Source organism: Calliphora vicina, chromosome 2 (assembly GCF_958450345.1).
Source record: "Calliphora vicina chromosome 2, idCalVici1.1, whole genome shotgun sequence".
NCBI classification, from domain to species: Eukaryota; Metazoa; Arthropoda; class Insecta; order Diptera; family Calliphoridae; genus Calliphora; species Calliphora vicina.
The window spans coordinates 123,521,395-123,665,573 of NC_088781.1; the positions used below are offsets into that span (position 1 = coordinate 123,521,395).

The 144,179-nt window shown below is 30.7% G+C and overlaps 1 protein-coding gene and 1 pseudogene across 1 annotated transcript; both read right to left on the minus strand.

Annotated features, from left to right (window-relative positions):
- Positions 1–15,973: 15,973 nt before the first annotated feature.
- Positions 15,974–17,314, minus strand: LOC135950828 (uncharacterized; the record flags this gene model as incomplete). Its single annotated transcript, XM_065500354.1, has 2 exons — positions 15,974–17,054; positions 17,142–17,314. Coding segments are annotated over 2 exons (1,254 nt in total), but the record flags the coding sequence as incomplete, so codon positions are not given.
- A 30-nt stretch (positions 17,315–17,344) lies between these two features.
- On the minus strand, positions 17,345–70,802 carry LOC135950829 (uncharacterized; annotated as a pseudogene).
- Between the last annotated feature and the right edge of the window lie 73,377 nt (positions 70,803–144,179).

Below are 144,179 nucleotides of genomic sequence, written 5' to 3' on the forward strand. Positions count from 1 at the left end.
GTAAAGATCTGAGAATTCTGCATCCTCGAACATGGCTCTCATGATTCGAATTATTTTCTGAGATAGCTTTTTTGGATTGGGATTGAAAATAGAAAATTCAAGCCAGCTATCTCGTTTCGTTTGGGTCCATAGCTATATCGTCTTAGATCATGCCAGAATATATATAGTAATGTCGGTCTGTGACAAATAGTTTGAGGTTTTACAAACGGAATGACAAAATCAATGTACTCTCCCATTTTTTTATGATGGATATAAAAAGAACCACAATTGAAGTTAGTATCAAATTTAAATTAAATTCAAACTTTTAAAAGTTAGCAATGTTTCTTAAATTGTTTTTTTTTTAGTAATTTTGCTTAAGAAATAAGGAGTACAAACCAATTCTTGATTAAATTCCAAATTAGCTTTTAAACTTTAATAACTGTTCTTTCTATTTGAACTATCTTTATTGCATAACTTTCCTACTACCAACAAAAATATGTCTGTATGTTTGTGAGATTTTTACCAATTTTGCATTTAGTAGCAAACATTTGAGTTAATTTAAATTTGAAGTCAATGTCAAGTGTGTTTGTGGTTTGCCATACATTTGGTTTTGGTTTGACTTCAATGGTTGACTTTTAAACAAAAAAGGAAATAAAACAACTTCTGAGACAGAGTGCAATAAACTGTGTATATATATGTGTAGTTGAATAGTAGCCGAAAATCAAAACTGAAGTTGTTACAAAAAGAAAAGCAAAAAAAAAGAAAACTCATGATTTAATGAATGAAATGCGAAGCAGTGTAACATTTAGAAAATTGCTAACTTCGATGACACTTTATAAGCAAAAAATTTGAAAACCAGGAATTTCTGTAGCTACCAGTGATGATAATGATGAAGTAGTCTACTACTACAACTCATTTTACCACTCACACCATAATGAATTTACAATTATTGACCAGTTGGAAATGTACATGGTACAGCCATATTTTGTAATGAACATTCCAAAACCTTTTGATGTTTCTGGGGTTTAGTTGTATTTTCAAATTTTTTTTGTAACGATTTTAATTTTGCTTAAATTTTCGTTCTTATAACTTACACTCATACATTTTTGTATACGTTCAAATACGTAATTGATTTGTAAAGTTAAACATCATGTTTTCATCTGAATTCATACATATCCTATACTATATGCAAACATACATACTTCACATACCTTGTGGAAAGTCATCAGCGTTAGCAACAACATCATGATCATGGGCAACAACATCATGTGATTCAAAACATTTTGAGTTTTGTGATTTCTGGTTTTTGCATTTAACCTCCCCACAATACTTGGCCAGAAATTTTGTTAAGTAGCTTGTGTTTTTCCATTCTGGAGGAAAAAAAACAACTCACATCTACATGACTGGTTGATTTAGGATTTTGCTGTATGGATGAGTGTTTTGCAAAGCTGTAAGTCTATAGCATTCTATAAAGCAGAGTGGTGGGAAAAAAGGGGACATGTTATCTTAAATTTAAAGTTTTAAACATTTTCCATATTGTCTTAAATTATTTTAGTTTTTTTTTTTACTAATTTTTATAATTGTCTACCAAATTTGCCCCTCAAATGGTTTTGGCTACCTCCCTGCTTTGCATCTAGTATTACAGTTTGTTATGTAAAAAGCCATTGACATGCCTGGTCATGCTCTCAAACTGGTACTATACAATTTTCGGTTTTACAATTTATGTTCTATTAATATTTGTTGTATAGAAATGTCTGCAGTCACACAAAATGTACAGCAGTAAAACAGTAGCTGTAGCAACAACATCAACATCGACTACAACAACAATTGCAACTTCATATAGATTTTAGTTACATTTTCAACACACTTCAGTATAAAATCAACAAAAATTGAAATACATACAATATACTGATATATACAATCTCAAATACAAACATATATACACTTACACTTAATGTTTTACATACTAATAATAAATATACATATTTGTGTAATATGGTATATAAGTGTTAGCAAAAGTATATGGGTAAATTCTTGAAAAAAAAATTATGTTACAAAGATCGACGATCAATAATATTGGAGTGAAAACAGATCCACGATTGATGGTAAAATTTTAATAAAACAAGATCCACGATTGGTTCACGATTGAAGCAGAAAGTTCTCCTCTTTCAAGATTAAAATATGAAAAAAAAATTAAAGCAAAAGTAGGAGTAAAACACAATCCACGATTGAAACAAAACCAGTTGTAAAAAAAGATCGACGACTGAAACAAAAAGAGATCCACGATTCAAACAAACATATAAAGATAAAATGGTCCACAATTGAAGCAAAAACAGGAGTAAAAAATCCAATATTGAACGATTGAAACAAAAATAGGAATATATATAGAATTGTATATCTACAATTGAAAAAAAAGTAGGAGTAAAAAGGATCAAGTTTGTAGAGGAAAAATAAATAGAAAAAGATCCACGATTGAATCAAAATTGGTGGAAAAAAGATCCACGATTGATTTTAAAATCAGAGTAAGAAAAGATCCACGATTCAATAAAAACTAGGAGGTAAAAGATGATCCACAATTGAATCAAAATTGGTGAAAAAAAGATCTACGATTGATGTTACAATTAGAGTAAGAAAGATCCATGACTGATGTAAGAGTTAGAGTAAGAAAGATATACGATTCAGGAAAAACTAGGAGGTAAAAGATGATCCACAATTGATGCAAAATTGTAGAAAAAAATCCACGAGTTAAAGTGAAATTGGATTAAAACAAGAACAAAAATTGAAGTAAAAAAAATTGGTTTAAAACAAGAACCTAGATTCAAGTAAAAATTGAAGTAAAAAAAGAACCACGATTGAAGGTAAATTTGGAGTAAAACAAGAACCTAGATTGAAGTAAAAATTGAAGTTAAATAAGAATTACATTTGAAGTAAAAATTGAAGTTAAACAAGAATTACATTTGAAGTTATAATTTGAGTAGAAAAAGAATCACGATTGCAGGTATAATTTGGGTAAAAAATTAACCACGATTGATGATAATTTGGAGTAAAACAAGACCACGATTGAAGGTAAATTTTAAGTAAAACAAGACCACGATTGAAGGTATAATTTGGGTAAAAAATTAACCACGATTGATGATAATTTGGAGTAAAGCAAGACCACGATTGAAGGTAAATTTTAAGTAAAACAAGACCACGATTGAAGGTAAAATTTAAGTAAAAATAGAACCACGATTGAAGGTAAATTTGGAGTAAAACCTGAACCACGATTGAGGGTAAATTTGGAGTAAACCCAGAACCACGATTGAAAGTAATATTGGAGTAAAAAATAACCACAATTGGAGGTAAATTTGGAGTAAAACCAGAGTAATATTGGAATAAAAAATAACTACAGTTGGAGGTAAATTTTGAGTAAAACTAAAAACCACAATTGAAGGTAAAATTGGATTAAAACCAAAACCACGATTGAAGGTAAAATTTGAGTAAAAAACAACCATGGTTGAATGTAAATTTGAAGTAAGAAAAGAACCAAAATTGAAAGAAATCTTGGAGCAAAACCAAAACCACGATTGAAGGCAAAACTGAAGTAAAGAAGAACCATGATTGAAGGTAAATTAGGAGTAAATTAAGAACCACGATTGAAAGTAAAATTAGAGTAAATCCAGAACCACGTTTGAAAGTAAAATTGGAGTAAAAAAAGATCTACGATTGAAGGTAAAATTGGAGTCAAAAGAGAACCACGATTGAAAGATGAAGTAAAACAAGAACAATGATTGAAGTTAACATTGAAGTTAAACAAGAATCACGATCGAAGGTAAAATTGCAATAAAAATGAACAACGATTGAAGGTAAAATTGGAATAAAGAACCGAGATTCTAATAGGAGTAAGAAAAGAACTGTAATTGAAGGAAAAGTAGGAGCAGAAAAAGAACTGCGAATGCAAGAAAAATTGAAGTAAAAACGGACTGCGAATTCAAGAAAAAAGAACTGCGATTGAAGGAAAAAATTGGAGTAATAAAAGAACCACGATTTGATGTAAAACTATATTAAAAAATTAACCACGATTGAAGGTAAAATTGGAGTAAAACAAGAACCACAATTGGAGGTAAAATTAAAGTAAAAAAGAACCATGATTGAAGGTAAAATTGTAGTAAGAAAACTATCACTGTCGACGCTAAGATTATAGTATTAAAGAATAAGTTTGGAAACCACTTTCTATATAAAAAGACTTCGTCAGAAAAAACTTATACACACTATTCCAGCCCAAGCTTATCGTTGGTATAACAAATTACTTTTTTTTAATCACGTTAGCTTTTAAAAAATATCTTTTCTAAATCGTTCATTTTCAACCGATATTTGGGTCATGTGAAAAAAATCCTATATGGACTTTCAAAAAATAGCTAGAGTTTTGAGGTTCATCGTCACACTGTTTCAAAAGCCATTAAACAGTATAAGGAAGTCTTTAACATTGAAAGAAAACCTGGATCAGGAAGAAAAAATGGTATAACAGATGTTAATAAGGCAAAATAAAACGAACACTTCTATCAGATAGCAGTTCGTAAAGTTAACTTCTCTGATTATTTTGTGTACAGAGCCAAAGCTAGTGCTGGTAAAATTCAGAAAGTTTCAGATCGCAATGCTGTAAAAAACTAAAAAGCATGTAAATATGGTAAAACTTATGTACTTTTCAAAACTTCCGGGTCAAGATTTGTATGTGGCTGATGGACAAAATAATGTTCAAGAACAATACCGGACAAAAAATGAACAAAAATTCCTCATGATGAGTGGTATTCAAACAATAGTGTAAATTTTGTACCACTGGAGGCTGTCCATAATTTCGGAAAGGTATTCTAAAATAAAGAATTAAAGAACACGGGAAAGGTATCCCAGTACATGTCCAATTTTAAGTGGACCACCTCGTCTTTAATTGGAGGATTTCCGGAAAAAGTGGATAAATTTATAAATACTTAGTAATATGCCAATATTTTAATGTTTAATAAATTTGTACAATATTTGAATAAATGTATGTATTTTTGAGAATTTTTAGATAATAGGGTTTAAGTTTTATTTAACATAATACAAGTATATGTATGTTTTTTTTCTAGCTCCACTCTTTACCTAATATAAATACTTAAGTTTTATGGGATTTGCTCATATATATAGGTATATTTACAGCCATATATAAATCTATAAAATCATAGACAAATTTATTCATTCCTGTGGAAAATTTAATTATAAAATTGTGTTGTTGTTCTGTGAGTTTTTTTTTTGTTGTCTTTTACTACTTTGGCCTGACATCTATCCAGTAGAGTACGAGTTCGACTACAACATAATGTGTACGATATTTATTTAATATAAAGTTGTTAAAAAAATAATAGTAAATGACATACATACCTATAATACATAGAATTTATATTATAAACACAGCAAATAAATGTCAAATTATTATTTTAAATTATTTTTACAAAAAAAAAACATAAAAACAAATAATATCAATATTTAATTAAATGCTATAATTTGGTAGATTTTTAAAACAAAGTTTATGTATTTAGTTTGACACTATGTAAAATTAAAGAATAAATTGAAAAATTGTTAATTGAGGGCGACCTTTGTATAGAATTTATTTAATTAAGTTTCATACAATTTCAAATAATAATAAATATTAATCATACGCTCCCAATGCCCTTTAGATATTTTCATATAATCTAAAATCATTTAAGTTTGCTATTTGAATTTTCAACTAAACTTTGTATGCCAAACATTCAAAGGTTTCTTTATCAACTTTGCGCTAAAAAATGTTTCATGTTTCCGGTTTCCTTTAATACTTGAATAAATGACCCTTTGTGCAAAAAAATGAGATAAATAGATGAATGTAATGTTCATAGCATAAAAATAAGGGTAATTAAGCAAGATAATAAAAAAGAAAGAGAAGAATTATTTTAAATTTTAAATAAATGAAAATATTTGTATATAAATCTTAAAACTTTAATAAATTTTAAGAGCAATCAAGATAATATATTATAATAATACAAATAATATAAGCTGTTGAAATAAAATACTTGACAAATTCTCTGAAAAGCATTAGAACTAAATAAATAAAATTAATAGCAATATGCTAATTAGTTTAATTTGTTTAAACTATTTTGAGTACAATGACCACTTTATATTATTTTGTTTTATTTTAGATTCTTTTATGCAAGTAAATACTTATTAAAACTTAGAATTGATGAAAAGCCATTTACAAAATTAGACACAACAAAACTATTTGGGAAAATAGAAAAACAACTGCCCAACAACAGCTAATAATAAGAGATAATTGCAATTTTTTTGGTGACTGAAATCAGCATTGACTACTTTTTACTTTACGTTGTTTGGAATTCTTTAAATTTGAGCTACATATAATACTTGAAAGTAATCTAAAGTGCTTCAGCAGAAGTATCCATTACCAAACTACTTCTAAGTAATTAAGATGGTATGTAGTGGTCATTACAAAGTCACTTGATCTTTCAAAGTGTTTGTCCTAAAGTTTAAAATGTTTGAAAAATTTGTATGAATTGTTTGACAATCGCAGAATCGCTATACTTCTAAATTAAAATTCCTATATGGGTTAGACTTTCATTGAGTCTCCAATGCATAATTTTTTATTGTAGCACAATTGAAAAGCAACTAAAAGTACTTTAGTTACAGACAAATATATCATAAACAATAGCGAAGATTTAAAAATAACCAAAACAATTTTTTGTTTATCATTTACTCGTTCTTTCTGTTTTTTTTTTCAAAGGTAAGAAAAATCTACATTTTGATTGTGTTTTTTTTTTCTACTCAGACAAAATATGAAGGATATTTTCATATTGTCGTAACATTTGTAACAAGTTGGAATAATATACAAGTATGGATTCAGAATTCCCTGGATTCATTCCGTTTGTCAGGATTTATATGAAAAACTTATATTGGACATGATTATGAAAATTTTGCTACTGAAAATATACATATGTATATGGTAGAAAATCCTCTTTCTACAAAAACTTTCTAGATTTTCAAAAATAAACGGGATTTTCAATAGATAGGCGTATCTTTTCAACACGGTTTCTGTTTTTAACAATTTATATGATTCGAATCGTCATATACGGAAAGTTTTGATTCACTTCTTAGTTTGAAAATAAGTTTCCATCGGTTTCAACATGGGAGATATGTTGTATACGGTTCAGTAGTTGTGATTTTGACATGGAAGCCAGCCAAGCAAGTTTGAAGACCTAGAATTGGAGGTATTATTCCATGAAGATTGTTGTCAAACTCAACAAGAGCTTGCAAAATCATTAGCAGTAGGATTCATTCAAAAGCAGGTAAATTGGGTCTCATACGAATTGAGCTGAGATACCTTGAACGACGACTTTACATGACCGAAATGAAGATCTATATAAATAAATAAATTAGAATCACTTTCTGAGTCGAATAAACGATGTCCGTCCGTCCGTCCGTCCGTCCGTCCGTCCGTCCGTCTTGTTGGCTGGCTGGCTGTCCATGTAAACCTTGTGCGCAGAGTACAGGTCGCAATTTTGAAGATATGTCGATCAAATTTGGTACATATTACTTTTTCGGCCCAAGGACCAACCCTATTGAAACTGGCTGAAATCGGTCCATTATTTCACCTAGCCCCCATACAAATGTCCCCTCGAAATTGGACTTTATCGGTCATAAATGTTTAATTTATCTATGTATTTACACAAATTTCGCTCCAAATAAGTTTTATATATACAAAATTCATGTCACCAAATTTTGTAAGGATCGGTCCATAATTAGTCATAGCTCCCATATAGACCCGCTTCCGAAAATCACTTTAACGTGCATAAATCGCTTAAAAATGTTGGTATACACACAAAATTCAACATAATTAACTTTAATATAGACGTAAATCACACGACCTAATTTTATGGCGATCGGTTCATAATTGGTCATAGCCCCCATATAAGGCCCACTTCCGAAAATCACTCAAAAATATAAATTATTGATATTTTAAAAGAAAAATATTTTTACTCATTTACTTGGTGTAGGGTATTATATGGTCGGGCTTGACCGACCATACTTTCTTACTTGTTTTTTAATGTATACAATACATAGTCCGCAAAAGTTTTTACATAAATAAAAATTGTCCACGTCCACAATACTCCCACTTATTAAATACATCTGCAAAATACATCGATCTGTGATCAATCATATTTCAGACCAAAATTCGATTACTTATATAAAAACTCAAAATATCTAAAATCTCTAATAACTTGGCCAATAACCGTTTAATCATGAAAAGGAGCTCGATCTGTGATCACTAATTTTTCCGATGAAAAGTCAATTACTTATATAAAACCTCAAAATATGTACATTGATTTACATGTATTCTGTTGTTGCAAGACTTAGGTTTTTGACAACAAACATAGGTTCTTCGTCTCTCAGTAGCGCTTTTTTGTATATTTTATTCTCTCAAATTCACAAATCGAACACAAGCTTTTTTTTAACTTGGACATGACAACGTCTGTCGGGTCAGCTACTTGAACGATATAAAAGAATATCATTACTTGCGATAAAAAAGTATCCAGAAATCGTATGTGATGCCTGGCTAATCAGCCGAATCACGAAAAAGCCAAATATCCATAGAGCCGAGGTAATTTTCTGTATTTCGTGGAAGCAAAATGTTCCTATTTATTATGAGCTACTGATATCCAGCCAAACCATCACAGGGAACATCTACCGAATGCAAGTGATTATTTTGAAGTGAGCATCGGCCGAAAAATGACCAGAATAAGCGGCCGGACATGAAGACGTAATATTCCATCATTACAATGTTCGGATAAATTAAGTAATACCTGTTTAAAACTTTTTAGTGAAGTCCAGACCTTGACCGTTCGAATAATATTTGTTTCAATCGATGTAGATCGCTTTCTTTGGGATACGCTTCATTTTGGCACAGAGTATCCGATATTAGCTTGAACTCAAAATATGAGCAGTTCTTTCTGGACAGCGAATAAAAGTAAGAAAAAAAATAATTAAAAATTTTCCAAAAAATCCAATATTGGCTTTCAAAAAAATAGCAATAGAATCTGAAAGTTCATCGTCACACTGTTTTGAAAACAGTACTGAACATTGAAAGAAAACCAGGATCAGGAAGAATAAAAGGTGTAACAGTATTCGGTAAGGCAAAAGAAGAAGTTGAACAACTCTTTCGATTAGCAGCAAATACTTCTATCAGAAAAGCAGTTTAATTCTTTTGTGCACATAGACAAAGCTAATGCCGGGTTGAAGTCGTATAAAGTTAAGAAAGTTCCAAATCGCAATTCTGTAAAGAACTTAGAAGCAAGAGCGAACAATTTGAGGTCAAAATTTATAAAAAAATACATCTGTTGTATGATGGATGGTGAAACTTATGTACTGGCAGACGATTCACAACATCCGGATCAAGACAATACCGGACAAAAAACAAAAAAAATTCCCCAAGATGTTTCTTGTGTGTCAAGCCATTTGTAGTTGTGGCAAAAAAGCCAATCATTTGTGATATCAGGCACAATAAACACAGAAATATATATTACGGAGTGTCTATAAAAACAGCTTTTACCTTTCTTAAAACAGCACAGAAGAATACCTTCATATTTATGGCCCGATTTGGCATCATGCAAATGTGGAAAAAAGGCCATTGAGTGGTGTTCAAACAATAATGTAAATTATGTTCCTCTGGAAGCAAATCCACCCAACTGTCTAGAACTTCGGCCTGTGGAAATGTATTGGGCTCTTGTGAAAACAAGAATTAAAGAATACAGCAACTTCATCCAAAAGGATGTACTATATTTATTCGAATAGGTTCGAATTATCGAACCTTCCCGAAAGCCATCAACCACTACCCGAGCTCGAAAGAGTATCAGTTACTATGCCGAATATATTTTTTCGCGCTCGTACATTTAAAAAGAAGTCTCCTGAGTCTAATGGTATGCCAGTACTGGTCTTGAATCAGTATTTTTCAATGGTAGATCGTCTATTAGCTGACCTTTTATGTTGAAAGGTTGCTAATATAACGCAAATTCCTAAAAAGGGTGAGGCTAGCAATCCTGAAAATTATCGCCTAATAGCAATTTGTTCTGCACTATCCAAAGTTATGGAGAGTATGGTTAACCACCACCTTGTGAAATATCTAGAGGACAACAATATATTCAGAGACCGACAGTATGGCTTTCGTAGAGGACGCTCTACTGGAGACTTGCTAGCATTCCTATCGCAAAAATGGTGTCGTTCTATTTACCGCTTTTGTAAAAGTAACGTGGTGACTCTAGACATTTCCCAGGCGTTCGATAGGGTGTGACATAGTGAGCTTCTTGTGTCGGTAATCACTGCTCTCGATTTGTATCGAGCTTTCTCAGAGGTCGAACTATACGAGTTGTTGTAGATGGGATCTCATTAAGCGAGTTCAAGTTAAATTCAGGAGTACCGCAAGGCTCAGTTCTTTCTCTTACATTATTTCTTATCTTTCTAAATGACCTTCTACGCCAAACTTCAAACCCTATCTATTCTTTTGCAGATGACAGCAACATTTGCCAATCATATTCATTCAATTATAGACCAGGCCTCAATCACCGACAATTGAGGTAATGAGGCAAAACATGGATGATTACCTTAATCGGGACCTTTTGACAATCTCTGAATGGGATTGTACGAACAGAGTCGACTTTAATGCACGCAAGACTCAATGTTGTATATTAACACACAAGCGCACGACAAATCTTGTTGCTCTTGTTGTTCTAGGCATCAGTATTCAGTGTGATGTCCGATGAACAAACCACATTTTTCAAGTGTCGAAAGAAGCATTCAAGTGGCTCGGTTTTCTAAAACGGTGTAGGAAATACTTCACTCCTTCTGATCTCCTTGCTATTTACACCACTTATATCCGACCCAAAATGGAATACAACTCTCATATATCGGCTTGGGATTATATTTTGGAGTTACCTTACCGCGTACAGGAGAGGTCGAATGTGCTTATCGGTGACAGTAGGGTATCCAGCTCTATTGACTCACTGGAACATCGTCGCCGATACTACAATGGAATATGCTCTGCTGAAATTAGGGAAATTGTTTCTGAAACCTGTAGTTTTTAGGAAATATATGTTTTTCGGCAAGCGCTCATCCATTCCTGGTCGACTGGACAGTGGATCGCATACCGCATTACAGGGAAAATTCGTTCTTTAGCCGTACGTGGAATATTCTGACAATACGGGAAAATTCAAATCAAATGTCCACAAACACTACTACCTCTATCCTACCTCCAATAACATATTTTCATAGTTCCAACACAATTAGGGTTTTTATTCCGGGAATTTCCGGTAGAAATTTCCCGGGAATTTTGCCAATTTTTCACTACCCGATTCCGGGGATTTTTAGTCGGGAATCGCGGGAATTAAAAACTGACGAAAATACATAGAAAACAAGTTAGAACTCAATTTTTTTCACCAAAAAACAGTGAAAAGTTTTTTACAGTTTTTTGCTTATATCTCGGCAATAATTTACCGCTTATTATTATTATTATTTATTTAAAAAGTGAATTGAATTGAATCATTCTAATTTCTTTAAATGTCTTCTTCAAATCCATAACAAAATTAAAATGTTTCTTCAATTCAAATCTAGTACAAAAAGGCTTAAGACAAGTTTTTCAATTAATTTTATAAATGATTTGATTTAACAAAAAATTAATCATTCAAAGTTTGAATAAATTCTGTTAACTTTAAAATTAATTCTGTTTAAACAAAGGCTTTGGAATTAATCTAAAAAAATTAATATTAGGAATGGATTTATGGAATGAAAGGCTGACATTCTTTAATTATGGATTAAGATTTTAGCGAATTACGCTCAAATTTTATTAATTAATTCGAAGCTCTGATATTTAGTAATTATAACATTAAGTTTTTATATGAAATTTGGCTATAATATTCCTAATTTACTACCGTTTCATATATATTCCGGGAATAGCTGGGTACCTGGGAAAAAAATTCCCGATTCCCGGGAATCAAAAAAGGTTGGGACATTAAAAACCCTAAACACATTCCATAAGCCTTGAAAAGCTAAAAAACTCTAAACTTAAATTCCAAATGTCAATAAGAGTAAAATCAATTAATTGAGGAAGTGGAACAAATATCGATCTTACCCACCTCATGTTAGAATTTGATATAAAATCAGTTCATTTCTAAAATAATACCCAGACTTGTCTGCAAAATCACCCAGTCTTTGAAGGGAATTGAACCTAGTCTATCCAGGCAACCTAAGCTACCACGTAGAGTATACAAATTTTTAATTTATCCAAAAAATAGTCTAATTCCTCCATAACTCTAGATTTCAACTATTAGTTTTGTTTTTTTATTTATGTTATTATTGTTATTGTTACTGCTTACTATTTATTCAATTTAATAATGATAGTCAAACTTTGTAAAACAAACACTACAACAAAAATAATAACAACAATACATAGTTATAAAAAAAGATGAAAACAAAAAACAAACGGAAACGGAAGCAAAATTATAATAATCAAGTGGTTAAATATACTTAAGACTCTTATACAAAAGTACTTTTGAAAGTAAATACACTTAAGATGATGACGTCGCCGATGATGATGATGATGATACACTCTCAAGCAATAAACAAATACAAAAGATAAGTGGAGGTGGTGGAAGCTAAAGGATTTTACCAGTGTTTAAAGTGGCAGGATGAGTGTATGATGAAGTGGACAAAATAGAATGAGGAGGATATTGCAAAGGAAACAAAATAAAAATATAGTTATTTATAAATAATTATGAAGGAGTTTTGTTTATTTTTAGTGGAAAATGTTTATTTGTGATTTTATTGGGGAATTTCGTACTTAAGAGATTTATGGAATTGGGTATACCAAATCTATTTGAGCTTGTCTTTAGTTTTGAAAATTAAATCGTTAAATAGGTTTTCAAGTTTGTTATTCCAAATTTGTTAACATTTTATAACTTATTAAAGGACATAAAAATATGATTACTTGTCTAGCTTTACCCTTGATTAATTTTTAACAAAGCAGTTAATTTTGTAATTTTTTCAAAGTACTTTACTTCCTGCTTTTCATTATTTTATTCCTTATTTTAAATTAAGTCATAAAAAAATGTGAAACAATAAGTCAACTACAAACACAACAAAATATTTGTCACACAATTCCTTTTCTTTGCAAAAAAAAAATAATTTTTTAAACAAAGAAAACTGTTTTTTTTTGTAGATTCTTGTAAAAGCTTATAAGCCTAAAAGTATGCTATAAAAAATGTAACAATTGTTTAGGATTTTGACTCACACACACAAATTACTTTGTTACGACATTTTGTTTTCTTTTTATTCTTTTGCCACAATTTTGTGTGTGATGGTATTAATAGAAAAAGTGAATGAAAAAAAATGCTGTGCCATACCTCTGGGGGTATAAAATGTCTTTATAACTTCCGCTTTTTCTTGTTTTGTTTATGTTGCTCAAACAGAAATTTCCAGGGAGTCATGTATTTCTATGTGCTGTTTCCTTTTTTTCTATTACCAAGCAAACGTATCATATGACAATGTGTGTTTGGTGGAATAATAGAAAAAATTGTGGTCTATTGTTGTGAACTGAGAATATGATAAAAAACATACGAAAATTTGTTTGAAATTGAAATGTAAATAGAGGGCTTTTGTTTACCTGAAACGTGTGAAAATGCTGTAATAAAAATAAGAGATTCGATGCAGAATATAGATGGAAAAAGTGCTACATAATTTTATACTAGGCAAAGATTGCATAAGATAACAACATTGTTGGTTATTGAAAATTCAGAAGCGCCCTCTATATCTAAAATTCCAATCTCTGTAACAAAACTGACATACAAACTTATTTTCTATAAATAGTTTAAATTTTGTAAAGGCCATTTGGTCGTCTTTTGATTCTTAAGTTCCACAAAAACTATTTGCTCTAAGGAAAAGCAGTAATTTATCATACATTTTTAAACCTTATTTAAAAACAAAATTAAATTTTTTTTTAAAAAATCTATCTACACACTTTATTTCCTAATTTGTGCATTTCACCACCATGTGTCACAGCCACAAAAACTTTCACACAGAAAATCTCTTTTAATTTCTAACCATTTTGTTCATTCCCATGTCATTCAACACTTTAATTAAACGTTATCCAAATGGTTGATGATAAAACACTGTTTAAAAGAGTTTGCTTTCATTTGTATTTTTTTGTTGCTTATTTTCTATAAAATCAACACCGGAAACGGAAGTTGTGTGACTGGTAACCTTAGAGTATTTTCAAATAATACTTTTTTTTTGTCGTTCATACATTTCAAATAGTTTGTTATTTTTCTAAAATTTATTGCAAAGTTGTTTTCTTTTTTCTTTTATTGAAAAATTTTTGTGTAATTTTCATATGCTTGCAATTTTATTAGTTAGATTTAAATGATTTTTGCAGATTTTTCTGGTATTTATTATTTATTTTGCCAATTAAAATTCAATATTTACAATAATAATTTATATTGTTTTGTTTGTGGAGGCTTTTGTGTGGTAGTAGACAAAATTCATAGAGATCAATAGGAAATTTTAAAAAAATGGTTTTCTTTAAAGTAGAAATTGAGCTAGGAACTGAACTAGAACTGAACTAGAACTGAACTAGAACTGAACTAGAACTGAACTAGAACTGAACTAGAACTGAACTAGAACTGAACTAGAACTGAACTAGAACTGAACTAGAACTGAACTAGAACTGAACTAGAACTGAACTAGAACTGAACTAGAACTGAACTAGAACTGAACTAGAACTGAACTAGAACTGAACTAGAACTGAACTAGAACTGAACTAGAACTGAACTAGAACTGAACTAGAACTGAACTAGAACTGAACTAGAACTGAACTAGAACTGAACTAGAACTGAACTAGAACTGAACTAGAACTGAACTAGAACTGAACTAGAACTGAACTAGAACTGAACTAGAACTGAACTAGAACTGAACTAGAACTGAACTAGAACTGAACTAGAACTGAACTAGAACTGAACTAGAACTGAACTAGAACTGAACTAGAACTGAACTAGAACTGAACTAGAACTGAACTAGAACTGAACTAGAACTGAACTAGAACTGAACTAGAACTGAACTAGAACTGAACTAGAACTGAACTAGAACTGAACTAGAACTGAACTAGAACTGAACTAGAACTGAACTAGAACTGAACTAGAACTGAACTAGAACTGAACTAGAACTGAACTAGAACTGAACTAGAACTGAACTAGAACTGAACTAGAACTGAACTAGAACTGAACTAGAACTGAACTAGAACTGAACTAGAACTGAACTAGAACTGAACTAGAACTGAACTAGAACTGAACTAGAACTGAACTAGAACTGAACTAGAACTGAACTAGAACTGAACTAGAACTGAACTAGAACTGAACTAGAACTGAACTAGAACTGAACTAGAACTGAACTAGAACTGAACTAGAACTGAACTAGAACTGAACTAGAACTGAACTAGAACTGAACTAGAACTGAACTAGAACTGAACTAGAACTGAACTAGAACTGAACTAGAAATGAACTAGAACTGAACTAGAACTGAACTAGAACTGAACTAGAACTGAACTAGAACTGAACTAGAACTGAACTAGAACTGAACTAGAACTGAACTAGAACTGAACTAGAACTGAACTAGAACTGAACTAGAACTGAACTAGAACTGAACTAGAACTGAACTAGAACTGAACTAGAACTGAACTAGAACTGAACTAGAACTGAACTAGAACTGAACTAGAACTGAACTAGAACTGAACTAGAACTGAACTAGAAAATGAACTAGAAAATGAACTAGAAAATGAACTAGAAAATGAACTAGAAAATGAACTAGAAAATGAACTAGAAAATGAACTAGAAAATGAACTAGAAAATGAACTAGAAAATGAACTAGAAAATGAACTAGAAAATGAACTAGAAAATGAACTAGAAAATGAACTAGAAAATGAACTAGAAAATGAACTAGAAAATGAACTAGAAAATGAACTAGAAAATGAACTAGAAAATGAACTAGAAAATGAACTAGAAAATGAACTAGAAAATGAACTAGAAAATGAACTAGAAAATGAACTAGAAAATGAACTAGAAAATGAACTAGAAAATGAACTAGAAAATGAACTAGAAAATGAACTAGAAAATGAACTAGAAAATGAACTAGAAAATGAACTAGAAAATGAACTAGAAAATGAACTAGAAAATGAACTAGAAAATGAACTAGAAAATGAACTAGAAAATGAACTAGAAAATGAACTAGAAAATGAACTAGAAAATGAACTAGAAAATGAACTAGAAAATGAACTAGAAAATGAACTAGAAAATGAACTAGAAAATGAACTAGAAAATGAACTAGAAAATGAACTAGAAAATGAACCAGAAAATGAACTAGAAAATGAACTAGAAAATGAACTAGAAAATGAACTAGAAAATGAACTAGAAAATGAACTAGAAAATGAACTAGAAAATGAACTAGAAAATGAACTAGAAAATGAACTAGAAAATGAACTAGAAAATGAACTAGAAAATGAACTAGAAAATGAACTAGAAAATGAACTAGAAAATGAACTAGAAAATGAACTAGAAAATGAACTAGAAAATGAACTAGAAAATGAACTAGAAAACGAACTAGAAAATGCACTAGAAAATGAACTAGAAAATGAACTAGAAAATGAACTAGAAAATGAACTAGAAAATGAACTAGAAAATGAACTAGAAAATGAACTAGAAAATGAACTAGAAAATGTACTAGAAAATGAACTAGAAAATGAACTAGAAAATGAACTAGAAAATGAACTAGAAAATGAACTAGAAAATGAACTAGAAAATGAACTAGAAAATGAACTAGAAAATGAACTAGAAAATGAACTAGAAAATGAACTAGAAAATGAACTAGAAAATGAACTAGAAAATGAACTAGAAAATGAACTAGAAAATGAACTAGAAAATGAACTAGAAAATGAACTAGAAAATGAACTAGAAAATGAACTAGAAAATGAACTAGAAAATGAACTAGAAAATTAACTAGAAAATTAACTAGAAAATTAACTAGAAAATTAACTAGAAAATTAACTAGAAAATTAACTAGAAAATTAACTAGAAAATGAACTAGAAAATGAACTAGAAAATGAACTAGAAAATGAACTAGAAAATGAACTAGAAAATGAACTAGAAAATGAACTAGAAAATGAACTAGAAAATGAACTAGAAAATGAACTAGAAAATGAACTAGAAAATGAACTAGAAAATGAACTAGAAAATGAACTAGAAAATGAACTAGAAAATTAACGAGAAAATTACATAGAAAATTAACTAGAAAATGAACTAGAAAATGAACTAGAAAATGAACTAGAAAATGAACTAGAAAATGAACTAGAAAATGAACTAGGAAATGAACTAGAAAATGAACTAGAAAATGAACTAGAAAATGAACTAGAAAATGAACTAGAAAATGAACTAGAAAATGAACTAGAAAATGAACTAGAAAATGAACTAGAAAATGAACTAGAAAATTAACTAGAAAATGAACTAGAAAATGAACTAGAAAATGAACTAGAAAATGAACTAGAAAATGAACTAGAAAATGAACTAGAAAATGAACTAGAAAATGAACTAGAAAATGAACTAGAAAATGAACTAGAAAATGAACTAGAAAATGAACTAGAAAATGAACTAGAAAATGAACTAGAAAATGAACTAGAAAATGAACTAGAAAATGAACTAGAAAATGAACTAGAAAATGAACTAGAAAATGAACTAGAAAATGAACTAGAAAATGAACTAGAAAATGAACTAGAAAATGAACTAGAAAATTAACTAGAAAATTAACTAGAAAATTAACTAGAAAATTAACTAGAAAATTAACTAGAAAATGAACTAGAAAATGAACTAGAAAATGAACTAGAAAATGAACTAGAAAATGAACTAGAAAATGAACTAGAAAATGAACTAGAAAATGAACTAGAAAATGAACTAGAAAATGAACTAGAAAATGAACTAGAAAATGAACTAGAAAATGAACTAGAAAATGAACTAGAAAATGAACTAGAAAATGAACTAGAAAATGAACTAGAAAATTAACTAGAAAATTAACTAGAAAATTAACTAGAAAATTAACTAGAAAATTAACTAGAAAATTAACTAGAAAATTAACTAGAAAATGAACTAGAAAATGAACTAGAAAATGAACTTGAAAATGAACTAGAAAATGAAATAGTAGCTCTTCTATTTTTATTAATTTCCTATTGGCCCTTTTGACATTCCATTTAGTTTTTCAACATGTTTTTCTTAATTTTAGTATTTTTACTTATTTTTGTTAGTTTTTGCAAATATTTAGTTTTACAGATTATCATTGATATATGTAAATTCAAATATTATAAAGTAAAGTCAATTTATGCCATAGGTTTTTGTATAGTTTGTCTATTTAAAATACACTAAGGGGTTTTAAAGGATTAATAAATGGAAAAACAATAGAAATTTGAATATTCTGTGGCATTTGTTTAAATTTATCATATGATATATTGCTCTTTAAATTGTTAGGAATTCATTATATGACCGAAACTATTTGAGCTTGTTATTATTTGAAGTAACTTGTTAATTGTTATAAATTAATTAATAATAATAATTATAAGTTAATTATTCTGTGGCTAGAGGGGGTTTTTCAAATTTCGTATTAGGTATACATATGTTCTTACAAGGTACATAACTAGATTCCAGCTATATCCTTCTATGGTTATAATTTGCAAAAAGTACCAAGCTTCTGGTACTTATTGGTCTGAGAAGAATATATAGTGATTTTATGAAAAATGTATCATGTGTTAAAAAACAACTTTGATGTAATTCTTAGCTATAATACGACTTGATCAGAGAGATATCTTTTAAGAAAATCGTTTTCATATGTTTATTTATTAAGACCTTGTAAAAGTTACCAAACTCATTTATCCATTTCTACCCCTTAAACGTCACAGTTTACAAAAAGTACAATATATCGCACACCCAGTTCAAAAGTGACTCAACTCAAAATTAATTTTTCGGGTTATATATATTATGTTGTTTTTTGATTCTTTAGAAAATAATCAATTACAACACAAATATTTTAATAATCTCTGAATCATGTTTATTTAAATTTTAAAATTTTTATGAAAAACTCTGCTCCAAATAATTTTACTACCAGCAATGTTGATTTTAAACATGAAAATTGTCACAAGTTATCAAATGGCTTGCAATATGTTTTATTGTCGAAAGACACGTAAAGTACTCGATACGTTGAAGTTGTAAAGTGATTTTGTACTAAACATGTTCATGGAACTTTACAAAATGTATTAAACATTTATGAAGAGTTTATTTTCAGTTTCTCACATGCAAAATAGAAAAACCTGTATGAGTAGTCAGTCACTCGTATAGACTGCAACTGACAAATCATATAAAATTTGAACAAAAAATGCATGAGATAATAAAATAAAAATAGAAATTTCTGACAAAAAAGCATTGATGTCTTTCTTCTATTTTGTATAAACTGAAATTTGTCATTTACACAAAACAAGGACTATAAATGGTATGGCATGACAGTGTTTGGTTTGCGAAAGTAGAAATCAATGTTTTACATTTGTGTTTTAGAACAAACAATAACAAAAAACATGAAAAATTAATTAAAATAAAATGTTATGTGAAATGTTTTTTTCAATAATATTTTTTTATAAACAGCATAATGTTAAATTTAATTTTTATATGAACAAATTAAGAAGGATTTTTTTTGACACTTCTCTTTATTATTAACAATTGTAATGACCTATAGATTTTGATTATCATTAATATAAGTTACTGGTTGGTATATTATAGATTAATCATTAATAGCTCCCTTTTGGTAGATGCTTTACTAGAAATATTCATTAGCCCATAGATTTTGTTCGTGTTTCTGTGATTTTATTTTTTTTTGTTGGAACAGAAAAGCTCAACATGATTTTGCATTTTCATTAATTCCCTTAACTAAAATTAAGTGGAAAAAATAGGTAAAGAACAACAAGAAAAAAAAATTGTGTTGCAAATGTTGTAAACAAATCTATTTGCGGGTAAATATTACGAAAATATATTAATGAAATCTTATAGAATTGTAGGGGAAGGATATCTTACAAAAGTAAATAAAAAACAGAGAATTTATTTTCATACTGAAATCTTGATTCCAAAACTTTGAAATTCATATTGAAATGACAGAGGACATGCATAGTGGATATTTTGAGACAGAATTGCACTCAATTTTTGATTAGTACCCTTTCTTCCCACACAGCTCGATTTCCATAATGCCATATTAATCTTCATTTAACATCTACAGTTTAGGATGTAGTAGCTCTGTACAATTATCGTTCAGTGAGCTGATCTTGAAATTATATAATTTGGAGAGTTTAGAAGATATTACTTAAACTGGAGCTAAAAAAAGACCACTTTGTTGAAGAACTCCTTGCATATGATTTGTTAACTTCAAGTCTCTGACATGTGAATGAGTAAAACACAAGTAGTTTACTTTCTTTCAAAACTATATTTATATTGCCAAGTGTCATTGGATGTCATCAAATGAAATTCAGATGTAAACTTTCAAAACGCCGATACACGTGTCTTTTTTTTGTCTCCTCTATCAAAATTTATTGGTCGGACCAATATCAAGCGAAAATCTATTCGGCAAGCATTTAAGGCGATTCTAGTTGATCAATAAAATATCAATTATATATTATGGGTTTCTAAGGTAATCAGAAGAGATACATCATCGCCTCATAGCTCTGGAATGTAGCCATCTAAAATTGGATTCCCATTATATCAGAACTTTTTATTGCCTATCAAAACTATGTATGTTCTCTGTGATACTGATCTATTTTTGTAGATAGGGAACAACCAGACATATTAAATGGCTATTTGAGGCGGTCACTCTTCCTCCTCTCCCATAAATTAATGCACTCTAATTTCTTTCATCTCAAGAAGTTTACTATTCTCAATCTTCAACAGATCGAGATCGACTAAAGATCTATATTTTCAAATGCGAAACCTTTATGATTTGGTAGCTGGTTGCAAAAGGAGCCACTCTCCCTTATCTCCCATAAATAAATGCACTCCAATACCTTTCATCACATTGAGTATTCTGTTCTCAATCTGCAGCAAAACGAGATCGACAGAAGATCTCTCTTCTCAAATGAGAATCCTTTGATTTTGTAGACGGCTTCAAAAGGGGAAATAGAGTTGGCAAGCCTTTGTAGACTAATTAAAGGTAGGAATATAATTTATACATGAAAATATAATTCCATAAGAGGTGCAACACTGACTGGATATTCAAGTTAGTACCGATTGTCAAATTGAGATAAGGTACAAGCTTAAACAAATCTCATCTGTCCGACATTCTTATGAGACATTCAATTAACACATACAGTGATTGAATAGGGGAAATATCCTGACGGACCACGATATACGATTTATAGAGTAGCCTACAAAAGATGACACCCAAAAGGTCTAATATTTTTCCAGTTCCTGACTTAGTTAGCTTGCGAACAATACTAAGGTGATATTTTAAATAGTTAATTGTCCTGGAATATTAATATTCAAGATAAAACATAGAAATCTATGCTAGCCAAAAGTTTGACGACCAAGAATTAGAAGCATTACTCCATGAAGATTGTTGTAAAACTCAAAAAGAGCTTGCTAAATCATTGGGAGTTACTCAAGCAGCAGTTTCTTACTGTCCGTATGTTGAATAAGCTTGCTCCTGAAGTCTTTGCTGTCACTTTTAATATAGGAAAATTCAAATCAAATATCCACAAACACTACCACCTCTATCCTCCCTACCATAACCTATTTTCCTAGTTCCAATACAATGCTTTACATGAGTAAGAGTCGTCCCCTGAGTGCTAGTCAAAGAAAAAAATCAGGGAAATTGGGTCCCATATTGAATTGAAGCTGAGAGATATTGAAATACGATTTTGCATTTCCAAAATGATGCTTCAACCCTATAAAAGAAAAAAATGCTTGCACCGTATTTTTACTTGCGATGAAAAATGGATCCGTTACAAGTAAGAGATCGTATGTGAAGTATGACCAACCAGCCGAATCGACACCAAAGCCAAATATCCATGGCGCTAAGATAATTCTCTGCATTTGGTGGGAGCAAAAGGGTCCTATCTATTATGAGCCTCTGATATCTTACCAGTTGCAATACCTGCTAAAAAGTATTTAGAATGAAGTGGTTGAGTGGTTGGGAAGTTTTGCCTCACCCGCATAATATTCCAGACCGTGCCAAAAGATGAGTAGTTCTTTTGGCTCGGAATCGATATGTTGCCAGAAAGATGGGAAAAGTTCATAGCCAACAATGGCCAATACTCTGGCTGTATGACTTGAAATGCATTTTCAAGTGGACTGATAGGCCATACTAGCGTACATCTAGCGATGACGTCTGTGGCTTTCCACTATCAGCATTCAAAAAGCTGAATGTTAAGATCACGTTTGAATATAGCTCACCTCCTATTCAACCTTTCATCTATGAGTTTTTCTTGAATTATGCACTCCACTTTTCCTTGAATATTGTAGTGTATATCAGTTTATAATTGCTTATCGGCTTTCCTCAGTGTTAAATTATTCCTGCCTTGATTTTCTACCATTATTTTTTAAAGGAAACTTTTTGCAATTCGCTGTAGTGCAATGTTTTACATCGAATAATATTTCCATTACCAAGTGCACCTATTTTAAATAGTGTTCCATACTCAGGTATACTCAGGAGATCATACAAAACTCAAGTACCATAAATAATTCGAGATTTCCATTAAAAGTTTACAGGGCTAGCTTTCTGTATGAAAATATAGGTCGACTAGGTGTATCTCTTTAACCAGCTTTGCACATAGAATGAGTTCTATAAATACCGAAGAAGACTATGTTGAATATTCCAGAATTCTAACGTCCTGTATGAAAATATTGAATGTCTGATGGATTTTCTTTGATATATTGCAGTTTTTCTGTGTCATCAAGCTTTTTTTGTTTCAACTGGAGGTTGTCTGTATGCCTAATATTATCTTGATGAAGTAGCTGAGCCCCTAGTACTTGGAAAGCTTTAGTAAGAAAACTTCTAACTAATAAAACTTATTGTAGATTTGGAGATGACCTAAAAATATTCCCTGCATAATGTGATTTCTTTCAAAAATTAATCTGGGATACCTTCCCCTCCCTCAACAAATCCCTAATGACTGTGGTTTTACACGATTTTACATTTATCATGCGAAAAAAAAGAAATGGAAATGCAGAAAAAATATAATATACACAATAAGAGTACAATTCCCAAAATGATAATCATTAACAGGCAAAACATTAAGCTTTTGCCAAAACCTTGGCCTCTAAATACTCTGTTATGTCAGGATCTCACTGTGTTAAAAAGAAAAAAAAAATCACGCGTTTTTTTTATTAAAAAAAAACAAAATATCATCCTCCAATAAAACATGTTTATTTCATTAACATCATTTTTCATTTTGCCACCTGCAGGCGGATGTTGGATGTTGTTTTGTATATTTCATTACTGTTGTTATCCTATGTATGTGCTGCATGAAGTGGCAGTTACATGACTTAAATTCAGTGGCATTATAATTTTCGCATTTTATTATTCACTTCAAGAGTAGTGGCAAGGGTATATATAAGTTAGTCCTTCTGTTTGTAATTTCAACAATTTTCATTATATACCTCATACAGGAGCGGATCCCAAATCCGAAAAGTTTTCATATAAAAAAAAATAAAAAGAAAAATGTAGAACAAATTTTAATTCACCCCCCCCCCCAAAGGCTTGACATGGATCCGCGCCTGACCTCATATTTGGGATCGATGTAGATACCTATTTTTATCTATATCTAGAACACTAATATAGACAATATGGATGCCTGATGATAGTTATTTCAAAGACCTTTCCAACGACGTATTCCAGGCTATAGTAATTCGGACATACAATATTTTTATCCGATTTTTTCACCCAAAAATTGTTTTTCCCAAAAACACCAAAAAATATTTTTAGTTCTATCTTAAAGTATGCTTTGGTGAAGGGTATTTAAGATTCTGCACAGCCGAAAACAGCTCTCTTATTTGTTTTTACACCTGTTGTTGTATTGTTTTTTTTAAATTTTTTCACGTTAACAGTGTTACTTGTTACAATTTGCGTTGTAGCCTTATATACATATTTGTGCGAGTACTTATTTTCTGTTCTGTTGTAATCACTCCCAACGGTTGTCATTGTGTGAAAATGATGATGTCGTTGTTTTTTTTTCTGTTGTGTATTTATATGATTTTCTGCTGGTTTTGCTTTTCAATTCTCTGGATAATAAATACTAAGCAGGCTTTATTGTGTAAGATTGTATTTGTATGCCAGAGGTAGTGGAAAATTAAGTAATTTTTTGCTTTATTAAACAGATATTGAATTAAAAGTAGATGAGGGATTGTTTTTCAAATTAAATCATATTACTTAGATTATTAGATTTTAAAGTCAGGAGGGGAGGAAAGGATGTTTTGAGCATTTAAAATGAGGAGTAATTTTGTTGAGGTGATTTCAGAAGATAATACTGTGTATTAATACTTGTCAAAAATTGTGTATCACAACACAATTTCATCATCTAATCAATAATTGTATTTGAATTTTGAATAATACATAATCATTTTCTGATGTACTGACTAGGAATTCGTAAAGTAAATATGCGTCAGATAAATTTATTAATAAATTTTTTTTTAAACCTGTAACAGCAAACCTTTTCACATATGGATTCCGCGCCAAAAGAACTGCTCATAATTTGAGGCCAAGCACGAATCAAACCAATGCACAGTGGTTTAGAAATGTTTTCATGGTTGGAGCTGAGGTGTTTTCGAGTTGTTTTAAAAGTGTTCAGCTTCCTGGGGGTAAAATCGATAAAAATCCATTTATGATCCGAATGAGCTGAAATTTAAAATATAATTAGTCCTTCAGAAGGGACGTCTCTTCTTTTAGTTGAAGAGATATTTATTTTATTTTTTTTTTAATTTTGCTCAATCTTTTTTTTTTGATTTTTATATAAATAAAATAAATATATAAATAAATATCGCCGCCTACGCACAGTATATAATATAAGGTGAATGCATATCATAATTATTTTTTGCAAATGTTTGAATTTATCCATAAAACAAGTTCTATCTAGAGTGTCCAAAAAACCGGTTTCCGGTTTAACCGAAAAAGTGTGTTTTGAATAAAACCGGTTTTGATTATTGTCTTTTAATAAAACCGGTTAAACGGTTTCGGTTTTTGTTTTCAAAAAGACCGGTTAACCGGTTTATATTAAATTTTTATTTAATATGAAAATGGTTTCCTTAAATTTATTTTTATTTGTGGACGCTAATAGGAAATGTTTTAAAAATTGTGTACTAAATCTTCGGAAATTTTTAAGGCTCTATCTATATGCAATTATTTTATATTTTTTACGAAATATTGTCAAATGCTATAATATTCTATAAAATAAATCAATATTTTTAAAAATGCTATCAAAGTTTTTCATAAATATGCTTGAATGAGCTTTAGAAAATACATTTCATTAAAACCGGTTAACCGTCTTACAAAAACCGGTTTGTCAAAAATCCGAAAATTTAGAAAAACCGAAACCGTTGGAGTTTACAATGATGAAAAAACCGGTTAACCGGTTTTCGGTTTCGGTTTTGGATACCCTAGTTCTATCGTAAAGCTAAGATATCAAGCAATAATTATTTGTAGAAATAATAGTTATTATGTCAACAGAAGTATTCGAAAATGGCGACAGAACACACTACTTTGACTTTAAAGATTTGGGGAGTTAAAATTATACAATATTCAAGAGCATATTTTGTTGGAAAGGGTATCTTATCCAGATTATGTTTTTGTTATGACTTTTATATATATTGTTAGAAGATTTGAAATTCTTTCATTTGAAATATAAAAAGTTTTTTGCCTTTTTTTTTACCTACGCAACTTTGACTAGGATTTTAGCTGTTGGCACCGTTTGCCGCCGATCTAGTTTTAACATAAAATTAAAGCTTAACTTATTATCTAAAAGACATATCAAAACTAGCTGCCTTTTCGTGCATATAGACAAATGGCATGTAAAAATGTTGAGCAACTCAGAAATTAAAACAAAAAACTGTACATTTTATGAGCTTTTTATCTTGGCAGTTTTGCATTTCTTATTAAACAATAATATAATTTAAACCATTATGGAGAGACAAGAAATTAAGCATAAAATGCACATTCCAAGAAATTATATAAGTTTTTTTTTTTAAAAAGTTTCACTTATTGTTTTATTTTTTTTTTTGTAATTTTTCAAATTCAACAATAGTAATTTGAATTTTTTCTGCGAAAACCTATTTTTTTGCACAGTATCTTAAAGATAATTTTATGTATAAATAAACGAGACATCACATGCAGAAATCGGTTTATACTTGCAAAAGTTATTAACATTTTTCGAAAAAATTAAAGACTGTACAAATATTTTTTTGTTTTTTTTATTCATATGTGCAGGGGAAAAAAATACTAAAAGAAGTGTTAATGAAAATTTGAATAACTTTTACAATTTTCATCCGATTTAAAAAATTAGTACCATGTTTTGTTAAGAACTAAATTTTCTGTATACATTGATATAAATTTGTATAAGGTTTCATATCAAAATAAGCTAAAACTTACTGAGTTGACGAACATCACTGAAAACGGTTTTTTAGAATAACTTCTAAATTTGAGGGTGTTTCTGATGTACTCAGCGAGACCAATAAATGTAATGAGGAAATACTTTACTTGTCTTAACATCTCATCATTTTTGTAATGATTCGCTTTTTATGTTTGAAAATAAAAATTAAAGCTTAAAGTCCCACCTATTCAACCGATAAAAAATATTACAGAAATACTAATCCATTCAAAAGTTACAGATTTTTGATCCGAAAATTACCAAAATGTTCCACTGTCCTACTGTTAAAGTTTTGTTTTAAAAAATCAGCTAAATTGGCGATAAAATTCTAAATAAAAACAGTTTCCTAACAGTGATCTCGTCCCTATAAAAAGTTATACACGTAAAAAATTGGAACTTGCAAAAAGGGCTGTATGTTTTACGTTTTTTCCCACAAAAAGTCCTTATATTTTTTTTTGAAGAAACAAATTTTTTCGTTACTATATAAAACTTTTATATGATACGTAACGAGAAATTAATGCAAAAGCGTGTAAAGTAAAATCTGGCTCACTTAAGCGGACATAGTAGATCTATCCAAACTTGTCACGTTAATAAAATTTTAGGTTTGAAATTTATATGTTTCTTAAATACATTCAAAGTTTTTTTTTTACTATCACGTGATAAATAACGCCACAGTGCGCACTTTTCTAAAAAAAAACTCAGTTTTTGGAACACATTTTCCTCGTTTTAGGAATTTAGGTATTTAAGAACAAAGGATGGCAACAATTATGATGGTATTTATTTAAGGACATTTAGGTCTATATTAAGTTCAAATTTTGTTATGGTATCTTTTTTTTACATTCATTGAAATTTAATATTTTTCTTCGAGGAAAATTATTATATTATAATTTTTTAGTTTCTGAGGTAAGTGACTCACCAATACCAAATACTTATATAAAAAACTTATATTTACTCTTCAGAAGCTCCACAAACTTTGCCCCCTTTTAAAAGTTTTAACGTTACGGCCAATTTTACATGTTCCAACTTTGGATGCGTGTAACTTTTTATAACTGTTAACAGGTTGTTTTTATTTGATTTGGAATTTTATCACAAATTTAGCTGATATTCTAAAAATAATTCCACCCTCTTTAGGCCAGCCATATCTAAAAAACGAAAAAATATCGAGCAAAATAAAACAAATAAATAAGTAAACGTAAATATCTTTTGAAATAAAATAGATAACTTACATCTTGCTTGTAAATCTTCCCAAGGACTATTTATATTTTAAATTTCATCTCATTCGCATCATAAATGGATTTTTGGCGACTTTTTTAAAATATGTGAGACCCAAGGTGGTGTGTAATTTTGCTAATTAGTAAAGAGAAATATTTACAATGTTGATGTCTTTGGTGACCCTCACTGAAATTTTCCAGACGAAAATGTTCGTGGATTATTTCAATCCTTAAACATATTGAAAGGACTTTTTTTGATTTTCTCGAAAAAATGGGTCAAATTGATTCCTAAAGAGATGTGGTAGAGGGTTAAGATCTTCCACAAAAATTATCCCCATAAAATTCCACAATATAATTCTGACAATAAGAATTCTTTCAGACATTAACTTACAACATTTTTTCATTTAGTATAATGCTGCCATCGATCAAAAAATTAAAAATTTGACCCACTGTAAAAAAAAATTCAGACCAGTTTAAATGATCTACACAACATGACCTTTCAGAATTTTAGGGTCGCTATTCGGTTCTAATCAAAAAGTCTCAATTTGTTGGACAGTGTATTTATACACAATTTTTAAAAAATTGCTGTTTAAACTTTTAAAATAATTCATTTAGTTAAATGTCAGTTAACCCGGTTTTTTCGAAGTCGGTTAACAGAAAAACCGGGTTTCTAAAAAAGTCAAATTTTCGGTTAATCGACAAACTGGTTTATTAAAAAGTAGGTTTTTTATACACACTAGCGAGGAGGGTATTATGCGTTTTTGCTGATGTTTGTAACACCCAAACTCGATACTAAGTTGTGCGCAAAGTACAAAATAAGTTTTATTTAGAAATAAATCATACCTAACAAATTTGAGGGATCAATTTATAATTGATAATTGAACGACCAGTTTCTAATAATTTTACTTTAACGAGCATAAAACTCTTAAAAATTTGTATCCAGAAAAAATTCAATACAAATAAGTTACATGGCAGTTAAGCAACAAATTATTGATTTTGAGTAGATCGAAGAAAACTTCATAACAACCTAAAAATTACTTTTAAAAAATTAATATTTTTTCCTATGAAAGTTATCCATTTGTGTAACTGTTTCATAAATATAAAACTTTTTTAATATTACTTAAAAAAATATTTAAAAAATAATATAAAGATTGCATTTGACTGGTTTCTGAAATACCTGTTCGTCATCATACATTTGCTCTACCGTGCATTCTGATTCCGTTGTAGGCCATTGAAAAATATATCCATAAAACACTTCATATCCAACCAAGTAGGTTTTAGAGCTTGTAAATGTTTTATTTTTTTCACATTTATTGAGACCTACATACAACATTTATGAAAAAAATAGATTGGGGCCTAGTATTACATAATATAAAATAAATCACTTGATTTCTTTCTGCACTAAACACGGATTTCTCGGCTTTGCTCCACCATAACAGAGGGGTAGTATTTAGTTTTTTTTTGTTTTTGCATTAAAACGTTTACAAAATGGTAATCGCCAAATAACTCAATTTTGGATTTTTTGTTGCTTGACTGGTTTTTCAAATAAACTATTCAATTTACCTTAGCTCCCATATAAGATCCACTTCCTAAAATTATTTGATGACAATCGATACATAGCTCCCATAATAATACCATTTCCAAAAATCAAAAGAAAAACTTTAAAATCATAGAGGATAAAGTCATTTGTATCAAAATATCAATTTGTATCAAAAAAATATTTGTTTTTTTTTTTAATTTTAGATTCTATTTAATGAAACTTTAGGCTGTAAAAAACGAGAAATGAGCCCTGACATACATTTACATAAATTTGTCTAGTTTCATTTATTTAATATTGTTATTTTGTAAAATTGTTCTAAATTTAACTATAAGAATTTTCTTTAATTCTGAATAAATATTTAATTTAATATTAATCATACGCACCGTATGCAACATACTTAAATATACAAATATGCATTTCTGTATCATAGTGATTTTAAATATTCAGTTTATGCAAATTTATAACAAATCTTGATCTCAATTTTAACAACCCTTAACAAATTTTTTTTTATTTAGCAACTCATTAGCATAATTATTTTGCAAATGACCTATTTAAAAAAGATTTCCTCTCAATAAAGTTTGATCTATATACAAATGCAAAGACAGACACACGTTGTATACAAAACTATAAAAAAACAGAAAAATATTAATTGATAAACAACCACAGTAAACAAAAAATACAAAAAACAGATTGAGTAATAAACTATTTTTTTAATTTTCATTTCAATAATAACAAAAAAAAAACTCAAATGGCTGCAGTTTTACATACTGACACACAGAGCTGGAGTACATATTCATATGAACAATATGAATGAATAAATAAATGTATTAATTTTGTTATTTCTTTTTGTATTCATATGTTTTTGTTTTTGTAATAAAATGAAATTTTAATTTTTCAAACGTAATGAAAATCAAATTAAAATACATACGCATTTTTAAACATTAAAAATGCCACTTGAACAGACAACAACTATTTATTTGTATACAAGTGTAATGTACGTACATATGTATGTGTATATTAGAGTGGTCCTTATTATTATTATTTTTGATGGTCCCAAGGTCTAATATTGTTCTCCGGGATCTAAAAATCAAATGCTGAAATTAAAACAGAAAAAATGGTTAACGTTTAGAGGTTGCTCATTTTATTTGAAGTTTCGAGTTTTGCATCAAAGTTGCAGTATTTAAAAAAAATTAATTGTTGATAATGAAATTCAATTAAAATAGGTTTTGTATTTAATTTACCCAACGATATTTTTATATAAAATTGTCCAATTCACAATTGGTGTCGTAGCGTTGTATGTCGTATTTTTTTTTACTAATGTTTTGTTTTTGTTTCGAAAAATTAGTTTGAAAAATATTTATGACATACAATGCTACAACACTACGACATCAATTGTGAATTGGATAAATGTATTTGATATCTAAAAAAAATAAAATTTTCGAAATATTTTTTAAACGAAATTTCAAAAATAGTTTTTGATTTGAATAAACAAAATGCCAAATTTTAGCAATTGTATCTATTACACAAGTCTAGAATAATTTTGGTACCGGAAAAATTAAAACAGATTTTAAGTATTCGATACTTTGATTATCTTGGCTTGATCCGTTCTTGGTCTTAAAAGATGAACAGCTATTTTGGCTCGGATGTTAAATAAATTCCGTTAAATTTATATTCTTCAAATGTTTTAAAATAATAGCTAAAAATTTGAAAAAAGCAATATTAAGTAAATCAACTTTTGAAATCGATTTCTTCCGATCAGAATGAAATTTACACCAGGGTTAGTAATTCAGACACAATTTTTCAGCAAGTACTTAAGTACACTCAGAGTTAGAGGGGGTCAAAATTTTACAATACCTATTACAAAACAATATTACCTATTGTATTAGCAATATGTGTTCTAAATAGTTTAGATAGCTATTTTTCAATCATTTGAAAATAAAAATAAAAAAAATTTGAAATTTTGTACCATTATTTTTTTTGAGAAAAAAAAATTAAAAAAGTTTTTTTTTTTTAATTTTGACCCACTGATATATCATATCTAGCCCTTAGCGCCAAATTATCGTAAGCGACAAAACACAAATTTTACAGGAGAAGGTTTTTTCGATTATTTTGAAATTTATACATAGAATTAAAAATGTTATGATGCGATAATTGGGGGATTCAAACTGTCTCCTATTAGGTCGTATTGTCATAATGTCATAAAATATTTTTTAGATTAAATAAATTTTTGTTGGGTTTCAAACAAAAAACTTATAAACTAATAAGACTTTTAGAACTATGTTTATTGTCATAAAATAATACTTTTTTTGTTTGCAGCACAACAAGAATTTGTTTAAACTAAAAAAATATTTTACGACATTATGAAAATACGACCTAATAGCAGACCGCTTAAATCCCCCAAATATATTTTTCAAAAATATGTATAACTTTTGACAATTAAAAATTCATGGAATACTTTATTGAAAAATATGACAAAAAAATGTTTTTTATTGAATTTTTGCATAGATAAAAATTTTTCGAATTGAAATTAAATTTTTATTTATGAATAGTTTTTAATGAAATTTCACAGATATATAAATTTTTCTATTTAAAAGGGAAAAATAAAAACGAATTTTAAAATTTATTATCAGCAATTCTCAAAAAACTGTTGAAAAAATCCAAAAATTGGAATTTTTAGTTTTTTGGCTATAATATCCATACCAGGGTCGGGGATATCGGAACCCTTTACTAAATAATTAGAAACATATTAGCCACCTAAAATTAGTTGCTATATTTTGATATCGATTATGCGATTTTAGAATTTTTGCCCTATAATTTAATTTTACATAAAAATAGGTGTTTTTTTAATTGACCCCCTCGGTAACAATTTTTTTTTAGTTTTTTTTCATTTGAAATATTTTGAAAACTTAGCTTTCAGAAAGTATATATTCCTTATACATCCTTTTAGAAATTTTTTGCGATAACTTAAATAGAATAAAGTACTTTTTTCCCAGAAAATTATCGAAAAATCGTCTTTTTAAATTTTTTTATATTCGAATGCATATAACTTTGGACTTAATCATTATTTTTAAACAATTATTTTTCCATTTGACACATAAATGTGTTGTAACTCCAAAAAACGAAAACTGGAGAAAATCGGAAAATATTTGGGTCCGCTGTTATCAAAAAACTGGAGTGCGGTGGGTAATAATTTTGAAAATTTAGTTTTTAAATGCGAATACCTCCTGAGCTATAAGAGATATTTGACAGCTAGGACAAGGTTTTTAATAATGCTTGATGAGAAGATTATATGTGATTAATTTTTTTTGAAATCGGAACACAAACGAATAAATTGGATCGTTTTAAAAATATAACATGCCCGAGGTGTCCTACTTTGAGGACCCTCGGGCACGCCCCCGGTGGGCCCATGAGTTCAAGGTTCAAAACTTAAACTCGGCAACACTTTTTGTTTGCGCATGTGAAATTTCAGTCAAACCAATCTAACCATTTGGAAGTTACATATTTATTTCCCTCTTTTTTTCGATACCACTGTATGTCGATTACGTTTTCTGTAAAATATAAACATTGACTTACGACAAAATCTTACCCGCTATAATTTTTAAGTTATTAACAATTTCGATAATATGAGAACGCTAAAAAGTCGGTCCATAAAATTTAAATTTTTGCAATAAAAAAAAAATTAGAAAATGTCGCTTACGATAATATAGCAAAAATTTGGTAAAATTTAATTCCACCAAATTTCTTTATTTTTATCCAATTTGTTTTTCGTTTCACCTAAATTATTTTTCAGTGATATATAGTTTTTGATTCCGTTTGTAATTTCTAAAATATATTTTCTGGATCGTTATAGATAGCGGAGCCGATCTGTCCATCCGTATATTGAAATCAACATTCCGAAATCCCTAAATAACTTACATGTTTCATTCTTACATTAATATGTATATTCGCTATAGTTCCGTTTCCGTTGCTATTTAAATTCGGGAAAATAGGCTATGATATAAGGAAAAATCAGGACTACTTAAATATTTATACCCTACACCACCATAGTGGGAAGGTTACAAGGCGTTTGTGCAGATGTGTGTAACACGCACCTTAAATTATACCGATCGACTTATAATCACTTTCTGAGTCGATTAAACGATGTCCGTCCGTCTGGCTGGATGGCTGGCTGGTTGTCTGTCCATTTAAACTTTGTGCGCAAAGTACAGGTCGCAATTTTGATGATATTTCGATCAAATTTGGTACATATCATTTTTTATGCCCAAGGACCAATCCTATTGAAACTGGCTGAAATCAGTCTAATATTTCATCAAGCCCACATACAATGTCCTCCCGAAATTGGACTTTATCGGTCATAAATGTTTAATTTATATATGTCTCTACACAAATTTTGATCCAAATAAGTTTTATATATACGAAATTCATGTCACCAAATTTTATTAGGATCGGTCCATAATTAGTCATAGCTCCCATATAGACCCGCTTCCAAAAATCACTTTAACGTGCATAAATCTCTTAAAAATGTTGGAATACACACAATGTTCGTCATAAATATCTTTTATATAGACATACATAAATCACACGAAATATAAGGCCCACTTCCGAAAATCACTCACGAATTAAAAGAAAAATTGGTCTTGACCGACCATACTTTTTTGCTTGTTTTTTTTTTTAAATTTTTTTTGTTGAAAATATTTATAAGGAAAAATATGGCCTACCTTAATGTGTGTTTGTATAGTGTTGTCATTTATATGAAATGAAGGGAAAAAAGTGGGAAATAATCAAATATAAGTGATAGATATAGAGATGAAAACGAATGCTTTAAATGCTACAGCATGATAGGTAATTTAATAAGAAGCATATAGGGCCTTATTCTCGATATCGAGTGTCAGCTTTTTTCACTTTCTAAGCAAAATAAATCTGTTTAAATCCAATTCTATGCAAATGACTAGTACGTATCAAAAGAAAGTTTTCTATATAGAGAAATCCCAACTCCTTGAATTGATTAACTATTGTTGTTATTGTTTCTCGTTCGAGATAGAAATATGTTTTACTATCACAAAATTATGTGCGAAATTCAGAGACACAGTTACACACCGAAAAGAAAACTTACAAGTTATATATCTAAATATAAACTAATTTTAAAAATTCTTTATGTGTTTTATATCTACATTTAATTCCTTTCATTTTATTAAATGAACTAACGACACCAATTGTACAGCTCTAACCAAAATAATAAAAAAAACTTCTGTAATCATTCATGGTGTAAAATATTGATTGATAAAAGTGTTGAAATAAAAACAACAAATAAATAGAACAGAAAAACTCGAAAAGAATGCTGAGAAAAAAACAACAAATTATTGTATCATCATCACCAGCAACAACATTCGACATTTATATCAACACAAACTGCAATTGATTCATTGATTTATACAAATACAAACAACAAAAAAATTGAAAAACATATTGGTTAAAATAATAACTTGTGTAAATAAATAAACACAAACCAAAAAAAAGAAAAACACACACAGACATTTATAATACCCAGCAGTTAAGAAAGTGGTCAATGTATCCTGTATAGACAGTGATTGTCACTAATGTAAAAATCACTTGGCTGACTCCAATTTATATATTTTTGGCTATATGACAGGTATGTGCTGTAGTGCAGAGAGAAGGCAATTGGTTACTTTATAAATCCCACGTAATTTAGCTTGAAGACAATTGCCACTTAAGTGTCTCTAAGTAATCTAGAATGTAGTCACTTTAAATGTATTGTGAGTAATTCGTACAAACTGGTTTCATACAAATTGTGTTGATATAATACAGTTTATTTTTATCATTGCATAAGTATACTGATATCCAATGTAACATATGTATATTGAAGTCAATTGTCACTTTAGTGTCTCTTAGTAACCTATAGTGAAGTCACTTTAAATTTTTATTTTGTACTGCACTTTAGAAAGTAGTTATTTTAGTCACCAGAAGCAATCTATTAGAGTGTTGTCGAAGGTATGTTTGATGACAGGCAATGATTGGTCAATCTATAATATGCCTTTTTAGCTGATTTTTTGAAGTCTTTTAGCACCAGTTAGGTAGCTAGTAAGGTAACTAATGCTATTTAAAAAGTATGTGGATAAAAGGCGTTGATTACTTTGGACCAGCTATAGACGTGTTAAAATAACTAGTCACGTAACTAGTTGATACCCTAAATGATGGGTAAAATCACTAGTTCGGGACTGTCTCCTAGAACTGCTGGGATACAGTTAAAACTTTTTACTACACACACATTCATGCTTATAAGGACATTTGTGTATATGTAAAGAGTGGAGCACTATATAAAGCATTGCTGTACACAGTGTTGTACACTGTGTCGCATGAGTGTTTGATTTGTAAAGAGTTGGTTGGTCTTTTTGCCAGAGTTTATGTTTAAGTAATAAAAACAAACAAAATATCATGTTGTTGATATTTTACTGATGTAGAAGTTATTGCATGAGAACTGTTCTTTTTTTAGCTTTTGAGTTGCTTCTGTTTTTTCTGCAACATGACTCATATGTTCAAGTGGTCGTTTTCTTTTGGAGTGGTTTTTTGTTTTATATTTATTTATTGACACAAAGTATTTTTCGTGATTGTGCATAGTGACACTTGATAAATGTTTCAGTTATAGAGATTTGTGAGGGATAAACTAAATGCTCGCTGAAATGACAAAATCACTTTGGTGTTATTTCGTAAGCTTTAGCATGAGGTAATTTGACACAGTTCACTGTTGTTTTAAATTCAACTCTAGCTGGGGAAAATTAATTAGTGGTTCCTAGGTGTAATAAAGGGCCACACAAAGTCCTTCCAGTGCTATCAGCTTAACTTCGGTCCAGGACTTTTCAGTTGGGTTTGTTTCAGTTTCAACTTGTCTCCTCAGGTGTTAGCAGGTTCCTTAGGGGTTTCATTCAATTGCCTATCCAATCTGGATACATATTGGCGTTTCACCAGCTCGGCCAAAATATTTTGAGCAGTTTTCGCAACGAGCGATTAATGAAGGATTGCAAGGATTCGAAGGAATACAACAGGACGGAATGTACGTTAGATGAAAAGAGGTGGAGCTTGGTCCTCAGATGATTTTGGAGTAATTTTCATACTTTTTGCAGTGTCACACATGCTTGGTTTGCCTTTATGATGCGATTTTTAATATCATCTCTCGAGCCAATTGATACTGTTGTGACACTACTTGGATACTCAGATTGGAAATCTTCAAGATTTACGTTGTATATTTGGAACATTTGGGAGTTGGTGGTATTTAAAAGCAAGACCTTGGTCTTTGCTATATTAACATGTAAACCAGTGTCAGTTTGGCTGCCATATCGTTGAATGTGTGGGCTAGGAGACATAAGTCTGTCATCGTCATAATCAGGATCTTCGAGGCGTCCTGTTAGGTCCCAAATGATGCCTTTTCTATTGGTTGTTGCCTTAAGCATTATAATGTCAAGTACATCAAGTTAAACAGCCAAGGAGATAAAACACAGCCTTGTCGTACACAGGCTTTACCTCTAAAGGGTCTTTCCAGATTGCCTTCATGTGGCACCATACATGTTGACGGATTAGATCAATCAAATCATGTAGAATTTCTTTGCAGATAGCCTGCTGTTAAAGAATATCGAAGGCTTTAGCTAATTCTATGAATATGCAATATAGAGGGATTGCTATTCCACCGATCGTTCAATAATAATACGAAGGCGGTTCATGTGATCTGGTTGGAGTTGGAAAGATAGTGATGAGGATAATATGTTAATCATTGGCAACAAAGTTATTTCCCTCCAGTTTCGACATTCCGTCAGGTCACCATTTTTTGGTATCTTTATTATTAGACCAATATTGAACTCATTGCCTACTTGTGGCTATTTCGGTCTCCGTTCGGTGATAAGGGGAAACCCAAGTTACCACATATACTCTCCAGTGTGGAAATTTGGGCCTTCGTTCATTGATAAGAGGAAAACCAGGTTACCTCGTGTACTCTCCGGAAATAACGTTCCACCGATGGTGAGGTTATGTTTAGCGCACAATTCACCTAAAAGTTCACTATTTCCATTCATAAATGTAAATGGTGAACTTTTAGCACTAGAATGTCGCCAATTGACTATAAAAATCTTCTTTTTCCCTGAGGTCAGCCAATTCCTTGGGTGCATAACACTGAATACAGTAGATATTGCGTGCACGGGTGCGAAGACGAATAGAGATGAATCTGTCGTGATGGGGTTTCCCCATTATCAAGGCCCATTTTGCATCCTTAGATACTAAAAAACCAACGCTGCTAGATCTGGGAACTCAGTTGGGTTTTCCAGAATAGATGAACGTGGTACCATCGGTGTTCGATGTAAGGCCACCTTGTCTCGCATAGGCCCAGAAAAAGAAATATTCGTATTATCCAAACTCTTGACATATTTGAGCCAAAAATCGATCTTATATTCCAAATCATGTCCTTGTTTAATAGCCAAAGGTCATCAACAGTTGGGCATCATTTTGATTTTCATTTGTTGTGGTTTCTGTAATCAATTAAATTTAAGATGAATTGGGGATTAGCCAATCTCTCCGATTCTGCTGCCGGAGAGTGTACCTCGGATACTTGATGGGATCGTGGAATAGCACCTCCGCGACTGCTTATTTTATTTGCTTCTAACCAACACATCTACTGGACGTTCCACTATCCGCAACATGTGGACACGTCCGGTAGCATTTCATAAGTTCTTTGGTAATTATTCGCCAGACGGAGGATATGGACCCGGAGAAATGTTATCACAATTTTCACAATTCTTTATAGTATAATTTAAGAGTATTTATAACTAAGTTGTGCAACATAGCAGCGAGACTCGCAGATGAGCGTGATGACATCCGAAGTACCAACCTTGATGACCCTAGGATCGCCCAGATGAACCGCGATATCAGCAGTTTGGTAAATCAAGACAAGCCATAGTCACTCAGATTTCATAGGGCTTAAATTAGCAGAGGCCTTTTGAACGGACCTAGTGGCACTTGACCTGTCGGAGGACCTGTCAGTCATGTTACACACTTTCAGAACATCCTGCAGTCCACAGTGCACAACAATACGAAGAGATGGATAGTGAACTATCTGAGTGGCAGGCAGTCGTTCGGGGAGTGAAACAAGAAGCCCATCAGGGCGGGATCCTGTCGCCGCTCCTGTTATTTTATACCTCTCTAAACTCCCAGTGGCGGCAGGGCGTGGAGGTAATCCCATATGCGGACGACTGCATTATATTGGCAACAGGTCACAACGTTGATGACTTTGCGGTATTTTAAATGTTAATGTAATGCAATCTACAATTTCTTCACTGCACGTAACCTGCAGTTGTCACGAAGTCATCCGCTCTTCACCACCTGGACGAAGGAGGTAAAATTCAACTTAGGCATCACGGTCGACGACTTACAAATTCCGACAGTGAACCGAAAATCTTGGGTGTCATTTTTGACCTCTTCAGCACACGCCACTTCAATCACGCATAAACTGCGAAATAGGAACAAGGTCCTCAAGGCACTAGCCGGCAGTACTTGGGGTATGAACAAAAAGACCTTGTTAATTATCTATAAGACGATTGGTAGGTCAGTGGTCAACTATGCTACTCCAGTGTGGTCACCTTCGTTGAGTGATACTCAGTGGAGAAATAGTCAAAGCTGTCAAAACGCAGCCTTAGGGTCATCACAGGCTGCCTCAAAAGTGAGGCTCACTGATTTTTTTTAAGATAATGAAAATTCTAAAATTTATTCATCGATTAAAATTTTAATGTTTCGGTTTATTGGATATTGAGTTGAATAATAGATTCGTTTGTAAAAAACAAAGATTTAAGTCGGACTATAATGATTTTCATTATCCTAAAAAAAAACAAATAAATTGCGGGTGTTTACTCACTTTTGAGGCTGTGTCGAATCTTATATACCCTTCACCAAATTATACTTCAAAATACAAATTTTAAATATTTGTAGGTAAACAAAATTATTTTTTTTGAATTTTTTGGAAAAAAAAAATAATTCGAATTGTTTCTTAAATATTGTCCTTGTTTTTTTCTTATATCTCAGCCATTTGTGGAGCCGATTTCTCGATTTTAAACATCAACCGAGCCTGCAGAATTCTGGAGATATTGATGTATGAATTGTGTATGTAATTTATTTAGGGCTTCGGAAAGTTGATTTCAACAGACAGACGGACATCGCTTAATAGACTCCGCTATCTATAAGGATCCAGAATATATATACTTAATAGGGTCGGAAAATTATATTGTAGAAATTACAAACGGAATGAAAAACTTATATATACCCTTCTCACGAAGGTGAAGGGTATAAAAACAATCAACATTAGATGGATTGGAAAGGATGTTGAAGATAGTTCATATGAGAATGTTGAAGATAGTTCATATGTGAATCCGAACTATCTTCAAAATTCACTATTGACATCCATCATGTCAATAGTTTTGGAACCATACACAATATTTATTACAAAATCTAGAAAAAGTACCGTGTCATACCTATTACCTAAGTCTCAAAAACATAAAAAGAGATTCAATTTACTGTCTTTCATTCCCACTTTAAGATCCTTTTTATCTAAATGCTTGAACTCTGTTGTCTTTTATTTTTTTAAATCTACTTCAACTTAAACAAAATGCCCTTTCATTACTTAATTTAATATATCGCCTTTTGAGCTAGAAACTTTATTAAATTAATTTATACACAAATATGAAAAAAATCCAAATATAATGTGCAGAAAATTATTTGAATTTATTTAAAGTTTTCTTATGCAAACCTTAAGGGTAAATAAATATAATACAATTTCATATTTTTGTTTAAAACAAAATACTATGGCAAACAAAAAAATAAAGAAATTTGAAAATTCTAAAATAAAGTAAGTAGAAATAAGTTCATCTTAACACCTTCTACTTGACCGCACCTGGGAATTTAAGCAGGTGTTCACATATAAAAGATACAAGTAAATAAAATTTGAAAGAGAGTAGTAAAAAATATTAATTAAAAATTATAAGGAAGACAGGATAGGAATAAACAAAAAGCTAGATGTTTAAATGTAAAATGAAAGCTGAAAAATTTAAATTTATTATTATAACGGAAAGATATTTGACTTCAAAGATGAAATCATCTCAAAAAAAAAACTTATTTTGATGATGAAAGTATCACAAAACTGGTGAAACGTTGGAGAAAGTTTAAAGGAGGCTATGTTGAAAAATATAATAATTTTGTATCCAATAACCTGTGTTTCATTCAAAAAGACACGGACTTTTTGAAAGTCTATATAGAAGATTTTAACAAACTTAACCCACAAAGTACCCGTAGAGGATTTGATTATTCAAAGATTTTATTACTAAGTCTCTATTATCTACCCCAGTTACAAATTTCACTGTTACTCATCACTGTAACTGTTATCTTTAAATTATTTAAATCTCATTGATATCTAACAATTCAAATGTTTTCTCTGCTTTTTCATATCGCAATATCAAACATCTACCTCAATATTTTAATTATCAAATTACCTAAAGTCTTTTTGGTTTCTCATTGAATTTCATTCAATTGAATTTTGTATAGTTTTTTGTGTGATGTGATTTTGTGTTTAACCAACATTTTGTGGTTGTTTTACTCTTACAAGAATTTTACAAAAATTTCTTCAGTTGAGTTGATTTCTTTTGAATAACTTAACTAAACAGCTTTCCTCAAATTAAACACAAAATCGAAAAAAGTAAGTTAAGGAATACAAAACAACAAAAAAAAATACAGGAAAAATGTCAACCTAATCAATTTATTAAATTGTGGGTAAGTGTTAGTGTGAGTGTATATATATATATATATTTGTATGTGTACGTGTCTTAGTGTGACAAGGACTTTTTCATATAATTTCTATAGTCTATAGTTAACACTTGATATACATGTACTAAGTTTGAAGTTTTTATTATAGAAACACACAAATACTTACTTACAATCACATGCATACATACATATGTATGTATATGTGAAAATACGCAAACCCTAAAAATTCTTTAAGTAGAAAGTACATAAATGTCATTGAGTAACCAATGAATCAATTAAGAAAATTGCTTTTTACCTTTTCATTGGTTATTTACTCCTCATACCCTCTCTCCTACGGTTTCTTTTAAACTTCTTCTTTGTTTCTTTTTGTTTTGGTTTTTTACTCTTGATGCTTGTTTGTGTAAATTTTTGTAAGGTGCGTTACAAATACATTAAATACAAAGTAAAAGATATAAGTAACTTTCGTACAAATCTTATCATTCAAATGAATATGAAAAACAAACTCTGCTAAAATTTTCAAGTTATTATGGCACAAACAAATTTAGGACAAACTGTAGCATACGTTTTAATTATTTTTTTTAAAATTATTACAAGAACTATTGAATATTGTTTATTTTTATTAAAAAATATCGTTTTTTCATGCGTTATTTCTGAAATTCTTGTTAGTGTAAATCACGATTACGTTCAAAATACACAACATAAATCATTGAGATTCAACCAAAATATTTCTCAATCTCCTAGTGAATCAGGTATTAAAAATTGGCAAAATCCGTCCAAAAGAAAAATATTTGTGAGCAAAATATGAGACTGGTATGAGCAACAGTGGGTACGTTCGGAAAAAGGTGGTAATAAATATATATCTTCTAAACTAATGCACGGATTGCAAAATAATGTACTAACAAATCATAGAAGAGGACATAGGCTTTTAGAAAAATAAACTAGTGACAACCTTGTTATAAAACAAGATGAGCTACAGGGTGTCAAATTCGACCACATCTGGTTTGAAAAATTTTGTAGAGATTGTAACATGCACAAATATGGAGGTATTGCAATGAATTTTATTTTGTTATGTTTTTTAATTCTTTTTTTAGAAGAGTTCAATATCTTTCAAAGGCCGAAGTTCTTTTAGTTTTGGTTTTTTACTCTTGATGCTTGTTTGTGTAAATTTTTGTAAGGTGCGTTACAAATACATTAAATACAAAGTAAAAGATATAAGTAACTTTCGTACAAATCATATCATTTGGAAGGACATGAAAAAAAACTCTGCTAAAATTTTCAAGTTATTATGACACAAACAAATTTAGGACGAACTTTCGTACGCATTTTAATTATTTATTTAAAGTTATAACGAGAACTATTAAATATCTGTTATTTTTTATGAGTTATTTCCGAAATTCTTAGTCTGTTAGAGTAAATCACCATTACGTTCAAAATATTTCTCAATCTCCTAGTTGGTTCGGTATTAAAAATTGGAAAAACCGGTCTATCAGAAAAATAGTTGTGAGGAAAATATAATACTGGTACGAGCAACAGTAGGTATGATCGGAAAAAAGTGGTAATAATAATTATATAAAAAAATGTACACATTTGTCAAAGGGGACAATGTTTGTGGAACTTCTGAGGATTAAATAAAGGCTTTTTATATAAGTATTTGATACTGTTGAAAACATTGTGACTTGAGGATTAATATTTTAGTAAAATTAAATAATGTTATAAAAGTTTGGGACTTCATTTACCTTAAAAACTAGAAAAATATATTATTGTGATTTTCCACGAATAAAAATATAAAATTTGACTTAATGTAAAATTTTAACAGTGAAAGATATCATATCAAGATTTGGAATCTATATAGGCTCAAATGTCCTTAAATAAATGGCATTAGAACTTTTGACATTTTTTCAAATATCGAAATTCCTAAAACGGGGAAAATGTGTTCCGTAAAAAATACGGCCCTTTTTAAAAGTTCCAAGTTTGAATGCGTATAACTTTTTATAGGGAAGAGATATCTGTTAGCAAGTTCCTTTTGTTTTATTTAGAAATTTATCGCGAATATAACAAATATTTTAGAAATTAAATTCAGTCCACCGTAGGCCCGCCGTATATAAAAAACCATAAAAAGATCGAGCAAAATTAAAAAAATAAATCAATAAACCCTAATAGAGATAACCTATAGTACTAGGCGTAGTTTTGTAGATCTTCTCAATAACTATTCATATTTAAAACTTCAGCTCATTCGGATCATAAATGGATTTTTGGCGATTTTTTTAAAAAATTTGATACCCGAGGTGACCAACTTTGAGGGGCTACGCACTGGCCCCCATTATAGCTATTAAGCTGAACAAACGTATATCAACTCAGAACTACCTCAGCTCAAACCGTTTGAAATTTCGTAACAATACCTCCAATAGTTCCCAAGATACCGAATTATTTACAAAAAAAAGTTTCTAAACCACTGTGCCTTGTTAGAAAACAAGGTGAGTTATAGAGTGTTAAAGTTAGAGTGTTTGTTATAAAAAAATTGGAATATAAAGACAATTTCTTAATTACAATTTTGATTTTTTTTATATAAGTTTGCACTTATAAAAGTTTTTTTGAAAATGTTTTCACAGATTGAATGAAAATTTAACGGTGTCAGAATGCAATGGCTTTGATTTCAATAAGTGCACTGTGAAATAAAAAATATATATATTTTTATTAAAAAGCAGCAAGCAAGGTTATTAGAAAACCATTAAAACTATTTGCAAAACCCTTTTATATAATTATAAACCATTAATTTTTATAAAAAAAAATGTACAAGGACATTACGCATAATATATTCTCTCCATAACGTTTAGTGACAAAGTTTTTTTTTTGAAGAATTTTTAAAAGTATTTATAAGAATATAAAACCTTATATCTCACACACAATTACTTAAAACAAAATTTCTTCACACCCCTACTTTGTTAGCAATTTTACAAAAAAATGTCACACACGTACAGGACATATTTTAAACATAAATTGTATATTTTTTTATACCTTAGGAAAATCCACAACAATTCCTTGGCGTCAAAACAATTTGTCGTCATTTAAAAGCTTCATTAACATATGAAATGTTTTTTCATTCTTTCTTTGGAACAAAACAAAGCATACATATGAAGAAAACAAACAAATAAACCAACATCTAGTATAAATATTTATGTGAATGAATATATGAATGCAGTTGTTTTAACTTAAGTGCTATAAATTTTAACAAAAAAAAAATGAAGAAATGAAACGAAAAAATATTATAAAAACAAAACAAATCCTGTATAAACATAAAGTAAAGAAAACCTAAACGTTAAATAAAGATGTGCAAGTGTGAGACAATAATACTAGGGGGGAAAGAATTAGGTTTTTTTTCTAAGAAACATAAATGTATAAAGTACTCTTAGAGGGTACAAGTAGCAATGGATAGTAGACATACTCTAATGGTTAAAACACTAGACCGTGACTTTCCTTAAAGTTAAAATGCATAATTTTAAAGTAAACTACTTGTTATTAGTTAAGGTTTTAAATATTGTTATGAAAGAAGTAGTAAAATTTTTATATAAAACGTAGGAAAAATTAAATTTTTACTTAAAATTATGAAAGGCATATAATCCGAAACCATGGTTCTGGGTTCTTATTCGATTCTAAGACGATCTAGCTATGGCTCTCCATCTGATTGTCTGTTCAAAATACGTTAGAGCCCAAACGAAAGGAGCTAGCTGGCTGATACCACAAACACTCACTATAGATAGCGGAGTCGATGTCTGTCTGTCTGTTGAAATCAATTTTCTGAAGACCTCAGATATCTTCCGGATCCAAATCCTTAATAATTCTTTCAGACATGCTTTTGAGAAGTTTTCTATTTTAAAGAGGTCATATGTGAAGCCCGGCCAACCAACAGAATCGACACCAAAGCCAAAAGTCCAATGGCTTTGGTGTCCAAAGCCATTGGACTTTTGGCATTGGACTACCAAATACAGGCAATGACCTGTATTTGGTGGGAGCAAAACTAACCAGACCATCACAGGAATCCTTTATTGAATGCAACTGATTCGTTTGAAGTATTAATTCTACAAAAAACGACCAGAATATACGGCCAGACATGAAACCGTATTATTTCATCATGACAATGCTCGGTCACAGGTTGCAATACCTGTTAAAAATGTATTTAGAAAGAAGTGGTTGGGATGTTTTGACTCAACCCCCTTATAGTCCAGAACTTTCCCCGCCCGACTTCTATTTGTTTCGATCGAAATTAAATATTAAATATCAGATCCAAAAAGAAGCTGTATCTGATTTGTTACGTAAAAAGGCAAGCTCTTCGCATAGATACGCAATTGTTATTCTTTTTGGGGACAACCAAATAACCCAGCACTATTTATACAATATAATTTTAACTCATTATTTTAACACGGTCATGTCATTGGAGTAGTTATGTAACAGATAATAAATATGTCATTATATGATTAGTAATCATTGATTACTTAGAAGTAATATATACGGTATTGAATAGTAATTGAAAAGTAAGTCATTGAGTAGTTTCAAGTAATTACCAAATTTTTGCCGGGAATCAATCTGATAGAAACTTGAACTTTTCGGAATGAAATCAATTGAACTTATTCATGTTATTTGCATTATCATTCTATTGAAATATTTTAGCGGATCTCAATATTGGAAAGTCTCCTGGACCTGATGACATAAAAGCAACAGCAGTGATCTGAGCTGTTAACTTGTGTATTATCCAACTTTTTGATGGTGTTATAGCATGGAGGTAAATTTTCTGTATGTTTGAATGTTGCTAATGCCCAATAGCTTTTGGATTGGTACAATCCAAAGTTATGGTGAATATGGTTTACTAGAATCATTTTAAGTAGGTTGGATAAAAAAATACATAAGACTTCATAGATTCAGGCCCTTTATAGGCCCCGTTGTAATACCATAGAATTTAAAGTCAGAGGAAAAGAAATAGCTATGATGTACAAATTAGGTCGTTTTGAATGCTCAAAATCTGCGGTCAGCCACGGCAGTGAAGGATAATGTGTACGACCTTCAAACTGAAATAATTAAATCCTCCATATTGCAATCGGAATATCTCATTGTTGTTTACGCAAAATCGTAAAGCTTTTTCTAGACCTAATGTTTGGACGATGAAGGCGGTAAATCGATCAATAGGTCCACCTTGTAGTCTAAGACAGTGAATCCCTAATATAGTTTTCATAAGCATCTTGGTACCGTGGTATTCAACTGATTGCAACCTTCACATACAGAGGTGCCCTATATTTTAGAATTACATTGCATATATCCTTCTCATCACCTATATGGTCTAAGTTAGCTTTAACAGGCATTTAAAGTGCCGTTTCAATATCTGAGAATAGATAAGAAATAAGCTAAATCCTGATGACCAACCGCAGATTATTGAAGTAGTTCAAAAATAATACATGATAGCGAAAGATAATGTGTCATAACAATGTCTATTGTCATTCAAAAGTGAAGCCATCATCTTGGTCCCTGAATCATTAATAAATTTTCCATGATCATCTTGCTACTCCGAAATCCAACTGAGTGAAACCTGGAACTATTTGAGCTTGCACAGACATGGAGGTTTAATAACAGCACTTATGCTAACGTGAGTTTGGCATAATGAATTCACTTACTGGATTCCATCGGAGACATCGTAGGAATGCATGGTTTAACGAATACTACAAATATATCATAATGGGAAAGAGGAAGAAATGGTTTGTTACTCATTTGTGAATGTCCGAGTTTTGCCAATATGAGGTTGGGTCCCCATACTCTCATGCTTCATTTCATCGTATATGTATTCTGGTTGGTTCGTTATTTAAATCAGCTCTTAACTCATTTGATATCACAATGGGATGGATAGCCCCAAATGCGCTGTTTTGAAGAGAGGCTGTACATGGACTCCAACGTGTCGAGTAGCATGGCAAAGCTAACATCCTGAGTCACAAGATAAACTGGTAGTATGATAAAATAGGCCTTAAATATGGCTATGCCTGTGTCTGTGGTAATCAGTGCCGAAGTACGAAGGTTTCTATTAAAGGATTTACGGTAGTTGGATTTGTCAAGAGCCCATTCTCTTAATCAATATTGAGAGGAGCCATTTGGTATTCCTATTTCTCTTCTCCATATAAGATATATAGCTGCAGCCTCCTAAGACTAGTTGATGCTATAATATTGGATCTTATGATATCGCACTATCACTATCAGATTTACCAGATTTTTTCAATAAGGCCATTCCTTTTCTTGCAAGATATTATGTAGATATTTTCCAGATATTGTTACGCAAGCATCATACGCAACAGTTATATAATCCATTGAGCTTCACGAATAGCGAATTTATAGCAAGATTCTACAACAGGTGTAAGGTTTTATGTGGAACTATGGGGTTTGCGGACTAAGTAGAGGAGCTAGGCCAGAAGTCTCTCTATTAAAGCAGTAATAGTATGGCGAAGTCATTATAGAGAAGATGTAATTAAACCAAAGCTATTGAAAGCTCTCTGTAAGTTATTTTGTAGCATTGGAAGAATAATTTTAACAGACATAATTGGAAATTTCTGAACTACAATTGAAAATGGTGTAGTATAGCTAATAATTAAATAATTTTACTCTAATTTAACCAATTTTATTTAAAATTTTTCTTTTTAAATATTCCACACAGATTGAAGCTCATATATTTAAATAAACTTTAATCTCATTTGGTAAAATGCTAAAATATTAAATGTATTTTTAAATACTATGATTTTTATTGATTAGTTTAATTTGGTAGATTTTAGCACACAAACAACCTCATACATTGCCATGCATACATACACTTAAATAATTATTACTTTACGGCTAATTAGGCATTTATAAACTGTTTTATATTACGTGCTGTTGTTATATCAATATTATTTGAAACACACAGATACACACTTCTGCAGGTATTAAATTTATTTATATTAATAATAATAATACACATATTTGTATTTATGATAAATAATATAGATGAATATTTATGCAGTATCAATAAATGTTTATTTAAAATTTAAATTAATATTGTAGAAATGAGGAAAGATCCTTTTTGTGAAAGTGGAAATGTCTAAAAGTATGCAAAAATTTAAATTTATATATTGTAGTGGAACATTTATTCCTCATGCAAAAACCTATCGAAAAATCGATTGCTAAATCGACCCATCTTAATATAAGTACTGATTGCTACGTTTATTTTAAAGATTACTGGCTTTGCCAAGAATTTTACTTAATAGCTCATGATATTTAGTTTTGTGCAGGCCCTTAAAAGGGCAAAATGTTCCAATTGACTTATTTTTACCAAACATCATTTATAGAGCGCACCCTTAATAATTACCAACATTTGAAAAACAATTGCAAAAAAACCTCAATAACAAAATATTGTGTTTAAAAACATAATTTAGAAACCTATAATTAGTGTGCCATCAGCCTATTTGTATTTAGTAGAGCAAAACCCTGAACTTTATTGCAAATTAATATTACACTTCAATAACTACAGCCGAATTGTAAATAATACGTGCAACAAAAAAAAAAAAAACTACAAAATTATTGCGAAAAAAAAGTAGTAAATGAGATTATTTAGTTTATAAAAATTGACAGGATTTCAATGTCATAATTATAAAAGTGGAAAAAGTGAAATGTTTTAAACTTAAAAACGAGTTTAAATATTTATTAAATTAATATTTCTTTTTACGCATTGCGGAATTGTTAAATATTTATTAGAGTTTAGTGCAAAATTTTAATGAATTTAGTTTTAAATTTGTAAATTTGGCAGAATATTGTTCAATTGTTTTAAAAAAAAAATAAATAATTGATTGGGTTTTAATTGGGGAATAGAAATTAAATAAATGTTAAATATAATTGTGTGATGACTATTGACCTAGATGTATGTTAGAGAGCACGGAATTTAAATGATAATTTAGGGGGATTTAAAGCAAAATCATAAATAAAAATGCATATTAAAAATTAAAAAATATATGTAAATAAAAACGGTGAAGTGTCATAAGTTATTAACTAAATGAAAATCCAATGTCATAATATCAGTGCAAGGTATGAAACATTAAATAGTTTCCATGGATGCTATGACAATATCGGAGGAGTAATAATGGCCATGTACTTATGTTATGATATTTTAAACTAAGATGAATATTAAAAGTTTGATAAGGTTTTCAGGCATTGGAAATATTCGGCAGTATTAGACAAATTTTAACACTACCTATCTGTCAAAAAGACTTAAAAACAAGTAAGAGTGCTATATTCGGCTGTGCCAAATCTTATATACCCTTCACCAAATTATACTTCAAAATTTTAAATATTTTTAGGTAAACAAAATTTAATTTTTTTTCCAGTTTTTTTTTGAATTTTTTGGAAAAAAAAATTTTTCGATTGTTATTTTAAATTTTTTTTTTTTTAAATTTTAAATTTTTTTTTTAAATTTTAATTTTTTTTTTTTTAAATTTAAAAATTTTTTTTTTTTTTAAATTTTAAAAATTTTTTTTTTTTAAATTTTAAATTTTTTTTTTTTTAAATTTTAAAACATTTTTTTTTGTTTTTTAAATTTTTTTTTTTAAAAAAAAATTCGGGTTCAAAATTTTTTTCCCGATTTTGACCCATTGTAGGTCCAACTTACTATGGTCTTATATACGTCGTTGCAAATGTCTTTGAAATATCTATCATTAGATATCCATATTGTCTATATTAATGTCTTAGTAATCCAGATATAGGTAAAAAAATAGGTCAAAAATCGAGGTTGTCTTGGTTTTTTCCTCATATCTCAGCCATTTGTGGACCGATTTTGCAGATTTTAAATAGCAAAATTCTCGAAAGCATGCCTGACAGAATTATTGAAGATTTGGATCCCGAAGATATCTGGGGTCTTCAGAAAACTGATTTCAACAGACAGACAGACAGACAGACAGACAGACAGACAGACAGACAGACAGACAGACAGACAGACAGACAGACAGACAGACAGACAGACAGACAGACAGACAGACGGACAGACAGACAGACAGACAGACAGACAGACGGACATGGCTTAATCGACTCCGCTATCTATAAGGATCCAGAATATATATACTTTATAGGGTCGGAAATGAAAAATGTAGAAATTACAAACGGAATGACAAACTTATATATACCCTTCTCACGAAGGTGAAGGGTATAATGAGAGATGGCGAATCTTATGAACGTGGGTTTTGTTTTAAATATCTTATATGTCATTCTCACTTAGTTATTGAATGTTATAGTGAAAACAACAAGGTTTTTTTTTTGTTTGCGATTGATGGTTTGTGTGGTTCAGAAGTGGTGATTTTGACACGGAAGACAAAGATTGCCCAGGTCTGCCAAAAAATTTCGAAGACCAAGTATTGGAGGCATTACTCCATGAAGATTGTTGTAAAACTCAACAAGAGCCTGCTAAATCATTGCAACATCAGGATTCATCCAAAATCAGGGAAAGTTGATACCAAACGAATTGAAGCTAATAGACCTAAAAGATGATTTTGTGTGTCTGAAATGATGATTGAACGCTTTGAAAATAATTTTTGTACCGAATCCTTACTTATGATGAAAAATTAATATATTACGATATACGAGTTGACACCAAAGCAAAATATTCATGGAGCTATGGTAATGATGCTCTGTATTTGGTTTGACCAAAATGATCTAGTATTCCGGTCGACTCTGAGTCGATTTAACGATGTTCGTCCATCCATGTAAAGTTGGTATCCACTAGGGTATTCGAATTATTCGATTATTCTCTTGTTCGAATAAAACGAATAATTCGAATACGATATTTTAACTTGTTCGAATAATTCGATCACACGTTTAAAATTAATCGAATTATTCGAATAATTAAAATTTTTCTAAAATTTGTTTTTTGTACGTTTTTTAAAAAAAACAACAAATAACGTTAAAGTTAACAATTCAAGTATTGATAATGTTAAAAAACATTCGAAAACAAAGTCCATCATTAAATTTTCAACAGAAATATTCTGATCAGATTAACTCCCGAACTATCTACAAAACAATTGACTAGCAAACCCTTCAGTTTTCATTTTGGAGCTATGCTTTAAAAAATTTGATCTAGTTGAACATGATCCTGAATTCAAATACAATACAAACGTATTAACAACTTTTTTATCTCGTTCATTAATTGGGGTTTTAAATTGAGTAACTAATTCTTTAGTAAATTAATTATTCACTATTACTAAATTATTTATAACAAATTGTATTATACATCAAGCTCTATCGACGTTGCAGAATCTTTGCTTAAAAAAGTGGTCTTGGGGAATTACACAATAAAGGGAATCTGTCGAAAGTTTGATATCATTGTCAGTGAACGTGGCTAATTTGAAGTCAGGCAGTTCATGATTGACGCATTTACAAATACGCAAAAAGTTTATTACCATGTTAGACAAAGATGTTCAAAATCATGTATAAGACGAACTCCATGCTTTTCTTTCAACAAAACGTTAACTTGCAATATTTGTGTTTATCTTTCGATTTATAAAATATTTTGAAACACTTACGTACGCGGTTAATAACATCACTTATATACATGTATTTTAAGATCATGGCCTTCATCTATTTCAATGTAATCATTATAAATGTCATCCTCAATATCACTTTCGACGACCGTTTCAAAATCACATTCTCCATCACATTCAACTCCACTTTAATCTAAGTTAATTTTTTAATTATTAATTGCGATTCTTCTAATATTTCGCCAGCTAAATAACAAATATTTTATTCCGTACCTTTTATTTTCATTGGTTCAAGTCTTAAGTTTAAAATTTTGAAAGATTTGTTTTAAGAATTGTAACTTCTTGTTCTATCATCTACAGTGATCGAAAGTCCCTTTGTCTTTAGTTATTTGTCGAATTTCAGAAACAATACAATTTTTGTGAGTCATTATTACTTATTTAAATTTGTAATTATGAAAAATTTTAAGCAATTTAATAAATTTAAATATATATGAACATTTATTCGTTTTATTCGATTATTCTACATAAAATTGTTCGAATTATTCGTTATTCGAAAATGGCCATTTTTAAATTGTTCGAATAATTATTCGTAAGAAATTATTTGATTAATCGAACGATCATTAGTCGAATGAATACCCTGATAATTACTATGGGAACTCTGTACCATGAAAAAGAGTGGTTTACTGAATTTCGTTGTGACCGTACAAGCACGAAAGATGCCGATCGGAAATTTAAAGTGTGAGAGGTTGTGGAAGCCATATGCATCTTACATGGTTCAGTGGTTTCAATTTTGAATGATCACATGTTTATGAGAAAGCTTTCCGAATTATGGGTGCCACCTTTGCTCACAATCGGCCATAAATGCAATCGTGTGACAACTTCGTAAGATTTCTTGGCGGTGTTCAACCGCAATATGGACATGTTTTTGTGCCGTTTTGTAACAGTGGAGGAAATGTGGATTCACAACAACACACCAGAGATCAAACAGCAGTAAAAACAAATTGGAGAAACGTTGTTCAACGTGTATAAAGCCCAAAGGTAACTATATTGAAAAAATAAAATGATTTTTATACAAAGGGCCTAATTCAGAGACACGAAAGCAAAACAATTTTCAAATTTTTTTATGAAAATCACTCAGTTTTTAAATAATTTTTGAGTGGTTTTCATACAAAAATTCGAAAATTGTTATCGTTTTATATTTTTGAATCATGCACAAAAAACTGGGTTTCATTCAAAAAGTCTCGGACATAGTGAGACAGTTCCTTCTTATTACCATAAGAGGTGGAAGATAGAATCGATTTCAAGTAAAAATATGAAAACCTATATGGAAACCTTAAATACTAATAAGGAATGCAATATGTTTAAATTTTAGATTTCCATTTTATGCATGTATAAATCGAGTTGTGTCATAAATATATCGACAGAAACAGCTTGATGTATAGAATTACAATACAAGCCTTCTATATTTAATACTAAGTTATAACCTAATCCTAACTTTAGCTTCCTTACGATTTATTTTATACATTTCCATAAAGATTTATTAAATCATATCACATTCCTATCACTAGTACACTACCAAATTGTTAATTTCATTTAACTTTAGTTACCAACACACATAAATAAACCGAAATAAAATTGTTCTGTTGCATATTTTAAACCAATTAGTTTTTAGTTGCACAACACATTAATTGACAACATGTTGAAGTGCTACCTACATATACATATGATATGAGTTGTACATAGTATGTGCTACCAATTTAACTGTATACACTTGGCACAAATTTGTACATAGAAATTTGATCATACATATGCACTTTTACACACTTTATCATGTATGCACATACAAAGATTAACACTTCCCAGCTGTTCTAGGAGACAGTTCCGAACTAGAGATTTTAACCATTATTTAGGTTGGAAACTAGTTACTTAACTAGCTACGTGACTAGTTATTTTAACACGTGTATATCCTAAGCATTGACCCTTTGTGAATATAATGATACTGTCCTATAGCTGGTTTAAATTAGTCAACGCATTGGATTCACATACTGGTTACATAGCATCAGTTACTTTACTAGCTACCTATCTGGTTACTTTATCAGCTACATAACTACTTATTTAAATATGTACGGGTGCTAAATGACCACAAATAGTCATCTAAAAAACATATCATAGATAGTCGAATAACCAATTGTTTGCAAACAAACCTTCCTCCGGCAACTCTCCAATAGATTGCTTCAATATAAACGTTTAAAGTGACTTCACTATACGTTACTAAGAAACACTAAAGTGACTATAGACTTCACATTATGTTACATGAGATATTAGTATACTTAGGGCCTGTCTCACTAAATGCGAACGAACATTTTCGGTCAAGCCCGACCATATAATACCCTACACTAAGTAAAAGAGCAAAAACATTTTTCTTTTAAAATTTCAATAATTTATATTTTTGAGTGATTTTCGGAAGTGGTCCTTATATGGGGGCTATGACCAATTATGGACCGATCACCATGAAATTAGGTCGTGTGATTTATGTCTATATGAAAGTTTACTATGTTGAATTTTGTGAGTACACCAACATTTTTAAGCGATTTATGCACGTTAAAGTGATTTTCGGAAGCGGGTCTATATGGCAGCTATGACTAATTATGGACCGATTGTAACAAAATTTGGTAACATGAATTTTGTGTATATAAAACTTATTTGGAGCGCAATTTGTGGAGATATATTTATAAATTAAACATTTATGACCGATAAAGTCCAATTTCGGAAGGACATTTGTATGGGGGCTAGGTGAAATAATGGACCGATTTCAGCCACTTTCACTTGGGCCGAAAAAATAATATGTACCAAATTTGATCGAAATATCTTCATAATTACGACCTGTACTCTGCGCACAAGGTTTATATGGACAGCCAGCCAGCCAACCAGATGGACGGACATCGTTTAATCGACTCAGAAAGTGATTCTAAGTCGATCGGTATACTTTAAGGTGGGTGTTAGACTAAGATTTTTGGGCGTTACAAACATCTGCAGAAACACATAATACCCTCCCCACTATGGTGGTGTAGGGTATAAATACAAATAAACTGTATGAGAATTATATGAGCACAAACATTTAAAATGACTACACTCTAGATTACTTAGAGACACTTAAGCGGCAATTGTGTTCACTCTAGATTACCTGGGATGTATAAAGTAACCAATTGTCTTCTCTCTGCACTACAAAGAGCACATACGAGCCAAATGACCAAAAATATATAAATTGGAGTCAGCCAAGTGATAAAACATTAGTGACAATTATTGTGTATAGGGGATACATTGACTACTTGCTTAACTGCTGGGTTATAAAGCAGCACAAATACTCCAATATATTTTTGGATTCTATACTAAATATGGTATATTTTTACTCATGTGTACAAAAAGTTTATTGTCTTTGAAAAATGTTAAAATCTATATCTATTTCTCTAAGGTTTTCATATGTATACATTAGTGTAGTGGAGAACAATTTCTGAGCATTGAAAATCTAAAAAATTTTAAATAAGGGCCACCATAATGTTGAAAATCCTCTCAACTCATACATGCTTAAATGAATATAGAATAACTAACAGTCTATAGCAGGCTTTAGGTGTTAATATTTCTAAAGATGATGATGACAACCATAACGATGTCTACATAGTTGCTAAAAATATTCACAAAAATTCAGTTTGTTGTCTTCCTTTTAGTCTTTATTAGTCAAAAAGATCTAAACTTAACAAACGGTTTTTATGTTTATTTGCTTGTGTGTTGTATTGTAAAAACTTTTGAAACGAAGATTTATTAAAACCACTAATTGAAATGTTACAAGGATGAATATTACAAGGACCTTTTTGCTTGCACTCATGTATTCATAGGTGTACAACTAGGTGTAAAACTAGGCCTGAGGTTGGAGTGAGTCAAGTGAGAACGTGCCAGTGTGTGTAGGATTGTTGATTTACAGTTTTAAAGTAGTTTTGGAAAATCAATTACGAAAAGGAAATTAAACATTTAATTAATTTGTGTGTAATTGGGTTTTATTTTAGTGACAAGGTTTGTGGAGTAGTTAAGAATGTGATTTAAAGAGTTGATATAATAATTTAAAATTGTATTTATATAGAGCAGTCTTCATGGAGCGAGGCTTATGTAGACAAACTGATTGTCTGAGAAACTTAAACAGCACGCTAGTGTCCGTGTTGTGTTTGAGTTAATTTAAAAATTTGATTATAATTTGGGGAAACAAGCCATCACTCACATAAGTGACTAGTCGATAGCGTGATGGACTATTAATCTCAGTGTTCCTGGTTCGATTCCCGTGAGAGACTCTGTGGGTGTATCGCCAGACAAGCAAAATGCTTCGCAGTTTGTGTTTTTTTTTAAATGCTAAGCTTGATAAATACTATGGGAACTCTGTACCATCAATTTCAATGGTAAAAAACTGAACCAAATCATTATATGGTGTTGGCCGAACGGATATTGAAAAAGCAAGATATTGTGGATGCCATAGGCATCTCATCTCAAATCGTCAGAGTGACTATTTCTTTTTTTCAAACCTGAAGAAATGTCTCGTCGGAAAGAGATTTGACTCCAACGATGAAATTATCTCACAAAAAATACGTACTTTGATTACCATGACAAATCTTTTTTTGGAAGGGATTCAAAAATTGGAGAAACGATGTACAAAGTTTCAATTTGTACCTTAAAAATTTTAATTTTTACTATTTTTTGAAGACAAAACAAAGTTTTTTTGTTAAAATGTTCGAGTGTATACATCTCTATTGTGCTGCAATAATGAAGAATGGGCAAATCATTAACAGTATGATCCGGGCCCATCACGTTACCCAATCTTAATCACGCAAGATTGGCTTGATGTAAGATATGAAGGTTTGTGGAGCTTTTGAAAGTAAATATAATATTTTATATAAGTTTTTGATATTGGTGGAAACCATAGGCATTAAGGATTAATATTTTAGTAAAATGAAATAATTTTGTGTTTTTTTCGGACCTCATTTACCTCAAAAACTAAAAAGATTTTAACCCTCCGTCATGCACATGTATCTGGCCAGATATTTTAGGAATTTAACTGTGATTTAAATATATTTCTAATTTGGCTAGGGGTTTGAGTCTCCAGGTACTAGGATATTCAATTAATCGGGTTTCTGGTTTAATCGGTTAATCGAGCAAATAATTAATCGAGGTTTAGATTTATTCGGTTAATAATCGGTTAATTTAAAATTATTCGATTAACCGAATAATTTCTATTTTCATTTTAAATTGAAAATACAACAACGAATTGTGTGTACAAAAACATAAAAAACGGCAAATAAGGTATTTGAAATCATTTTTGTGAAAATATCGCCTATTTGCTGCAACAACGTCATAACTCAAAATCCGTATTTTTTGAACTGAGTAATACAAAATTATCAGTTTTCAAAAATGTCAGTTATTTTTTGTATGAGAGTATTTTTTTGTTGTAAACATCAAAATTAAACTTCATGTTTTCTCGTATATTTGATAAGTAAAAATTTGTTTAAAATTTATTTAAGAAATAGTAAAATATCATAAAACATTCAAAGGTGTTTTTATCGAAACAATTTTTTTTTATTTATGACGCTGTTGCAGCAAATGTGTGAGTTTTAAGGGTTTTAGTGAGATCTTGTGAAATAATCTTTTATAAAAAGAATATAATTTAAACGATTTTTTCATTAGATTTAATAAAACTTTTCTTGGAAAAACACTCTCTCGATGATTGTATATGTTGGAGAAATCAAAAGCATGATAAAGAATACATATTCCTTTTTGGATTGCTTTAGATTTTGATTAATTTAATAGTTTCGTTTAGTTTTGAAAAAAACTCATTTCAAAAAAAAAGATTCGTCTATAATGTAAATACAAACAAAGTTTCAAAGACATGAAACTTAAATATGTCAGTTGTTATACATACTCACTAATCATGTTTATTGGATGTTCCAAAAATATCTAATTTTAATTTGAAATTTGTATTTGAATTGAAAGGGAAAAATAAATACAAACAAATTGTTTAAAGTGCAAAAAAAGGAATTTCGGTTAATCGGTTAATCGACACAAATTAATCGGTTTATTTGTTATTTGAAAATCGGCAATTTTAAATTATTCGAACAGTTAACCATCCAAAATTAATCGGTTAACCGATTAACGGTTAATCGATTGAATACCCTACCAGGTACCCTCTACAAATATTGTTAGGTATCGTTTTATGAAAAAAAAACAACAAACTAAATTTATGTGGATTTTTTCATCTATACAACGTATACGTAGCGCATGTATCTGGCCAGATACACCCACATTTTGTGAGAAGATTACTGTACTTTATTGGTATTTTTTATTTATTTTTAGTTGCTTACCTGAAGCTGTGTAAGACTTTTTTAATTTAGAATTAATTAAAACTTATTTTATAACTACTAAATTTAATTGAAATGAACAACTATTTTTTGGAAATTAAACACAAAAATAAAATGTTTCTTGTTTTATTAAATTTTTTATTCACGGGTAGGTGGTTTAGCATGAACTTAGAACAAAAAAAATAGAAAATACATATCTGCCTGTATCTATCTACAATATAACAATGTAATATTATCACTAAAATAGACATCACAATACAATTTTGAAGTAATATAGACATAAATGTTCTTAAGTCAATGGAATTACTATTTCCATTCTTTGTTTTCAAACACCGAAATTCCAAAAACGGGTAATGTGTTACAAAAACTGAGTTTTTTTTTAGAAAAGTTTCCAGTTTGACATTATTTACAGTGTGATACTAAAAAAGTTTTGTATGTATATAAACAACATATAGGTCTATACAAATATGAAAAGTTTTTAGGATCGGTGCTTCGCTATTTTAGAATTTTTACTCAAACCTAAAATTTTGTTTCAAAGTTGGCCAAGTTTGGATAGGCCTTGGGGACAACGTCCGCTAAAATGATTCAAATTTTACATTATACATTTTTGCATTAAGTTCTCTTTTCATATCAGATACAAATTTTATATAGTCCCGAAGAAAATTTTTTTTCTATAAAGGAAAAAATATGTGGACCTTTTTGTGAAAAAAAACTTTATAAAAAATTGAAACATGTAAAAAGATATTCTAACTTTGTATGCTTGTAACTTTTTATAAGGACGAGATAATTGTTATCAGGTTTGTTTTATTTTCTTTAGAATTTTATCGCAAATATACGTCATATTTAAAAAAACAATTTCGACCCTCCTTAGGCCTGTCATATATAAAATACGAAAGAAAGACTTTTTGTAGACTTTCTCAAGTACTATATATATTTTAAATTTCAGCTCATTCGGGTCATAAATGGAATTTTGGCGATTTTTTTTCAAATGTAAATTTGAAAAACCCATTCACTGACTCATCGGCGAGTGGGTGAGTGAATGAATGATTGAGTCAGGCTTTGTATTTTTATATAATAGATGTTTAAAAAAAAGCCCAATAAGTCCATCGTATGTATACTTTTGTGATGGTGTGTATATCTTAAGTCAATGGTAAACTTAATATTATAAAATAAAACACCAATTTGTGTATAAATATAGAAGTTTCTTGACTTTATGCTAAAAACTTTAAACTAAATTCCAATTGAATTGCAATTATTTTACTCCATTTCCTGCATAAACCATAAACCCTATACTAAGGCCTACAATTTATTTTCAACTGTATGTATAAATTCATTCAATTCTTTCCCTAAAAAAATACAAAAAATCAGCATATTTTCTTACAAAACTAATCAAACAACAATAACACGGCAACTTTGCCAAGGTAAGTTTCTCAATTTGCTGTGCATAAATTACTTTTCTCAATTGCATTTTCAATTTCATTCATTTCATTTAAGTTTGTTTCGTTTCTTTCAGTATTATTTCATTCAGATTGTGAGTGAATATAAAATGCTTCAGCATATAAATTTTGTAAATTGTAACTAATTGGACGTAATAGTACTTGTAGCATAGAAACGTCAACACGACTATTGTACAGAAAAAAAACACCAACTACCTCCAGCCTAGTCTCTACTAAATAACACCCTACCCTAGCTTCTTTTAAAGAGTAGCAAGAATTGGCATATATTTCTTATGACTTCCCTCCCCTTTGAATAGAATTTTCAAAATCAGTAGCTAGAGCTCCTAGTGTTGGCGTTGAACTCATAGAAAATTCATGATTCGCAATATAGTTTTCTTTTTTGTTTTTAGCTGGTTGTATTTTTCGAGCCAGTAGTTATTAAGAATGAGAATTGTTAACAAAGCGTAACATGCGATTAAATTACACTTTTAAACGTTTTGAATTTTAATGTTTTTTCGCTGTTACATTTTTTGGTGTCTTGATGTTAAACGACACGGCTAGGAAATATTAAAAGCCTGATCAAGATTTTGTGTGTTTGGAAATTTGAAGGACTTTTTAATGAATGTCGAAAATTTAAATGACATTAAGGTCGCAAGTGGAAATAGAAAAGGGTATAAAATTTAAGAATATTTGTGTTAAAGAAACATAAAAAGTTTGAAATAAATTTAAGTAATTAATCTACTTAAAAAAAGATGAGCTTTAACTCAGGTCTAGTTCAGGTTCCACTTGTGGTTGGTGGGGTAGTTCTAATGGTGGTTGTAGTTGAACTTGTTATTAAATTTCTAGGCATTACTTCATGAAGATTGTTGTAAAACTCAAAAAGAGCTTGCAAATTTATTGGAAGCTACTCACGCAATGTTCGAAATGATGCTTGAACTCTATAAAAGAAAATCATATTTGCACCGAATCATTACTTGCGATGAAAAATGGATCCATAACTCGAAGCGTAAGAGATCGTATGGGAAGCCCGGTAAAGCAGCCGAATTATGACCAAAACCAATATCCATGGCGCTAAGGTAATTCTCTGTATTTGGTGTGAGCAAAAGGGTCCTGTCTATAATGAGCTGCTGAAATCTCACTATACTGGTAATATCTGTTATACCTGTTAAAAATTATTTAGAATGGATTGGTTGGGAAGTTTTGCCCGAATCGCTTACAGGCTAGACCGTGCCCCGTCCGACAACTATTTATCTCGATCGATGCAAAGTTCTCTCTCTGGAGCAGAGTATCCGAAATTGGCTTGATTCGTTCTTGGCCTCAAAAGATGAGCAGCAGTTCTTTTGTCTCTGAATCAATATGTTGCCAAAAAGATAGCTAACAATGACCAATACTTTGAATAAATTTATATTGTAAAAGTTCTGGTTGTAGTTCTAGTTCTGGTTTAAGTTTTAAAAAATTTTGTATATTTTTTTGCTACGATTTGTTTGTCCATTAAATTTGCAAATTTCGAGTTGTTTTAAGGGCTCGTCGATTATGGGATAAAGTTCTTAAGAATAATCTTAGAAGTGCCTCAGCAAAATGTGTTGTACAAAAATGTATTTAATTCATTTTTAAAGCCTATAATTTCAGCAAGTTGCCGCAACTCATCCATACTATTTTGATTCCATCTTCAAACAAATTTTTTCTATTAAAAATTGGGGAAACAAAATATGAAAATCTTATGAAATTTTCAAGTGCTCCTTTTCGTCAAAATTGGTAAAGGTTCTCTAATGAAAATCACCACAATTTTTGCTTTAAAATTTTCGCCTTATTACTTTCTGAAACGTATAGACAACGACGTTTATTCGTTGAATGGGCCCTGGAGCAATTGGAAACTGACAAAAAAATGTTGAATTTGGAACGATACTAATCTCTATGCATCCCGAAAAACTTACTTTTTGGTCATTGGTCCACATTTCTTTGAGAATTACTATGGCCAGCCGTTAACGGCGACCGCTATTCGATGATAACCAACTTTGTTTTAGCCTGAATTGGATGAATTGGATTAGGCCATAATTCTGGCCTTCAATTAGCGATTGTGTCCTGCTGGTAAGTGTTTCAGGCGCTTCGAGAAAATATTCTACAAATACTTCAGTCCGAGGCACCTCATCTTCCGATACAACCTTTATCGCAGCATCTTGCCAAGGTTCCAGTGTGGGAATATGTTCATTGATCCATTTTTCTGAATCGTTGCCTTTGCAATTAAAAACAAGCCGTCCAGTTTTAAAGGTGCAGCCTGCATATTGTGGTTTTATAGCTCCACAATTTTGTCCAGAACTGCTGCTTGTATAAGCTTCAGTTTGTCATCATAACATATTGTCTTCGGGAAGTCTGATTGGATTACCTCCAGCAGTACAATTTGAGCTAAATCTCTGTACGAAGGTAGAGGAGTTTTGAACGTGTCTATGCTTTTGGTAGAATGTAGGATTTGGTTTTTCAGGACATGATCTGTCGGAACTTCTTTCATCGGCTTTAGGCACATTATGCTTACCTCCTCGATGTCCATGCCTCGCTCCATATATCTATAGACGTTTTCGTGCAGCCCCACATATTTTTTTTTCTTGGACCAGCACTCAGAGGATGACCCCTACTCATGTAAAGCATTATGTGGGAACTAGGAAAATAGGTTATGGGAGGGAGTATAAAGGGAGTAGTGTTTGTGGACATTTGATTTGAATTTTCCTATATTGAAAGTGACAGGAAAGACTTCAGGAGGAAGATTATTCCACATACTGACAGTACGGCTAAAGAACGAATTTTCCCTGTAATGTGTTGTGCGATCCACTGTCCAGTCGACAACGAATTGATGTGCCCTTGCCGAAGAGCGTGTGTTGCGTAAAAAACTACGAGTTTCGGGAACAAGTTCCCTAATTTCAGCAGAGCACATACCATTGTAGTATCGGTAGAACAGTGAAACATAACCCACATTGCGATGATGTTCCAGTGAGTCAATAGAGCTGGATACCCTACTGTCACCGATAAGCATCTCCGCCCTCTCCTGTACGCGGTCGAGTAACTCCAAAATAGACTTCGAAGCACCGGCCCACACATGAGAGTTGTATTCCATTTTAGGTCGGATATAAGTGGTGTAAATAGTAAGGAGATCAGATGGAGTGAAGTATTTCTTATACCGTTTTAGAAAACCAAGGCACTTGAATGCTTCTTTCGACACTCGAAAAATGTGTTTTGTCCAGCGGACATCGCACTGAATACTGATGTCTAGAACATCCCTTAATAATATACACCACCCATAAAAACAGATGGAACAACATGATCTGTTGTGCGTTTGTGAGTTAACAACATTGAGTCGCGTGCATAGAAATCGACTCTATTCGCACAACCCCATTCAGAGATTGTCACAAGATCTTGGTTAAGTGTATCATTTATATTTTGTCTCATTGCCCCAATCTCCGACTGGCTTGGTCTATAATTGAATGCATATGAATGGCAAATGTTGCTGTCATCTGCAAAAGAGTAGATAGGGTTGGAAGTTTGACGTAGTAGGTCGTTTATAAAGGTAAGAAATAGAGTAGGAGAAAGGGCGAAGCCTTGCGGTACCCCTAAATTGATCTTGAACTCATTTGATGAAATTCCATCTATAACAACTCGTATAGTGCAGTGTGATCTCTTAGAAAGCTCGATATAAATCTAGAGAAGTTATTACCGACACCAAAAACAATAAGTTTTGCTAAAAGCGCACCATGCCATACTTATCAAACGCTTTAGAAATATCTACAGACACCAATTTAGGAAGGCTAGCAGGTCTCCCGTAGAGCGTCCTCTACGAAAGCCATACTGCCGGTCGCTGAGTAAATTGTTGGACTCTAAATATTTCACAAGATGGTAGTTAACCATACTGTTCATAACTTTGGAAAGTGCAGAACAAATTGCTATTGTACGATAATTTTCAGGTTTGTTAGCCTTTCCCTTTTTAGAAATTGGCGTTACATTAGCAACCTTGCAACTTACTGGAAATTTGCCGGCACGGTATACAGTGCTGAAAAGGTTAGCTAATGGACGAGCTAGCGTCGAAGAACACTGTTTCAAGACCAGTGCTGGTATATCATCAGGCCCAGGGGACTTATTTATGTTGAGATCCGATAAAACCCTTTTAACTGCGCGAGCGCGAAAAATATATCCAGCATAGTAACTAATAATCTTTTGAGCTCGAGTAGTGGTTGATTGCTTTCCGGTAAGTTCGAATTATTAGAAAATAATTCAGCCAAAAGGTTAGCTTTATCAACCGGGTCAATGAATGGTTGGGCATCCCTTAAAAGGGTAGGAATTGATGAACTAGCATTATCCTTAATTCTTTCAACGAATGACCAAAAGCTCTTACTGCCCCTGGGAGCAGTGAGAACTTTGGCTCGAAGGCGCTGCTCGTGTAGAGATTTTTCATGCCTCAGCACTTTGGTACACGAAGATCTCGCCCTTTTGCGTAGCGAATCAGTTTCGGCATTTTTGTTGTTACGCCAGAGTCTGGATGCTTCCTCTTAGATCTGATTGCAATTTTGCACTTTTGATTAAAACAGGATTTTTCCATAGTTTTAATCGAAATTTCCTTAGGTGGAATGAAGCTTTTCATCCCCATCATAATTATGTTCTCCACCATTTTCGCCGTGGCATTGACACTATTGTCTAAGAAACAAAGTTTCCAATTAAAATGCCGACGAGCCCAACGAGCCTTTTCGTAAATAAAAGTTGAACGTTTCGTAGCTGGTCGTGAAACGATACGAAGTTCAGATAGCGAAAAGTAGGCGGAAATGCAAACACATATTATTACAAACATATTATTTACACTTTTAGTCTGGTGCACCGTGGGAACGGTATCTGCGGATGTAGAGGGTTGAGTGTTTAACGTTGGGTCCAGTAACGCGTTTTCTGCATACATTGGGATAGATACACCTGTTGATTCGGGACATCTGGTATTATCCATTTCTTCGATAAGAGTGTTACGAACATGAGATCCTTCAACGGGTTCAGTTAGATCCATAGCACCCTGTTCTGATTTATCTACATTAATTGTTTTATTTAATTTATTATACATCTGAAAATAAATATATTAATGGAGAGAGAACAGGACATCATACAAAAGAGCCTCTTGTTGCTGATGGGCAAAAATAGAATCGGACAATGCCCTTGACCGGAGGTCTCTGCTAGGAGACACATGAACGTAGTGCCATTCATTCCGCTCTAGATCCGCCACGTTCTGATTTAAAAACTGAGACACATTGTATAGGGAGCGGTGCATTACCATCAGATTAGCTATGTTGCGCATTCCAGACGCTGCTTGCCTCCATTTTGTCAAAATTATTTGCTATTTCATCAGCATCATAAACACTTAATAATGATTAATAAAAGTCGGTTTCATAGGTTTTAAAAGAACAGTTTTTTTTACTCATATACGTATCTTTATTTAGCAACTCTTTTTAAATTCCTGTAACTTTTTAATTGTTTTCAATCAAACAATTAATTAACTGCAAGTGTTTACAACATTAAGATATTATAAACGTCAACAACAGCTAGTTAAATTCTTGTAACTTCAACTCATTCAAGTGTCATAACAAATTTTCAAAATATTTTTTGTACTAAACCAAAATTTTTAAACAAGTCAAGGCAAAAAGTTTACCATAAAAGTCAGCAATAATTGTATGTGAAACATTTAAACTTTCAACAAACAACTGATTATGATTAAGAGCTAATTAACAAGTTTTCAGTTTGACACCTTTTATCTGCCATCAAAATAAAACATATTGTTATTGTGGAGTTTGAATTTTATTTAATAAAATTAAATAAAATATGGGATTTCTGGAATGTTTGAGCAACACAATATATTTATTTACTCATTTATTTTAATTATACACAAATATTTGACAGGTAGACAAAAAGTTTTGAAACTTTTGTTTTATATTTTTGTTTAATTTTTAAACCAAATACTTTGTTTTACTCTAGAATTTTATGCAACAACCGTTTTAAATGAGATAAAACCCCAGCATAAGAACACAAATAAAAACATTAAAATTGTAGTACAACTTTTAAATTTTAATAAATCTAAATTAGTTAGTCACCTGAGGTTATTCTGGTTGTATGAGAATTTTTTTTTTTTTGGGAATAAAAAATAATTAAAACAGAAATAAGTTTTTAATTAACTGTTTTAGTAGTCTGCACATTTATCTACTAATAAATGAGTACATGTACTTTAGAAAAAAAAACATGTGTTTTTATTTAAATGCTTAAATACAATGTTTATTTTTATTAAACATGAGTATATTCCCTGTTAAATTTATGAAATTTAAAACAACTTGTTGAATTGCAGCTAATCGATGTAATCTGTGGTTTTTCCCAATTGGGAATTAAATATTTATTAAACTGTTTTTTATTTAGCATTTAACAATTGAATGGAGTTAAAGTTTTTTAATTTAAACTGTCGTATGAGTGATATTTAAATATTAACATAATTCCATATTAAGTATACGTCACAACATAACAAATGCTGCTTTGTTCAAAAGGTTTTATCACTTTTTAAACCATTTTTGCAAAACCAAATGCCTCAAATAATTAATCTATTAACAAAAATGCCATAATTGCACACAAATCATAATTTCATTTAGCTTGTTACAAAATATTCAACAAAGAAGGAAATTTAATTTTGTCAGGAAACAAACTAGGTACTTTAATTTTGTTAAAACATCATGTGCTAGTTTTGTGCAAAATAGATTTTTTTTCTAATTGTCATCTCGTTTATTGTGATTGACTATGTAACCAATTTAAAATGAAAATCAAAGCTTAAGTACGTAAACAATACCAAAAATACATATACTTGGCTACAGTATATGTATGAATATAGGGTAGAAGAGTGCGTATGGATGTATATGTGTGTAAATACAGCTACAACAAAAGCATAACACACATTTATGCATATACGTACATGTAAAAGCATAAGAAAAGCCAGGGAGCAACTAAAACATACAATATTACACAGAGATCTTTAATGAGCCACATACATTTGCACATATATGCATATTAGGATGGCCCTTATTAGGCACTTTTTGGATTTTTGATGAGCCCAAGCTCTAAAATTATTCTCAGTCTTCGAATAACATTTAAAGGTTTTGGGTCAAAAAAAAACCGAAGAATTTCAAAACCGCTTTTTCGGTTTTAAAAAATTGAAAACCGATCGGTTTCGGTTTGTTTTGTTATAATTTATTAAATATCAAGTGTTATAGAAACCAAATCAGTTGATAATTTAGGAAAAGCAATGCAAATTTAAAATTCAAACTTGACTGACGGGTGTTCAAGAGGATAAAGGAAAATTGGTACGTTTTCTTTAAAGTTAGCTTATATACATTAAAGTTGGTTAATACGCTACTCATATCAATTATGATACTAAAAAAGGAGAACTAAACCATTCCAAGGAGTACTTTTTTGTTTTTCAAAATGGTACTTTTTGAATTTTCTATAATATTGAACGTATAATCAGGAAATTACTTTGATTTCAAACTTGACGGGGGTTCAATTGTGAAAAATTGGTACTTTATCATCTAATTGTATTTTTTATTATATTAAATTATAGTTATATAGTTGCCTATAGTACTATTTCTTTATTTTAATAGTACTTTTGGAATATTTATAGTAATAAACCTAAAAATTAGACACACATGATTCTGAATGAGTTAGAATTGGCAAAAGTTGACTTTAGTGGTACATTTCTTTTGAAGTTTCAATAATAATGGGCCCAGAAATATGAACGTAGGCATTAATGATGCTGAGTGGAAATACAAAATGTGGGTCTTTATGGTACTTTTTTAATTCTAATAATACGTTTCGAATGAGCTCACAGAGAAAACAGATTCGTGATAGCAACCGAATTTGTTGCCAATCGAATGATACTATCTTAGACCGCATTTTACAGTTGTGGCTACCATATTTTGGAAGGGGTAACTAAAGTTTGGTTGCCTCAACTGAAATTCTTCTTTATCAACTGACTTTTTGTTGTTAGAACTGAAAAAATCTATGTGTGCAACCGAATCATTCGATTGGAAACAAATTCGGTTGCTATCACGAATCTGTTTTCTCTGTGCTGGAATCCACATTACTATAAACCAATAATCTAGAAACTAGAGACCTGTTATCCTGAATTATTATTAATTCATAAAGGGAGATTTAATAGTAATATTTCTTTCTTCTAATTGGGATGGCGAAGCGCACCGGGTCAGCCAGTACTCCATACTTTTATCGGATATTTCAAAATAACTAAGTCTTTGTTAAAAACACTTTGCATTATTTTTTTTAAATTAAATAAATAAACAGTCATTTGAATTTTAATTGTCAGGAAATACTTGAATGAATCTTTGGATGTAAATGTTTGTTAATCATTTCTAAATTTTTAATTTTTCTACTGAAAATAGATTAAAAGTGAAAACCGAAGAATAATTGTCGGTTTTGGTTTCAGAAAAGACAGTTCAAAATTTCGAACTGTTAAGTTTACACGCAAGTGATGTCCCGCATTTGCATGGTCACGTCGGGATATGGTTTTTTATTAGCTAAAAGATCAGACTTAACATTCATTCCAAAATTTTTCAGAAATTCCGCCTTCTTCACATAGGTACAAGGTGGCGCAAAAGTAAACTTCCGATGTTTTTTGGCTGTAATTAAAAAAAAAAATGAAAAACTTCGATTCTTCTTGTGGATTATTATATTATCAAGTCGAGAATATGATGTCATGTAAATGGCCGCCGCCACAGTTGATTATCATTTGAGCCCTTTTTATGACATTTTCCATCGCTTTGGCCAAAACTTCCGGCGATAGGTCCTCACATTCTTGACGGCTATTGTCTTTAAGAGCTGCAAGAGTCTGAGGCTTGTTAACATAAACCCGCGACTTCAAAAAGCCCCACAAAAAGAAGTCTGGAGCGGTCAAATCAGGCGATCTTGCTGGCCAGTGCAAATCGCCAAAATGGGAGATTAGGCGCCCGGGAAATGCATCCTTCAGCATATCGGTTGTGACACGTACAGTGTGTGCCGTTGCATCGTCCTGTTGGAACCACATGTTTTCCAATCCCAATTCATCAAGTTGCGGCAAAAAGAACTCGTTGATCATTGCTCTGTAGCGCTCACCATTCACAGTAACCGTTTGGCCCGCGACGTCTTCGAAGAAAAAAGGTCCGATGACTTCTCCAGCGAAAACAGCACACCATACAGTGACTTTGGGCGGGTGTAATGGCTCTTCGTGGGTTACACGCGGATTTTTAGTGCCCCAGAAGCGTAAATTCTGCTTATTTACGTACCCGCTAAGATGGGCCTCATCACTCATGATTATTTTTGATGAAAAATCATCTGCGATTATTGGTCAAATAAATAGTCAGCAATATTCCGCGTTCTGGAGCAGTGTAGCGTAACATTGTTTATTAACGTGTATTTCGCATGTGTGTACTACACAAATGTCAAAACAGAACTGACATTAAAGGCCAATCGCAAAATTTATAGCATTTTATGATAGAAGGATTACTTTTGCGCCACCTTGTATAAACATTTTTTGTGAAAAATTTTATTTTTACTGTTCGAAAAATCGAACAGCGGATCGAAATCTAATAAATAGCCCTGTGAAATGTATCTCGGCATGCGATGGCTCTATCAAAATGATTTCCAAATTTTTCCCACGATGTAAACGAAAACCAAAAAAATTGTGTAAAAGTGAAATCATGTAAATCGAGGGTAGGTGTAAAAAAAATTAAAAAAAAATTTAACAAATATTAATCTGATATCGTTAACCCATTACAACTTGATACCAAAAAAGAACCATACAATTTCAGGTACATGGGCAAAAACAATTTTCTTTTAAAATCTATAAAGTGTTTCATTATTTCTTAAGTGTTTATGATTTTCACAAAATTGAGTTTTATCAAATTTCAACAAACTTTTCTTTGTACTCTAATATCTAATACCCGGTGTGCTTTTAACTTTTGGGTCTTAAACATTTCTACAACATTCCCTCGAGCATCAGCATCATAAAAATATTGACTCGGATGCTTTCCATACGTACGTCCATTATGCAGCAGGTATATTTGTATACCCTTCACATTAGTGAGTATATATAAGTTTGTCATTCCGTTTGTAATTTCCACAATATAATTCTCCGAGCCTATAAAGTATATATGTATATTCTGGATCCTTATAGATAGCGAAGTCGATTAAGACATGTCCGTCTGTCTGTTGAAATCTACTTTCCGAAGCCCCCAAATAACTTACATACATGAGGAAAAAACCAGGACAACATCGATTTTTAACCTATTTTTGACCTATATCTGGATTACTAAGTCATTAATATAGACAATATGTATATCTAATGATAGATATTTCTAAGACCCTTGCAACGACGTATATAAGATCATAGTAAGTAATGAATCTGAATTTTTTTTCACCAAAAGTTTTTTTTCGCTAAATATTAAAAAAAAATTTAAAAAACAAAAAAAAACAATTTTTTTTTTACAAAAAATGAAAAAAACAACTTTGGGAAAAAAAATTTTACCTAAGAATATTTAAAAGTTTCATTTTGAAGTATATTTTCACGCCCACTAATACAATCTCTCCCATTTTTAGGTAAATTCCGTATAATCATATGAAATTAATTCGAACAAAGTTTAAATACTTTTGCGATTATAGTTTTTCAGATATTCGAAATTAAGGAATTCCATTGTATGGATGATGCCACGCCCACTAATAAAATACTGCCCATTTTCAGCCAAACTATGTACAATAATAAGTGAGATATTCGGGCCAAATTTTAAGACTTCCACAATTATATTTCTCCAGATATTCGAAAATAACTATTTGCTTTATATAGGAGGGTCCACGCCCATTTTAAGAAATGAAGCCCACAATGGTACCAAAGTAAATTCCGAAAAGCTTTGAGGCTTTCACAATTATAGTTCTAAAGATGCATCAGATACTCCAACAAAATAAAAAGTATCCTAATGTTCTTTTCGGATATAGGACAACATATCGTAAAAATTGAAAGAGGATCGGTTAAGTTGTAAATAAGCATATATTAATTTTTATATATAGTTACGTTTTTACGTGGTGGTGGTTTCTTTTCTACAAATAAACCTAATTCCTTTTTGATTTTAAATAAAAGCATTTTAGTAGTTTAACATTTGTAACATTTTTAAATTGATAGTGGAATTTCGTAACAATATATAGATCAAACACTGGATATCACGAAAATAATATACTTTTTTATTTGTACATCTTACTTTACTTTTTCTCATTTAGTTATTAAACATTATCGTGTAAACAACAAAGTTTTTTTTTTCCTCGATAATGTCGAATTGTGTGCCAAAAAAGCGTCGGGAAGTATTGCGTTAATTTGAAAAAAAGTGCCGCTGAAGCACACAGATTGTTCAATAAAGCTTATGGCTAATGTGTTTCATCGGATTCAACGTGCGAAATATGGTTTGTTCGCCAAGGCATGCCTAAAAAGTTTGAAGGCCAAGCATTGGAGGCATTACTCCATGGAGATTGTTGTCAAACTCAACAAGAGCTTGCAAAATCATTGGGAGCTACTCAAGCAGCAATTTCAAAACGTGTGCAAACAGCAGGATTCATCCAAAAGTAGAAAAATTGGGTGGCACACGAATTGAAGCCGAGAGACCTCGAAAGACGATTTTGCATGTCCAACATGCGCATGCGCTGTATAGTCTAGACCTTGCCGATCAATGCAGAACATTCTGTCTGGGGTACGCTGCACCGAAATTGGATTGATTCGTTCTTGGCCTCAAAGGAGAAGCAGTTCTTTCGGCTTGAAATCCATATGCTGCCAGAAAGATATGAAAGACCATAGCTAATAATGGACAATACTTTGAACAAATCAAAAATATTGCACAAATGTTTAAAAATAAAAGATAAATCTTTGAAAACTTTCCCAAATGATCCAATTTAAAATCGGTCCCCAATTCTAATTTTTTGAAATTTCGTTTGAGAAAACTCTAAACGATTTTGCTAAAATTAGGTTTTCAGATGAATTTGGGGCCACCTTAATGCATACTTATATATTTGTGTGTTTAAACGCACAGAGACTTACTGAAAGTCGACAACAACAAAAGTAACCTCAAATGGAAAAACAAGAGTTTAACAAGAGGCAATAAAGCCTTTTGCTTATGCTTCAATACCTTTTTTAAAACCAACAACACAATCAGTTACACACATATACCAAAGCAAATACGCACATATACATATATAGATGTACACACATCCATATACTCATAAGCCAACCTATACTAACCCTTTAACATTTTACTTAAAAAGTAAACATTATAATACATCCACTATGTATGTGGCCAGATATTAAAATAGTAAGGAGATATAAGAAGTACCAAAGTACTTATTAAAAGGTACCAGTAGCATTTCATTTCGATATCTTATGATAAATCAGAGAAATAATTTAAGCACTGATAGAGATTTACATAAATGCTAAGAAAATAGAAAGTATGTATATAGAAGTTATACAGCATCTGTGGCAGAAAAACTACCCGATTAGTTATTTTCTACGACTCTTTGGAAATGGTTCAAGAACGCCGGGTGTTTTTAGAGGAAATAGTGAGATATTCATCGTCTTGCTTTATGCGATACACTAGGACATTGAACTGGGACTAGGACAACCTAAATTCGAATTAATTCGTATAATGGGATAGAGAAACCACTTGCTAGAAGACCAGACAAATCTGTCCAATTATGAATATGCAAATGACACGACTTACAGGATACAACTGAAAAACTTCTCTACTACTGTCCGGCATTTGAGAACTAAAAATGTACAAAGTTTGGTCAAAAAATACGAAACCTGTCAATATAGAGGTTACTTGTGTAAGATTCACACCTTTGTTAGAAAAAGAGGAGAACGGCGTTTGAGAAACATAGAAATGATAGATAGATCTTATTATTAGTCTCCAACTTTCGAAATATGTTATCGTAATAATGCTTTTTTACTTCTACTTCAGTTTTGTAAAGCTCTACTTTATGTAAAAATTGCAATTCATTTCAAATTCTAACTCCATTTAAAGTACACGCAGAGAAAAAACATGGTACCGTGAAACAGCTCCCAAATGAAATAACTCCCAATGAAATAACTCCCTATGAAATAATTCCCATCAAAAATTAAATAATTCCCAAACTTGAAAAATTAAATAACTACCAAAGGGTAAAATGAAATTACTCCCAATAATCGGCGGTTTCATAATTTTAAAAATATTAGTCCCAAAAAAGCGAGATAACTCCCAATGAAATAAATCCCAATAGAAATGAAATAATTCCCAATCCGAAGCAATTTATTTATGTGATCAAAAAAAAGGAACTTCTAAAGTGAAATTATTCTTCGCTTACAAAACATTTTTTGCATTGCGGGCTTATGGCGTAGCGCAAAGTTTTACTGCTCTGGGATGTGTCAAAAACTGGCTTCACTCAGAAAATTAGTTTTGCCTTTGGCCGGGCGCTAAGTTTTTCTCCTCTGGAGTGTATAAAAAATTGGCTTCGCTCTGAAAAGATTTTTGCATTACAGGCCTTCGGCCGGACGTTAAGGTTTTCTCCTCCGGGATGTATCAAAATCTGGCTTCGCTCAGAAAAGATTTCTTTCATTGCAGAATGGTTAAGAAATCGTTGCAACCTGACAAAGACCGACGATGTAAAAAGAATCTTTTCTGAGCGAAGCCGGTTTTTGATATATCCCAGAGGAGAAAACCTTTGAGCACCGCCGAAGGCCGGCAATGCAAAATACTTTTCTGAGCGAAGCCAGTATTTGATGGAGAAACCTTAGTGAAGCCAGTTTTTGATATTTATGGGTTCTGCTTTGGTACCGTGAAATAACTACCAAATGAAATAACTCCCCACAAAAAAATGAAATAACACCCAACAAATTTTTCATACAACTTAGGACTTATTTCATTATGAAACAACTCCTAACGCATAGGCAGTTATTTCATAATTTTTTGTTGGGAATAATTTCATAATGCAATAACTCCCAATGAAACAACTCCCAATGAAATTTTTGTTGGGTTTTATTTCATTTTATTTTGGGAATTAGGAGTTATTTCACTGTATTGGGAGTTATTTCATTTTTGTTGGGTTCTACTTTTCAAAAGCAGAACCCATAAATATCAAAAACTGGCTTCACTCAGAAAAGTTTTTTGCATTGCCGGCCTTTGGCCGGTCGCTAAGGTTTTCTCCTCTGGGGTGTATCAAAAACTGGCTTCGCTCTGAAAAGATGTTTTGCATTGCCGGCCTTCGGCCGTGTGCAAAGGTTTTCTTCTCTGGGGTGTATCAAAAACCGGCTTCGCTAAGAAAATATTCTTTTTACATTGTCGGCCTTTGTCAGGTTGCAACGATTTCTTAATCTGGTGCGGACTGTAAATCGGCTTTCTGAAATATTATAAAACCTTTCTGCAATGAAAGAAATTTTCTGAGCGAAGCCAGATTTTGATACAACCCGGAGGAGAAAACCTTAGCGACCAGCCGAAGGCCGGAAATGCAAAAAACTTTTCAGAGCGAAACCAGTTTTTGATTCACCCCAGTGGAGAAAACCTTAGTGCCCGGCCGAAGGCCTGCCATGCGAAACAAATTTTCTCAGTGAAGCCAGTTTTTGACACATCCCAGAGGAGTAAAACTTTGCGCTACACCATAGGCCCGCAATGCAAAAAAGTTTGGTAAGCGAAGAATAATTTCACTTTTGTAGTTCCTTTTTTTAGATTGCATAAATAAATTGCTTCAGATTGGGAATTATTTCATTTCTATTGGGATTTATTTCATTGGGAGTTATTTCGCTTTTTTGGGAGTAATATTTTTAAAATTATGAAACCGCCGATTATTGGGAGTAATTTCATTTTACCCTTTGGTAGTTATTTCATTTTTCATGTTTGGGAATTATTTAATTTTTGATGGGAATAATTTCATTAGGAGTTATTTCATATGGAGTTATTTCATTTGGGAGCTATTTCACGGTACCTTCTGCTTTTGCAAAGTAGAACCCAACAAAAATGAAATTACTCCCAATACAGTGAAATAACTGATAATTGCCAAAATAAAATGAAATAAAACCCAACAAAAATTTCATTGGGAATTGTTTCATTTGGAGTTATTGCATTCTGAAATAACTGCCAACAAAAAATTATGAAATAACTCCCTATGCGTTAGGAGTTGTTTCATAATGAAATAAGTCCTAAGTTGTATGAAAAATTTGTTGGGCGTTATTTTATCTTTTCGTGGGAGTTATTTCACGGTACCAAAAAATATGGTTATGGTAAACATAATCAAAGAGCAATATATTACGATAAGATTTATGATTGTAGTCATCAGAATCGGTATTTGCTTGTGAGATGATTTCTTCAGGTTTGGAAACAATAAATTGGCATCAATTCGTAGCCTAATTCATAGATTTTTGCGTGCACCTTTGCACTGTTCTGGTGAAAATAACTTTTTTCTTTTCTAAGTCCCAATAAGTTGGAATAATATTCGCCATTGATTGTTCTACCCTTTTGAAGGTTGTAAATATGGATTAAAACGCTGAAAAACCCACCTCGGACTTTTTTGGTGCCGATTCACCTCTATAAATAAACCTACTGTTTGGACTGCTTTTTGATCTCTGGTGTGTTGCGTCGTTTCGTACACGTTTACGAAACGGCTCGGCTTAGAAACTCGTCCATATTGTAGTTGAATAACGCCAAATACTCCAGCGAAGATGTCACACGATTGCGTTTGTGGTCAATTGGGAGGAAACGCGGCACCCATCACGCGGAAAGCTTTCTCATACCCTAGTGATCATTAAAAATTTAAACCACTGAGCCATGTGAGATGCCTAAAGATTGCACAATCTCTCGCAATTTTAATCTCCGATCGGCCAACACTGGATCATGATTTTTTTCTATTGTTTCGGGGACCTCAACTGGGCTTCCAGGACGTTCGGCATCTTACGTGCTTGTAGGGCTACAAAAACATTCAGTTAACCACTTTTTTAACAACAACTTCAAATAGTATTTATCAAGCTTAGCCTTAGTTTGAGTGATAGTTCTTTTCCACAAAAAGTAATACTTAATGAGCACACGAAATTTACTTTTTTCCATTTTCTCCTCAAGTCACTCAGTAGTCTGTTATCATTGGCTGTCTAACACAAACTTAATGAAATTTTAACAGGAGTCAACTGACAGATGATTATTAACAGGAGCAGTGTTGCCCTGTCAGTTAAGAGGCTCGGGCTTACTGTCCCGCCTTCGTATGATCCAATGAAATCATACCATGATCCAAAGTAATCATATTACAATTAAAATTTATTTTTGGGAACACAAAATATAATTTTAATAGGTCAAAAAAAGAAAAAAACACCAAATCAAAAGTATTCTACAAATGGTGAGAACAAAATATTATTAAAATTATATATATTTTGTTTGCTTCTTAAACATATTTATCTAATTCATGTATAATGTACGTATGTATAATTTTTATATTAACATTTTGTTTTTGTTTCGAAAAATTGTATATGAAAAATATTTATGACATACAACGCTACGACACCGATTGTGAATTGGGCAATTATAAGTACAGATATAGAAATTAAACATCTAATGGTTATTTTTTATTTATTAGTTTATTTTTAAGTTTTTAAGTTTTAATGTTTGTACATGATCCAATATTGTTACGTTCTTACCTTTAAAAAACATTGGTTTCCTTTAAATATACCATTTCTTTTAATTGCAAAGCGATCTTTAGTTTTAAATTTGTAACAGCTCTTTATTTATTTAAATTAGCACAACAATTTAAATAGCCACTCTATTTTAATACACACACTTATATTGCACACTGGTAATACAGTTGATGTTATCTAACAGCGCCTACGATATACTGAATCCACTGCAACTCTCTGTTATTATTTATATACACAGTGTCATCTTCTAGTAGTTTTATGAATTATCTAATGGACAAAACTAGAATGTTCTATTTCCACAATGATCACCTAGAGCTTTTAGCAGATTTAATGTTAATGTTAGCAGCATTTGTATAAACAAACAAATTCTTTACTTGTTTGAAAATTAATTATGTTTCGATGAACATGTTTACAGTAACTAAAATATTGTTGAAGTTAAATTAAAATAACAATTGTATGTATACGACAACAATATATTGTTACAAAGATCACAATATAGTTGTCTTACTGAAATGATATTTTAAACATGATAACTCCATGTGTTTCTTTTCTTACTGAAATAGTACTTTTGGAATCCTTTCGCATCCTTTCAAAACCATTTTCTATTTGTTCTGTTGTTATTGTTACTGTAGGGATATGAGTTTAAGTTTGTGTTTGTAAGTAAGTATGTAATATGATACAATAACTAATGTTCTGACCATGTTGTTAACCCTTATCGAGCTTATTAAAGTTAGTTCATTTTACTTCACATGCGTATGTTTGTTTATTTTCTTTTTTTTTTCTGAAAACACACAAAAACCTCATGATCATCATTGAGGTTTCCCCTTTGTGTTTGTATAAACGAAAACAGTAAGTGTGTCTGGTGTTTACTAAAACAATTTTTCTTTTGGGTAAAATTTCTATTAGTTGTAAGTTTTACATACTGATACATTATTGTGTTTTTATGAAATACTTACTTCTATGATAGTTATTTGTTTTGTAGGATTTTGTATGTAATATTTTGTTTAGTATGTCAAAATGTAAGGTCAAGGCGGTTTATTTATTTTGGCCATACTCCACAGCAATAACCAAGAGGAGTTAGACAACAAGTTTATTGTTTTCTCAACATTTCTAACCAAAAATTTGATACTGTGACTTTGGTTGTCTTTTTATGACAACCTATTGTGAGGAAAAACAATTTCAATAAATTTTTTCTATACAAGTTTTAGAACTTGTTAAATATTGTTCATTGTTTGTCATAATATTTATGTACAGATAACCAACTGGTATATGTGATTGACTTTAGGATGTTTTTGAGATTGTATTTGTTTGTTTGTTTAAAGTAGATAACTATGGAACCGGAAATAAAACAAGTTGCAATTAAATTTATGACAAATTATTGTTGTCAATTTATCAAAGAGTTAGTGGCAGATTGTTCGTTTTTCTTAAGAGTTATAAAATGATTTTGTGAAAATTTAAGTAAAAGAAGAAAAAGTAAGATTTTCCTTTCGTTTTAAATTCTTTTAATTTTCATTTATAAATCTTTAAATTTTGTAAAATGTTTTTGTTTTTTTATTAACAACCACATATCTAACATGTTTCATCATCATCTATGCCTCATCGTAATAACAATTTTTATACTAAAGGGTCTTCCAATAGGGACTTCCGAACTTTGACAGATGATAGCTGGATTTTGTTGAAGCAACATTTATTGAAATGACTGTCATTTTATCAGTTTGGTTTGCCTAATCACAATGGATGGACATAGAGTTCAACAGCACTTGCAAATGACTAAATTGTTTTATCAAAATGTTTATTTTATTTGGGTAACTATCCGCGCTCCTCACCCATTTTAAGGTTGCCATTGTCAATGCGGTGAATAAATTTGAGTCCAATTGTTGAGTAAGCAATGAACCAACAACTGTGCGATGAAGAAACGCAAGATATACCGAAAACATTGCCGTCGTCGAATGAGATCGTGATGGAGAATCCGAGGAGGTTGATTTCCTGTCGATCACAAGAACTCAGCCTTTCGAAGACCACAATTTAGTGAATTTTGAATCGAGATTTGGGCCTGTGCCCATACAAAATTCAACTGACCCAGGAACTGAAGGAAACGACAATAGACAACGAATTGTGTTTGCGAAAACATTGCCGCCGTCGAATGAGATCGTAATGGAGAATCCGAGGAGGTGGATTTCCTGTCGATCACAAGAACTCAGCCTTTCGCAGACCACAATTTAGTGAATTTTGCATCGAGACTTGGGCCTGTGCCCATACAAAATTCAACTGACCCAGGAACTGAAGGAAACGACAATAGACAACGAATTGTGTTTGCTGAATGAGCCTTGTAGCAGTTGGAAATTGACCTTAATTTTATTCAAAAAATCAGCCAATTTCTTGATGAATTGGTACGTCAGCAAACAAAATTGTCGAATTTGGTACGATTCCAATCCACATGACATCCAAGAGCATCCAATGCATCCCAATAAAGTCACTGTTTAAAAGTGACTGATGTGAAGCAAAGCTCATGCAACATTGCACATTATGCAAGAGCGATTTGAGGGCATTTGAACTGGACAACGGGATCGTGCGATTTGGTCACAGGTCTATGCGAATGGGTCACAAACAATAGCGATACTCAAAGCCAACATGACACATGTCAAATTAAACCTGTTTTATTTGTCAAAGTCATGGAAAATTGGACATTTTGGGTGCGCTCCAAACAGGGGAGCCTCGGCGGACATTGGCACGATAGTATATTCCATATACGATTGCATGGATAGGCCTTTCAAATGAGTAACAAATGTCGATGATATCTCACACACATTTTGTTTTATTTAAATTTAAAAATAGGCTGCGATTACTGAAATACCCTTTATTTGAAAAATAAAAAATAATATAATGAAACAAGAGAAAAACACTCGGCATAAATATAAAATGAACTTAAACCACAATATAAAAAGAAAAAAACTGTTGAGAAAAGGAAGATGTACTACTATTTGTATTCCCTAACAAATATTTTCTTTTCTCTATGTAAATGTTTTACAGTATTGTTGTATTGGTGGTGATGGTTTTAGGTATTATAATCCTTCACAATAGACATCTAAAGGAAAGGCCTTGTACGGAACAAGCTCTTGCTTTACTTACATACTCAGGTGCCAGATGTACTACAACTACTGTGTACTGCTGTACTTCCATCACGTTACCTAAATGTTTGTTTCAACGCTTCTAGTCTCAACAAATTTGTTATATTTTGTTTGATATACATTTTTCATTGTATTGCAGGATTTCGTTTTGAGCAGGTATTAAGGAATTATAAGTTCATTGGTAGGTTTGTGACACGTAAATAGACAAATGTTGATAAGTTTGCCTTTGGATCATATATTTTTTGGATAAAATCCTTCATATGAATCTGAATATTTAATACATCGATATATAATTTAAAAGCAAACTGTTAATGAAATAAGAAGTAGATGACAGTTCATTGAAATATGAATTAAGTTCAATATTGTCAATATAGTTATCTTCACCAAATTTTTGGAACTCTTTATCCAGGATCCACCCAACCGTAAACAACCCTCAATCCTGAAACAGATACTCCAGCAAACTACCAACCTGTAAAAGTTAACAGATTTTGGTCATATTTCCAGCATATTGGGATAATGTCCCTGATCAACGGAAAATAATCTAAAATTTGAGTTAAATCAATTTGGAAAAAGTAAATTGTTTGCCAAGTTATGAAATATCAATAATAGAGCTGTCATCCTTGGACATTTATTTAGTCAAAACTATGGAAAGCTTTGGATGCATGGAGCGATTTTGAATCGGCTTTTTGAAATAAATTTCCCGATGGTGAAATTTTCGATTTGGTGATGTCAATTGACCGCCTTGTTCCTGTGAATTAACGCAATTTCGACAGACCGGGGTTTCGTAAATAAACCACAAATATGATGCTCTGAGAGATGAAATTATGCAAAATGTGGTTCAATATTTTGTTAGAATTGCGGATGTCCGGCAGCGTGCTGGAGATGAACCTTTGCACGACAACATATTCCACTATTAAGTACAAGTACTGTATTTGCAACACAAAGTCAATTTACTTCCTATCCTCAAATTTTCCCTGAATAACCAACCATACAACAAGAATTATTCACAGTAAAGAAATGTTAAATGTTGTTATCAGTCAGAGTTCTAAATCAGTCAAACTTGATGTCATCTCGCTTGTAACGATCTATTGGGATTCAATTTTTTTCTCTGACCGTATAATTAATGCGTGATTTTGTACAAGAACCAATAAGCTATATGTATTCACTTAATTGTGAATAAATTCGAAAATAATCCATCGATTTTTATGATCGATATCTCAATTTTTTCCTATTACATGTGGCTTTGCGAACACATAAATTTGCTATTTTCCTGTAAAAAAATATATTTTTTGTTTCAATTTGTTGTTATAACTCCGAAGCTACTCGTGAAGACTTCTGGCTTGAATTGGAAATGTCTATGCTCAAATACACAGCCCACACTTTTTGGGGAATGAATGCAAATAAAGAATTATTGGTTGAAATATGCTCGTCTAACAAGGAACTATCTTTCCGCACAAACCACAGACAGTCAAATTTAAACATGTCAATAAGCAAAAATCATCATCATATCTGAATTGTAAGAGTGAAATTGAAATGACTGTTCTAACTAAGAAAAACTTTGTACAAAAGAGATTAGACAACAAACATGGGGGAAATCGTGTAGTCTACATCATGCCAAAGAGCAGCAGTGGATCGTCACATTCTAGTTGAAACAACGAATTTTCAAATTAACTGGTGCAACCAAGTGTAACGAAATCATAAGATTTAGTGATCTGTAGAAATTCAATAAGAAACTGAACAACAGGAAGGCTCTTACTTGAAGACCACTCAATGAACATGATGCCACGACTATAGAATATGAGAAAATGTGTGTCCGACGCACTGAATAGAGCTCACCAGAACCCAAACATATCTTACAATTGCGAATCTCATCACATAATGTCTACATAGATCAATATCTCGATATCACGACGAAGTAATTAATACCACAAGAGATCTAACGAATAACCGGGACCATGAATCTGCATTATCTCACATAAACTCTTGAAAGCTGGCCCCTCTCAAGTGAACATCTTACCTATGTTATCTTAATCTCAGTATGGATCTAAGATACACTATGTAGTGGACTGAAGAAGTCATTGATTATAAAAGTAATAAAAAAAGTATACAGGAACTGGAGAAGTATTACAATTATAAGTATGAACAATAAAATTATTCCAAAAAATACTGAAAAAACCTTTATCTAATCTTTATCTTTACTCGAGCTTCAGAATAAACAGCCAGGAGTCTACCAAGAAATTCATGTGTTCACCACATCAACAGTATTATTTTTGAATATTCCATATAATGAAAATATAGAAATAAAAATATCCAGTATCACTTTCAAATTGAAGTTGTTACACTCAGTCATAATGCAGTGTAAAGTATACTTGAGTGTAGAGAAATATGGATTAAAATTATAGATATCAGAGGGACATTAATCTTAGCTAGCTCTCCAATACTACATGAAGACAATATCAGCAATCATGTTATGAAGAATATGTCGACATCTTAGTTCAACCAGTTTGGCCACTGAAGCGAATGAACATGCATCATATGTTCCCTAAATATAAACTTAGCAAAAACCGGGGTTAAGTTGTTTCTATATGGTGATAAATATTGTGTTTGCGTTTTGTTCCAGGAATTGCTGTAGCTTGATAGACATTTGCATAGTTTAATAAAAACTTGCTGTATACACTGTCATCATGAATTAATACTTTGATTCCTTCAGACTTTTTATGAGGGATTCCGGTTTCTAGGATGGGACCATATTTCATTGCTGGGTATTAGGAAATCTAAGCATCAGGTTTCTGGGACAACGTTCCTTAAATAGTCTCTCTCAGCTATCGGATATGAAGCTAGAATGTTGCAATGCCTTCATTATGAATAGCAATTGGCTACTCAATCCAGACACGGGAATTTCAATGACTGGTGCAACTATTCTCCTCACTTCTCCTCTTCTGACTACCATCCTCTTCATTTACCCTACTTCTTATCTATCTGATTTTCACCTTCTCTTTTTATCTCTATCTTGCCCTCTTCTATTTCTATTTTCAGGTTACTCAAAGGGACCTAATGCAAGGACTAAAGTGAGCTCCTCTCTTTTCTGTTTCTAGCATGCGGCTGCCTGTCAACCTAACCTTCCCTGAGACGATGATTCTTAATGTTTTCCGGAGTCATATAATAACGTTGTACCATCTATCAATGATTTTCTCGTAAGATCTGGGGGAAGATGGTAATGTTTTATGAAATAAAATCTATTAAGGGCTTAGACAAGTCTAAGTCTAAGTCCAGGTGTAGAATTTTTACATGAATGACAGTGGCAAATTTAGATTGATATTGAAGCGATCTTGGTCGGAAGTAAAAACATTACACAAAATAAATCTGAAGCATTTATCTAAGCTCCTTATAGGAACAACAGGAACTTATATATCTATAAATCTCCAAATTTCACGGTTTTATAGGATCTCAATTTAGTCGTCTTTACCACACCTAAATCATTTAGAAAATTATCCCAAAAAACTCTGCTAGAATACGTTTTGCTTTTTATTTATTCCTCCAAAACACAATAACAAAAAACATAAATTATTTATATATTTTATATGCAAATTTAAAATGCAAAAAAAAAAATTCTACAAATAAGAGTGAGTTTCTAGCAGAGTGTCTTGTTGTGTTGTGTCAGGTATAATAATCGTCGACGCTTGGACACTTTGATATGCTAAAAAAATATGAAGAATAAGTGAATGTGGAAAAAGCGGAAGAAAATGGTAAAAAAAGCAAGTGAAGTAGTTTAACAAACATTCTGCTGTCCTAAAGGAAGTAATAATAAAAACGAAATTATGAACTAGGAACAACAGCAGCCCCCTGATAGAACAAAAGTGTTGTAGTAAAACTGCGTTGCAGGGCTTAAGTTCAAAAGGATGTCAATGTAATGTGGTTATAAGGATTCAAGGATTTGTGTTAAATGAAAAATTTGCTAGAAATTATATAATTTGTATGTTTGAATGATGTTGAGCAGTTTAGTGGTAGAGGTCATAAAGGATTATGAATTGTAATTTGTAGAAAGAAAATAGAAAAATAAAATTTTATTTAAAGCGGAAAATAAAGAGGATTTGTTTAATAAAATTATCTGTGCAACTCTAATAACTGAATTTTATTTTTTTTCTAGTAACACACAGTGCCAGTGTGTTGTGCCAGTGTCTGTTTATTTGTATGTTTGTGAAATTACTTCGGTATTTTAGTAATATTCCAATTAAAACAACTTTAGATTTTTTTTAACAAACACAAACTACAAAGATTTTTGCTTGTCTGCAGATACACCCAGAGTCTCTGGCGGGAAGTGAACCTGCAACATTCTGACTGATAGCCCAGTACACTATCGACTTATAGGTCGATGATAACTTTATAAGCGAAATTTTTCTTTATGAGCTGACTTTCTGTTAATACAACCGAAAAATTCTATGTGTGCAACCGAATCATTCGATTGGCAACAAATTCGGTTGCCACTACGAATCTGTTTTCTCTACGTATATAATTTTATAGACATGTGTATAAAAATAACTTCTTACAGATTAAATTCATTAAAAACTAAAGGTAAAGCAACATTGTTTATAAAACTCATAAAATCTGTGGTCGTATGGAAAAACCAGATAACTAAATTTTTGAAAATACGAGATGAAAAATATTAGCTATTTGACTATACACGTTAATTTAGTTTTTACCAAAAATATTTTTTCTTTTTATTCTTATAAATATGTCAAAAATAAGCCCAGCTTTTGTAAGGTTCAAAATTTGGACCCAAAGAGCTTGGATCTGAATTTGTTCTATTTCGCTCTTCCTTTCTTAGTTTTCAAAACAATGTCGTTTTAAACTTCTAATTCTTCTATTTTTTAAGAAATTGTTATCTCAATTTTCTCAAAATTTGGAGTTAACTAGTTTTTCCATACAACCACAGAAATATAACACTAAAATCATTACACCATAATTGTTATTGCAGTTTGTGCTGTTGTCTTGCTATTATGTGGTGGTAGTAAGGGTACAATTAAAACATAATTACTAAATAACTAAAACAACAGCAACATTTAAAATAAACAAACAACAAATTGTCGTTTAAAAATAAATACAGTGAAATAAAATAAAAAAAAAACCTTGTCATTACATTACTTCATAAAGACACAAAATGAGTTTCTCTCGTACTCATCATAAAGACTTTAAGTAATAAAGAAAATATTTATAGTAATGGTGACTCACATTATAAGTATTTTCTTTGCATGTGTGTATTAACAGTGGTGATCAAAACATTTTTAACAGAACATGCACTCAGTTTTCCGAACAACAACTACTTAATTACACAGGAAAACATAGGAGTATCCAAAACCGTAAAGGAAAACAGAAAACATTTCCCACTAAATATCGATTTTTATATGAAAAATCTAAAATCACTCATATATCGTTAACAAGAGGTCCTAGAAGAAAAAGGATTAAAATCAGTGATCACTCATATTTCCCATCAAATATAGATTTTTATATGAAAATCTAAAATCACTCATATATCGTTAACAAGAGGTCCTAGAAGAAAGAGGACAATAATCTGTGATCACTCATATTTCCCACCAAATATCGATTTTTATATGAAAAATCTAAAATCACTCATATATCGATGGCAAGAGGTCATAGAAGAAAAAGGACAGTAATCTCTGATCACTCATATATCCTACCAAATATCGATTTTTATATGAAAAATCTAAAATCAGTCATATATCGTTAACAAGAGGTCCTAGAAGAAAAAGGATTATAATCAGTGATCACTCATATGTCCCACCAAATATCGATTTTTATATGAAAAATCTAAAATCACTCATATATCGTTAACAAGAGGTCCTAGAAGAAAAAGGATTATAATCAGTGATCACTCATATTTCCCATCAAATATAGATTTTTATATGAAAATCTAAAATCACTCATATATCGTTAACAAGAGGTCCTAGAAGAAAGAGGACAATAATCTGTGATCACTCATATTTCCCACCAAATATCGATTTTTATATGAAAAATCTAAAATCACTCATATATCGTTGGCAAGAGGTCATAGAAGAAAAAGGACAGTAATCTCTGATCACTCATATATCCTACCAAATATCGATTTTTATATGAAAAATCTAAAATCAGTCATATATCGTTAACAAGAGGTCCTAGAAGAAAAAGGATTATAATCAGTGATCACTCATATGTCCCACCAAATATCGATTTTTATATGAAAAATCTAAAATCACTCATATATCGTTAACAAGAGGTCCTAGAAGAAAAAGGATTATAATCAGTGATCACTCATATTTCCCATCAAATATAGATTTTTATATGAAAATCTAAAATCACTCATATATCGTTAACAAGAGGTCCTAGAAGAAAGAGGACAATAATCTGTGATCACTCATATTTCCCACCAAATATCGATTTTTATATGAAAAATCTAAAATCACTCATATATCGATGGCAAGAGGTCATAGAAGAAAAAGGACAGTAATCTCTGATCACTCATATATCCTACCAAATATCGATTTTTATATGAAAAATCTAAAATCAGTCATATATCGTTAACAAGAGGTCCTAGAAGAAAAAGGATTATAATCAGTGATCACTCATATGTCCCACCAAATATCGATTTTAATATGAAAAATCTAAAATCACTCATATATCGTTAACAAGAGGTCCTAGAAGAAAAAGGATTATAATCAGTGATCACTCATATTTCCCATCAAATATAGATTTTTATATGAAAATCTAAAATCACTCATATATCGTTAACAAGAGGTCCTAGAAGAAAGAGGACAATAATCTGTGATCACTCATATTTCCCACCAAATATCGATTTTTATATGAAAAATCTAAAATCACTCATATATCGTTGGCAAGAGGTCATAGAAGAAAAAGGACAGTAATCTCTGATCACTCATATATCCTACCAAATATCGATTTTTATATGAAAAATCTAAAATCAGTCATATATCGTTAACAAGAGGTCCTAGAAGAAAAAGGATTATAATCAGTGATCACTCATATGTCCCACCAAATATCGATTTTTATATGAAAAATCTAAAATCACTCATATATCGTTAACAAGAGGTCCTAGAAGAAAAAGGATTATAATCAGTGATCACTCATATTTCCCATCAAATATAGATTTTTATATGAAAATCTAAAATCACTCATATATCGTTAACAAGAGGTCCTAGAAGAAAAAGGACTATATTCACTGATCACTCATATTTTTCATCAAATATCGATTTTTATATGAAAAATCTAAAATCATTCATATATGGTTAACAAGAGGTCCTAGAAGAAAAACGACTTTAATCTGTGATCACTCATATTTCCCACCAAATATCGATTTTTATATGAAAAATCTTAAATCACTCATAGATCGTTAGCAAGAGGTCCTACAAGAAAAAGGACAATAATCTGTGATCATTCATATTTTTCACCAAATATCGATTTTTATATCAAAAATTTAAATCACTCATAGATCGTTAACAAGAGGTCCTACAAGAAAAAGGACAATAATCTGTGATCACTCATATTTTTCACCATATATCGATCTTTATATGAAAAATCTAAAATCACTCATAGATCGTTAACAAGAGGTCCTAGAAGAAAAAGGACAATAATCTGTGATCACTCATATTTTTCACCAAATATCGATTTTTATATGAAAAATCTCAAATCACTCATATATCGTTAACAAGAGGTCCTAGAAGAAAAAGGACAATAATCTGTGATCACTCATATTTCCCACCAAATATCGATTTTTATATGAAAAATCTAAAATCACTAATATATCGTTAACAAGAGGTCCTAGAAGAATGACGACAATAATCTGTGATCACTCATATTTTTCACCAAATACCGATTTTTATATGAAAAATCTAAAATCACTCATAGATAGTTAACAAGGGGTCCTAAAGGAAAAATAACAATAACCTGTGATCACTCATATTTTTCACCAAATATCGATTTTTATATGAAATCTAAAATCACTCATATATCGTTAAAAAGAGGTCCTAGAAGAAAAACGTCAATAATCTGTGATCACTCATATTTTTCACCAAATATCGATTTTTATATGAAATCTAAAATCACTCATATATCGTTAAAAAGAGGTCCTAGAAGAAAAACGTCAATAATCTGTGATCACTCATATTTTTCACCAAATATCGATTTTTATATGAAATATAAAATCGCTCATATATCGTTAACAAGAGGTCCTAGAAGAAAAACGACAATAATCTGTGATCACTCATATTTTTCACCAAATATCAATATTTATATGTAAAATCTAAAATCACTCATAGATCGTTAACAAGAGGTCCTATAAGAAAAACGACAATAATCTGTGATCACTCATATTTTTCACCAAATATCGATTTTTATATGAAAAATCTAAAATCACTCATATATCGTTGACAAGAGGTCCTACAAGGAAAAGGACAATAATATGTGATCACTCATATTTCCCACCAAATATCGATTTTTATATGAAAAATCTAAAATCCCTCATAGAGCGTTAACAAGGGGTCCTAAAGGAAAAAATAACAATAATCTGTGATCACTCATATTTCCCATCAAATATCGATTTTTATATGAAAAATCTAAAATCACTCATAGATCGCTAACAAGAGGTCCTATAAGAAAAAGGACAATAATCTGTGATTACTCATATTTCCCACCAAATATCGATTTTTATATGAAAAATCTAAAATTACTCATAGATCGCTAACAAGAGGATATAGAGGAAGAAGGATAATAATCTGTGGTCACTCATATTTCCCACCAAATATCGATTTATTAAAACAAATGCAATCAATGGAATATTTTTTTTGTATTTTGAATTTTGGTCATCACTGTATACTCGTATTTCTGTCTACTTTTAATTGTTTCTTTTTGTATGTATGTGTTTTCGTCCTGTGTATATATATAGCAATCTATGAGCTTTATTTTGTCTCCTTATCTCTCCAAATGGGAGTGTGTAATACACTGTGTATGTGTTCTTTTTAATAGTGGGTGTGAAACATTAAGACATTTAACGTTTCATTAAGACGACAAATTACTTTTATTATTATTTTTCCGGCTCATCACTGCTATTATTATTATTATTCCTTTTAAGAGAGTGATTATCATTGATTCTGTACTTTGTGGTCATGCTCATACCTTTCTTAATTCGTTACAATGTTTATAAAAGTTTGTGGAAAATTAGCTGGTTGATAGTTTTATTATATTAGGGCATTTCTATTAACAAACTACTACTTAATTAGTGGTTACTATTAGAAAACAGAAAAACAATTAAGGTGAAAAGAAAATAACATGCTTTAAGGTAATAAAAATAAATATATGGAATTGGTTTTCTTTTGTTTTTGATTATTTTTTGTGTAAAGGACATAAAGTTGAAAAGGATGTAGAATTGATTTTCGATTTTTGGTGTAATTGTTTTAAATAAGAAATTATTGTTTAGCAGAGGGTCAGGAGTCAGATAAAGTGTAAAGTTAATGGTTAAATGGAATGGTGGGGTGAACAAAACTGGCGGTAATAATGTTTAATGTAAAGTAATCTGGGAGGTAAATTAACTTAAAAAAGGATGTTGAAAACTTACATATATGTGGTATTTGAATAACTGATAGAGCTTTATGTAGGATTTTTATTTTGAACATGCTTTAAAGATAGTGATAGCTTTAATTTTTTCCCTTTTAATGCAATTAATTTGCATTAAACTTACCTTGTTTTTTAATTTCACATATAAAACATTGTAGTACTTGTTGTAACAAAATTAAATTATTATGCCTTATTAAACCAATAAAAAATACATACATCCCATCATTTCAACCTCATAACTCATACTAAATTGATACAATAGTACAATTTTACCCTTTATATATCTAAAAAAACACATATTCCTTCTAAAAGGATAAATATTTTTATAACAAATGAAGTTGTTTTTATTTTTTATAAGGCTGTCTATAAAATAAATCAAATAAAAAAAGGAGAAATATAAAATAAAAACTTTTATATAATAAAGTCATGTTAACAAGATTGTTTAACACACAAAATTTGTTAGACATTTCTTTTTCTCCAATTGGTTTCCCCACAAGTTTTTTTCCATTTTTTTCCTTCCACAGACAATGAAAATAAATGGTGTAAAAATCTGTGTTAACAAATCTTTTAGATGCTTAAGGATAAAAAACCCTTAAAGTTTAGTCAAGTGTGTAAGAAAAAAATAATCATGTTCCTATATATAAGAATGTTTTTCTTAGGAAAAATATACCAGCCAAACAAAAAGAGTCAACAATATGGGTTATACAAGTAAGTATTACATGGGTTAACAAGCAGGGTTTACTTAAAAGCCATGTCAAGAAGTTTAAAACGAATTTGAAATACACTACCCTAAAGTTTTAAGCAAATAGATGATATGGATATGTATTGCTTATTTGTTGTGTTAGATAACATCCTTGATTGCTTTACAAATTTGCGTTAGTAGAGATCTTTAAGTTCTTTATAAATTTATGTTATCAAATGTCCTTGAATGCTTTATATAAATTGTTATGTTTTTACCTTTTAAAAATGCTGGATTATTTCCTTTAAATAAACCGTTTACTTTTTATTGCAAATAAAAGCAGTTTAGTAGTTTAAAATTGTAACAACTCTTTATTTATTCAAATTTACACAACAATTTAACTTTCTTCAAATTTACACACTTTAAAAACACACTTTATAATGTACACGGTAATACAGTTGATGTTACTTCTAACAGCGACTATCATGAACTAAACTACTACTGCAACCACAGCCACTATTTATACACAGCGCCATCTTCCTTCCAGTAGCTTCATAAAAGTTATATTTCTACAATGATCAACTCAAAGCTTTTATTCAATGTTGTGTGTTCCACAGCTATGTTAATAATATCCACAGATATGTTATTAATAACCACAAATATGTTAACTGCTGTTAATCGGCCGGTAAACAACATTGTCCGCAATTAGAAGTCTCCAGAAATATAAATGTTTTGAAACATTATGCAACTTGAAACCAGCAGTTAGAAACCATTGTATTTGAATTCAAGTACAATTTCGGAATATTGAAACCGTGAGCCCACCCCCCGTAAACCAGTTCGTACCGAATAGGCACATATTCACTTTCCCATAGACAGCTTATCGTTTTAGATGTTCAACCTTAATTTTGGATATCGGTCTTCCACATTTCCGTATCATTTAGACCAAGTCATCGAATTTTTAATTTTCGTATATGGTCGTTTCCAGTAAGTTTGTAGATTGAAAGACAAACCTTTATTAAAATCAGAAATTCTTCAGAATTCGCTGCTCTATCGTACCTGGAATTCTTTTAGTCTTTGGTCATTTTAATTCGTCTCTGAAGTTCCTGTTCTTCGGTGAATTCATTGGCTGTATTTTCTTCACAATTGTTTATTGCCTCTATTAAAGCACAATCACCCATCTTGGAACCTGGTCCGACGATCTCGTCACAGGGGGACAGTTCAAACTCCCTCACAGAAACCACTATGTCGTTGCACTGTTCAACGATGACCTCTATCAGGACCACTTTTCATATTTGTTGGTTCCAACACCCACAAACCATTGTCTATACAATCCTCTTCTTCCTCACGGGCCCATACCAAATCCTCTTACTGCGATGGCAATTTTTGATGCTCAACAAACACTAGATTTCTTACTTGAGACTTGCTATCATATCCGACGTCAAGAGATACCTCAACATTTCGCCAATTCATGAGCTTTTGTTCCATATCCAAAATAATGCTGTGGCTAATCATGAAGTCTGAAACAATGATTATTTCGTCCATAATATCGGCAACAGCAAAGACATGATTTACGCTAACGCCACCAATAGCTAGTTTCACATTAACTTTGACATGGATAGTGGTAGACTCTCCATCAAATTAGTTCAATTGTTTTCTTTACTACATCTGATCTGCTTCTGACCGTTGATTTATCCACTAGGAGCCTGGTGAAAGCCTGCGACGCTCTTGTGTCTATAGTAAAGATGTGCTTCTGACCGTTTATTTACTCACTAGCAGTAAGATAGTAAATTTCCTGCTGCATTACTGATTTGGAGATGGTAGGGCCGTCAGATGTGGATGTCAGATCCTGTCCCTCATAGCTAGCTCGGTTAAAGGTGGCTCTTGTAAAGCTTGATGATTCGCCTGCTGGTTGTTTCTTGGTGGTGAAACATATCTGGTTCGCTTTATTGGTACTTTGCCAAATGCCTCTATTTTGATATGATCCAAAAACGGGTTGTTTTTCCACGCAATTAATTTCGGTATAATTACTTTTTATTTTCGCCACCATACTTACGTTGTAGCACATTCATTTCATCATAATAATTTCAGTTGCTCGCTGGCACGCTTTTAAGAAATACTGCTGGAATTCCTTTTAAGGCCAATATCAACTCAACAGCTTTTTCTTCGCTGTTCCACATGTTTCTAATGGCAACTGTATAAAACTTTAACTTGAAAACATTAAATGGTGTACTATCATCAAAACCAGGAGCCATCTTAGCACTGAATATCGAGCAATTTATTATCAACATCTTGGGATTGTTTTTCTAGACCGCTCTCTAAGTCGGACACCTTTTTGCCAATGGAATCCAATCTGCTGTTTATAACCACATCAATTTCTTGAAGTTTCTCGTCTGCAGCTTTAGAACTTTCCTGAAATTTCGCCTCAATTTCAAATAACAGTTTCTTGTTGTTGGCTCTAGAAGTTTCTTGAAATTTTATTTCCATTATTTTATATTCTTCTTTAGCTTCAGCAAGAAGATTCTCGTTGTTGACTTTAGAAGTTTCTTGAACTTCAGCTTCAACTTCTTTAAATTGTTTCATCATAACAGCAAACATTGTGCTTAAATTCATGCTGCTTGTTGTTGTACGGGTACAGACTTCCACTTCTTCCTTATACTCAAACTTCAGCTTTATCTAATTTAAATTGTTCAATCATAGCAGCAAATATTGTTCTTAAATTCATGCTGCTTGTTGTTGCACGGGTACAGACTTCCACTTCTTCCTTATACTCAAACTTGTTCCGATGTCAATATCCCGCCGCTTGAATTCATCTATGAGCCAATTCTGCAATTCTGCTTTATTGCCTGGTGTAGATAGCTCCATCTTACTCAATTATCTCTTGAGTTGTTCCACTTTTAGTTTTTCAAACTACATGCTTATTATTTTGCAATCCCACTTCTCGCACCAATTTTTACATTTTTACCTTTTACAAACGGTGGTTTATTTATTGAATGCTTTATAAAATCGACAAAATAATGATAAATGATATGTGTCTAACACTGTCAACTAATTAAATTCAAAGTATTTAAATATTTTTGTCTTGATATAGGGTATTAAAAAGGATGTTTAGCACTTGCATGCGTGATTTCCTTTATTTTTTTTCTCAAAGAATTTGTCAGTTGTTTCCTTTTTTATACTTTCAAGAGTTTTTATGGTTTTATTATTTTTATAGTTGAAGCAAGATTATTTTGCTACTTTCATCACAATTTGTTTTTGTTCTTGTTATTGGCCTGAAGCTGGTAATGTGTTCTTTTGTTTTTTTTTGGTTTGATGAACTAGTGACTGTAATTGTGTCAGTTTGGTAGAAAATAAACAAAAATAAAATAGAAGAATAAGAAACGAACCAAATGTAATTGAGTCAATTGTTAACGCATGTCTGACATATGGTTGTTGAAGTGCTATCTTTATATGTTTGAGATAAAAATCTGAGTTTTTTGTTTGTGAAAATACCAAAAACATACTAAAGAAAATAGAAAAAAATCTTACTGTTTTAATAGGACAAACAATTCAATTACAAAAACCATAAAAAAGGTTGTTATTAAATGTATCTTTTCTTTAAAGAGACAAACTTTAAATCCTTTTCTAGTTAAAATATTAAATTGTAATAATTTGTTTTTAATTTGCTAGCTGTAATAGTCCCGTGTTTGAATCCTCCAAAACATGCCAATTAAGAAGCAAACGGTGGAAAAACTCCACAATTACTGCAGCTTTTCTTTTTGTAACTTTTGAACTAATTACCCAACAATATTGTTGAACAACCAACAGGAATTGTGTGTTAAACTGCACACTTTACAAGTATAAACTTCAAAAGTTTTTTTTACTTATTCAATCTGTTTCTGCTTAAAACTTTGTTGGAGTTTATTAAAAGATTTGTGTCAGTCAGATAATTGGCGAGTTGTTTTTTAAAATAATGCCTGCATAAAATGGTAGGAAAGATTGGTGCTTTAAATTAGTTTTTAATTTAGTTTATTATTTGTGTAATAAATACTAATTGCATAAAGCACTTGGGCGTATGAGTATTTTTATTTAAGCATGAAATCAATATTAAGTATACGTTTTTATATTTTAAGGATTGCTTAAAACTTGACTTACTAAAGATCCATAAATTGACTAACTGAAGATCCTTGATTGCTGCCTTAAATTTACTGACTAAAGATCCACGATTGCTGTCTTAAATTGACAATCCAATTAGCCATGATTGCTGCCTTAAATTGACTAATTAAATATCCACATTTGTTGCCCTAAATTGACTGGCTAAAGATCCACGATTGTTGCCTTAAATTTACTAACTGAAGATTCTCGATTGCTGCCTTAAATTGACTAACTACAGATTCACGATTGCTGCTTCAAATTTACTAACTAAAGATCTACGATTGCTACCTTAAATTGACTAAAGAAAGATCCAAACTTGTTGCTTTAATTTGACTAAATAAAGAACCACAACTGCTGCCCTCAATTGACTAATTACAGATCCACAATTGATTCCTTAAATTGACTAATGAATGATTCACGATTGCTGCCTTAATTTGATAAACTAAAGATCCAGGATTGCTGCCTTAGATTGACTAACTAAAGATCCAGGATCGCTGCCTTAAATTGACTAAATATAGATCCACGATTGCTGCCTTAAAATGACTAACTAGGGATCCACGATTGCTGCCTTAAAATGACTAACTAAAGACCCACAATTGTTGCCTTAAATTGGCTAACTAAAGAACCACTATTGATGTCTCAAATTGACTTACTAAATATCCAGGATCACTGCCTTGAATTGACTAACTAAAGATCCTCGATTGCTGCCTTAAATTAACTAACTAGTGATCCACGATTGCTGCCTGAAATTGAATATCTATAGATCCATGATTGCTGTCTTAATTTGACAAACTAAAGATCCATGATTGCTGCCTTAGATTGACAAATTAACGATCCACTATTGCTGCCTTAAATTTAGATCTATTATTGCTGCCTTAGATTCATGATTGCTTCCTTAAATTGCCTAACTAAAGATCCACATTGGCAGCCTTAAATTGGCTATCTAAACAACCACGATTGTTTTCTCAAATTGCCTTACTAAAGCTCCAGGATCGCTGCCTTAAATTGACTAACTAAAGATCCTCGATTGATGCCTTAAATTGACTAACTAGTGATCCACGATTGCTGCCTGAAATTGAATAACTAAGGATCCATGATTGCTATCTTAATTCTACAAACTAAAGATCCATGACTGCTGAATTAGATTGACAAATTAGCAATCGACTATTGCTACCTTAAATTGACTAACTAAAGAAACGCAATTGCTGCCTTAAATTTAAAATTAAATATCCACAATTGATGCCTTAAATAGACTAATGAAAGATTCACGATTGCTGCCTTAATTTGAGAAACTAAAGATCCAGTATTGCTGTCTTAGATTGACCAACTAATGATCCATGATCGACTAATTAAAGATCATGGAGCCTTAAATTGACTAAATATAGATCCACGATTGCTGCCTTACATAGACTAACTAAAGACCCACAATTGTTGCCTTAATTTGACTAACTAAAGAACCGAGATTGCTGTCTCAAATTGACTAACTAAATATCCAAAATTGCTGCCATAAATTGACTAACTAGTGATCCACGATTGCTGCCTGAAATTGAATATCTAAAGATCCGTGATTGCTGCCTTAAATTGACAAGTCAACGATCCACTATTGATCCTTAAATTTAGATCTACTACTTCTTAGATCTTTCTTCTTTAAATTAACTAACTAAATATCCATGATTGCTGCCTTAAATGGACTAACTAGAGATCCACGATTGCAGTCTAAATCTGACTAATCAGGACTATACAAAGACCTTACGATTCAAGCAAACCAATGAATAAATAAAGAGCTATAACTGAAACAGCATACTGACTTTATAAAGACCAAGATTGAACCACGAATATGTAAAAAACCACGATTGAAGCTACACCCAAACTATAAGCGTGTGATATTGAAAACAAAGTCTTTGACAAATCCTTGAAGGACATTCGAAGAACTCAAAAATATTTTAATATAAACACTAAAATGTACCAACTTTAAAAAAATTATTATTTAAATATTTACATTGACCTTAAAAATAAGAAAACAAGAGAAACTCCAAACTCCCTTAACCAAAGAACCACCAACTAAATTAAAAACTTTTCTTTTTCTGTCTGTACCAACTCACTTTTTGTTCGTGCTCCCACAACAGCATTCACTCGCACATTTAACTACTCACATATTTAGTCACTCATTTCAAACATAAAATGACGGACTGACTACCTAATCAAGGTAATGATATCAAAACTTGGTGTATTTTTAATGTTTTCTTTCTACATTTTTTTCCCTAGTTATAAATTCAAGCCAACTTCCATTTAAATACAGTATTTTCATCATTCAAACAAACAGTTTAGTTCATTTCTTGTTTAAACCATTAGAGAGTAGCACATTTAGTTTCCCATTTTTTTATAACTTTATTTTTTAATTTTAGTTTTTTTATAATTTTGTTGCTACGTTTTTGGCTTTTTTTATGTGTATGCTCCATAGAAATTACGTGAACACTGGCTCATGATGATGCACTATATTAAATTAAATTGCAATGGAAACAAATAGAAAAATGAGAGAGCAAAACAAAAAGAAATGTACAAAATTAGCTGGTTACTAAAAAGAATTGGAAAATTTTTGTAAAAATAGACTTATGTAAATAGGATTTGGTGGAAATTGTAATGTTTACATAAGCCCTAATTTTTTAAAGAGATTTTTCTATAAACGGATATAAATAATTAAATTGTGAAATAAAGTGGTAAAGAGATGTGATTTTTTGAAGGAAGAAACATTTAGCTTTTTTCTTATGAAATGTTATAGCAGGTTAATAAACCGACAAAGTTCGATATGTGTTGATGTGTTTTGTAGATGACTGAAAAAAGAACTCTAATTGAAAATAAATGTTATAGAACTTCTAAGTGAATTGGATAATTTTATTAGAATTTAATTTTAAAATTAAATATAATTCTTAAAATTATAATTTAGTTGGTAGAATTGAATTTGTAGTCATAGTCTAGTCATAGTCTAGTCATAGTCTAGTCATAGTCTAGTCATAGTCTAGTCATAGTCTAGTCATAGTCTAGTCATAGTCTAGTCATAGTCTAGTCATAGTCTAGTCATAGTCTAGTCATAGTCTAGTCATAGTCTAGTCATAGTCTAGTCATAGTCTAGTCATAGTCTAGTCATAGTCTAGTCATAGTCTAGTCATAGTCTAGTCATAGTCTAGTCATAGTCTAGTCATAGTCTAGTCATAGTCTAGTCATAGTCTAGTCATAGTCTAGTCATAGTCTAGTCATAGTCTAGTCATAGTCTAGTCATAGTCTAGTCATAGTCTAGTCATAGTCTAGTCATAGTCTAGTCATAGTCTAGTCATAGTCTAGTCATAGTCTAGTCATAGTCTAGTCATAGTCTAGTCATAGTCTAGTCATAGTCTAGTCATAGTCTAGTCATAGTCTAGTCATAGTCTAGTCATAGTCTAGTCATAGTCTAGTCATAGTCTAGTCATAGTCTAGTCATAGTCTAGTCATAGTCTAGTCATAGTCTAGTCATAGTCTAGTCATAGTCTAGTCATAGTCTAGTCATAGTCTAGTCATAGTCTAGTCATAGTCTAGTCATAGTCTAGTCATAGTCTAGTCATAGTCTAGTCATAGTCTAGTCATAGTCTAGTCATAGTCTAGTCATAGTCTAGTCATAGTCTAGTCATAGTCTAGTCATAGTCTAGTCATAGTCTAGTCATAGTCTAGTCATAGTCTAGTCATAGTCTAGTCATAGTCTAGTCATAGTCTAGTCATAGTCTAGTCATAGTCTAGTCATAGTCTAGTCATAGTCTAGTCATAGTCTAGTCATAGTCTAGTCATAGTCTAGTCATAGTCTAGTCATAGTCTAGTCATAGTCTAGTCATAGTCTAGTCATAGTCTAGTCATAGTCTAGTCATAGTCTAGTCATAGTCTAGTCATAGTCTAGTCATAGTCTAGTCATAGTCTAGTCATAGTCTAGTCATAGTCTAGTCATAGTCTAGTCATAGTCTAGTCATAGTCTAGTCATAGTCTAGTCATAGTCTAGTCATAGTCTAGTCATAGTCTAGTCATAGTCTAGTCATAGTCTAGTCATAGTCTAGTCATAGTCTAGTCATAGTCTAGTCATAGTCTAGTCATAGTCTAGTCATAGTCTAGTCATAGTCTAGTCATAGTCTAGTCATAGTCTAGTCATAGTCTAGTCATAGTCTAGTCATAGTCTAGTCATAGTCTAGTCATAGTCTAGTCATAGTCTAGTCATAGTCTAGTCATAGTCTAGTCATAGTCTAGTCATAGTCTAGTCATAGTCTAGTCATAGTCTAGTCATAGTCTAGTCATAGTCTAGTCATAGTCTAGTCATAGTCTAGTCATAGTCTAGTCATAGTCTAGTCATAGTCTAGTCATAGTCTAGTCATAGTCTAGTCATAGTCTAGTCATAGTCTAGTCATAGTCTAGTCATAGTCTAGTCATAGTCTAGTCATAGTCTAGTCATAGTCTAGTCATAGTCTAGTCATAGTCTAGTCATAGTCTAGTCATAGTCTAGTCATAGTCTAGTCATAGTCTAGTCATAGTCTAGTCATAGTCTAGTCATAGTCTAGTCATAGTCTAGTCATAGTCTAGTCATAGTCTAGTCATAGTCTAGTCATAGTCTAGTCATAGTCTAGTCATAGTCTAGTCATAGTCTAGTCATAGTCTAGTCATAGTCTAGTCATAGTCTAGTCATAGTCTAGTCATAGTCTAGTCATAGTCTAGTCATAGTCTAGTCATAGTCTAGTCATAGTCTAGTCATAGTCTAGTCATAGTCTAGTCATAGTCTAGTCATAGTCTAGTCATAGTCTAGTCATAGTCTAGTCATAGTCTAGTCATAGTCTAGTCATAGTCTAGTCATAGTCTAGTCATAGTCATAGTCATAGTCATAGTCATAGTCATAGTCTAGTCATAGTCTAGTCATAGTCTAGTCATAGTCTAGTCATAGTCTAGTCATAGTCTAGTCATAGTCTAGTCATAGTCTAGTCATAGTCTAGTCATAGTCTAGTCATAGTCTAGTCATAGTCTAGTCATAGTCTAGTCATAGTCTAGTCATAGTCTAGTCATAGTCTAGTCATAGTCTAGTCATAGTCTAGTCATAGTCTAGTCATAGTCTAGTCATAGTCTAGTCATAGTCTAGTCATAGTCTAGTCATAGTCTAGTCATAGTCTAGTCATAGTCTAGTCATAGTCTAGTCATAGTCTAGTCATAGTCTAGTCATAGTCTAGTCATAGTCTAGTCATAGTCTAGTCATAGTCTAGTCATAGTCTAGTCATAGTCTAGTCATAGTCTAGTCATAGTCTAGTCATAGTCTAGTCATAGTCTAGTCATAGTCTAGTCATAGTCTAGTCATAGTCTAGTCATAGTCTAGTCATAGTCTAGTCATAGTCTAGTCATAGTCTAGTCATAGTCTAGTCATAGTCTAGTCATAGTCTAGTCATAGTCTAGTCATAGTCTAGTCATAGTCTAGTCATAGTCTAGTCATAGTCTAGTCATAGTCTAGTCATAGTCTAGTCATAGTCTAGTCATAGTCTAGTCATAGTCTAGTCATAGTCTAGTCATAGTCTAGTCATAGTCTAGTCATAGTCTAGTCATAGTCTAGTCATAGTCTAGTCATAGTCTAGTCATAGTCTAGTCATAGTCTAGTCATAGTCTAGTCATAGTCTAGTCATAGTCTAGTCATAGTCTAGTCATAGTCTAGTCATAGTCTAGTCATAGTCTAGTCATAGTCTAGTCATAGTCTAGTCATAGTCTAGTCATAGTCTAGTCATAGTCTAGTCATAGTCTAGTCATAGTCTAGTCATAGTCTAGTCATAGTCTAGTCATAGTCTAGTCATAGTCTAGTCATAGTCTAGTCATAGTCTAGTCATAGTCTAGTCATAGTCTAGTCATAGTCTAGTCATAGTCTAGTCATAGTCTAGTCATAGTCTAGTCATAGTCTAGTCATAGTCTAGTCATAGTCTAGTCATAGTCTAGTCATAGTCTAGTCATAGTCTAGTCATAGTCTAGTCATAGTCTAGTCATAGTCTAGTCATAGTCTAGTCATAGTCTAGTCATAGTCTAGTCATAGTCTAGTCATAGTCTAGTCATAGTCTAGTCATAGTCTAGTCATAGTCTAGTCATAGTCTAGTCATAGTCTAGTCATAGTCTAGTCATAGTCTAGTCATAGTCTAGTCATAGTCTAGTCATAGTCTAGTCATAGTCTAGTCATAGTCTAGTCATAGTCTAGTCATAGTCTAGTCATAGTCTAGTCATAGTCTAGTCATAGTCTAGTCATAGTCTAGTCATAGTCTAGTCATAGTCTAGTCATAGTCTAGTCATAGTCTAGTCATAGTCTAGTCATAGTCTAGTCATAGTCTAGTCATAGTCTAGTCATAGTCTAGTCATAGTCTAGTCATAGTCTAGTCATAGTCTAGTCATAGTCTAGTCATAGTCTAGTCATAGTCTAGTCATAGTCTAGTCATAGTCTAGTCATAGTCTAGTCATAGTCTAGTCATAGTCTAGTCATAGTCTAGTCATAGTCTAGTCATAGTCTAGTCATAGTCTAGTCATAGTCTAGTCATAGTCTAGTCATAGTCTAGTCATAGTCTAGTCATAGTCTAGTCATAGTCTAGTCATAGTCTAGTCATAGTCTAGTCATAGTCTAGTCATAGTCTAGTCATAGTCTAGTCATAGTCTAGTCATAGTCTAGTCATAGTCTAGTCATAGTCTAGTCATAGTCTAGTCATAGTCTAGTCATAGTCTAGTCATAGTCTAGTCATAGTCTAGTCATAGTCTAGTCATAGTCTAGTCATAGTCTAGTCATAGTCTAGTCATAGTCTAGTCATAGTCTAGTCATAGTCTAGTCATAGTCTAGTCATAGTCTAGTCATAGTCTAGTCATAGTCTAGTCATAGTCTAGTCATAGTCTAGTCATAGTCTAGTCATAGTCTAGTCATAGTCTAGTCATAGTCTAGTCATAGTCTAGTCATAGTCTAGTCATAGTCTAGTCATAGTCTAGTCATAGTCTAGTCATAGTCTAGTCATAGTCTAGTCATAGTCTAGTCATAGTCTAGTCATAGTCTAGTCATAGTCTAGTCATAGTCTAGTCATAGTCTAGTCATAGTCTAGTCATAGTCTAGTCATAGTCTAGTCATAGTCTAGTCATAGTCTAGTCATAGTCTAGTCATAGTCTAGTCATAGTCTAGTCATAGTCTAGTCATAGTCTAGTCATAGTCTAGTCATAGTCTAGTCATAGTCTAGTCATAGTCTAGTCATAGTCTAGTCATAGTCTAGTCATAGTCTAGTCATAGTCTAGTCATAGTCTAGTCATAGTCTAGTCATAGTCTAGTCATAGTCTAGTCATAGTCTAGTCATAGTCTAGTCATAGTCTAGTCATAGTCTAGTCATAGTCTAGTCATAGTCTAGTCATAGTCTAGTCATAGTCTAGTCATAGTCTAGTCATAGTCTAGTCATAGTCTAGTCATAGTCTAGTCATAGTCTAGTCATAGTCTAGTCATAGTCTAGTCATAGTCTAGTCATAGTCTAGTCATAGTCTAGTCATAGTCTAGTCATAGTCTAGTCATAGTCTAGTCATAGTCTAGTCATAGTCTAGTCATAGTCTAGTCATAGTCTAGTCATAGTCTAGTCATAGTCTAGTCATAGTCTAGTCATAGTCTAGTCATAGTCTAGTCATAGTCTAGTCATAGTCTAGTCATAGTCTAGTCGTAGTCTGGGTTTTGCTTCTCCTCTTAATGGGTTAAAATCCAATAAAAATGCTGTCCATTTTTTCCCAAAGATGCATTATTACAAACTTATAAGTCATAAAAAATGCATGAGCAGTTCCTGCGAAATGTATATTCTTACTAACAAATAACATGTCAACAAGTTATGCAACCTTGTCTTGTCATCATCAACACGTATGTCAATTATAAACTCACACACTCACTTAAATAACGTCACACACATGTTTACACTCACTTTCACAAGAAACGGCAATCATATTCGTCCGCAGTCAAAAACAGCATTTACTCATTTCCATATCCTTTTGTTGTATGAGTGTGTGCGTTTTGTATGCACACAGTGTAACAATCGCATTGATGACATTTATGTGTTTTTGTTGTATTGTTATCGATGATGTGTGCGTGCGTGTACATGTGTTGCTGTAATAGTATGCAGATTGTAAAATACAATCATTGGCTGAGTATGCGTAACATATCAATAATATTGGCCGCTAGCTCCACCGCCAATAACAAAAACAACGTTAACATGAATACGAAAAACCATTATTTGGTATGTAAGCAGATGTGTTTGTGTAAGGGAATGTGTGTGTGCTAGTGTTTATGCTTGTATTGGTAATGATGGTTCGTTGTTGTTATTTTTGTTGGTGTACTACACCAATATTGGTTTTGATTCCTTTTTTTGTTGTTTTTTTGTTTTCGATCATCATGGTGTTTTATATTCTTTCACTCAATTGTCTGCTTACGTGAGATTGTATGTTTATGTTTGCTTCATTCAATACATGAGTGTGTAAGTTTAATAGTGCGTGTGATTACTGGGACGAGGGTCGTAAGAAAAATTATGTAAAAAATGCATACTATGCACTGATGTATGCTTCTCCAAATATTATAACCTTTACTATCTAAACGAAGATGAAGTGGAATCGTTTCAACATGCAGGTGCCCTTTTTTAGTTGGTTTTTAAATTCTTATGTTTATTATTCGTGAGCCACTTCTAAATGCAAAATATTTGTCCGAGACCAACATTCTCGCAAAACTTGGTGCTAGAAACTGGGTGCTAGTTCTTAAAAATAGTGACAGTTTTTTTAAAAGGAAACAAATAGTGCTATTTGTCTTGTATTCAAATTAATACTTTTTCCTAATAACTAGCCATAAGTAACTTTTAGAAGACATTTCTTCGTATCTTCCAGAAGTGAAACAATTCGTAGAAGTCAGTAAAAAGTCTACACAGTTATACACATTCTTCCCGAGTGAAAGTTCTATGATAGAAATTGGGGTCAGGGAACCATCGTATATGTATTAGTACACTTATGTACATGTACGTATGTATGAGTTTATTTGTAAACATGTATAGGTGCGTACGTGTATATGTCATCATAATCTGGTTTATAGCTGACATTATTATTGCCGCTTGTGTTATTTGTTGTTGTAGCTGTTGGTATTTTTGGTTGGTATTTTGTAAATTTTGTTGAAAATTAAACCACAACATTTAATGACAAGCTAATTATGCGTACAAACGATTTATAAATATTTTATACATGTAAGTCAATTTGTTGTTTATCATTTTATTTGTCACATTTTTTTGCTGTAAAAGCAGGAGAAGTTTGTAGTGGTTGGAGGGGGAAGGGGTGTGTTAGGAAAATAAGGCAGGGTGTAATTTTCCCCCGTCTTTGATTTTTCTGTTTATGCTTTTGTTTATAAATGACTGATTAAAATTATGTGGTTAAATTATAGACATATATGTCTGTATATATATATTAAAGTTGATAAATATTTGTATTTCTGTATATTGTAGCACAGTGTATGTTTGATAGAGTATTTTATATATATATGAGTGATAATATATTACAAGTGACAGGTTTAAACGTTTTTTGTTTACTACAGTTTTAACAATGGCATTTATTGTAGGATTTTCCTCCATATGAGGTGAAATTAATCAGTTAATTATAATTAAATTTATAATAGTGCGTTAAGTGTTAATTTTATTATCGCTGATCATATTATTATGGGTAAATATTATTGCAATTATGTGTCATAATATAATTTTAGACTATTAATAATTAAGTGGTTCATTGGTGTCAATTAAGCTGGAGAAGTACAAACAATAAAGATTGGAAAATCAAAAATTTTAGATAATTTTGTAAGGAACCTACAGTTACTTCGGGTGGGGTTATGTCCATAAATTTAAATACATTTTTGTTATTGTTCTTTTTACTTTCACCGTTTGTAACACATACAAATATTTGTCGCAGACACTCATTAGTATATATATTCTGGGTCCTTATAAGATTCTACGACGATCTAGCTCGTCTGTCTGTTACACGATATGGCCCAAACGAAAGGAGCTAGCTGTGTGAAATTTTCCACAATTACGATTTATACGAAATTTTATAAAGCAATCGTGGCTTTATTTATACTAAATTTTAGAAAGCAATCGTGGCTTTATTTATACTAAATTTTAGAAAGCAATCGTGGTTTTTTTATACTAAATTTTAGAAAGCAATCGTGGCTTTATTTATACTAAATTTTAGAAAGCAATCGTGGCTTTATTTATACTAAATTTTATAAAGCAATCGTGGCTTTATTTATACTAAATTTTATAAAGCAATCGTGGCTTTATTTATACTAAATTTTATAAAGCAATCGTGGCTTTATTTATACTAAATTTTATAAAGCAATCGTAGCTTTATTTATACTAAATTTTATAAAGCAATCGTGGCTTTATTCATAATAAATTTTATAAAGCAATCGTGGCTTTATTTATACTAAATTTTAGAAAGCAATCGTGGCTTTATTTATACTAAATTTTAGAAAGCAATCGTGGCTTTATTTATACTAAATTTTAGAAAGCAATCGTGGCTTTATTTATACTAAATTTTAGAAAGCAATCGTGGCTTTATTTATACTAAATTTTAGAAAGCAATCGTGGCTTTATTTATACTAAATTTTAGAAAGCAATCGTGGCTTTATTTATACTAAATTTTAGAAAGCAATCGTGGCTTTATTTATACTAAATTTTAGAAAGCAATCGTGGCTTTATTTATACTAAATTTTAGAAAGCAATCGTGGCTTTATTTATACTAAATTTCATAAAGCAATCGTGGCTTTATTTATACTAAATTTCATAGAGCAATCGTGGCTTTATTTATACTAAATTTTAGAAAGCAATCGTGGCTTTATTTATACTAAATTTCATAAAGCAATCGTGGCTTTATTTATACTAAATTTCATAGAGCAATCGTGGCTTTATTTATACTAAATTTTAGAAAGCAATCGTGGCTTTATTTATACTAAATTTTAGAAAGCAATCGTGGCTTTATTTATACTAAATTTTAGAAAGCAATCGTTGCTTTATTTTTACTAAATTTTAGAAAGCAATTGTGGCTTTATTTATACTAAATTTTAGAAAGCAATCGTGGCTTTATTTATACTAAATTTTAGAAAGCAATCGTGGCTTTATTTATACTAAATTTTAGAAAGCAATCGTGGCTTTATTTATACTAAATTTTAGAAAGCAATCGTGGCTTTATTTATACTAAATTTTAGAAAGCAATCGTGGCTTTATTTATATTAAATTTTAGAAAGCAATCGTGGCTTTATTTATACTAGATTTTATAAAGCAATCGTGGCTTTATTTATACTAAATTTTATAAAGCAATCGTGGCTTTTATTATACTAAATTTTAGAAAGCAATCGTGGCTTTATTTATACTAAATTTTAGAAAGCAATCGTGGCTTTATTTATACTAAATTTTAGAAAGCAATCGTGGCTTTATTTATACTAAATTTTAGAAAGCAATCGTGGCTTTATTTATACTAAATTTTAGAAAGCAATCGTGGCTTTATTTATACTAAATTTTAGAAAGCAATCGTGGCTTTATTTATACTAAATTTTAGAAAGCAATCGTGGCTTTATTTATACTAAATTTTAGAAAGCAATCGTGGCTTTATTTATACTAAATTTTAGAAAGCAATCGTGGCTTTATTTATACTAAATTTTAGAAAGCAATCGTGGCTTTATTTATACTAAATTTTAGAAAGCAATCGTGGCTTTATTTATACTAAATTTTAGAAAGCAATCGTGGCTTTATTTATACTAAATTTTAGAAAGCAATCGTGGCTTTATTTATACTAAATTTTAGAAAGCAATCGTGGCTTTATTTATACTAAATTTTAGAAAGCAATCGTGGCTTTATTTATACTAAATTTTAGAAAGCAATCGTGGCTTTATTTATACTAAATTTTAGAAAGCAATCGTGGCTTTATTTATACTAAATTTTAGAAAGCAATCGTGGCTTTATTTATACTAAATTTTAGAAAGCAATCGTGGCTTTATTTATACTAAATTTTAGAAAGCAATCGTGGCTTTATTTATACTAAATTTTAGAAAGCAATCGTGGCTTTATTTATACTAAATTTTAGAAAGCAATCGTGGCTTTATTTATACTAAATTTTAGAAAGCAATCGTGGCTTTATTTATACTAAATTTTAGAAAGCAATCGTGGCTTTATTTATACTAAATTTTAGAAAGCAATCGTGGCTTTATTTATACTAAATTTTAGAAAGCAATCGTGGCTTTATTTATACTAAATTTTAGAAAGCAATCGTGGCTTTATTTATACTAAATTTTAGAAAGCAATCGTGGCTTTATTTATACTAAATTTTAGAAAGCAATCGTGGCTTTATTTATACTAAATTTTAGAAAGCAATCGTGGCTTTATTTATACTAAATTTTAGAAAGCAATCGTGGCTTTATTTATACTAAATTTTAGAAAGCAATCGTGGCTTTATTTATACTAAATTTTAGAAAGCAATCGTGGCTTTATTTATACTAAATTTTAGAAAGCAATCGTGGCTTTATTCATAATAAATTTTATAAAGCAATCGTGGCTTTATTTATACTAAATTTTAGAAAGCAATCGTGGCTTTATTTATACTAAATTTTAGAAAGCAATCGTGGCTTTATTTATACTAAATTTTAGAAAGCAATCGTGGCTTTATTTATACTAAATTTCATAAAGCAATCGTGGCTTTATTTATACTAAATTTCATAGAGCAATCGTGGCTTTATTTATACTAAATTTTAGAAAGCAATCGTGGCTTTATTTATACTAAATTTTAGAAAGCAATCGTTGCTTTATTTATACTAAATTTTAGAAAGCAATCGTTGCTTTATTTATACTAAATTTTAGAAAGCAATCGTGGCTTTATTTTTACTAAATTTTAGAAAGCAATCGTGGCTTTATTTATACTAAATTTTAGAAAGCAATTGTGGCTTTATTTATACTAAATTTTAGAAAGCAATCGTGGCTTTATTTATACTAAATTTTAGAAAGCAATCGTGGCTTTATTTATACTAAATTTTAGAAAGCAATCGTGGCTTTATTTATACTAAATTTTAGAAAGCAATCGTGGCTTTATTTATACTAAATTTTAGAAAGCAATCGTGGCTTTATTTATACTAAATTTTAGAAAGCAATCGTGGCTTTATTTATACTAAATTTTAGAAAGCAATCGTGGCTTTATTTATACTAAATTTTAGAAAGCAATCGTAGCTTTATTTATACTAAATTTTAGAAAGCAATCGTGGCTTTATTTATACTAAATTTTAGAAAGCAATCGTGGCTTTATTTATATTAAATTTTAGAAAGCAATCGTGGCTTTATTTATACTAGATTTTATAAAGCAATCGTGGCTTTATTTATACTAAATTTTATAAAGCAATCGTGGCTTTATTTATATTAAATTTTATAAAGCAATCGTGGCTTTATTTATACTAGATTTTATAAAGCAATCGTGGCTTTATTTATACTAAATTTTAGAAAGCAATCGTGGCTTTATTTATACTAAATTTTAGAAAGCAATCGTGGCTTTATTTATACTATATTTTAGAAAGCAATCGTGGCTTTATTTATATTAAATTTTATAAAGCAATCGTGGCTTTATTTATACTAGATTTTATAAAGCAATCGTGGCTTTATTTATACTAAATTTTAGAAAGCAATCATGGCTTTATTTATACTAAATTTTAGAAAGCAATCGTGGCTTTATTTATACTAAATTTTAGAAAGCAATCGTGGCTTTATTTATACTAAATTTTAGAAAGCAATCGTGGCTTTATTATACCCTTCAGCTTCGTGAGAAGGGTATATATAAGTTTGTCATTCCGTTTGTAATTTCTACATTTTTCATTTCCGACCCTATAAAGTATATATATTCTGGATCCTTATAGATAGCGGAGTCGATTAAGCCATGTCCGTCTGTCTGTCTGTCCGTCTGTCTGTCTGTCTGTCTGTTGAAATCAATTTTCTGAAGGCCCCAGATATCTCCGGGATCCAAATCTTCAACAATTCTGTCAGACATACTTTCGAGAATTTTGCTATTTAAAATCAGCAAAATCCGTCCATAAATAACGGAGATATGAGCAAAAATCCGAGACAACCTCTGAAAATTTCATCAAAAAACACAATGTATTGCATGCTTTGACAAAAAAACAACAAAACGTATGTTTGGATGTGCATGTTTTGTGTATTTTGTTTTTTTTTTGTGTTTTATTTCTTTTGGCATTGTTGTTGTTTTTTATACAACTAAACGTTAGTTTGGTTGTGTGTTGGTTTTTTTTTACAAAAAAGCAACAAAACGTATGCTTGGTTGTGCATGCTTTGCGTATCTTGTTTTTTTTTTGTGTTTTGTTTCTTTTGGCATTGTTGTTGTTTTTTATACAACTAAACGTTTGTTTGGTTGTGTGTTGGTTTTTTTGACAAAAAAGCAACAAATCGTATGTTTGGACAAAAAAGCAACAAATCCTATGTGTGTTTTGTTTCTTTTGGCGTTGTTGTTTTTTATACAATTAAACGTATGTTTGGACGTGTGTTGGTTTCATTGGCTTGCGTATTTTGTTTTTTCTTTTGGTGTTTTGTTTCGTTTGGCGTTGTTGTTGTTTTTTGTGTTCTTGATAAATTTAGGATGCTGTACGCTGAAAGTGGGCAATGTACATACATATATACTAATTATAAAAAATAATAATGCATCCACAACAAAGGTGAAGGGTATATAAGATTCGGCATAGCCGAATATAGCACTCTTACTTGTTTATACTAAATTTCATAAAGCAATCGTGGCTTTATTTATACTAAATTTCATAGAGCAATCGTGGCTTTATTTATACTAAATTTTAGAAAGCAATCGTGGCTTTATTTATACTAAATTTTAGAAAGCAATCGTGGCTTTATTTACACTAAATTTTAGAAAGCAATCGTGGCTTTATTTATACTAAATTTTAGAAAGCAATCGTGGCTTTATTTTTACTAAATTTTAGAAAGCAATCGTGGCTTTATTTACACTAAATTTTAGAAAGCAATCGTGGCTTTATTTATACTAAATTTTAGAAAGCAATCGTGGCTTTATTTTTACTAAATTTTAGAAAGCAATCGTGGCTTTATTTTTACTAAATTTTAGAAAGCAATCGTGGCATTATTTTTACTAAATTTTAGAAAGCAATCGTGGCTTTATTTATACTAAATTTCATAAAGCAATCGTGGCTTTATTTATACAAAATTTTAGAAAGCAATCGTGGCTTTATTTATACAAAATTTTAGAAAGCAGTCGTGGCTTTATTTATACTAAATTTTAGAAAGCAGTCGTGGCTTTATTTATACTAAATTTTAGAAAGCAGTCGTGGCTTTATTTATACTAAATTTTAGAAAGCAGTCGTGGCTTTATTTATACTAAATTTTAGAAAGCAATAGTGGCTTTTTGTTTTGATTGAAATATTAAAATATTGTTATTTATTTATTGCAATATTTAATTTAAAACAAAAAAAACCTTCCCACATCGATTTACACAAATTTTCTATTTTTTTTATAGATTTCACACAAATCAAAAGCCAATTTTCATATTAATTTTTGTATTCTTCCTGTCAATTCTCAAAAATTTCAACACCTCCACACATCTATACTTATTCAAAACACAATTGTAATAAACTACGTGACCATAATATTCGTCTATTGTTCTAGAGCCAAAAATAAAATACATCTAAACAAAAACATAATACAAGAAATATATAAATAAAATTAGAAAAATAAGAAAATCTTTACTAAATTATAATGCCAGCTTAAGAAAATCTATAAATATTTACAATAAATACAACAATGACAAGAATATCAAATCGCAAGGAAGGAGCAACAGAAGAGAAAATCACATGAAGCTTAAATAAACACTTATTATTAATAATGGAAAAACATACAAAAGCAAATATTGTAAAATATTTTAACAATATAAGTATGTTTGTATGTGTTACATGTAAATAATATTATATATAAATACAACAATACAATAAAATGTCTTAAGTACAACACGTTTGTATTGAAATTCTAATGCGAGAGTAAAACACATTTGTATGGTAATTTTGCCTTGTGATATCCTTGGTTGGAATGTGTGTATTTATAAGGGCGGCCCTTATTTTGCAATTTTGCAACTTTTAATGCTCCCAAGGTCTAAAATTGCTCTCCTTCATCTAAACAGCAAATAATGACAAATAAAAAGTTTGTTAAAAATTGAGGTGAAAAAAATTTTTGGAATTTTTTTTTTTTTTTAATTTTTGTTGAAATAAGAAAGCACAATTGATACAGCTAGTGGCTCAGCAGCAAGTATATCCAGTCGAATTAGTAAGACACGGAGTGCATTTAGCCAGTTAAATCTGGTTTGGAAATCATCTGGTATTTCGAAACGAACCAAAATCCAAATGGTTGTGAGACCTGGAACATGGCATCGTGTGATACACAATGTCTTCAAGTGTTTCTCAAGAAATGCCTCCGCATGATCTTACGGATTTTCTGGCCTGTAACTATATCCAACAACCTACTTTGGGTGGAGATAAACCAGCAGCCTATTCAAACAGAAATAATAAAACGGAAATGGAATTGGATAGGTCACACCCTCCGAAAAACAGACAATGACATTGCCAAGAAATGCTCAAACCTGGAAGCGACACCTAATAACAGAGCTTTCGAGATTATGGATGAAGTGAAACGAAATCAAGCATAGAACCGACTATCGAGATTATTGGCAGCAACTTGTTATGGCCCTATGATCTCTCGAGGATAGAAAGGAACATAAAGTGTTGGAAAAAAATATCGAAACGAATGCTTTTTTTTCAAACTTTGTAAGTTATTAGTTAAGTTTAGTTTTGTTAAAAAAAATGTATATGCAGTTTTGTTTATCAGATATAGAGCATAAGAAAAAATATAATCATTCCTATTTTCATTTATATTTTAATACATTATGTATATGACTGACAATGTAAAGAGTCAATATTTTTACTGGAAAAAAATAATAGAAACGCGTAAAATGATTCAACTTTTAGAGGCACATCTTTATAATTTTTGTTGAAAAACTATCTTATATTGATATTTTGTTGCTCCACCTTTGTTTTTCACAACTTCATTGCATCTGCGGCTCATTGAATCAACCAATTTCTATGCAAACGTCCTTGTCAATGTCAAGTCACACTTCCTGGATTTGTTCCCATAATTCGTCCTTAATTTTCGGACTGAAACCCTCTAGCTTCCTCTTGAGCACTCCCCAAAGGTGTTCCATTCGGTTAAGGTCCGGTGACTGCGAAGGCCATTCCATAAGAGGTACTTTGTTGACAGCTAACCAGTATTTTGCCAATTTTAAGGTGTGCTTCTGACCATTGTCCTTCTGAAATTTCCAACTGAAGGGCATATCTTCCTCAGAAAATTCTTGGGCTGTGGTTATACGAAACAAAGATAAATTTGTTTGGATCCGATGGGAAACATTACGGTAGGCGCCCAAACAACAAAGCATATGATCGAAAATACACAAAAAAAGTTGGTGGATGGACCCTTTTTTAATTTGTTTTAGCTCAAACAAAAGCTGAGATATTTTCATTGAAGATCCTTTTGATCGCTTAGTGGGATGCGAGTGGGATATCTACAAAATAAATTTTTTTGTAACTCAGGACATACAATTTTTATTTTTTTTTTGAAAAATCGAAATTTTTTTTTGCCAATATGTCAAAAAAGTCAAAAAAATTTTGATTTCAGAAAACAAATTTTTTTTAATTATTCTTTTTCTCGAAAGATTGAAGAAAGAGCTATCTAAACTATTTGGGACACATTTTTCTAAGAACAATATGTAATAAGTTTCATGGATAAGAAAAAACACCTGCTTGGCCAAAATTGTCTCTAACTCAGAGAGTTCTCGACCGCTCTTGTTGAAAAATTGTGTCTGAATTACAATCCAAACCTTGGTGCAAATTTCATCCCGATCGGAAGACATTGATTTCAAAAGTTGGTTCACTTGACATGAAATGCAGTTTTTTCTTAAAATTTAAAATAAACCGATAATATTTTATGATCACGTAATCTTCAAAAACTTAACTTTAATTTAAGTATAATCATGCATGTGCCAATTCTTGGCGAACAAAAATGTCTAAATACTTAGAAAAAAAGGGCTAACATTTTTAATTAAAAAATACATACATTGGACACAAAAAACCACTTAGAATGTTACATTGGCTATGCAGAATAGACAAACAAAAATGTATGAATATAACACACGTTCAAGTGCAAGAAAATAAGAATATTTATTCCTGTATGTTGATCCTTAATTTTAAAATAACGTAATATGTGGCTACACGTATTTCATATGCCGATGTTTTTAAAACCTGGCCTGCAAAATGCTGCTGGGAAAATTTTTATATGAAAGACAAATTATGTATAAAGCAATCCTTTATGATAACTTCGAAATCGATGGAGAATAAGTGAATATATTGCAAATATGCCTCTCATGTAATGCAGAAAAAATATTCTAAAAATTATACACGTCGTCGGACAGAATTGATTTTCATTGGCAAAAACATAAATTTTGCCATTAGTTAGTAAACATATCAAAACTAAGGTAGCCAAAATATTATAAATTATGGGTGTGGCATCCTATAAACATAAATATTTAATTTAATTTTGGAAAAAAGTTAATTTTTTATATTTGATCAGATATAAATGATCATAACTAAACTATTATCTATAATGAACTGAATTTTTCTTTCAAAATATACAACGCCCAGATAAAGTTAAAAGTATTCTCTTTAACCCTATATATAATTTTATAAACGCCCGGACCCGCGCTTAAAACATTAACATTAAAAAAATTTATTCAAATAACGCCAATTTTCTCTATATTAGTTATGGCATTTTAATTTAAATCTTTGTTGTCATTTTTATTTTACCTTCTTATATTTATGAGTATAATATATGATTTTATGACCATTTAACTATGGGTGTTCAAGAAGTACATCTGTACATTCAAAAAATACAAAAATATCTCAATCGTTTCAAAAGTTAGAGAGTTTTGGCTGTTGAAACACAATTTTTAGCAACAATGCAAGAATACAGCATTTTGAATGCTTCCTTGATGCAAATAATAAAATGCTTGAGCAAAAATTTAAAGATATAGTTCCAACAATTTGTATGTGCTTAAATTGTTTACTGGTTCAACATTTTTAGCTGATTTTTGTCATAATATTCCTGCCAATTTTTTTGAACTGATTTTACTAATTTTCAACACCAAAAATTTCAGATCATTAGAGTAAATATATAAGTTTTGATTTATGGCTAAATGAAAATAAAAAAGGCTAAGGGCTAAATTATTTTTTTTGTGGCTAAACAAGATTGAAAAGGTCTAAATTTCGCCAGAAAAGGGCTAAATTTGCAACACTGTGCATGTGTTAAACATTCAAGTTACGAACTTAAAACATATGAAAAATATTGTAAAACTTCAAGTTATTTACCAAATAGTTAACTATAATTTTAATTTTTATACCCTCCACCACCATAAGTGGTGAATGAGGGTATATATAAGTTTGTCATTCCGTGTGTAACATTGAGAAATATTCATCTGAGACCCAACAATGTATATATGTATATTATTGATCCTTATGAAATTCTAAGTCGATTGAGCCATGTCCGTCTGTCTGTCCGTCTGTCCGTCTGTGTAAAACACGCTCACGTCCAAAATACGCAAACAAACTTAGTAGACTTGCAAGAAAAATGTTTATTATTGTCCTGAGCAGTTTGGTATTGAAAATCAGCAAAATCGGTACAGTGGAACCAAAGTTATGAATGAAAATGTGGGACAACCTAAAAAAAAAATTGATAATTTTCACATATTTTTGGACATTTTTTGTAGATATATTGCAGCTAATATCATAAAATTTTGCACTCGTTACTTTTATGATAAAGGGAGTAACTATGGTGAAAATTATATGAATCGGTCCATGATTTCTCCTAGCACCCATACAAATTTCTTCCCGAAATATGGTTCTATGGTCTATAAATGCCTACAGAATAGGAATATCCACATAAAATTCAGCAAAAATAAGTTTCGTGGTAAAAGAAATTACATTACAAAATTTTTCGTGGATCGACCCATATTTGACCATAGCCCCCATATAAAGTACACTTCCGAAAATCTCTTAAATAAGCATAAATGTCTTATAAATATCGCTATCAAGTTGAAATTCGACATGAATAATCCCCATATATACCAAAATCGCTGTACCTAATTCTATGTAGATCGGCCGATAATTGGTTATAGCTCCCATATAAGGACCACTTCCGAAAAACACAATAACCTACATAAATATCTAAAAAATATCAATATCAAAACAAAATTTCACACACATCCATAGTTTATATTTAGAAATCATACTACTGGACTTTGTGAATATCGGTCCATATTTGACCATAGCTCCCATATAAGGTCCACTTCCAAAAATCAGTTAACTACTCATAAATCTCTTATAAATTCCTTTATCATGCTAAAATTCGACAAAAATCATACTCATATACATATATATCACTGTACCAAATTATATGAAGATGGGCCGATAATTGGTCATAGATCCCCTATAAGGCCCATTTCCGAAAAAGATATTCACCTTAAAAAATATTTAAAACATATCGATATCAAAATGAAATTACGCACAGTAATTTGTATCCAGTAATCATACTTCTAGATTTTGTGAATATCGGTCCATATTTAACAATAGCTCCCATATAAGGTCCACTCCCGAAAATCACTAAAATCCTTAAAAAAAAAAATTCTTACAATTATAGTTATCAGGTTGAATTTCGAAACAAATTTATTCAATATATATAGAAAAATCGATGTACCAAATTTTATGATGATAGGCCCATAATTGGTCATAGCCTCCATAAGAGAACTACTTCAGAAAAACACATTAACCTGCACAAATATTCACTTGAGGTTAAAAGGGAAAAATGTTGATCCAACCGTATTAACTAATTATTAAGTATATAAATTGTTAAATTTCATACGTCCTAATAGGAATTTCAGTTATAAATTGCTGAATTAGATAAAATTTTTTGTACATTTGAAATAAAATATATTCTGCGTAAACTAGTCTTTCTAACAATTGTTATATTATTTCAGTTGTTATACCATCATATTTAGGTGGAGGGTATTTAAGATTCGTCACAGCCGAATATAGTACTCCTACTTGTTTTTATATAAATTGACGTCGTGTAAAAATGTAGAACCTTTTTACCAAAGGTCAAAGTTATAAGGATGAGACTGAAAATTTTCAAAATCCTTGCAATTTCACCAATATATCCTGGAATTTAGATCAACAAAATTGATGTCAAAGAAAAGATAATTTTGTGTAGAATACTAGTACATAATTGTTTTTTTTTTTAATTTTAGTCTTCATTTAAACATTTATAAGAAAAAACAATGACTAATTGTGGACCGACCATCATAAAATTAGGTGATACGAATTCTGTAAATATAAAACTTATTTGAAGCGAAATGGACAGTCAGGCGGACGGACGGATATTGCTTAATCGACTCAGATATAGATTCTGAGTCGATGGGCATACTTTAAGGCAACAAATAAAATGGTCAACCTCGTAAACGTTATCCAAGTTTTCAGCATTTGGTATTTAAATGACACAGATCAGTGTCAGGAAGCATTGGAAATATAAAATGTTTAAAATAAGGACCTCCCTTATGTGCGTGAGTATATTTTATACGTGTATGTGAGTTTAAGTGTCTGAAAAATTACAATACAGACACATACATGTAAACACATTCATGTGATCAGATACCCAGCAAAATGTGTGGTTTGTAAAAATTGTATTTCAAATACTATCTTATTAATAATGTATTAGGTTCTACGATTTATAGAAAACATTTCCATATTTAAAAGAAATTACAAAAGTTCTTGAAATATTTAATGTCTAAGGCAAGGCGGTATAAAATGTTCTTCGAAATATTTACTCCTTTATATTCTTGACATAGAAATTAACTAGAAATCTCTCTCATTACCAAAACTATTTGCTGGTTTACTTTCTGTCTTTAAAGACAACTCATAATATTTAAACATCTAAAATCACATTTCACCCCCATTGTTATTAAAATGTAATAAGTTGTGTTGTAACAATGTTTGTGTATTTTGTTTATTAGTATTCAAAATCTGTGTTTATATGTATGTATTGTGGTTTCGTTTAATATTGAAAGCCTAATGAAATACATAAATTTAGGAAATTTCTTAGAGGTTGGGGTTAATGTTTAGGCTGGTTATTAGGCATAATAAGCCATAAAATTAAGGTAAATATTTTGACAAATTTGTTATTATGTTGTGAGCCAGAATTTGTGTGATAATGTAAGTAAATTGGCCATAAAAATTGTCTTAGGAATGCTAGAGAAATATGCATAAAATTTTAAATTAAATAATAAATTGAAAACTTATTTTTTTTTATTAAAATTTATGAAATTTACATTGAAGTTATAAGAATTTTTAGCTGGATTGTAGAATTTTGTTTAATATTCATAAATTTATTCTAATTAAATATTATTTTTATAAAATATTCAGTCATAGAGAATAGACATAGAGCGGAAACTATCCTGTCAAAGACCTAACTCAGTTGTCAAAAAGCTAAGTGGTAGAATGTATTAGTAGAAACAAATATGTGAAAACAAAAACAAGACTATTATGTGTGATTATTTTGAGTAATTTTTTTGTTTGAGTTTTTTTCTAGTTTCCGCTCTATGTTTCTCTATGTATTCAGTCATAAATGAGATTTTGAAGAAATAAAATTAAAAATTACATTCAGGAAACACATAAATTCTTTTTTGGCAAAAAAAAATAATTTTTTAGCAAAATTTCGAAATTTTTATTTTTTAAAACGGCATAAAAATTGGAAAATGCAGCTACGCTGGTAATTTTTTCCAAACACATAGAAAACAAAGTTTCAAATAAAACAAGCTCTAAATAATTAAAATCGGTCCTTAACTTTTGCACAGAAAAAAAAAATTCATAATTGAAATGAATTTTTAAATAAATATGTATTATTGATCGAACTTGACTTTTTTTCCAAAGCTTTTTTCATTCAGAATAAGAAAATTTTCATAAAGGTGTTTAAAGGCGGCAATACTGAGTATTAATATTTGTCAAAAACTCAAGTATCATAATACAATTTCATCATCTAAAAAAAATTTGTATTAGTTTTTAAAAAAATACAAATGATTTTTTTGATTTACGGTCGGTATTAAAAATTTTTTTAGAACAATTCAAAAACTTTTTATTTTCATATGTATCGGGTATGTATTTATAAATACAAATACGGCAAGCAAAAATGTCAAGACAATATAAAATAAAAATAATGTTTGCAGAAAAATATCAATCAATAAAGAAATCAAATATTTGTAATACTATCGTATAAACAAGAAATGTTTTTTCGAATCGATTTCTTGACATACCGAATGATTTCAATAATTTTTTTAAATTTTAAAAGTATTAATACTGAATATTGCCGTATATAAATACCTTAGATATTATAAAATTGCACATAAAGGCAATTTTTGCTTTTTTTACACAAATTTGCTGATATTTTATAATAAATTTCATTACAACTGCATTAGCTAATGATTTAGGTAGGATATTTTTGTATAAAAATGTTATATATTTTGGGCCGATTTTAACGAAACTTGAGGAAACTATATATTGGGGTCCAGCATTTACAACAACAGTGCAAAAATGAATTTTAACCTTTAAGAGCACTTGGGGTCAAAATGGCTGTGTTTTTCGAGATTTTAAAAATTGAGGGTCATTTGGACCCGAAGTGCGGCTATGGGTTAATTTCCATTTTTGTGCTGTTATTTTAAATTCTGGACTTTATGTTATATTTTCCTCAAGTTTCATTAAAATCGGCCCAAATATATAACATTTTGCATATGTTCATTAGAAATTCCAAATATTGAAAAATTTGACCTTTGACCTTCACGATTTAAAGGTTAACGTTATCCGATTTTAGTAAAACTTTCAGACAATATTTAGAATTACCAGGGCTATAATATTATGAATAGCTTTTACTTAAAAATCATAACAGTAAGGAAATTCGGCTCTTTCGCCAAAATATGGACAAAAAAATAGTTTTTCTAGAAAATCGCAAAATTTAAATCGCAGGTACGGAAAAACTGTAACAGGTATTGACATAATTTTTCCATATTTTTATTCCCTATTATGATCTCAATAAATCCCAATGTGATGATCGAAAAATTCTGAAATTAGTTTAACAAAATTTTTAAAAGTTTGAAAATGGAGATATATCTGTGAATAGGTTAACGGTATCCTACGAAGACAAAAAGTCATACACAAGTAAATACGGATATATTTTAAATAAAAATTAGCTTTTATTTTAATTTTTCTCGAAATATGTTAATTTTTTTAACCAAATTTTATCAATTATTACAACGATAATTACGTACACATTTCGATTATTTTGCAAAAGTATTTATTTAGTAGCAACATTTTTACAAAAACTGAAAAATATGCATTTTTCTCGAATTTTGGCGATAATACAATTTTTGTGTCATTTTGACCCAAAGGAGATATAGGGTCAATTTCCAAAAAATTTTTTTTAATGTAATATTCATTAATATAAATAAATAATACTTCTAGAAAACAATGCAGAAAATTAACGAGTTTCACCTATTTATTCCATATAAATAGTACAATTTAGCATATATCTGAACTTTGACCTCGATGCGCGTCCAGAAATCGTTGTCCGATTTGGTTAAAATTTTCAGCACTTAACTTTTAGGCCTAGTGTCACAATATTCCACCCGGCACTCTTCAAAATTTTAACAAACATTTTTTTCCATACAACCGATTGTCACTCTAGTATACATACATATGTAAATGAAAATTGAAATATTTTTTTTCAAGCCTCCTAGATTTTGTATGAAAACAGAAAAATATGTAAAAAATCATACTATTTAAGAAATTAATTATAAATTTCATGAATTGAAATCAATGAAATCAATTCATTCTATTTATGTTGAAATTTTTTTCTGTGTGGTTTTATAAATAAAAGATAAAACAAATATCCCTTAATAACATTTTTAAATTGTTTCCCATATTTTTGCAAAAAGTCTTTTACAATTTTTTTAATTCTGAAAAATTAAATACATTTTTGAAAAGAAGACACAATTTCCTATACGATGATATATAATATATATATCTTGTCTTTTCCATTAGTCAAATTTATGTATTCAAAGTCAACAACAAACCGAAAATTTATAGAATCTTGCCGTTTTGTAATACGTTTTTGTGCACTGCATTACCGACTATTGCAGTACTAAACAAAGGAGAACACTGCGAGATGTAGCTAATTGCTGCGGGTTATAAATTTTGTTAAAATATCAAGGGATATTTGTTTTATCTTTTGTGAATAAAATCAAAAGTTCTGGACAGAACGCATTTTCCAATATTTTATGCCGTTTTAAAAAACAAAAATTTCGAAATTTTTCTAAAACGACTACGCAGATTAGAAAAAATGTGTCTTATTTACGCAATTGCGAATTTCGGTTTTTTTTAGTTTATTCAACGCTAATTTAATAAAGTAAATTTCCGTATTAGGAGATGGTCTCAGCAGTAACTTTATTATACTTATTACGACATATGTTAAATTTGCAGGTGTTATTATTTCAGGTATGCCAATAAGATTGGGACAAAATTATAAGATTTGTCATATGTTTAATTTGCAGCTGTTCTCATTCAGGTACTTACAATAAGAATAGCGAATTTGGCAAAACAATCCAACCATAAAATACTTTGTCCAATTAGGATTTTCTATTTAAAAGAACCAAATATGTGCGTCACTCTATTGCAAATACCTATGCTACCTGTAGTTCAATACTACAAATACCTGGAGCGACCTTACAGGTACCACTACCTGCATCGCTAGGAAAATATTTTTAGTATATAAAGATGGAAATTTAGAAAATCAGCATCAGTTTGATTTATAAAGTCTTGCTAACACTAAATAATTTTAAAACAAAATTTAAAAATGGAACATTATATTGACAATATCTTTGAAAATCAATTCCAGTTTGATTTTAGCCAAATCAACGATTCATCACCCGACAACAACATCAACACTCAATTGAATTTTGATTACGAATTTGGTTTTGATAAGGAGTACGACGGCCGTACATCCTTAGACCATTATTTCAGCAACAACCAATTTGATTTTGAGCAAGAGGGCTGCATATCCTTGGATGATTACATAAAACATGAACCTGAGAACGAAGCCTGCATATCATTGGATGATTATATTAAAAATGAACCTGAGCACGAAGCTTGCACATCTTTAGAGCACTATTTGAAAAATGAATTTGATCATGACTGCTCATCGTTGGACTTTTTCAGCGAACATTGTGAATACAATTCAGCTAGCAATCAATCACACTCACTATCGGAGAAATGCAAACACTCAACTTCTAACATTCCCTACAATTTGTTTTTGTATCGGGAAAAAATGCACCACAAAAGGAGTTCTCATCGACTTGGATACAGTAAAGTGCAACTGACAAGGGAACTGCTCTATAATTCGATTGATCATATAAAGGAATATGATATGCAGGAGTTGGAGAATATTAACCATCTAAAATCTCATGTGGACGTCATGGATCAAATTGAAATTTGCCGCCAACTAGAGGCTCATATGGATAATATGAAGCAAATGGAAAAATTTCTCGAACTGGAAGCTCAACTTGAGCTAATAGATTTTTAGATAAATGATTTAGTTGTAGCTGTTAATATCATTAAATAATTAGTATTATAGTGTATAGTAGTAGTTTATTAAGATAAATAAAATTAATTTGAATAAAAATTAAATGTTGTGTGTTTTTATTTATGTATATCTCAATTTATGTTGTTCTCAATGTCCTGGCCTGGTCAATATCATTCTCTTTTTCGTTTATGTTTGTTGAGGTATCCATTCATCCAGAAAAACGTTGTTCAAACACAATAAATATTGTGATAAAACAATTTTATCATTTGAACGTGTTGTTGAACGCTATATACGTCCATAATAAATAAATGACAGACAATTCGACAGAAGTAGCTTCAGCAATATGAGTGCTATCAATTGTTAGAGTTCGGTAGTCACTATTGAAAGACCCTTTATAAACAAAACGTTAAATGTTTCATACATATAGAGCAATTCCTCGAGAACGAGCAATGGGCGGCAAAACATACTGAATAATCGGCGGATGTAGCTTCAACATTATGGAAGTCCCTATTGGAAGACCTATTACAACTACACCATTTTTCATTGAAATTGACCGCAAAATAATTACTTTTCATCATTTGAACTAATAATCATTTGAACTGCAATTTTTCTTAACAGAATGCTACTACTATTAAAATTTCCTACCATACTGCATTTACAGAATATAAAAATGTTGCCTCATTAAATTTTTATATAAGAAAATGTAAGTAAAGATTTGTGAAATTTAAAAGGCTTTCTAATGTATGAATTAGGTTCAAATCCGATAAGAATTGATTGAGTTAGAGGCAATTACTAAAGCAAGATTTTTTAATTTTTTTTGGAAAAAAGGCTTTTTGCCTAAAAATATGAAAAAAGTATTTTAGAGACCACTTTTCGTTCATCAATATTTAAGAGTTAAACACCTCAAAATTCTTTATTTTTAGAACAGATTAAGAAAATCGATGTTCATGAGGAATTTAAAAAAAATGTGTAAAAACAGAGGCATCAAGCACATGAAGCAAAAGCCTGTAAATAAAATATGGCTCATTTAAGCAGTGAATAACGTCACTAGGGGCACTTCAAAAAGATTTTCGAACACATTTTCCCCGTTTTAGGAATTTCGGTATTTAAAATTAAAAATTTACAAAATGCGATTGATTTTAAATATTGTTATGATAACCGTTAAAGTTCAACAATAATTTAAATTTCATGAAAAACTCACCATGGAAAATAGGCGCTATTTGGATGGACCTGGTTCGCTCCGTATCAAAAATTTGTAAACATGTTTTCATTTAAAATATTTGGTATAAAGTCAGCCTTTCAAAAAGTATAAATACCTAATACATCTTCTTAGAAATTTTTTAGATAACTTAAAAGAAACGAGTAAGAGTAGTATATTCGGCCGTGCCAAATCTTAAATTCCCTCCACCTAAAGATGATGGTATAAATACTGAAATAATATAACAATTGTTAAAAGACTAGTGTTCGCAGAAGATATTTTATTTCAAATGTACAAAAAATTGTATCTAATTCAGCAATTTATAACTGAAATTCCTATTAGAACGTATGAAATTTAACAATTTATATACCTAATAATTAGTAAATACGTAAATACGGAGCTATAATCAATTATCGGCCGACCTTCATATAATTAGGTTCATCGATTTTGGTATATATCGGTATTATTTATGTCGAATTTTAACTTGATAGCGACATTTGTAAGACATTTTTGCTTATTTAAGAGATTTTGGGAAGTGTACTTTATATGGGGGCTATGGCTAAATATTTGCCGATCCATGGAAAATTTTGTAATATAATTTTTTTAACCACAAAACTTTTTTTTGCTGAATTTTCTATGGATATTCCTATTCTGTAGGCATTTATAGACCATAGAACCATATTTCGGGAAGAAATTTGTATGTGGGCTAGGAGAAATCATAGACCGATTCTTATAATTTTCACCAGAGTTACTCCTTTTATCATAAAAGTAGCGAGTGCAAAATTTTATGATATGCAGCTAATATCATAAAATTTTGCAAAAATTACCAAAAATATGTGAAAATTATCAATTTTTTTTTGAGGTTGTCCCACTTATTAAATCATAACTTTGGTTCCACTGTACTAATTTTGCTGATTTTCAATACCAAACTGCTTAGGACAATAGTAAACATTTTTCTTGCAAATCTACTAAGTTGGCGTATTTTGGACATGAGCGTGTTTTACAGAGACGGACAGCGGACAGACAGACATGGCTTAATCGACTCAGAATTTCATAAGGATCAATAATATATATACTTTGTTGGGTCTCAGATGAATATTTCTCAATGTTACACACGGAATGACAAACTTATATATACCCTAATTTTTACTTAAAATATATCAATATTTACTTGTGTATGAGTTTTTGTCTTCGTAGGATACCATTAACCTATTCTTAGGTATGACCAAAAAAAAATATTTTTTAACGGCAGTTTCAAAACTCCAATTTCAAATTTTTAAAAATTTTGTTAAACAAATTTCAGAATTTGCTAGTGCTATTAAGGGTTAATTTTAATTTTTGTGCTGTTATTATAAATACTAGACTTCATGTTATATCTTGAGTTTCATCAAAATCGGCCCAAAAATATATAACATTTCGCTATATTTCCATGAGAAATTCCAAATATTGAAAAATTTTACCTTTGACCTTCTCGATTTAATGGTTGACGTTTTCCGATTTTAGTAAAACTTTCACACAATATTTAAAATTACATGGACTATAATATTCTGAATAGCTTTTACTTAAAAATCATAACAGTAAGGAAATTCGGCTCATTCGCCAAAATATGGCTAAAAAAATGAGTTTTTCTCGAAAATCGCAAAATTTAAATCGCAGGTACGGAAAAACTATACGAGATATTGACATAAGTTTCTCACATTTTTATTCCCTATTATGTTGAAAATAAATCCCCAAGTGATGATCAACAAATTCTGAAATTTGTTTAACAAATTTTTGAAAAAATTTAAATTGGAGTTTTGAAACTGCCATTAAAAAAAATAATTTTTTTTGGTCATAACTGCGAATAGGTTAACGGTATCCTACGAAGACAAAAACTCATATACAAGTAAATATGGATATATTTTAAGTAAAAATAAGCTCTTATTTTAATATTTCTCAAAATATGTTAATTTTTTTCCTACATTTCTTGTTCTAGTGGCCTGAGATACGTTAATGGCCTGGCGATTTTTGAATAACTTTAACATTTTTTAACCTATTTTTGTCTTTTATATCTCATTAGAACGACAAATACGTACACATTTCGATTCTTTTGCATTCAATTGCAAAAGTATTTATTTAGTAGCAAATTTTTTACAAAAACTGAAAAATTTGCATTTGTTCCGCATTTTGGCGTTAATACAGTTTCCAAAAACTTTTTTTTAATGTAATATTCATTAATATAAATAAATCTACATACTTCTAGAAAACAATGCTGAGAGTTAACGAGTTTCACCTATTGATTCCATATAAATGGTAAAATTTTGCATATAGCTGAACTTTGACCTCCATGCGTATCCAGAAATCATTGTCCGATTTGGCTCAAATTTTCAGCACTTAACTTTTAGGCCTAGTGTCACAATATTCTACCCGGCACTCTTCAAAATTTTAACAAAATTTTTTTTCCATACAACTGATTGTCACTGTAGTGGGCATGGACAATTTTTATTTCTGTAAAAAACATTTATGGACTATTGCGGACATTTAAAAAAAATTAGCCAAATCGTTGTGAGATGGTAATATTTTCTTTCACCAAAAACTTAAATTGGTTTACTACGAACATTTAAATAAAAGATGATCCATATTGGTGCAGTCGGTTTCCTGTTTTAGATAAATCAAAAAAGTGGACGTGGCCAATTTTGCTTTCCGGAAAAACCTAATTTGGACTATGAAAAACATTTCAAAAAATCGGTCTAGCCGATCTCGACTGATGCAATTACCAACGAACGACATTTGATTTTTGACTGCTTGATTCGACTTCGATGTACCTGGTTTTGAAAAATCACACTGTACCAGCTTGTTTTACAACCTTGACCTTGATGGCTTCATCGTTTTCTTCGGCAAGTAACTATTAGCTAGTCGACTAATATATCCTTGCACTTCCACTTCACGAGGTCAACAACTTAAAAAAAGGAAACCGACTTTGCATCCAAAGAATATTAATCACTTTACCGATTATGAGCTTTTTCCGGCATATCTAAAATTTTAGCCGTTTACTGCCAGCCTTCAATGATTAGCCGCTCAATATACGGATAAATTGATGGATTTAAATTAAACATTTAATTTCTTCAAAACTATATGTGGAAAGATTTAATTTTAGCGTTGGGATTTCCAAGGAAACTACTGGAATATTGTTGATAGATCTGGAAATGATCTTCAAGTAAGTTTGTTTGCAAGAAATGCTCCTGTAATTGTTTTTAGAAAGTCTTATAATACTTCAAAGTAGCCACTACTTTCAATACAAAAGCCACTCTATTAAATGTACTAAATATAATTAAATATTTCTCTAATATCTTTCTATTTTTTGTACTTTTTCAAAGAGTTCTTTGCAAAACCACAATACATTGCCATTACCCCTTTTTATCAAATACCCACAAAGTAAAACAATCAAAGAAATCCTTTTAAATACCTTTGATTACGTTAATAACTCTAGTGTTATTTGAAGCTTTACGACTGCTATAAATACCAGTAATATATTACAAACACCCTCCATATAGTTTAGATTTAACATCGAATTAGCTTAATTAATTTACATTACTCATCCTCATTGTACGATGACGACGACGACCTCAAACTCATTACGCTTTAAGATTTGCAGATTTACACAGCTGATATGTATTTAGTAGCAATGCGCTGTTTCATATTCAAACTTACCGAAATTAGATTATTGTGTAAACAATTGTGTAAAAAAGATTATAAGCGGTTTAGTGTAAAACAATTATAATTTGAATTGTTGAATATAATGGCATGATAGTACATAATTCCGGGAAGTGATAGGTGCTAGTAAATTTTGTAGTTAATAACAAAAGATATTTTGTAATTGAAATAGTCATGAACATGCATAAGCATGTTAAGATATTAACAGGAAATGCTAGATTATAATGTTTAATGGTAGAGATTGTAAGTTTAGATGGAAAAGATGTTGCAGTGCAAATGTCTTAAATGTTTAAGGAGGAATACTAATTAACTAAAACAAAATTTTGCTTAAATTTCAACTATTATTTATAACTTATACCCTTCAATTTCTTTATAACTTTATTATTGCCATTTTTTGTGTAACTTTTTAAGCATTAAAATACATTTTATGATGGCTACAATATGGCCTCATTTAAGCATACATTTGTGCTATTTTTCCAACTCAGTAATTTTTATGAATTGTATCATATCATTATAAGTATTTACCTAATTCAAACATGTACTTGCACCGTGCAACAATAAAGAAACCTCAGCAAACAAAAAAAGAGGCAGTCTCTTTAAAAGAACTTTCTCTAATATATTCCCATCACGTTTTTCTCGCTACACAATTTTAATCGCATGTTACGCGTAATTGCACATTTTTTTCTTACTTGGCAAATAATGGCATTGGTAATGTACACCATACTCTACTCTGCAGTTCAAAACTTAGTATGCAAAATTTCATCATCATTGGCAGTTTCATCATTTGAATTTAATTTTTTAACTTTTTACATGGCAGACATTTTTTATTAGTATTTGGTATGTCCATAATATTGGCCTACGTTTGCTTAATATGTACTATAGTAAAATTTATTTGAGGAATAAAATTTGTGGAAAAATAGTTTTGTTCAGTGGTATATGATTAACGATATACTAAATTCTTCTAACTTTAGGTGAAGACAGCAAAGAAAATATTATTTTATAGCTAAGATTAAAAAGTTAAAGCCCTAAAGCGTTAAATTAGTTTAAGTATCATGTAGATCATTTTTGGAGTACAGTGCTTTAATTTCTCATTTATATCTTTGTAGGGTATATTGGGTAAGTTCTTATATTTGTAACGTGCAAAAATATGTCCCAACATCCACCCTAAAGTTTACCAATCTGTTCAGGATCACTCCCTGAGTATATTAAGCGTCCGTCCGAAAAAATTAGGCACACATTTTTTTAATCGGCCCATTAGTTCTCATAGCCCTAATACAACTGCCCTAGCTCTCATAAATATCTTAACTATAAAAGTATCCAAACAAAATTCGATCTGTTCTTGGAGACCTGTTTTAATCATGATCTTAAAGAAAGAGTATCGATATTTCCCCACAAAATGTGTCACAGAACAACTTGGAAGTCTCCACGTAACTACGAAACTCAAATTGATCACATTTGCATTACTAGGGAATGGTGTAAACTCTTATGCGATGTGCGTAATAAGAGGAGTGGAGATATTGGTAGTGACCATTACTTAATAGTTGAGAAGAAATTAAAACTTTGGAATGCTCAAACGAGCAAAAGGAATGGATGATCACGGATCCATGGAATCTGATAGAAGGAAGACGAACAATTAAAATAGCGATGATAGGCAAGTATGATCCTCAACTGAAGAATGAATTTAACATAGAATATGGCAGATTGAGCAAACATATTAAACGACAAATTAAACAAGACAAGAAGCAATTTTATGATGGTATTGGTAAAGAAGCGCAGACAAGCTGAGTCGAACACTCGCTGGTGGAGGCAATATTAAATATTGTTCTCCTGTTATAGACAGTGAAAGTGGTAATACAGTGACTTTCAAACAGGATCAATTACATGTTTGGAGTAAACATTTTGATAAGACGCTGAATATAATACAAAATGAGTCAGATGACTTTACACTACGAAGACGTTTTAATAGCAACATGAGCATAAATACTGGGGGCGTTCGTATTTATGCTCCTGTTGGGATTAAAAAGTGTAAGCGAGATCTTTGCAACAATTAAGAGTATAAAATGCGGTAAGGAAGCCGGAAATCACAATATTCCTATTCAACTAATTTGGCTTTTCCTCCTGACTGGAAAGCGGCGATCATTATTAAACTCCCAAAGAAAGCAGATAATAAAATGTGCAATAACTGGCGGGGTATATCCTTAAGGCCAAGAGTTTTTAAGATATTTAATAAAATTATACTGGAAAGAATAGCAGAAGCACTAGATGATCACATTCGAAACACCCAAGCTGGATTTCATCCTGGTAGAATCATGCATCGATCAAATTAGTACCGTATGAAGTTTAATAGAGCTAGCGGCAGAATCCCATTCATATATACTTGACATTTGTAGACTACGAGAAAGTCTTTGATGCTCTCAAGAAACTATCTGGATGGCGCATGGTGCAAGAGGTATTCCAAAAAAGCTCACTAACATCCTCAGGAATAGCTACGAATGTTCAACATGCAGGGTTTTGCATGATGGCGCGTTGAGTGATAGCTTTATGACGAAGAGTGGCGTAAGGCAAGGTTGTGCTTTGTCACCGCTGCTATGTATAACTGTGATGGATGTTATATTTAATGCCGTTGAAACAGTACCTGTATGACTCAATTGGGGAATGTACAATAAATTAACACATCTAGATGTGCTTCCTCCTTCTATCAAATAGGAATTCAGATATGCAATTCCTCATAACTTCACTTACTGAAGAATAAATGAAAGTAGGACTAAGAGCTAATATCAGCAAGACGAAAACGTTGGGAATTAATGACGTGAACACAGCTCAGTTTGAAGTTAATGAGCAGGTTATCAGTGAAGTGAACAGTTTTGAATATCTAGGCAGCATTAAAAGTACTAATGTTGGTAAAATACTTGACGAAACTAAGAATATTTGACGCCTGCGTAAAATGCATCCTGTTATATGGGTGCGAAACATGGTTCTTTGCTAGAGAAATTGTTCAACAATTGCAGACATTCATCAATATATGTCTTCGCAATATATTAAGAATATGGTGGCCTCAAAGAATAACGAACGACAATTTGCTATTAAGGACTAACCAAAGAAAGGTTGAAGATGAAATAAATAAGCAAAATATAGTTGGCTGAAAACGTCATGGAGCAATACTGTAGCTATAGAGAAAATCCTACAACAAGTTACGATACATAACAAGGTAGAGAGAGAAGAGTGAAAGAAATTCATAACATTTGTAAATAGACTAACATCTAATAAAAATTGTTAATGAATTGTAATTATTAACATGTCTTAATAATAATAATAATAAATTACTTAAAAATTATGGTATCTGAATAAAATTAAAGAAAAATAAGTTTTATATGTATAAAAATCACGGTCCATAACTAGTCATAGCTCCCATATATGTTTCACTTCCGACAATCGCTTTAGCAAGCATATATATTTTAATGCTATTGATATCCAAATAATTGGGGTATTCACATGGTCTGCTATTAGTCATATTGTCATAATGTCCTAATATATTATAATAGTTGTTGTTGGGTTTTAAACAAAAAAGTATTATTTTATGGCAAAACAATAAACATAGTTCAAATAGTCTTATTAGTTTAAAACTTTTTTGTTTGAAACACAACAAAAATTTGATTAAACTATCATAATATATTACACAGAGAAAACAGATTCGTGATAGCAACCGAATTTGTTGCCAATCGAATGATTCTATCTTCGTGACCGAATTTTACAGTAGGGGTAACAAAAGTTTGGTTAATTCAACCGAAATTCTTCTTTATCAACTGACTTTCTTTTTATAGATTCGAAAAATTCTATGTGTGCAACCGAATCATTCGATTCGCAACAAATTCGGTTGCTATCACGAATCCGTTTTCTCTGTATAGTATATTATGAGAATATGACCAAATAGTAGACCGTGTGAATACCCCAAATATTTAACTCAAATAAGTTTTACAGTTGCACAGAAATCAGAAATTTTTGATTTTGCACGATTTTTTTAAAACAAAAAAAATTTTAGATTTTCACGTAAAAAATATAACAGATATATAACAGAATCACTTTCTGAGTCGATTAAACGATGTCCGTCTGCTGGCTGGTTGGCTGGCTGTCCATGTAAACTTTGTGCGCAGAGTACAGGTCGCAATTTTGAAGATATTTACATATAATTTCTTCGGCCCAAGGACCAAGCCTATTGAAACTGGCTGAAATCTTTATACATGTATCTACACAAATTTAGTTCCAAACAAGTAAGAGTGCTATATTTGGCTGTGCCGAATGTTATATACCCTTCACCAAATTATACTTCAAAATTTTAAATATTTTTAAATTTTAATTTTTTTTTTTAAATTTAAAATTTTTTTTTTTTTTGAAAAAAAAATTAGTGTTAAAATTTTTTTTCCGATTTTGACCCATTGTACGTCCAACTTACTTTGGTTTTATATACGTCGTTGCAAATGTGTTTGAAATATCTATCATTAGATATCCATATTGTCTATATTAATGTCTTAGTAATCCAGATATAGGTCAAAAATCGAGGTTGTCTTGGTTTTTTCCTCATATCTCAGCCATTTGTGGACCGATTTTGCTGATTTTAAATAGCAAAATTCTCAAAAGCATATCTGACATAATTATTGATTTGGATGCCGAAGATATCTGGGGTCTTCAGAAAATTGATTTCAACAGACAGACAGACGGACATGGCTTAATCGACTCCGCTATCTATAAGGATCCAGAATATATATACTTTATAGGGTGGAAATGAAAAATGTAGAAATTACAAACGGAATGACAAACTTATATATACCCTTCTCACGAAGGTGAAGGGTATAATAAGTTTTATATATACAAAATTTATGTCACCAATTTTTGTTACGATGTGTCCATAATAAGTCATAGCTCCCATATAGACCCGCTTCCGAAAAAAATGTTGATATATATACAGAATAAATCACACAACTTAATTTCATGGTGATCGGTCCATAATTGGTCATAGCTCCCATATAAGGCCCACTTCCGAAAATCACTCACGAATATAAATTATTGATATTTTAAAAGAAAAATGTTTTTGTTCATTTACTTGGTGTAGGGTATTATATGGTCGGGCTTGACCGACCATAGTTTCTTACTTGTTTTTGCTTTGTTATTATAACTCCGAAACTACTGATCCTATGGAAACGCAATATACATATATATGAGAATTTGTACATAGCATGGGGAAAATGTTTTCAAAATACTACTCAATTTAATGTGTATCAAACAAAAAAAAACTAAAATTTTGTGAAAATGAGCGAATTCACTTAATTGCGAATAAATTCAAAAAGAATCAATCGAATTTTTAAGTAAAAAATATATTTTTGGTTTCAAGGCTATGTAAATTTCCACTTTTCTATGTTTAATTTAATACTATTGGACTAATCATTTTTGAATAGTTAAAACTTCTAAAAAAATTCACAATTTTTCTTAAACATTTTTTTTTAAATTTGGACCATAGAATTAAAAATTTGGACCATATTTGTACTATTGGAACCACAATACATCAAAATTGTGTAGTTGTTTAAAAAGCCTCCAAAATTTTTCGATTTTGTTGCCTAGTTATATGCAATCTTTTCTTGAGTTTGACAAAAATCTTCATGGAGTAATACCTCCAATTCTTGGTTTTCAAATTTCAATACAAGAATGCGACACTAGAAAATCAAGTAAATAATTTACAGTTAATAGAGCATTGTTAGATTTATTTCATAATAATTGATAGATTTTTACTAGTTTCAATAGGCTTCGTCCTTGGATCAAAGTTAATATATGTGCCAAATTTCATTGAAATTGCTTCAGGATTGCGACCTGTAGTTTGCGCACAAATTTAAATGGACAAATTTACATGGACGACGCACATCGTTAAATCAACTCATAAATTTTTACTGAGTCGATCGGTATCCCTTAAGTTTTAGGAGTTACACTATGTGGTGTAGGGCGATCATCGAATTTCATGGTGATCGGTCCATGTAAGACCCACTTTCGAAAATCTGTCACGAAAAAAAATTATTGAAATTTTAGTAGAATAATGATTTGCTCATACTCAGTGTAGGGTAACATATGGTCGGGTTTTTAACACTTGTGTTTATTTTCAATAAGGATATCCTAATTCGACTTAAACCAACTTTGACAATTCTTGTTCCTTCAACAACTAAAATATACAATTAGTTTTTATATGGAACTCTATTCTAATAGTTTTCAAGTATAACACCCAGTTGGAAACAAATTAGAAAATGATGTAGCTCCTACTAAAATTAACATAAATTTTATTTTAACACAAAATTTTAAGGTTTTTAAACCAGAAAAAGTAAATGATGTTCCAATCTAAATACTAGAGTCTTCCTTTAGAAAAACGAAAACTCAATTTAAATTTCTTTGTCATTTCAACTTTAATTTTCCACTTGGTCAATATATTTTTTATTGAATGCTTTATTTTTTTGTTGTTGTTACTCATAGTACATGGTACTTGTCGAATTCATTGTAATTTTGCATAATTTATATGTAAAGTTATGTTTCGTGTTAGAAAGCATAGAGCAATAAAGGAACAAAAAGTAGTTGCTCCTAGAAAATACGATTACAAGTAAGTAAAAGAATAATTTATATGAAACTTGTTATAATGGTTTTTACTTTTACTGCATGTTTAAATTTTGTTTTAATTTCTCTGTTCATGATTTCCAGAGAAGTACAAGAAGCAGGAAAGAAATATTAATGTTAAGAACACATTTAAGGGTGTTAAATAATTGCCAGAGAAATAAAGGTATTGGCAGGGAAATTTTAAATGACATAGATACAAATAAAAAGTAATATAAGTATGAAATTAGAAAGGTGATATGTAAGTAGCTAAAACCCAAGGCAAACAAATTTGTAAGTAGACATTTATAAGGAATATATTGGAGATGATCTCTTACATTTAACTATTTCTAACAATGTGACATATTTCAGTCAAAATTTTTAATATTAAAACCTATTGTTAGTGCTAACTTTTAGCTATGTCATTGTTAATGGGCCTGAGATTGTAAAAACCATTTCACAAACCTTTTTCTAACCTACTACTTACTGAATAAAATTAATATTTTTTATAATAAATTGCTTTTGTACTTCCTTCATTCGGACTTAATTATATATATTTTTTATTGGCTAACATTTAAAACAATTTAAATGTATAAATATTTTAAACAACAATTAAATAACAATTAATAAAACAAAACAAAAAAATTCACTTAATCTTAAATTGTATCCTGAAAATACAAACATTTACCAAATGCTTGTTGTGACTACAAAACGAAAAATTCTCCTTAGAATACATACACAGTCATAAGTTTACACAAAAACCCATAAAATATCACTCGTATATACATATAATTTACACACGTACACATTAGGCGGGACCCTATTTTCCAATTTTTGGATTTTCCATGTTCTCAAGGTCTGAACTTGGTCACAAATTTATTTAAATAATTTCCTAAAAGTACATTTCGTGGTCTATTTACGAATAATCAAATTCAAATTGTTTCTTTTGTTGCTAATTTATGTGTTCGTAATTTTAAATTTCGAAAAAATTAAAATTTTCTATGACAGCAAAGTCCTCTACACTAAAAATATTAAAATGTGATTATTACAAAAACCTTCAACCCATATTAATCCGAAGTCAAAAATACTATCAAATCAATTTCGAATATATATTGTTACGTTTTTAACTTTTAAAAAGTTTTTACCTTTTAAAAACGGCGGTTCATTTCTTTTAAACAAGCCGTATTCTTTTAATTGCTAATAAGCGCAGTTTATTAGTTTAAAAATTGAAACAACTCTTTATTTACTTAAATTTATGGTCCAAATTTGTATTTCTATGAAGATTTTTTAAAATTTTTTGACGTTTCTCCACATAATTAATGATAACTCAAAAATGGTTAGTCCGATATTATTAAAACAAACTTATTAAAATAAAAATTTACATATCCTTTAATGCGTTTACATATTGCGTTTTAATCGGCTCAGTAGTTTCGGAGTTATAAAAACATATTGAAACAGAAACAAGTAAGAAAGTTTGGTTGGTCAATACCCTACACTAAGTAAAAGAATAAAAACATTTTTCTTTTAAAATTTCAATAATTTATATTTTTGAGTGATTATCGGAAGTGGGCCTTATATGGGAGCTATGACCAATTATGGACAGATCACCATGAAATTAGGTCGTGTGATTTATCTCTATATTAAAGTTAACTATGTTGAATTTTGTGTGTATACAAACATTTTTAAGCGATTTATGCACGTTAAAGTGATTTTAAGAAGCGGGTCTATATGGGAGCTATGACTAATAATGGACCGATCGTAACAAAATTTGGTGACATGAATTTTGTATATATAAAACTTATTTGGAATAAATTAAGCATTTATGGCCGATAAAGTCAGATTTTGGAAGGACATTTGTATGGGGGCTAGGTAAATTAATGGACCGATTTCAGCCAGTTTCAATAGGCTCTGTACCAAATTTGATAGAAATATCTTCAAAATTGTGACCTGTACTCTGCGCACAAGGTTTACATGGACAGCCAACCAGCCAGTCAGCTAGACGGACGGACGGACATCGTTTAATCGACTCAGAATTGATTCTAAGTCGATCGGTATGCTTTAACGTGGGTGATAGACTAATATTTTTGGGCGTTATAAACATCTGCACAAACGCATTATACCCTCCCCACTATGGTGGTGTAGGTTATAAATATATTTTTTTTATGTGAAAATAGCAAATTTTTTTTTATTTAAAACTCATGAAAAATCAAAAACGGCACAAATTGTTCCGATTTATTACTTTATCGCAAAGCCACATATAATAGCAACAAAATGAGATATCGGTCATAAATATTTATTGATGGGTTTCGAATTTATTCACAATTAAGTGAATACGCTCATTTTCACAAAATTTTAGTTTTTTGTTTGATATACATTCATAAAATTGAGTAGTTAGTGTTCTTCTTTCGATTGATTTAATTTTGAAAACAACAAGCTTTTATATAAATCGATTTTTGGTCAGAAATATGAGTGATCACAGATCGAGCTCCTTTTCTGATTAAAGGCTTATTGGCCAAGTTACTAGCGAATTTAGATACATATTTTGAGTTTTTATATAAAAAATCGAATTTAGGTCAGAAATATGAGCCATGTTATTAGCGAATTTAGATATTTTGAGTTTTTATATAAAAAATCGATTTTTGATCAGAAATATGAGTGATCACAGATCGAGCTCCATTTCGTGATTAAATGCTTATTGGCCAAGTTATTAGCGAATTTATATATTTTGAGTTTTTATATAAAAAATCGATTTTTGGTCAGAAATATGAGTAATCACTAGGGTATTCATTCGACTAATGATCGTTCGATTAATTGAATAATTTCTTACTAATAATTATTCGAACAATTTAAAAATGGCCATTTTCGAATAAAGAATAATTCGAACAATTTTATGTAGAATAATCGAATGAAACGAATAAATGTTCATATATATTTAAATTTATTAAATTGCTTAAAATTTTTCATAATTTCAATTTTAAATAATTAATAATGACTCACAAAAATTTTATTGTTTCTGAAATTCGACAAATAGCTAAAGACAAAGGGACTTTCGATCACTGTAGATGAGTGTTCCGATAGCTCCTTCTATATAATAATATATAAATATTACTGCAAGAAGTTACAATTCTAAAAACAAATCTTTCAGCAAGTAAGGAATAAAATATTTGTTATTTAGATGGCGAAATATTAGAAGAATCGCAATTAATAATCAAAATATTAACTTAGATTAAAGTGGAGTTGAATGTGATGGAGAAAATGATTTTGAAACGGTCATCGAAAGTGATATTGAGGATGACATTTATAATGATTACATTGAAATAGATGAAGGCCATGATCGTAAAATATGTGAATATAAGTGATGTTATTAACCGCGTACGTAAGTAAGTGTTGCAAAATATTTAATAAATCGAATGATAAACACAAATATTGCAAACTAACGTTTTGTTGCACTGCCTGACTTCAAATTAGCCACGTTCACTGACAATGATATCAAACTTTGGACAGATTCCCTTTATTGTGTAATTCCCCAAGACCACTTTATTAAGCAAAGATTCGGCAACGTTGATATAGCTTGATGTATAATTCAATTTGTTATAAATAATTTAGAAATAGTGAATAATTAATTTCTTAAAGAATTAGTTACTCAATTTTAATGAACGACATACAAAAGTAGCTCAAATTTTTTAAAGCATAACTCCAAAACGGAAACTAAAGGGTTTGCTAGTCAAATATTTTGTAGATTGTTCGGGACTTAATCTGATCAGAATATTTCTGTTGAAAATTTAATAATGGACTTTGTTTTCGAAGGTTTTTTTTAGTTGTTAGCTTTAACGTTATTTTTTGTTTTTCTTAAACAATAAAATATTAAAAAACCGACATCAAAACTTCATTCTTTACTTTTTAAACAAAATTTTAATTATTAGAATAATTCGATTAATTTTAAACGTGTGATCGAATTATTATAACAAGTTAAAATCCCTTATTCGAATTATTCGTTTTATTCGAACAAGAGAAGAATCGAATAATTCGAATACCCTAGTAATCACAGATCGAGCTGTTTGAATTAAGATCGAGTGCTCTAAAGTGTTAAATTCTGAAACAAAGGCCTACTTCCGAAAATTATTTAGGAGAAAAAAAATATTGAAATTTTAAAAGAAGAATGTTTTTGCTCATATTCTTAGTATTATGGCGGGCTTGACCGACCATACATTCTTACTTATTATACCCTACACCACCATAGTGAGGAGGATATTATGCGTTTGTACTGATGTTAGTAACGCCTAAAAATATTAATCTATCACCCACATACGGATCGACTCAGAATCATTTGCTGAGTTGATTTAACAATGTCCGTATATTCGCCTGGCTGTCTTTGTAAACTTGTGCGAAAAAGAGGGTTGCAGTTTCGAAGATATTGATCGACTATACTTTCTAAATTGTTACTTAATAGTTATGGTACAATAAAATACAGAAATAGTTCCTAGCAATCAAACAATCTGAAATTGGATATTATAAAATAGGCTACAAAATATTTTTTTTAATAAATTACACAGAGGAACAAAATTGACATTTTGGTTTGGTGCCGCGGAAAATGTTTTTGATAAAACGTGTATGGGACATTTCATAGTCAAAACTATCTTTAGTTTTTTTTGAGCAGGTCTTGTTTTTAAGATATCGCGGATTTAATTTTGTTGATTATTCTGTATTTTTTTCTCTTTTTGTTTGAGTATTTCATAAATGGAGACTAAAATTAAAAATTAATTTTTGTACTGGTATTCTACACAAAATTATCTTTTCTTTGATATCAATTTTGTTTACCTAAATTTCAGGATATATTGGTGATATCGCAAGAATGTTGAAAATTAACTTTTTTCTGTTTCATCCTTATAAGTTTGACCTATGGTAAAAGGGTTACAATTTTTTTTCACTATATACAATACAAACATATCACTAAACTTATTTAATAAAAATATTGAAAATTCGCTGAAAATATACCAAACTATTTGGCAAATAACTCAAAGTTTTACAATATTTTTAATATGTTGTAAAAAATTATACAAATGTTCGTAAGGGCACTGCTACACGTTCAATATATATTGACCGCGATCCAGTATCGCGATATTTATTGAACGTGTAGCATGCAGTATTGATGGATCGCGATCCAAATCGCAGAATAACCTAATTTTGCGTGATCCATTACAATGGATCGCGATCCAAATATCACAATATATATTGAACGTGTAGCAGTACCCTAACTTGAATATTTTACACTTACAAGAAAGTAAACTAAAGATTTAATCAAAAATGTTTTTTTTTGTTTTTCTAAATATAATTTCTCTTGTTATATTATTTCATAATGGCTAGTAAGATGAGATGCTGTGTTAAAGATCCTAATATGTTTTGTTACATTTGTGGCGAATATATGTTAAAAGATCAGAGAAAATCAATTACATACACTGTTCTCCAATTGTATTTTGCTTACTTTGGTATTCAAGTTCGCAACTTAGACAATTCCTGGATATATAATGTAGAAATAAGTCTATATGTTTGTAAAAATTAGTTTTTTCTATAAAATACTAGTGTTTTTAATAAAAATTTTAAGATATTTTCACCAAAAACGCTGTAAATTACGTAAATACAAAATTCGCAATATTTTTAAAACGTCAAATGAAGTATTTATAATGCAGTAGTTAGATTTAAATGTGTACTAAGAAATAAGACTAATTTAGGAGATAAAAAATTTCGGGATATTATCTAAATATTTCATTAAATTTTTAACTAATTTCTCATTTTAATTAACTTTAATTGCTATGTGCATTATAATGCCTTGAATGTAAAGTGCTAAATTTTTATTTAAAATTTTTATAATGCACAATTTTATTAAGGATAAAGCTAAAAGAGTCAAATTTCAACTTTCCTGAAAGATCAGACAAATATGCCAAAACATCCATTAGAATTATTATAAGCAAAAGAAGCATATGTTTATGTAGACCAGCCTCATTCTAAAAAATTTCACATTCTTAGCTGCATTACCCAAATTTTTTAAGAAAAACATCAAAAAATAGGATATTCAATGAAAATATAAAAACCGCGATATTTTGAAAATGCGAGCTGACTGGACAAGTATAACATAGTAATGAGGGTTCATCAGCTTGTACAAAACGTAGTTCAAATCTTGGCCACCAAAATCTCTGTTCCGCATTGTAATTTGAAAAAATTTTTGATCAAAAATAAAATTTTGGACGAATTCCGCCAATATCAAATAGAATTTACAATTTTAAGCCTCATTTAATATTTATTAAATTGAGATAAATATGTTCAACTTCATGAAATTTTAAAATTTGTTTGGTATGAAATTATAATAAGTTATCGATGTCTGAAAATTTTTATATTTGGTCAATTCACAAGGTCTCTCTTATCATGTAATATTGTCATAATGTCTTAATATTATACGACTCTGCGGCATTCGGATCAGGTCTCTGCTGGATGGTTATGATAACACAATAAACTTAGCATAGTATTATTATAGGACATTTTTTACTTGAAAGGCAATAACAACATTTTTAAGCCATTGCAAAATATTAGGACATTATGACAACATAACATGATAAGAGCCCATGTGAATTGACCAACTGTACATTTAAACTTCCATGAATAAATGAAATACAATAATTTAATTAGATTTTTGCTACTTTGACTCAAACCTCAAAATTCCCATAAAAGTGATATCTCTAAATATTATTCGTTTTTGCTCAAATTTTAAGCATTTTATTTCCAGACAATGGAGAACATTTTCTGGTAGCATGCTAATATACAGTGACCAACTTAAATACAGGGTATGAAAATAATAAATCTTCAACTGCTCATTAAGCAAATTATAGTGTACAATTTATTTCAATTATAATTTTCTTGCTTTTCAGTTTATTTGCTGTATGTGTTTCAGTTTTTTAACTGGTTGTTTTCTGTGGCATATTGTGTATTCTTGTATTTATTTTGAAACGTTAATAACCTTAAGGTTGTTGTTGCGAAATTAAATGGCGAAATGGTTATTATTATTGTTTGAAATTATTAATATTTAATTGCAGAGTGTAAAAAAACATTAATAAATAAATTTGCATAAAGTTCTTTAAAGAAACTCATGACTTATATAAGATTAATTAATACTTTTGATTAATTTATAAGAAAATTAACGAATCAAAGTTCACCAGCTTTGTAATGCTCATTTAATTAAATTCCTAGTAAATTTTTATCAAATCAAGAAAAAACCAAATTCATTTTGGTCACCACTTCACATCAAACAACCCCTATTAAGCTTTAACTCCTCTACCAATAATTCACTCTATTTTTTTCCTATTCACTCTTTTCAGCAAAAATGCCTTTCACTTTTAGGCCATTTTGGCCAAAAACCAAAAATTCGTTAAACTCTTAGAAAACAATTTAGCATGATTTAACGATGAGTGGAAAACATAAAGGCTCTGGGGGGGGGGTAAAAAAACCCAAAACACTCTCACAAGCAAATGCACACGCTAATAACAAATGTTATGCTAATCAACCAAACCAAAAATGCTTAAATTCTCTATAAAAACCAAAAACAACAAACAACGTCGGGAAAAAAGTAACAAACAACAAAAAAAAAGTTCAGCGCAAACCAAAACTACACCAAACAAACAGCAACAACAACAAAGACCACTAAAACAGTAAAACTGCCAAATAGAAATGTGTAAATCTAGTGCAACAAAACAGCCGCTGCGAAATGATTTTTCAAAGTCGTTGCATACAAAATATGCAACACAGTGGCAGCCGTCAGTAGTAGCAGTTTCATATGGTGCGCGAATTTTATTCGATTTCCATCGAAGTATTTGTATGATTTTCTGTGCGTTTTTGTGTGTTAAAGTTTTCTTTTAGGTTTTTAGTTTTTTTCAAACAACCAGTATCTTTTGCTTATTTTGAGCACTAAAATATTCCAACAGAAAAAATAACGATATCGTGAAAAAAACTAAGAACGTTTGCATAATCTGTTGTGTTTGAAAATGTTTTCGCTTTAAATATTTTTGGAAAATTTAGCTTGGTGTATGTGTTTGTGTGCTTGTACATATGCATGTTTTGCAACATGTTGTGGCTTTTGTTTTATAGTATTTTTTTTTAACAGTCAATAACTAGGCAATTTGTTTAAGTGTATTTTTGTTAAAGAAAAAAATTGTTTAATAAAGAATGTTAAAAATTTAAGTTTTAGTTAAAGTAGAAATATTAATGTTGCCTAAAAATGTTCTTAGATATTCATAAAAATCGATTTGTTTTACTAAGAAGAACAAACATGCCCCTTGAACATAATTTTCCATTAAACACTTGATGTAACTATTGGGCACTGAGTTCGACAATCGTGTTGTTAGCCATTATGGTGATGTTAATTAACCAACTGGGAGATAAGATTTGATAACTTTAGATTGTGTCTTTAAAAACCAAAATGAGCAACAACTTTAAGCAAAAAATTCGAGTTAGAACTTCTCACAAATACTTGAGTTGACATGTAATATGTGATAAAATGTTTGAGCTTTTTTCCAATCTATATATGGGTTTTCATCTCAAGTGACACAAAATTTGAAACCTATGTCTTCCGATCGGGCAAATACTTTACATTTTGGCCAAACATGTGTTTTTTTCTCATCCATGTAACTTCTGATCTATTGTTCTTAGCAAGATTTGTCCCAAATAGTTTAGCTTCAATCTTTCGAAAAAAAAATTAAAAAAAATTTTTGTTTGCAAAATCAAAAAGTTGTTTTACTTTTTTCCAAAATGGGTCGATTTTTTGATCAAACCAAAGCTTAGGTCTTTTCTTTGAAGAGTTTTTTGGTCACTTAGTGGGATATCTATCAAAATAAATGTTTTGTAACTTATGATATGCAATGTTTGACTTTTTTTTGTAAAATCAAAAACATTTTTTACTTTTTTTTTTTCAAACTGGACCCTTTTTTTATTTTGTGCTCAAAACAAAGCTTAGGGCACTTCCTTTAATAGCTTTTCAATTTCTTATTACTGTACGGAGTTTAACTGAAAATATGTGCAATTGGATTAGTGGGCGTGGCACCTCCTATACAAACTAAATAGTTATTTCAAGTTTCTGGAGAACTTTACTTGTGAAAGTTTTCAAGATTTACATGATTCAATTTCTTATCACTGCATGAGGTTTTGGCAACTTTGTCTGAAATTTTTTTTTTATAATTTTACGTTATTTGACTAATCTGTGGTTGTCCAGTCAAATTATAGTTATTAAATATCTTGTGAACTGCGTTAGAGACATCCGTGAAACTTTGAAGGATTTATTTTGTTGCCATAGTACTTAGTTATTTTCGAATATTTGGAGAACAATAATTGTGAAAGTCTTTAAGCTTGGTAAATATGTAATCCTTACCACTGTACAAAGTTTAGCTAAATATTAGCGAAATCGGAACAGTGGGTGCAGAACCCCCATTACAAAGAAAATTTAAATTTTTTACGATGCTTGGCTGAAATTGGTCGGTATCGGCTAGTATGAATAGAAATGGGTGCGGTCAGAACAGTGGAGTGGTATCTTCCATACGAATTATATTGACATTTTCGAATATCAAGTGAACTGTAATTGTGAGAGTGTTTAAACTTTGTTTATATTACGTTGATGCCAACTTAATTTAAACAATTTATTGCCAAAAATTAAGGCGATTAGAGAAATTGCCATGCTCCTCCCACACAAAGTAAATATTTATTATCGAATATCTGGAGAACAATAATTGTGAGATTCTCAAAACTTTGCGTGAGTTATTTTGCTACTATTGTACGCGGTTGAGAACAACTTAACGCAAATGTAAATGGGTGGTATCAGAACATATAAAGTAAATAGTTATACTTAAATATCTTAAGAACTGTTATAGCTTGATTCTTCTAAATTGTTATTAATAACATTCCTATCATTGTAAGCAGTTTAACTGAAAAAATGATTGGATCGAAACTTCCCACAGTAAAAACATATGAAACTACAGCAGACCGAACGTCTTAAGTAAAGCTTCAATATTTTTTAAAATTGAAGAGTATTTTTTATACTTTCATATACAATTGAAACTAGCTACAAGTTCCGGTATTAATTATATTGATTTATTTTTTTTATTACATTATATTATATATTTTTTACTACTATAGAGGTAGCGAAGCTCACCGGGTTAAGCTAGTCTTTATAAAGGAGTAATGTAACTGAGTGACTGACGGATTCAACCAGCTCCTTTCGTTTGGGATCTTCAACAGCCATACAGACAGAGGGACATACGGACTGACATATCTAGATCAGCTTAGAATCTTACGAGGATCCAGAATCTATATATATATATAAATTAATGTATGTCTTTTTATTTGTTTGTCTGTGACTAATAGGAGTCTAAAACACTCGACCGTTTCTCTTGAAAAGTTACATAATCAACGCCACTGTTTGTATAAATATTTCAGGCAACAATAGGAGTAGAGAGCGTGGCACTTTCTATGTTAATTAAAACAAGTAAGAGAGCTATATTCGGCTGTGCCGAATCTTATATACTCTTCACCAAATTATACTTCAAAATACAAATTTTAAATATTTTTTTGGCAAACAAAATTTATTTTTTTTCCCAAATTTTTAGATATCATTAGATATCCATGTTGTCTATATTAATGTCTTAGTAATCCAGATATACGTCAAAAATAGGTAAAAAATCGAGGTTGTCCTGGTTTTTTCCTCATATCTCAGCCATTTGTCAACCGATTTTGCTGATTTTAAACAGGAAACTTCTCGAAAGCATGACTGACAGAATTATTGAAGATTTGGATCTCGAAGATATCTGGGGTCTTCAGAAAATTGATTTCAACATACAGAGGGACAGACAGATGGACATGGCTTAATCGACTCTGCTATCTATAAGGATACAGAATATATATACTTTATAGGGTAGGAAAATTATATTGTGGAAATTACAAACGGAATGACAAACTTATATATACCCTTCTTACGAAGGTGAAGGTTATAAATTCGAATATATAGAATAGGTACTATAAGAGTTAGAGTCAATAATTTTTGTACCAGCATTATTAATATTTAGGATAAGAATGGGCGAACTATGAATAGTGGGCGTGGCAGCTACCATAAAAATATATACTAAAATTCATATTTATCTACATAATTGTGATATGTAAAACATTGAAATTTTGCATGAATTACATACTTAGGAAAAAATTGTCAAACTAGCGAAAGTGGGCGTGGCATCTCCCATTGATATGATGACAAATTATGTATAGGGAAAGCTATAGCAGCTATCAGTATTAAATATAGGACAGGAATGCGTGGACTAGCAACAATAATAAGTAAATGTTAAAATTGGTATAGATTTGAAACATATCTCTATAGGATCGGATCTTCGCTATTTTAGAATTTTTTACTCAAACCTAAAATTTTGTTTCAAAATTGGTCAAGTTTGTATAGGGCTGGGGTGACAATGTCCGCTTAAGTGAATCAAATTTTACTTTATACGTTTTTGAATTAAGTTCTCTTTTCAGGTAATAAAAAAATTTTATATAGTCCCGAACAAAATTTTTTTTCTATAAAAAAAATATAGGGACCTTTTGTAAAAAAACTTAAAAAATACTCGCATACAAAGTTGAAATATATAAAAATAAACTTTGGATGCGTGTAACTGTTTATAGGGACATGATAGTTGTTATCAGGTTTGTTTTATATTCTTTAGAATTTTATCGCAAAAATACGTAATATTTAAAAAAAAAAATTACGACCTTCCGTAGACCCATATACGAAAAAAATATTGAGACAAATTTAAAAAAAAAGTAAGAAAGTATGGTCGGTCAAGCCCGACATTATAATACCCTACACTAAGTAAAAGAGCAAAAACATTTTTCTTTTAAAATTTCAAT